The following is a 115994-nucleotide window of genomic DNA, read 5'->3' on the forward strand; positions in this document are numbered from 1 at the left end:
TTTACAGAATTTACAGAATCTAATACATATTGTGTTCTACATTTTTACGATTATGTTGTATACCTAATATCATTTTAAATTTCTTGAACTCAATCCACTGTGCATAATTTTACTTAAATTATCAAGAGAAAGAGATAATAACGCATTATTATTATTATTATTATTATTGAATGGATATAGAACAATGGTCAGTAATCTGATTAAGTCTAAAAGAAGTGTTGTTGCTAATTGAATTTTTCCATGAATCATCCACTTATTGAAAAGCGGCACAGTGCACAGAGGCGCGCGAGTGTCGCTGGCCCTTTAAGACATGTTTTGCCTCCGCACGTGCTTTCCTTATATGGGAGCAGCAACAAACGGTGACCGTTAGTTACCTCTGCTGCTGCTCTTCTCTGCTCCGCATCGAGCTGCGCTATAAAACCCTGGCGGACAAGAAAAAAACATTTTGTCAGCCAGTGAGAGAGAGAGCAACGGTACACCGTAACAACTGAGGAGAACATTTTATTCAACCTTTGGATTTCAATTTATGAGAAGGAGTGGATATAAACACCGTGCAGGATACAGGTCGGTGATTTGGAAGCGCAGTTTTGACTTTTGTGAGAAACTGTGCGTTTCTTTGTTTAACAAAGAGTGTGAGAATATCTCTTTTAAAGAAAAAAATTCATATTACTATTTATGAAGACGTTGTCATCTTAATATTCTCAGTCCGCGTGAGTGAAAATTTAGTTTTCTTCTTTGATGAAAATTTATATTGTTTAATTATTGGCTAATTATTAGTCGACGTTTTTGCATTAACGTCGCGGAGTTAACCAGTGACGTTAATGTGCCTGAATAGACACTTTAAGTTTAAGTCAGTACTGTTGGGGTTTTTTTTAAGTACAAGTGAATGCATTTTTTCTTACCTTATTTTTTGCTCTTTTGTGGCGCAAGTGTCTTATGTGGTGTTAAAAAAAGCGATGCCAAGGTAGCTATAGTCAAGTACAGGACTTCCGGTGAGGTATACCAAAAATAAAAGGCAGTTTGTTGCAATGTCCTCTTTTGCAAACCCTTAAAGAAAAACTAAAGACGTAAAAACAAACAAACAAAAAATATCTACATTCTTCCTCAATTAACGCAAATCCACGACAGAGCGCTTTGCATGGTATAAGTTGTATGTATAGGTGGTCTTTGTTACATCGATATTTTCTCGTCCCATTTGTTGCCTCTTAATGCTGAAGGTTTGCTCACCCTACTTGTGCCTTCACTTTGGCTTACTTGATGCTGCTGCTGTGGGTCAGCGTCGCAAAGCTGATGACCGCCAGTAACCTCAGCTCAGTAACACAGTGAAACAGAAGCACAAAACTCTGTCAGACGATGATTTGAAGTCTGCTATATCGTTGACATTTGGTTGTAGTGCAAAAGGTGGCCAATTTCAACTATGACTATTAACTATATGCTGCTTATAATTTCTTCCTTTATTTTAGTTTTTTGTTGTCAGTGAAAAAAAAGTCTTTTTCTTTTAAATCTATGTGTATGTGCGCAGTGGTGACGAGAATGTAGGTTTTTTTTTATGTGTAGCTATGTACGCAGTGATGACGAGATGCATTACTGTAGGTTGTTTTTTTCATTCGTGATTTAGGGAAGCATAAACGCGTCTTTCCAGTAAAGCATCGACGATTTTATATTTCTTTTTTTTTCTTAATATCGAAAACGCTCTCTATAAAAACTCTTGAGTGATTTGTCAGGTGTTTTACACAAAGCAAGACAATGAAGTCAAGGGGGGGAAATCATGTGTGAGAGTGATATAACACGTGAGCGAGGATTGATGGTAAACAAGTATTAAAAAGAAAAAAATTTGTGTGTCTACCACTAGAGGCGCATTGTCTCTGCACTGTACGGGCTTCTCATCACTAAGCAGAACCGCTCGTGTCTCTCTGTATGCGACGCATTTCCACCACGTCGTGTCTCAGAATCATACAAATCCCGGAGGGTGGACTGATCGATAATGATTTATCGGGATGTCATGTTGAGCTGGTTGTATTATTGGAGAAAATATAGATAGAATTAAAGGTAAATGAATGCAAAGGTTTGTAATTGGCAATAAGGACGCAAACGCGGGGTTCAGTTGAGGGGAAGGGGGGTGGGCAGTTACAGAACAATAAATTTTGCCAGTAAAAAGACAAAACATGTTTTTCTTTTTAAATCCCATGTATTTAGTAGAAAAGAATAGTGACATCTATTCACTGTGTGTGTTAAATGACGAAATGCATAGAAAGAATGCATTGTATGCATAGTTCACCATCTGCTACAGCACCATTGCTGTCTCTGATATGGTAATAAGCATGGTGTTCTCCGCATTCACCATCAGCTGTGATAAAACACAAGATCGTGCTGATGATGTTTTTTTGTCTTCGGGGTTTTCAGAATTCTCCCCCACATCCTCAGTGAATGGTCATCACAAATGGTCAACAGCGTTAAAATAATAACGAAAAATCAGACAGCTGATGTTTTGCTTTTAGTTTAGTTTTTTCAGTGAAGAGGCTCTCAACATGTCAGTTCCAGGTATCTTACATTGTTTCTCTGAAACTGTTATATATGCCCCCGAGTTCTGTTATTAAAATAAGTGACTCATGGAGAAAACAGATGTAGGAGTACAGCTGAATAAGGACAGGGGTTAGAGTATTGTTTGCTGTTCCCAAAGTTCATGTTAGTTTTTAATTGCGACATTTAATGCATTTAAGTGGATTTACTGATTACTTATAAATTCGCTGCAAAACACCTGAGAATGTGGTTAGATTGACTAAAATGTTATTTGCTTGAAATAGCAAAAATGCGGTGTAAAACCATAGAGAAGTGTATGAATGGCTTAATAAGGACAAGGTTTTTCAGCCCACAGGCAGATCAGTTAAGATCGTGTTTCAACATCACCCTGTCCTTGACATTGTTATTTTGTCATCCTGCTCTTTGTGAAATCCAGCCAGCTTTTCTCTGTATAAAGGACTTCTGCGTAATAAACAGCACAGCATTAATTCTCCCACCAAAAATAATCCAACTTCATCACCAATAAAACCATCAAATCTGAAAATACATAAAGTGCATTACTGTTAATAGTTTTTGAGCTCAGTGAAATGTTGAGATGTCAGGAATGAGCCCTTATACTATTTTTGATATGTCATGCTACAACGTCTTCCTCTCTAACTGCAGTTAACATCAAGTAAAATAGATTTCAGTGACCTTAATTAATAATTGTATCAGCCTTGAGCAGCAGTGACTCTTAAGTTCTTTATTAAAGAGTTTTTATGTTAACTTTTGATCACCAGGAGACCAAATTTACTGACTAATTCTTGATAATGCCATGTTTCAGATTTCCAAGGCTTTCTTGTTTTAATTATTCACATTGATTAATTTTCTATCATCAGTTGTTCCTGGTATTAAAAAAAAGAAACTGAAATAAAACTATAAGTGACTGTATAGGTAGTCTCATTAGATCGCGTTGCATAAAACACATCTGAGCAAATATCCAAGGACTTTTTGAGCTGCAGATAGAGCAAACAAATAGGCAGGGAAAGGTTTCCACCCACGCAGATTTTCACAAGCATTTGAAAGAAACTCTGATTAATCAGTGGATTATTTTGTTTTAAACAATAGGAATAAATGGGTTTACGGTGATAACTTTAACTTTTAAACGAGACACAGTATTGTGTGGGATACTGAGTGTTAACAGGATGAATTTTATTTTGTGATTAAAGAAAAGAAGGGATTGGAGGGGTAGGGGGGTGGTAGCTAACAACTCGTACCAGATGACGAATTTGCCCCCCACCCACCCAGTCATTCTCCCAGAAGAAGCGTCACTTAACTTTGGTACAGACGGGGCTACATGAAGTGGACCTGAGTTTGCAGGGTTTAGCACCCTTCCTCAGTCAGTAGAGTTGGCTTCATTTGTCGACTGTAGCGATACTTTCGGCTTGGCTCTGAGTTTCAGATTGAAACAGTTTGTTAAATAGGTGAATGTTTTTGCCATCATTATTATTTTTTGATTTCTTGTTTCTATGTTCATGGCCTACTGTCACATGACGAGGCCGAGTTTACAGCCATATTCGGTAGAAATGCGTGATCTTGGTAATCATGGTTTTGCTAATGTAACATGTAACAACTTCCTGTTCTTTTTTTTTTTTCTTTTTTCTTTTTTTTTTTTTTGTGCGTCAGTGGGGTATATTTTTTGTCATCCGTGTCTTTATCCACAGGGAATAGAGGTTTAGTTAGTCAGTTAGCTGACTTTGTTTAATTAGTGGACTTTTCACACGGAGCAGATTGTTATTGATGAGTCCTTTATACAGTGTTTGATCCTCTTTCTTGTCTGTGTGGATTCACAGTGAGGAGCAGGAGCGTGCTCAGTGAGGTTGGGAAGACGGCAACATGGCAGTCTCCACTCAGCTGGGTTTACTGCTTTGGAAGAACTTCACCTACCGACGGAGACAGACTGTAAGTAGCAGTGTAGCTCAATTGACTGATTAATCCTGTATTTGGGTATTTGTTTTATCTGTTTGTCGTGACTCTTAAAATGTTTTCCTATTTATCAGTGTTTCACTAAACCAATTTTTTGGGGGTTAAATACCTTTTATTCAGTACCCACAAGGAAATTGTGTACCTTTTATTTTTCTTCTTTCAGTTTGGTTTTATCGTTGCTATAATTTCCTACTATTGCCCATGGTATTGTTCGTCACAAAAAAGACAGATCCATCGTTTATGATTTCCCAGCAATGCTTTGTCTCACTTTTTAGTTGGTTTACTTTAAATGTAATCTTTGAATGTGATCTTCCAATGCCACATGCCTAGTCATAAAAGCATTGCAGAAGCTTGTTTATACGGGTTATTGCATTGCATAGCCCAATGCAATGGCAACAGTGTAATTGTCCTTTGTGCCACTTGGAAAGAAAAGTGCTGCTGTTTACTGTGAATCAGTTGAAGACAGCTTGATGACACAATTATGTGTCAGATCCATTATCCAGTTACTCTTGTGTTGGTTGATGCCTACACACTCAAAGTTATGTAAATGAAATTCAGTTCCCAAGTGTTGAATAGTATTCCATTATAAATGGAGAGGCTTCTCTGTGTACAATTAAGCCATTTGTCCATCAAGTCGAAAATGCTGCTCAAAGTGACGGCTTAGCTGCGTGACTTTCGGTCCAATTATTTGCAACAATGGGATACAGTACATTTTCTGAGACGTTGGCTTTGTTCTTTATCCCTACATTGTATGTCTAGCATGCTGTTAAAGCCTGTGTCAAAAGCAGATGAAGCGAGGAAGCCATATGGAGCAGATGGACAAATCCACAGTCCTTAAATCCAGCAGATCTCTCTGTCTCACTCCATCTCCTCTTATTAACCCATATACTTTACTTTAGAGTCATGCTGGGATTAATGTTTGAAGAGCAACAGCTGATAGCCCCTTTCCTCACGCACTTGATATTTTTCTGTCTTAAAGCAGTAGAAATACCCTTAGATGAACTGTAAATACACAAACACACAAAAGCAAGGTAAAAAATAGATTACCCATTGTTTTGGGATGATTAACTTATTTTTTCACATGAAGATTTTAAAGCCTGCTTTCTTTTCATTGATTAAGCTTTGTCATCATCCATTGTGTCTTAGATCCAGTTGCTGATTGAGATCGTCTGGCCCCTGTTCATCTTTTTCATCCTGATATCAGTCCGAATATATTATCCGCCCTATGAACAACATGAATGTAAGTGTTGTTAAAAGCATCATCTTAAAAATTTCTGCAAGTTTTTCCTACTTTTAAGTGAACTTGGTATCATCGGTCTGAACTTTCTAACAGTTGTTCTGCATTTTATAAAAAAAATTTCAGGAAAACTATGCCAAATGGGTTAGATCACTACTTTACTCATCCAGGGAATTTTTGTTTTATTCATAGAAGAATCTGTTGGACTTGCCAACATTTACTTGCACTGACTGAACATGTGATAAGACTCGGGGAATTACATTACTGGCTGTCAATACAGCTGGTTTCACAACTTTGGCCCCATTTAAGTCAATAAGATTGCAACTCATTGATTGAAAGCACAAAATAATCCTGGTAGTATTCATAAAGATTTTTTTTTCCACTTTTGAAAAGGAAAGTTGTCACCTCCAACAGAATTTCCTCAAATTTTCAATTCAGCTGCATCGCAATTAACCCAATAAACTCATGACAGAAAGTTAATCATGGCTGTGTCAACTTTCTGACAATGGTTGGCTTTCTCTTCTTATCTTTTGTATTATAATAACTGGTTCTACTCTGTCAGTTGTGGTTATATCGGTAATGTTAGCTCATGAGAGTTCAAATTATGTTAAAGATAAAATCAGCACTCTTTAATACTGATGTTGCAATGATGTATATGTTCCCAGTTGGTAGTTTAATGCTATCAGGTTTTCTTCTGCAGTGTCTGTCATCTGTTTTATGACTTCATTTAACAAAAGCTGATATTATTACATCAAATTATATCTGAATTTGTATGTATATTTTTCAGGTCACTTCCCAAACAAGGCCATGCCTTCAGCAGGTACTCTGCCCTGGGTACAAGGTATCATCTGTAATGCCAACAACCCCTGCTTCCGTAATCCCACACCTGGAGAGAGTCCTGGGGTGGTGGGAAATTTTAATGATTCTATGTGAGTACTTTGGCTGTCAAATGTATTAATATTTAACAGTTTATGCACTGATTCACAGAATTCAAACAACACATTTTTTTTGTTTCATCCAATTCTCATCCTTCTCTAAACACCAGAATCTCCCGTCTGTTCACTGATGCCAAGAAGATCCTGTTGTACACTCAGAATGATAAGAGCTATGAAGGCTACAAGGGACTGCTAAGAGCCCTCAGGAATCTTCAGAAAAACACTGCTCGTAAGTTTGTGCCTTTGATTATTTGGTATTTTTTGTGTTAGTAAGTGTTTGAGGATCAGGTGACTGATCATTGATCACCCTTTAACCCACTCCTCCTCCCTTTTTACTCTGAAAAAGACCCAAGAATATATTTCCAGGTACAAGTAAGAGCTGTAATGTCTTGTGATCTGCAGTGAGATAGACTTCAGTCGTTGCAGATCAATACACTGACAAAAATATGCTAAACGTAGATAAAGTGACTTAAGATCACGTTTGCAGTGTACCAGCTCGTGCAACTAATGGTACCCTGAGTACTCAGAGGCCCCTTATCTCAGTCCACCAGATGTCATGGGCCCGTTTTCTGAGCAGCTAGTGGGTGTTGCACTTCTCCACTTTTATGTGTCGCTGGTGGTGGCAAAGTCTAAACTGCCCTGACAATCACAGCATAATCATAATAAGGATTTTCTACTTTGTCTGGATTGGAGTATTGTTTCTTCCTGTCTGTTACCGATAAAGTTTGCACATTTAGGGGGGAAACATATAATGATGTTATGGAAAAAACATTATTAAAGGATAAAAAGGAGGACCAGAAGGATGGCATTTCAGGACAGTGTATAACAACATTAAACAGCAGTGATGTAACTACTAACCTCCCTTAATTGGTGATGTGAAACGAGGAAGTCTAATTAATCTGGCTGCTCTTTTGTTTGACTCATTAGTGTTTCCTTGCTTTTATACTCACACAATAATAAGTACATTTATTTTCTGATATACTGAGAAGCTAAAGCAATTATAAATTATGCAATAAAACACGGCAATCAGTTTCTTGTTATTTTGGGTACCTTAGCTGACTTTGCCGTTTTGTTAGCCTGGAGATACAATTCATTATGCAATGATTCCTACAAAGCAAAGCATGGTTTGCAAACAAATCAGCTCACACAAAGAAAATATGGACTGGCAGTTTTCAATTGTAAAGATTTCTCAGTTTCCATGCCTTGTGTGGCGTGTGATATTGTATTCCTTTTTTCTGTCAGAATTTCTTTGGAATGCCTTAAAAACCAGTGATATATCTTATCTATCTGTGCGTTATTACATTTTATTTTAAATGGAGTGAACAGGGAGCCATGGGGTTTCTTTTTAACACAGTTTCTCTGTATCTGTGCACTTCATCATAATTGCTTTGTGAAAGCGCAGCGGTCTGATAGTCGTCAATCCCATATTCCACTCAGTATCTCTTTTAATCCACAAAAGGAAATGAGCTGATATAGAGCAGAGACAGCGCTGTGTGATGCCAAAGAGGGCAAACAGAGCTGGTGCTGCTTCAGAGTGATGCTATAAGAATAACAGCCTAGATCAAAGAGCTGAGAGTGGAGCCTCTCACATGTTGGTTAATAATTCAGCACTTGTAGGGAGGTCATTTCAATAAGACCTTAACTGATAAAGGTGGATTGTGAAGTGTTGTGGACACGGATAAGCTTTTTGACTTTAGATAACAAGACAAGTGGATGACACTGTATGTTATTTTCATTGATCAGATCTAACAGATATCTGTGGTGTGAGATGACATGGACAATTACATCAAAGTAAACAATTCAGCAGTAATTTGCAATATCCAATATGCTGCATATTGCCATTGCTATATATGCAATATGTTTTTGAAATGTGTTTAATATCATAAGAGTAGATGAGAGGTAAATATATTTTGATTTTGATTCCTAACCATATTGCTAATCTTCAGAGAAGTAAAGCTTAATTGCAATTGCATAGTGAATCTTCCACCGTCTTCAATCTGCCTGACTGCTTTAAAAGACTTTATTTGAGTGTTGTTTTGTTTTTTGAGCCCGAGCTTTTGAAGTAGAGACTTTAACAACAGTTTGCAAAGACACTGAAAAACTTTCAGAACAGTTCTTATTATGTAACATCAATAATCAGTGAATGGAGAGTGATCTACAACACAAATAGGCTCACATGCCAACATACTCGTAGACAGTCCAGCAGGTTTTTTCCCCCCTTGAGGTTAATTTCACCTTAAGTCTGTTAGATGAGTTTTTGTGACAGATTTGGTATCACAGAAATGACAGCTTGATTTTGAACTAGTTTGACCAGTGATGCCACGGTCGCTAAGGTGTGTGATGTCAGTACTGTTTAATTACAAACAAGATTGATAGGTAATGCCAGGAACATGTACAGACTTGCAAATGTTAATATGGGACTTGCACTCATATCAGGCTGGCACCAACGCAGGAAAAACACACATAAACAAATACTTCAAAAACTGTTCCTGTTCCTGATAAGTGATAAGTTGCTGACTGCACAAAGTACTGCTAGATTTTCCATTTCAACAAGGTTGCACCATCCACACTGGTGTGTCCCGAAGGGTCTTTGGATGCGGTGCACCATGGGAGCTTTGACTTCCTACTGGGGCGCTGATTAGACCTTATTAATACTCCCTAGCTGTTACCAGCTGGGACTTGAGGTCACACATAGACAAAGACACACAAAGGCACACAATTAGTTGTACATGCACAGGTCCATAAGGACTGGTAAGGGTATTTAGGACTTTAAAAGGATGTAGATGTTAAAACTTTCACCCTTACAAACAATTCACACACTACGGCGCGTAGATATTGCAGGCAGTAAAAAAAGTGACAACACACATGTGCCCTCAAACACACAGAAACACACTGTTCCCTTTCATTTCCTCTCGGGGGATGTTCAGTTCAGTCGAGACAAGTGTTTCCTGTCTGCATGAGTTTGTGTGCGTTTGCATCTGTGCTTGTTATAAAAACCAGAGAGCAGAAAAAGATTTACTTAAGATAATGGGAAAGGAATGGAAGATGAGAGGGGTTGTAGGAAGATGTTTTTTAAACAAGCATTCCTGATTTATAGTTGAGAACAGACTAGATGAGAGCAGATAAAAACAGAATAGACGGCCAGTAATCAGGCAGGGTGGTAAAAGAATGCGTAAACCTTTTTTTAAAGGGAAAAAGTTGATATAAAAGTATGTCGTTCCACCAACAATCTATTCTTGCGAACTGAAGGAGTTCCTGTTCTTGCTACATGATTATTCTAGTTAGTAGTTTCATTCACGGCTAGTAAATAGATGGCTTTCAAATGGTCTAAAATGTTAGTTAGAGGGCAGAACGCTGTGTGAAAGGAGAGATGGGAAAATCTGGGGAGATAAATCCTTATAGAGGAGAAGAAGACACAATATTTAGTCCAAAGTTGAATGCCCTGTAGTAACCCTGAGTTCCAAACCTGGAGCTGAGGAATAGAGAGAAGTCAGTGTGTGTGCGTGCATGTGTTTAACCACACAGCTTACTCAAGCCAGTTTCTGAAATGGTTTGACTTCACTGGAATGCAGCAAAGTACAACGAGTGCAGATGAGACATTGTGTTTCTGGGTAAAGCCATCATTGTTCATTTCCTTTATCTTTTTTTGGAGTTAGCCAAAAAAACAAGGATTATCTGTGTGTGGAGGTCATTTATCATCGAATCACTGAATCTTTAATTAAGGCCTTTAAATTTTACAATTGTGAGATTGAATTTTGACAATATAAAAACAGTCTCTTTGCAGATATGTGCTTAGGTAGAGCTTATAACTTTTTGAAAGCAGTTTGTTTAAACCTCTTCTCCTGGGATATCTGCTATTTGTCTTTATGTCAGAATCAACCACTAGAAAGTGGTATTATTATTATTATTTTTAATCAGTGTATCTGGATTTCTTTCCTTTAGGTTTCAAGCTGAAAGACTTTTTGCGTGATGATGAAACCCTTTCTCACTTCCTGCATCACAATGCATCACTTCCTCGTCACGCCCTGAAGCATATAGTGGAGGCTGATGTCAATCTTGAGAAGGTAAATGAAGACAGTTGTCTAGAATCATTATTATTTATTTTAAAGTAACATTCACCAATGGGTTAAATGTTTTCGTGCAGCTTCTCTTACCACCTGAGAACCACTACCAATACTTGTATCACTGTTTTTTTTTTCTTTTTTATGAGATAATCATAACCACCCCTGGCCACAGTGTTTGTGAATAAATCCAATGACCTTGGCTTCATAGCGTCTATTGGGCCACTGTATTCTGCTGTGGCACAGCTAAGCCCTTAATACCCGAGAGAAAAATCAGAGTGGGTGAGGGGCAGATGGGTGAAGAGGTTGTCCCCTTATCATTAGTCTTTTTGTTCAGTTTGTTTTTTCTCTAAACCCAGTGTAATGGAAACAATTTAAATGAGGTCATGTATGCTTATATATATTGTTTTTTTCTTTTTTAAGTCAGTAATTTAATTATTTTCCATTATTTTTACATTCAAAACTCCCTTTTCTGTTGCTCCCTCCCTCACTTTTAAACGATTCCTCTCGTCTTGTGTTTAATTTTCCATAATTCAGAACATGCTCATGCGCAGGTCAACACACAGAACACTTCTTCTATGCAAACAAACTCCATAGAACATACATTGACTGATCTGCCTACCCTCAACAACAGCTCCCACCTCAGCACATCACATCATCCTTGCTTAGCAGTTGGAGGGCTGAAGTCACATGGCCGCTCCTCCTTCCCCACATTTCTCCTCACGTGCAGAGACCAAAGCTCAGAGACAAATTCCCACTCTGGGATCATGTTTTACCATCTGTTCATCTCATTCCTCTCTCCCGGACAGCTATTGATCAGATAGGGCGATGTCCTTTTGGTCAGAAATTTCATAAAGAGCATTATTGAAGGAGAGGAGAGAAAATTCAAGGAAGTATGTGTTGCCATATATTGCTGTGTCCTTTGTTGTATAAAGTGAGAGTGATTCCCAGTCCCTCGACCTGTCTGCTGTAAGCACTGATGTTTTCCCAGTGAAAACACTGGAAGTCGTGTATGTCTGTGCAGATTGTGAAGTCTAATCGACATGATGGCATAACAAAAAATGTTAAAGGACATTTACAAAACAAGACACTGACACAAATACACACATTTCTACAGTCTTGAGGAAAAGGGGCCTTAATTGTGGCTGCAGCTGCTTAATAAAATTTCTTTCTATCTTTGTGAGTTTTTAAAAGAGAAAAAGAGGGATAATTTTTTAAGGCAAAATGAATTTCTTGGAATTGAGTTTTGCTTGGAGTACTGGAGTACTTTTAACGTTTGTCCAGTTTGTTCTTGGCTTACCCAGCATCGCCATTCAGAACGTTTCTTACCTCATAATTGCTCAATAATATTTTTTCTGGGAACATCATTGTTTTGCTTACATGGTCAGCTTTCAGGAATTTATCAGTTTGTGCGTGTTTTTTGGATATTAGTCATATAAGAGCCAGTAACAGTCACCTAGCAAACTTTGTTATTCACCAAATTTTGATGCAGTTTTACTTGTAAATCCATCGTAGCTTAACTCAATATATAAAACACACACAGACATTAAAATTCTCCTGTTACATTATCTCACCTATGCATTCTTTTTCATTATTCTCTATATTATCTCAATCCTGTTTTGTCTTTTTTCCCTCCTCTCTTTTTAGGTCCTCACAAAAGGTTTCGGCTTCCATCTCAGAGATCTCTGCAACACCACACCACTGGAGGAGTTTGTCCACATTGCTGACCGCAACGTGTCCCGCATGACTCAAGAGATCATCTGTAAGAGTTCCAGTGATTGGCTGAACAAGGCCCAGAGCCACTTCCTGTCTAACTTGGACTTCCTAAAACCTGTTCGGGTAAGTTGAAATCCATGAAATGATAAGTTTAGAATGGATCTTAATTTTGACATCAAATGTAATATTGCTAATAATACCTATATAACGTCTTATTTTAGTATTTCTGGCATAAAATGAAACATAAGAAAACAGATGAAAAAAAGCAACAAACTTGTAACTCAATAGTGTGTCAGAGTACAGCACTCTAAATCTGCCATCTGTGTTTACATATTTGACCGGGATGTGGTATTTTGTGTACCTGCCCGGAACTAGGAAGACATGCCCTTCCTGTTTAAAATGGAAAATATGCATTATTGTCACGGAACTGTGACGCTTCGTGGTTATAGTAAAACTATTACTAGTGCTCATGTATTTATTCAGATATCCCCAAAGTGTTTTTCAGTCAAACAAAGTACTTTTTTTTAGAAGTCCCTAGCTTTCTTTTGCAAGGAGAATCACAAATGTTCTTTATAAAAACACCTTTTGACCAGTCAGTGGTCAAAAGGAATTATAGTTATAACCACAATCTCTTATATTTTGTGCTCCCATGTCTATTTTTTGTTTGCTTTGGGGTTTTTTTTTTCTTTTCAGCTTAACCTCCCTTCTCCCTGCATGTTTCCAAAACGCCTGCCCTATCCCTCCAAACCCATGATAGAAATGTGAGTCATGATTGGAAGGATGGGAAGAGGTCAGCCAACATTATGCAGCACAGAATGTTCAAACAAGAAACAAACACAGGAGGAGAGAAATGGAGAATATCTCTGAATGTCATCATTGTCAGTAAAGTTAATAACCATTGCTGGTGTTGTCTTGCTCACTCACGTGTAAATAAGGAACATTTCTGGCTCAGAGAAGCGTGATTTTATCAAGCCAAAAAATCATGTGTATGTCTTTTTAATTGAGTCTTTAAAACAATGATGCAAGACTGGGAAATTTTTCCAACAGGAAAAAATTTGAATTGCATAATATGAAGACCGCAACTTGCATAAGTCCGTTTCTCCCCATTTGTGCATGTGTATGTGCATGTGTGTGTGTGTGTGTGTAAAACAGAGGGACAGTGGAGAAATTGTTATGGCAAGAGAAAGTCAGGCAGACGAGCGAGCAACTTAGAGAGAAAGAACTTACTAGAAAGTTAAATTGTCTTTCTCTCTTCTTAGAAAGCCACTCTGTCTTCAGAAGCACCTGTGCTTTATCGAATTTCAGACATTCCAGCAGCTGACAACTAAATGTGATATATGAGAACACTCTCACGCACTTGTATACTCACAGCAGTCTGACAAATGGAAACCTAGGTCAAACTAACATTGACCTGTTGTTCTTTCTTGGGTCCCTCTTCATTCACCTTTGACCCAAATGTTATTCTTCCTCTTTACCCCACAACTTTCTCACCTTTCTCTGCCTGTGTGATAAATCTTTTCCTGTGGTCATTAGTAGTATATTATGCAAGAACAAAAGCAATTAGAAAATAGCCAATCAATTTTTATTTGTGCAGGCTACCTTAAAAATCTCTACAGCACAGTAACTGTCCTCTTTGTATCTCACAGAGGGATGTGAGGTCTGATCCAAAAGACATTCAGGAAGTCTCAGCTGCAACCGACAATCTTCTGGAAAGCCTGGGAGCACTGGCCGTTGAGGTAAACACACCGCCGATGTATACAGATAACGCAACCCCCCCATGTTAACATAACACGAACAAACAAGGTTACTGAGGTATTTGTGTCCAAAGTTCAGTCCCCTATAAAATCAATGCTTACCAAGAACCAAATCTCACTAAAGATATTTAAAGTTAGGGTCGAGGTAGTAATAAGTAATAGAAAGCACACTGTGCACTTTGATTCGAAAAGGTTGTTCTTATATGAGTCTTTTATAACACCTCATATAAAATCAGATCTCCTCTACTGACACAGTGTGCTCTGATTTACTAGGGTCCCTCTGTTTTTAAGCGATTTTGCACCACAGATCACGTTATTGTACAAACAGTAGAAAATAAATTATAGTCTAAAGCATAAAAAACTGCAGTAATGCATCTTGTTGAAGCTTAGATAAAAGTAAGCAGGCTGTGAAATATTCCTGTAAAAGCTTTGCTCAGCAGGCAACCAGGTGCACTGTCTTCGCTTGTCTCACATCATTGCAGACAAGCAGTATAGAATCACGTGCATGCACGCTCACTTCCACGTCTGAGCTAATGTATCTTAGCGTTGCTGGAGTGTAGTTAGAAACGAGAGAAGCTACAACAGAACCTTCTTTCTCTCAGGCCCCTGCTTGGTGAGTTGGCAAAACATAAAGATCCAGTCGTGAATGCAAGTGTGTGTATGTGTTGGTGTATGTTCCTCCTAAGCAGCTGCAAGAACACCAATGTACTTCTGTCTTCTCCTCTTCTCGGCAGCTGATGTTGCATTATTCCACTCTCTGTTCTGTGTAAATGATTTATAAGCATAATCTCATGAAATCTTTTTTAAAAAAGAATTTCAACTGCAATCATTCTTGCACAACTTCCTCTGTGCTTTACCATGATTATATTCATTTTGGCCACAGCTGCTTGGAAACTTTTACACGTCACTGGAGACTTGGTTATGTTTTAGGTTGCTGAAATTGGGAATGAATTGCTATCATGCAGTGGCGTAATGACCAAAAAAAGACTATAATTCTTTTCAGTCTGTTACTTTGTTAGAAGCAGATTATATGACGTTGCTTAGCTGGCTGATAGATGAGATATGCAGCTGCCAGAATGGAGACGTGCAATCATGTACCCTCTTGTTCCCAACCAAAAATCATTCACAGCCTGTGTTTCAAGCCAAGGCTTATCACTATTGAATGGCATAAAGAGCTTAATGCATTTTCAGAATTTTTCTTCAGGAGCAAAGAAAAAGCCCTTTTCCACATTACCAGCCCTGTGACAAACCTCATGAAAAAAAGTACAGATGTTAATGTTTTTAATGTGTCAGGTTTATATTGTTGATTGTCATTTATGCTTAGAAATATTTACTCATATATGCTTAGAAGTATATAATCATTTGTAGATTGAAAGAATGTCTCATCCTAGGAGGTCTGTAACAACTCTGTGTAGCATGAAGAGGGGGGTGCGTTCACTCCTCTCCAGAGTGTTCTGGCATAGATCACTCTTGGGATCATGAGCAAGGTTGTATCTTTTCTTGCTGATACATGGTATAGCAAACACATCTATATCTGTTTTACTCTAAGTGCCTTTTGTTTAGATGAACTGCTGGACTTCCAGACCAGCAGGTTTAGGGAAGTCGTTTATGGGGTCACACTCTGACCCAACGCACAGGCAAGGTACTCTTTGTGTGTATGTAGACGTCATATGTTAATGAACCTATGTATATTCATGTAACCTCAAAAAGAGCAGTGTTACGGGGGAGCGGACGAGAGCAACTGGGGTCAAGTGAAGGAACGACGTTTGTCCAGTTCTCTCCCGTGCACGAGAAACATGAAGAACTTTGCCTACTCGTGTCTTGCTTTGCTGTGTAGTTAAAATGTCTTGAACGTTCCAGCGAATAGGTTTAAGCTACAAACCTATCAAATGTTTGTTTGGGTTTTTTTTTTTCAAAAATGTCTACTTTTTAAGCTACCTCGTGGCTTTTCATTAAACACTGGATAAGTAGTATGAGCGAGCCTGGCATTATGGAGCAATGAGATGTAACTATTCTTATCAACCAGCATCTCATAACTACATGGAAAATTATGCAAAAAGAAATGGTCCATGTCAGACTTACATAATGGTCGTTGTCTGAATCAGACATCGCTGCCTTTTATTTCTCTGCTAGCCATGATGAGTTTAAATTTTTAATGTATTGTTAAACTAATTACTTAAGTACTTTATCTGAAGCCTTTTCTCAGTTTGTAAGTAGATTATTTTGGTTTTGCTGAGGAGGCAGGCATTTGTGCACTAATAATCTGGAATCCCCCCTTAGAATTTATACTAAAACCTTCATTATGATTGGTGGCAATTATTGAAAAGGGGGTCATGAATTGTCTTCTCTGGCAAGACTGGCAAATGCAGACTATTTGTGAAAAATTGATTTAAAACTCTTTTTAGAGTTTTTAAAGTCAGCTGAATCTCTTAACATGACCAGATGAACAAGAGAGAACAAGCTTATAACTTAACTTTTTTGACTCGTATAGTGTTCATTAGAATTTTTCACAAAGAAGCCCAGTTTACAGTGCATACAGCAACATTCTTAGCTTATTTACTCTTTCCTGCTTTAAAATGATCAGTGTATTGTTATGTGTTTTTCTAATAGGTTTACGTTATTAGAAAGAACAACTGTGTGCACCTGCAACTCCCATTCTATTGTTTTGTCTGAGAATTTGGATCTCTTTGGAAGTTATCTAAATGTATTTTATACTTGTGACTTGATGTTCACAATTATTTTAGGATTGCCCTCCGAGGGTCTGTTCTCGTCTAAATAGCTGTGTGCTTGAGCGGAAACTTGAACTTTAGTAACCTGTGTAGACTCAGCTGTGGGGTTACTCTAGGATGATCTTTCTCTGCTGCCTCCATGTCTGTGTCGATGTGCGTGTGTGTATTTTTGTGCAAGTTCCTGCATGGATGTGTGTATTAGTCACCTAGTCACCCAAGATAACATGGGCAGTAACCCACTAGGGAAATGACACATTAATTTAGTCACACAAAAGCGTTTTCAGCACAAGGCAAGTACGCACTCATGCAGACCTATATATAAATTTTGCCTGGTGGCTACATGCAGTGTTAAATACAAACACACACATACACATATGCACAGCCTGATATTTTTTTAATGTACTTTGACAGCCACAAAACAAAACTTCCTAAAAGACTCTGATATGCACCCAGTCAGCACTACAGACAGACACATACTGGCAGAAATAATCACCCACAGTTCTTTGTACATGACAGAGCAGGAAAGCATGTGACCATTTGATGTGGCTGCAGGATCAGCTGCAAAGCGACCGCATACAAAACGAGCTCAGCGAGTGCAAATGTAGGACGCAACAGGTCTTTAAATTACGGCTCAGTTTCTCTTTGTTTGAAACTTACGTTGAATATTTGTTTGCCTGGCAAATAGCGAATAAATAAATGAATAAAAATGACATGGAGCAGCTGATATTAAGTGACAAAGATGACAAAGAAAATTGCAGATTTCAGTCTAAAACAGGAATGCGTGGCAAGCCGTGTGCGTTTCTACTTGTCTGGCTTGAATGTGTTTATATGCGTTTGTGTGTGTGCATGTGTGTTTCTGTGTCAATGAGCATGTACTCAGTAACAGTTGTCAGAATAATAGGGCTGTACTTGTGGAGCCTGCGGATGTTTGCCAGTTACGAGAACGCCCGATAGTAACCTTTCTTTGTTCTTGTACCTTCCTCTGCTTTCTGTGCTCATTTCTACCTCCTGCTGCAGCCTCTCACACACTGTCTTGTTTGTTTGTTTGTCTTCAGTTTCTTTCTTTCACATTTTTATCTCATTTTTTCAAGAAAGGGTCTGATTTCTTCATCCTCCATGCTTAAAGCACAAAGCTCAAAATTACCGTATGCCCTAGTACCCCCCTTCCTTTCACAAAAGTCCCCCTTTGAGTGGACTTGAAATGCTTGATTTTTTTTTTGTGCGTGTGTGACGCTGGAATTGCTGAAGTTATCGTCTGTTTTCTTTCTTTTTTACTTTAACAAAAGACATCCTTCTCTGTCACGAGTCGGTGACATAATTGCGTGTGTAGGTAGCTGATGACCAGTTTGGAAACTTAACAGTGAACTAGTGTGGACTTGTCTGATGACCTATAGTAACCTCAGTGTGAACCAGAATGAACTCCCTGCTTCCTTCACTTTGATGAAACAATGCAAATGTATGTTGACATCACAATAATTCCAGTTTTTCTGGAGATTAAAACTGGAAGGATATGCAAAAGAAGATAATCTTGGTCATTTTATATTTGTTACATTTTGTGCCAATGCCAAACAAATGTTTAACAGAATGATGAGTGAATGTCACAAAGTTTATCTAACTTAAAAGTCAATTTCCCTTTATCTGTGTGCACATTAAAAACACATGCATAAGCAGCAGAAAACTAGCAGAGATAACTGCTGTTGAAATGCAATGCAAGTTCTGTGTTATTTGTTACAAAACGTACACATGTGAGATGTACACTATGATAAATATCATCATCACAGCTGCTTTTTATGTAAGTTGCTCAGCAGTAGCATGCAAGTCACGTGCAGAAATACGTGTTACATTTTATCTGACCTCTCCTCATGCACACACATACTCAGGCATAACGATAGACCAGGAACACCAGTTAAATTTATCTGAGGCAGGCAGACAGCTAAGTGTCTCCACCCCTCAGTGCAGCACTTGACTTCCACGTCCAGAATACCAACCATAGAGGAGATGATAACCTTCAATATCTTCACACCTCCTGTGTCACACACAGGCACTCAAACATTTTATATTACTGTTGTCACAAATGATCCCTTTTCAAATAAGGATGTGGGCATATTATTTTCATTTTGCTCGTTATCTGTTTAATCATTCAGGACATTTGAGAATACCTGAAGAAGAAATGTGTGCAGAGCAACTTTGAACACATATGGGATGACACTTGAAGTGATCAGCGGTGCATTAAAAACACTCATGTTGTCATTCAGGATGAATTTCAACCATGTGGATCTGCATAATTAAAAAAAAAAAAAGTGACAGTCTTAAATATATGCAGTTACTTTACTGTAAAAAGGCAATATGGTAAAAAAAAAAAAAGCCTCCTGCCTGAAACATAAAAATTGTTCTAATATATTAAGATGATATTTTGTGTCTAAAATAGGTCTTTTCAGGAGCATTATCTCTATTTGTGTAGACAAACCAAAGATTGTCAACCGATTTTTTGAGGACATGAGAAGTAGATCTCTAATTTGACCTACTGCCACCTAGCAATCATCAATATGTTGACATTTCTATCTGCCTCTCTCTACTACAGCTTTCCAGCATGAAGAGTTGGAAGGATATGCGAAAGGAGATCCTGTATCTTACCGCAAATGCTACAGGGTCTCCAAATCAGATGTACCAGGCCGTGTCACGTATCGTCTGTGGACATCCTGAGGGAGGGGGCCTCAAAATCAAGTCTCTCAACTGGTATGAAGACAACAACTACAAGGCCCTTTTTGGAAACCACGGCAACGATAATGACAGTGAACCCATTTCCACTTACGATAACTCCTCCAGTAAGTGTCCAGAGCTCACCTATCAATTTAGTTTCACAATAGTACAGTTTGTTAGTCAAATATTTTGTTGTTACTAATACAAGGTTCACCATTTAAATGTCTCTATTTTTATTTTTCAGCTCCTTATTGTAACAATTTGATGAAGAACCTGGAGTCCAGTCCCATTTCCAGAATGATCTGGCGAGCTCTGAAGCCCCTTCTCATGGGGAAGATCCTTTATACACCAGACACTCCAGCAACACAGAGGATCATCCACGAGGTATAGCTATCGCTTAACATATAAAATCCCCATTAGAGGTGTGTATGAACCATTAAATGAAATTATCTTTGGTGGGTCTTTCAGGTTAATAAGACCTTCCAGGAGCTGGGTGTGCTGAGGGACCTTGGAGGGATGTGGGAGGAGATGAAGCCCAAGATTTGGAACTTCATGGAGAATAGCGAGGAAATGGACATGGTCAGGGTGAGTGCGTGCAGGGGCATTTTCCTTTGGCACACATCAGCACTGTCTGCTTTGTGTGCTTCCTGTTTACATGAAAGGATCGCCTTTACTGAAATGTAATTATGTATAATTATATATCTGATGTGACCTCAATAGCAAAGAGTGTTTATGTTCTGGGATTTTTTTGATGAATTTATTTGAAGCTATCGAAATGAGAATTTGGCAGCTGAGGAAAAAAACCTCGTAAACCAAAACTAAGAACTGATCTCATTTAGGCCACACTTGTTCTCGTTCAAATAAGAAAAGAGCCGGACCAACCACACATGTGCTTGGTTGACTACTTGTTCTGCCACGATTAGTGAGCATCGTTCTGGATTCATCCTATTGGAGTCAGTTTACTTGTTATTATGTTCTCAAAAATACATCAGTGCATGGCTGTGCCTGAGAAATCTGTTCAGCATTTTCATGTGGGAATTACATAAAGCACCACCTGGTGGTGAAGGGTTGTAAAAATACTTTGATGTTACTGACTGATAATGAGCTGCATTTTGAGTTTAATGATAAGTTGCTGTCAGGGATAAACTGCCTGAACAAGCAAGAATGCATGCAGGAGTTTTTCACAGTTTGGCATTTTGCATCACAAAAAGAAGAAGGTTAAAAGACAATTTAAATGAAAGAAAAAAGAACTTTCAGCTTTTCCAGCATCTTAAAAATTTTTTCTATCAAAATCAGCATTGTTATTTTGATTTTATTTGTTATTAAATGTTATTTTTTCTTTTTGCAGACCCTGCTCCAGAATAATGCCAGCGCTATGTTCCTTAACACCCAGCTTAGTGGGACTGAGTTGCGCGTGTCAGACATAGCAGCATTCCTCTCTAAGACCTCAGTTAACAAAAAACACGCAGGATCGGTCTACACCTGGAGAGACGTCTTCAATGAAACCAACCACGCCATACAGACCATTTCTCGTTTCATGGAGGTTAGTGTTAATAAAAGGATGTATTAGCAAAAAGTGCACAACAAACTGTCATGTGCTGCCATGTTTTTTGAGATTTTGGGATTAAAGCCATAATAACGTGAGTCTGAAGTTATGTCTGTAGAATAGGTGTTCATGCATGCAGAAAAATAACAGCTAATTTCACATTTTTTGGCATCACAGTACAAATCTGCCATCATCTTCGACTGTTCAGTGCATTTGAACTGCTTTCAGATCCTCACAGCTATTTACTTCCCATATATAGATAATTTTATTACTGTAATTGATCATTTTAGTGTGAATCTCAATGTGAATCTGACCTGGTTTTGTCTGACCTGTTGTCTCTAGCCACTGCGGATAATGTTATTAAATGCACAAATGCAATACAAATCACTTAAAAAGCCTCACTTAGGGTCAATTACATGTTCAGCAAAATCACAAACAACTCACTGACCTACTGACTGTTTCACCCTTTAAGATCATATGATGTGTGAAGCTTCTTGCACTGTGAACTGTGTCGAGGACAACCGTACACAGTCAAAAATGACATACATATGTAGCATATGGTGTATTTTAATTGTTATCGTCCACCCACATTTCATTATGCTTTCTAGCTTTCTGTTGGCACAGTAGAGACTTGCTGTGGGAGGATCTGGTACAAGTCTGCTTCTGTCAACTAAAAAAGTCTGAAGCTAATCTGTAGGAGCTCTCAACAAATCAGCTAAACAATCCTGGTGTGGTTACAAAAGCACCTGAGTTTGTGCAATCAGGTGTAAAGTTCATTGCTGTTTTCCAGTTTAAATAAATGTAATTCTGAGAAACTGTGTGACTACTTGAGCTGAAACTTTTTTAGCATTCGTAAGAGCTGAGTAGTTTGTTTTGGAGCTGTTAAGGACTTAACACTTGAACTGGATGTCTGCAGGCTGATGGCGTCTTCAGTATGAACACTTTTCAGATAAAAGTTATTGCAAAAGTGCCTTTTTTCTAGCTAAACTGTAATTAAAACCATTCTTTATCAAAATCCTTCAGTGTGTGAACCTGGACAAGCTGGAGCCAGTGGCTAATGAGGAGCGATTGGTCAACAAGTCCATGGGTCTTCTTGATAACCAGAGGTTTTGGGCTGGAATCGTGTTTCCTGACATTGCCCACAACAACAGCACTGACCTGCCACCCAATGTCAATTACAAAATTCGTATGGACATCGATAATGTGGAGAGAACAAACAAGATTAAAGACGGGTAAGTGGCCCTGTTGACCAGACGTTTTTTATTTATTTTCCCTTTTCCTTTGACCCTCTTGATTTTCATCTTGTTTTGCAGATATTGGGACCCTGGTCCCAGGGCAGACCCCTTTGAGGACCTGCGGTATGTCTGGGGTGGGTTTTCCTACCTGCAGGATGTAATCGAACAAGGAATTATCAGAGCTGTCACCGGCACCAAGCAGAAGACAGGAATCTACATTCAGCAGATGCCCTACCCCTGTTACGTTGATGATATGTAAGTGAATGCTGTGGTTAAAAAAAGAATGTGTTTCAGTTCTACAGAGGATATGTGTGTAACATTCAATGCGCTTTTTCAGATTCCTGCGTGTGATGAGTCGGTCAATGCCTCTTTTCATGACCTTGGCATGGATGTACTCAGTAGCTATCATCATCAAGGGAGTGGTATACGAGAAAGAGGCACGTCTCAAAGAGACTATGAGAATCATGGGACTGAACAACGGCACCCTTTGGCTCAGCTGGTTCATCAGCAGTTTAATCCCCCTGCTGATCAGCGCTGGGTTGTTGGTGATGTTATTGAAGGTTGGTGCAGCCACAGGCACACACACGTATGCCCAATATGTCACCATGAAGGAATGTCAGCAAATTATAGAAAACAAGTGAACATGCTCGCACTGATCATTGCAGATGTTCATACTCAGCACAATTAAGTCACTCTTTTTCCATGATGTCTCCAAATTTAATTAAAAGGTGGAAAACAACTGACATCATTCTTTTCTCTCCCTGTCTCTTTTGTCTGACGTCCTTCTCAGATGGGTAACCTGCTGCCTTACAGTGACTCCGGCGTTGTGTTTCTCTTCCTGGGATCGTTTGGCGTAGTTACCATCATGCAGTGCTTTCTCATCAGCACGCTGTTTTCTCGTGCCAACTTGGCAGCCGCCTGCGGTGGCATTATATACTTCACTCTCTACCTGCCCTACGTGCTTTGTGTTGCCTGGCAGGACTACGTGGGCTTTGGAGCAAAAATTGTTGTGGTGTGTTGAATAGATTTAATTACACACTTATGAATACAAACATGATTCTTTTGCATTTTGTACTCTTTGTCTTAAAATATTACTTCTATGTTTGAATATAGTGATTAAAAACAAGCTTGCTGTATGCAGGCATAATTTTCTGTCCTAAAATTTGAATGCTCTTTCATTTTCACAGAGTCTCCTTTCTCCTGTGGCTTTCGGTTTTGGATGTGAGTACTTTGCCCTCTTTGAGGAGCAAGGAGTGGGAATACAGTGGTCAAACCTACTTGCCAGCCCTCTAGAGGAAGACAGCTACAACCTGACCACCTCCATCTGCCTCATGCTGTTTGACGCTGTGTTGTACGGAATAATGACCTGGTACATTGAAGCTGTGTTCCCTGGTGAGTTGTGCAAAAACTTTGCAGTTTGGGTATTTTTCCCTTTAGCGGACAAATTGCACATGAGCAATATGAATTATTTGACAAGCAATACATTCTGTTACAGGTCAGTATGGGATCCCTAGGCCCTGGTATTTTCCCTTCACTAGGACATATTGGTGTGGAGAAAAAGAGAACAAGAACATCTCCACCCCTCTGTCAAAGAAGGGTAACGCTGATGGTACATATCATAATCATTATTATCATAATTTTTAGATATACAACACATCTTCACTTTAAACTACTTAAAGTTTGGATGGCATACCAGGATAAATTATGCTGTTTTTTTGTGTCTGATTTGCAGCTGTCTGCATTGAGGAAGAGCCAAGCCACATAGAGCCAGGTGTTTACATTGAGAATCTCGTGAAGATCTACAGCCATGGAAACAAACTGGCCGTGGACGGGCTGTCCCTGAGATTCTATGAGGGACAGATCACCTCCTTCCTCGGACACAATGGAGCTGGCAAAACCACAACTATGTAAGATAGTGCACATGTTGTCTACAGTACTCCCAAGTTTTGCTGAGCTGAGAGTTTGACACTTGATAAAGGATTTAAAAGTTTGCTCAGCTGAAGTGCTGACTGTATTTTTGTGTTTCCTTCTTGTTTCTGATCAAGGTCAATCCTGACAGGGCTGTTTCCACCCACCTCTGGCACAGCCTACATTCTCGGCAAAGACATTCGTTCTGAACTCAGCACAATCCGGCAGAATCTGGGTGTATGCCCTCAACACAACGTACTTTTCAGCATGTACGTATGCGTTACTGGGGGACAGACTTTTGTGGAAACTTTCAGTCTTTTGTGCTTTGGCTGTTAAGTGAACTGTTGCTTGCTGTAATGCAGGTTGACAGTCGAGGAACACATCTGGTTCTACGCCCGCCTGAAGGGTCTTTCAGAGGAGAAGGTGAAGGCGGAAATGGAACAAATTGTGAATGATGTTGGACTGCCTCACAAACGAAAGTCTCGCACAAGCACCCTGTCCGGTCAGTTTAAATTTGATTTATTTCAGTGGGCAGGTTGTGCAAAGGGATTTTCTGTTTAACGCTTCTACAGAAAGTCTGTCTCTGACTTTTATTTCTTGATGTCTTTTTAGGTGGGATGCAGAGGAAGCTGTCAGTGGCCTTGGCTTTTGTTGGTGGTTCAAAGGTTGTGATTCTGGATGAACCCACAGCTGGTGTTGATCCCTACGCACGCAGGGGCATCTGGGATCTCTTGCTCAAATACAGACAAGGTAACTAGATCTGATATTGTCTTAGCTTGTTATTTTTGTAGTTTTACATAGAATTTGAGTCAAGAAATCCACCCCCAAGAATGAAATGACAAATTCAGTTTTTTCTATTCTTAGGCCGCACTATCATCCTGTCCACTCATCACATGGACGAGGCTGACATCCTGGGTGACCGCATTGCCATCATTTCGCACGGGAAGCTGTGTTGCGTAGGCTCCTCTCTTTTCCTGAAGACCCACTTGGGGACAGGCTACTACCTGACCCTGGTCAAGAGAGACTATGACTTGACACTACAGTCATGCAGGAATTCTGCCAGCACAGTCTCCTATAGCAAGAAAACAGAAAAGGTACAAGAAATGTAAAAAGCAATATTAAGCTTTTTCAAATGAAGAAAAAAAAACTTTCTGTATCATTAATACAGAAATATACTCTACTATAGTAAAATAGAAAATATACATGCTGATTGCTAATGAAGGACAACTGATTTAGTCTTCCCTCTTAACATTGTCTTGTCTTTTAAACAGGAGGACAATGTATCAGAAAGCAGTTCAGATGCTGGTCTTGGCAGTGAACCAGAAAGTGAAACCACTACTATTGGTAAGAATCAATAACAAAGTGGCTGTCTTTCTTATAAAATTAAGCCCACATTATCAGTTTGAGCTCCAAAAAGGAAAGCTGTAATGTAAAATGACCTCTGTCCGTTTACTAACTTCTCACTCTCTCTGCTTTTTCTTCCCCACAGATGTCTCCCTCATTTCCAATGTGATTTTCAAGCATGTCCCTGAGGCTCGCCTGGTGGAGGATCTCGGCCATGAACTCGCCTATGTCTTGCCCTACCAGGCTGCAAAAGATGGCGCCTTTGTGGAGCTCTTTCATGAGCTTGATGACCGACTGACTGACTTGGGAATCTCAAGTTATGGAATATCTGATACCACCCTAGAAGAAGTAAGATACTACATTTTCATTTGGTTGGAGTTAACTTTTTTTACATATTTATATGTCATTTGCATTATTTTTTGCAGTCTGTTTTCACCTTAGCCAGTATTTTAATTTATTTCCCTCTAACTCTTCAGATTTTCTTGAAAGTGGCTGAGGACAGTGGAGTGGATTCAGTTGAGCTCTCAGGTAAATCTGGGATATTTATTCCAACATTTCCACACCTAACGTCTCCTATGCAATCTACATTATAACACCATTTGTTGGTAAACATTAGATGAAATAATTAGAAATTAAATGCTGTGTACACTGAGTCTTAAATAAGAAGCATCAGGGAACATAGAAAAGACAAAACAATGGAATTTAAATAGTTTAGCTCAGCTCACTGATTCTCATGTGGCTGCAGATGGAGTCGTGCCCACCAGAACCCGTCGTCGTCATGCGTTCGGAGATCACCAGAGCTGCCTGAAACCCTTCACTGAGGATGACTTTGATTTCAATGACTCTGAAGGTGACCCAGGTAGAAATGGATTACCCAGCATGAAGTGCAGTGATAGCAAAGATCTTTTTCGCTATCATTCATCAAATCTTTCAGCCTATGCTTGTACCTAAAGTTTCATTTTACCAGATATATAAATATAAACAAAATTACAAATTTGCAGACATTAAGTTATTACAATCCATGTGTCACAAGTTATGTTTCCATGTTGTCACACTGCAGTTTTGCTGATGGGTATCATGTTGTCTGTGTTCAGAATCCCGTGAGACCGACTGGCTTAGTGGAACAGATGGCAAAGGGTCATACCAAGTGAAAGGCTGGAGTCTGAAGAGACAGCAGTTTGTAGCACTACTGTGGAAACGATTCCTCTATGCTCGACGCTCTAGGAAGGGCTTTTTTGCCCAGGTATACTGGCATTAAACCCACATATATGGGCTCTACACACAGTGCTAGCCATTATATGAATGTTTATGCCTCGCTCAATCATGAGGCTCTTCCTAACTACTAACTTAATTGCCCCTTGGGGATAAATAAAAGTCTTTCTGATGCTGATTCTGATTCTATAAAATAATAGCTGTATTTTTCTCTTTTAACATCAGTGCTGTTATCTTTCAGATTGTGCTTCCGGCAGTGTTTGTGTGTATTGCCTTGGTCTTCAGCCTGATCGTTCCTCCATTTGGAAAGTACCCCAGCCTGGCTCTGGATCCTGGCATGTATGGAGAACAGTTTACCTTCATCAGGTAAGATAAAATCTGTCTGCAAAGAACTTTAATCCATTGTTTTGCAAAATAGCCCATTTTTCTCAGCCCATTAAAGATGTAAAACGTTACATAACGCTGCCTATCCTTTAGTGTTCTTACCAAAGCTGTAAATGCTAAGTAGAATTTTGTGACGATGTTCTTTTAACATGTATTTCTCCTACTTTTAGAGATAGTTTAAAATGGCATGTGTTATTAAAAGGAATGTGTTTTGTTTGTGCCTTTGCAGTAATGACATGCCTGAAGACCCTCATACCAACAATCTGCTTGGAGCTCTGACAGCAGAACCTGGCTTTGGAACACGCTGCATGGAAGGACAGCCAATACCGTGAGTTAACTTACATTTAGGAAAAATATTTAGATCTATATTATAGATCGTGTAAGAATCAGTCAGAATTTCAGGAAGAATGCTTAATGCATATGGACAAATTGGAGATTTTAATATGAGCGCCCTCTTTATGCTCCAGGGACATTCCCTGCACTGCAGTTCAAGATGAGTGGTCGGTCCCTCAAGTCTCTCAAAGTGTGAAGGACATGTTTGACAAAGGAAATTGGACCATGCAGAATCCGTCTCCATTGTGTGAGTGCAGCTGCGAAGGGCGCAAGAGGATGCTGCCCGAGTGTCCATCTGGAGCTGGGGGGCTTCCACCACCACAGGTTAGAGTTCTTTCCTTCTCATTGTTACCAAAGCACTTGCTCATAGGGGGTCATATGATTATATTTTCTCTGTTTTCTTTGTATTATTCTAGGGTCTTTACTTTACAACATAAATTACCTTGAGGCGACTGTTGTTGTGATTTGGCTCTGTATAAATAAATAATTGAAATTGAGATGGCAAATAAAATCTAAAACCAGTTAAAACAAAAGTCATATAATGAGTGTGAGCAACCAACTAGATGAATAATGAACACGAAATAACTGATTTGTCTGTTTTTGTATCCAGATGAAGCTCAGTGAGACAGACACTCTGCAGAATTTGACAGGCAGAAACGTTTCAGACTATCTGGTTAAGACCTACGCTCAGATCATTGGCAAGAGGTAACACTCCTCTGACATGTTATTATTATTTACCTTGATTTTTTTTTAATGCAAATTGTTCTCATTCAAGCAACTATCAAGCACTGAGTAATTTCTTTTCCTTTCTTACAGCCTGAAGAACAAGATCTGGGTCAACGAGTTCAGGTACAGTAACAGACATGATGCATCTTTAGTTCCTTCACAAATCAATAATACTGAGTGAGTGCTTCTCCGCTGTGTCCTTTCAAAGTATTAAAATGGCTGTAATCTATTGCAGATATGGCGGATTCTCATTAGGTGCAAGGAGTTCACAATTTCTGGCCCACGCAGATGAAACTGATCGGGCAATTGCTCAGCTGAGGAGACGTTTCCATCTTGAAAGAGTAAGAGATTTTATTACATTATGTACTACATAATCCATAAACCGTTCCATAATGGCCTGCTTTGATTTTGTCGGGATAAGACTCTTACAGGGGGTCTGTCTGTGCTGTTATAATTACAGCTGTACTGATGATAAACATGGTATCTTATTACAAGTCTGAGCAGTGTCAGTTTACACATGTGCTAAAAAAAGACTTGGCTCACTTCTTCTGTCTGCTGCCTCGCCCATTCTCCAGGGAGCTGCAGCAGATCGTTTCTTTCACAGTCTTTCCAGTTTCATCCAAGGATTGGACACCAAGAATAACGTCAAGGTTAGCACACACACGCACACATGCACACACGAGACAGCAGTTATACAACAGCACGTGGCTCTGGACATTACAGTTAAGCCTCCTTGATCAATTCCTTCAACAGTGCCATTGTTAAACCTGCAGCTTGCACACAAAATGTGTAGTACTCAACCTACATGCTATTTATGTTGAGTATGTCATAGATAATGAACATTACATAGATTCCCCTCCACATTGGTGAGATTTATTGCCCTATGTTTTCTTTCTTACAGAGTATCAAGTAATGTGTATTTTTCTTGTACTTGTACTTTCACATTTTAAATGCAAATGGTGTCTGGCACTATTTGGTGTCCAAAATAACAGCAAATGCACTATAACATTAGAACCTAAGTGGGTTTTTTTAAGTGCTACTTTGACTGTGGAAAGATAATAAGTGCTCAAGAGGGGGTAAAATAAATGAATGCTGTAGACTTTCTTTACTCTTACAGACTTGTAACACTTAGCTGATCTCCAAGCTGCTGTTTTATGTCTAAGCTCCTTTTATTTAGTCTCTAATGTTACATCAAGTGAAACTCTCACAATTGCCTCTCTTAATGCAGATTTGGTTTAACAACAAAGGCTGGCACAGCATTGGTTCCTTCCTCAATGTGATGAACAACGCCATTCTACGGGTCAGTCTGCCAGGTGGAAAAGACCCCACAAAGTTTGGCATCACTGCCTACAATCATCCACTCAACCTCACCAAGGAGCAGCTCTCACAAGTCGCGTTGTGAGTATTACAGTGACTACAGTGCTGAATTCAAAGGTTTAACTATCTCTTTGGCCTCTCCTTACTCCCGTTGTGTCTTTTGTTATTTCTTTTCCAGGATGACAACATCGGTGGACGTGCTCGTGTCCATTTGCGTCATCTTCGCCATGTCCTTTGTGCCCGCCAGTTTTGTGGTCTTTCTCATCCAAGAGAGAGTGAACAAGGCTAAACACATGCACTTCATTAGTGGAGTACAACCCTTCCTCTACTGGCTGGCCAACTTTGTCTGGGATATGGTAAGTCATTTTAGTTTTTCGAAACTTAAGGTTCATTTGGCTCAAGACTTGAAAAAGACTTGAAAACCACAGTCGTGATACAACATCTAGCTTATTGAAAGTACATTTTTTTATCCCATTTGCAGTGTAACTACATCGTTCCCGCCACACTGGTGATCATCATCTTTGTGTGTTTCCAACAAGACGCCTACGTCTCCTCCACCAATCTGCCTGTGCTGGCTCTGCTGCTGCTACTATATGGGTAAATTAGGCACAAACACAATTTCTTTGTCTCTTTCCGTTTTTGTTTATCTTTAACCTGTTTTCATATAAAATTCTGTTTGTGTCTTTTTTCAGATGGTCAATCACCCCTCTGATGTACCCAGCTTCATTTTTCTTTAAAATACCCAGCACAGCCTACGTGGTTCTTACTAGCGTCAACATACTGATAGGAATCAACGGCAGCGTGTCCACATTTGTTCTCGAGCTGTTTGGAAGCAATGTAAGCAGTTATTAGTAGCAGGAGACTTGTAAATTTGTAAGGAATTACTCAAAAATATCTAGAGTTGCAGGTTTTTGAATGACTGACATTGAATTTTCAACCTTTCTTGGCTAAATGCTGCCTTCATTCCTCCTTCAGGAAATCGGTGGCATTAATGATATCCTGAAGAATGTGTTCCTCATCTTCCCTCACTTCTGCTTGGGAAGAGGACTTATTGACATGGTGAAGAATCAAGCAATGGCTGATGCTCTGGAGAGATTCGGTAAACACAGCAGGCAGTTGTTAACTACAGCAATAAATGTGTTCTTATTAGTTTTTGACAAGGTACGAAAAATAAGTGTTTGTTCCTAAAATGTATGTCCTGTTGTAGGTGAAAACCGGTTCCGCTCTCCTCTGGCCTGGGACATGGTTGGAAAGAACTTGTTTGCAATGGCCATTGAGGGTGTTGTCTTCTTCTGTATAACCGTCCTCATTCAGTATCACTTCTGCTTCAAGGCCAGGTGGGGGAAACTTATTACATACATGTGATTATTCTGTTTTAAATGCATTAAACTTTGTTCTCCATATCACAACACTCAGACTTAACTCCTTTCCTCCGTAACTTTCAGGTCATCCACTAGTCATCTGAAGCCCATCGGAGAGGAAGACGAGGATGTGGCAAGAGAGCGACAGCGGATCCTCAGCGGTGGAGGACAGTCAGACATCCTGGAGCTCAGACAGCTCACCAAGATTTACAAGCGTAAACAGAAGCCAGCAGTGGACCGGCTGTGTGTTGGCATCCCTCCTGGAGAGGTATTGCTGTCTTTTAGCTTTTATACATATGAGGATGAGTAATTTCTTTTTCAGTTAAGGATTAGCAAATGGCATTTTGAATGTGAAATATTAAGTAGAATATATTCTTCCTCTTTCCTGCAGTGTTTTGGTTTGCTGGGGGTGAATGGAGCAGGAAAAACCAGCACCTTCAAAATGCTGACAGGAGATTCTGTGGTAACAAGTGGCGAGGCCTACCTGGCTGGCAAGAGGTGAGAGACAAGAAAAGACGTCATATCATACGACACTATGTAGATTACAACACTACTTAATTCATGAAAAGGTGTTACATTTCAGGTTTCTTTTTCTTTCTTCATATCACTTAAAAAAACCACTTTAATCTATTTTCTCTTACTGCAGTGTAACCACAGAGATAGATGAAGTCCATCAGAACATGGGCTACTGTCCTCAGTTTGATGCTATCAATGACCTACTGACTGGCAGAGAGCATCTCGAGTTTTATGCTATCCTGAGAGGAGTGCCCGAGAAGGAAGTCTGTGAGGTCAGCAACAAGCATACACACGTGATACATATTTGCCTTTTACACGTAAACTACACCTATAATTCTACTTGTGCAGTGTTGTTGTTTGTTTGGGTTTTTTTCCTATTTTATATTTCAACTAGACACTTTACCTGATAATGATAACACTTTCAGCCATGATATGATGTTTCAGCCAGAAGTCAGTTTAACACACGCAAAACTCTAACCCTCCACTAGGTGGCAGACTGGGGCATCCGTAAACTGGGTTTGATGAAGTATGTGGACAAGGCAGCTGGCAGCTACAGTGGAGGAAATATGAGGAAATTGTCTACTGCTATTGCTCTAATAGGAGGACCACCTGTTGTGTTTCTGGTCAGTGAAACTAATAATAACAATAATAATAAAGCATTGCTGAATGTTAAAGCTCCTAAAGTCAGTGAACTGTCTCGTAAATATGATTGTGTAGCAGCAGCTGAGTACCTGCTCTTACATGTTCGCAGGATGAACCAACTACAGGCATGGACCCCAAGGCACGTCGTGCTCTCTGGAACGCCATCCTGAGCATCATCAAAGAGGGGCGATCTGTAGTCCTGACCTCTCACAGGTTCGACAGGCCCTTCCGGTCCATGTGTTTGTTTACCTGGACATTCTTTCTTTTTTTTTCTTTTTTTTCTAATTCCCCCCTTATGAATATCTTTCTTATGTGTCTTGTAATAGTATGGAGGAGTGTGAAGCTCTTTGCACCAGGATGGCCATCATGGTCAACGGCAGGTTCCGCTGTCTGGGCAGCGTGCAGCATCTCAAAAACAGGTCAGACCACAAAAAATCACCTCTCACAACATTGTAGCTCACAAAAAGTCGTTTTACACTTTTAGCAAGATTAATGGTATTATTTTATGTTTATGACTATATATGGCAGCAATCCTGATTCTGTATTTCTGTCAGCTGATTCATATGAAGGAAAGACTGGTCTTCAGCCCCATAGCAGGGGAAAAAAACTGAATGTATATATATTTAATATACTTGTTAGATTTGGAGATGGCTACACAATCATCCTACGGGTGGCGGGACCAGACCCAGACCTTAGGCCAGTAATGGACTTCATAGAAAGGGAGCTACCAGGGAGCACGTTGAAGGAGAAGCACCGCAACATGCTCCAGTACCAGCTTCCCTCATCCCTCACCTCTCTCGCCCGAATCTTCTCCCTGCTCTCAAAGAACAAAGAGGCTCTCAGCATAGAGGACTACTCTGTTTCTCAGACCACTTTAGACCAAGTAAGCAAACTTACAAACAATCATTATGAACATCCAACTTCAATTTAAGCATGCTCATTTGTTTTTCCTCTTCTTCGCCCTCCTTTTCCAGGTGTTCGTAAATTTTGCCAAGGACCAAAGTGACGAGGACCACTTGAAAGATGTCCATCTGAGCAAGCGGGACGCTGTTGTAGTGGACATTTCCCAGCTGAACTCTTTTCTCACAGACAACAAGACCAGGGAGAGCTGTGTCTGATTCCACAACATACCATCTGTGGGAGTTGCAATGCTTCGCCCACCCTCCCCACGACCGAGAAAAGATGGACCACTAAACTCTGGGGAGACAGACTGCGTTCATTTTTTTTTTCTACTTTTTAGTCTTTTTCAATTGTCATCATTTCTCAGTGGACCTGCATTTCAATGCACAGCCTCTTGAAAAGGCAGAGACTGCAGGTATTGTGACAGACACTGAAACAATGAAAGCTCAATGCAAATCAATGCAAGAAATATATATATAATTATGTTTAAGATGACGAGATATTTCTGTGAGGGTAGGAGACAGGTGCTTCTCCTTCACTAGATTGACAGAAAGAAAGGAAAGACTCAGAACACTTGAACTGACAGCAGAATTTTAATGCTGTATTAGACTGGAAAGCATGTGTAGCCTAGCTACCCACTCAATGGGCAAGACCCAGGGGACGGCAGAAGATCTCTCAGTTTTAAACCCCTTTCCTAAAGTAGTTAGCTGTGGTCAGTGAGGGTGTTAATGTATTTGCCTGTATGGAGAAATGAGGATGATATAAAAAAACAAATTTGGATCAGTCACTGCCAGCTGTTAAATCTGTTCAACCTTTTTAACCTGGTTAAAAACAGACTGACTGCTTTTTTATTCAGGGTCAAACCTTTCTAGATTTCTTTTCATTACCAAGCGCAGTTTGGGGGATTTTTTTCTATATCAAATGATGGTTAAAAAAAAAGCTTTTACAATCCACTTTTAGTCACAAATGTGCAATCATCAGCATAGTAATTTTTACTAATTACATTTTTAAAGGTAATTTAATTCCTCCAGGCAAACATAACCTTGACAGAGTTACTTTTCTTCAAATAACAATTAAGAACTGCTAACCAAGTTGTTTTGTTTTTATTTGTCGTACTTGGTGTCCTTGACATTGTCCATCATAGTGCCTAAACTGGCGGAGACAGAAATTTGAGCACTCCATTAAAACAACAATGTATGTAGGCTGCCAAGGAATGTATAAGACAGATACCAACATGCATCAAAGCACAAAAAAAGCCCAATTTCTTTGTGTGTATAGAGAAACTTGACTGTTTTGTTTTAAAGTGTGTCCTTCATCGTGAAAAAACAACAACAACAACAAAAAAAATCCTGTGGTTCTTTGTTATATGCACAAGATGTACAGTCTGCTATGCTGGCTTGTTGTTACTCACTCTGTCCTGTTCGGACAAAGGAGGGCTAAGGATTACTGAAGAATTTTTGAAAGTCAAATGGAAATATATAGTGCATGCTTTCCAATGGGCCACACACCTGGACTGTCTGGCCTTTTTTCTGTGTACCAAAGCATGCCGCCAGATCTGAGTGTGACCAGGATGTGCTTTTATAAACATCAGTGCGAGGGTACCACGGAAGCTTTTCAGACCTGAGCCAGTGCCGATGTGGATATTATGTACAGTAGCAATTTTGTGACGTCAAGTCGAAAAAAAAGATGTTACCAGTGGAGTGAACAAACAGTATCTGTGCCAAATGAAGATGAATATGTATCCTTAACCAACCAGCATAATCTGGAGGAGGCAAATGTTTTTTAAAGTTTGTGTTGTGCTTTTATCCATCAGCTCAGTCAAAATCCTCCTATTCTCATTGTCAACAGCGTGAAACAAACTTGTGCTCTCATTCAGTCTTATTTAGACTGCAAGTTCTTTCTATCCTCTGGTCATGTTGCCAAATTCTACTCTGTCCACGTCCATAAACTGCCACACTGAAGGTATCTGTGCTGTCAGTAGCTCTGATATAGGACAAGCTGTTGAGATATTTTGTTTATAAGAGCTAGTCAGTAAGCCAGGCTAAAATCGAGGACCATGTCAATTAATACTTATGCTTGTAATGCTTTATAGTTCAGAAGTCCAATCCAGGCTTTAAGGTGATAACAGGTGCTCTGTTTCACGCGGAATCTCGGAAGGGGGTTCCAATATCTCGGGGATAACTGCTCTGGGGCTGACTCTGTTACCAACACAAAGGGTCTGATCCCCATCCCACCAAACCCCTGTTTTAAATTTGAGCACTTTATAGGTTTAGTATAGTCTTTTATTTCAACTATTTTAAAGTGGAAATCATGGCAAAAGAGACATGTAAAAACAAATCTCTGCACTGGAATACAGACAAAACAAAGTTAATCCACTGCATAACACGATTTGTTTGAAACTTGAAATAGAGAACAAAGGCTTACATGTGATCGTGAGAAATGAGTGAAATAGTCAAAAGCAGAGATAGTAGCAAGTTAACGAGAGAGCGAGACAGTACTAAGGTAGGGATTTTTCTCTTCTCATGCTCAATATTATTATTTGTTTACATTTTTAAGTATTATGGCCGTTTGTGGTTGTTACCCATTATGTATAGTTATTCTTTACAGTAATAAATTCATACATTTTCAAAAAAAAAAAAAGGTTCACGATGTGATTACTTTGACTTTGCTTTCACAGTACCTGTGTGCTAGATTAAAAAAAGAAAAAAAGGGTGGGCTTGTCACATGGAAGTTTGTAGCTACTGGATGAACAAAAGATCAGTTTATGTTTGGGTGTGTGGGTTAATGTGTGCTGGTGACTAAGTTTCTAGAGATTTCATGCGTCTGTGTGTCCATTTTCATCTGCTGTGTTCCCACACACGTATACACACCCACCACACACACACATTTTATTTGCCTTTAAAAAGAGAAGCATACTCACGGGTTCCTGTCACTCCGAGTTATTCACCCACCAACATCATGACTGGGAGAGTTGTTTTTCTGGGACTTCTGCTCATCTGTATGACTGCAGGTAACAAAGAAAAGCCCTCTATTCTAAACAAACAATCATTCTTCTGTATGTGGGGTACTTTTAAGTGAAATTATATTTGTGTTAGATCGGGGTTAGTTAGTTTGGGGAGCAGCTGCAGTTGTAGAAGCACACTGACATAATGAAGTTTTATTGTTTTACAACACTGAGTTGAAGGGTTTATGCTTCAACACTGATCACCAAAAACAACAGTCAAATGTCACAGACAAAATATCTCTGTAAAGTATAGTTAAGTTGACTTCATTATAAATAGGAAATACAGAATACTTGGTTACATATGCATACGCATTTTGCAATATGGGGCTGTTATGTCAGGTGTGTCAGTTTTACTTTAGTTATTAAATTCTATGCACTCATACACTTAGTGAACATTTTACATATTAACAATACAGCAGTAGTAGTTTCTCATTCTAGTGCACAGTTTGAATCAGTGTAGTTACTTCTTTGAAGGCCAAATTTTTTTTTTTGGCCTTTCTTTATTTCTTGACTATTATATGAACTATTTTTAATATATATATATTTTTAAAGTTTTCTTTGGGTTTTTTTAAGGTGCAGAAGAGAGGTCTGGACTCATGAGAAAGGTGACATATTTTTAAATAGAAACTTTATATTTGAGTACTTTCGGGGATTGGATTTGTTTTAACTGAAGCTACAGCTTTGTTGCTGAAATGTTGTTAGTATTATTGTATCTATTATAGAATATAAATGACAAATGTTTACCTTTCTGCCAGCCTACTTGTCCTGACACGGCAGAGATTGTGGCGTGTCCTTTGAACCTCTCTCCTGTATGTGGCAGCGATGGAAACACTTATGCAAATGAGTGTCAGCTGTGTGCCCAGAGACAGTGAGTACACACAGCTGCTCTACACTCCCAGTATTCACACATTACTTCAACATCACCCAAGCCTGCATTAAGGAGGATATAATACTTGCACATCCATCTGTTTGTAAAAAATAAATTAAAAAATAAATTAGACAAATAATTGCTTCATGATTCAAATAATGAAGCTTTCCAGGTCATTCTTGATTCATTTTTACGAGTAATAAGCATGTAGATGTTAGTGATTTTTTAGGAAAGTAATAGTTATATCATGGGAAATGATAAAGTTCTACATTTGAACAGGTAATTTAGCAGCAATGCTCTTATTCAATATTGCCAAAAATACTGACAAAACTATAGAAGATAGGATTAAGATAAGATAAAATCCTTACATAGGAAATATTGTGAGTCTGAGTAAAATAAATAAAGTCAATGCTGCGTTAATGTGAGGGTTTTTTTTAATTATCAGATAATGATTAAAGTAAAACATTATCTTATATAGGCTTGAATCTTCCTCAAATGACAGACAGATTTAGCTACAGGAAAGTAATGCTATTTTAGGATGATGTATTTCTTTTAAAAAAAGATCTCTGTCTCTGTTTCTCCCTCTTTCTGTTTGTTCATGACCCGGTAACTCCTGACACATTTTTATCTCTGTTCACAGATGAAATGTGACCTGTAGTTAACATGACCTCATTTTCACTCTTTATCATATGTTAAACTAAAAGTCATTTGACAGAAATCATCCCAGTCATGTCGTTATTATTTTCTTATCAGATCAACGAAGGTGGACATTATGATTGTCAAAGAGCAGAGCTGCTGACCTCCACACCTGGTGAAGTCACTGTCAAGGGCCCAATCAGAATCAAGTGAAATGATTCCAACTGTTTTAAATACTTACCGCAATCAATAAATATCATTCAACAGTGTGCTTGGGGTATTTTCTTTTGTTATCCACCAAATTCACATTTCACCAAAGCAGACAATAATAAGGAGAGTGAAACAGACGAAAGATTGAACAAATGTTTCAGTGAAGACAATGCTGAATAGAAGAAAGAAAGAAGAGATTTGTTATTTAGAGACAGGAATCAGTGTAACATTCCTTTGTAAAGTGAAGACACAAGGTGAATGAACACTTGGTTATCTAACTGGGTGAGCTAACTGTTTACACTCCTTTCACTGAGTAACACAGTGGTCGATAGTGTATGTGTGTGGCAGAAAGAGTGACAGAAAGAGGAAGGACTGGACAGACAAAGAGCGAGACCAAACGAAAAAAGAAAAAACACAGAGGACAGTAAAACAGCAGAGTTATAAAAGTGTTGAGTCCTGAGGCCAAAGGTCAACTTCATATTAGTCACATGACTAAAACCAGGAAAAGGAGAAGTGGGATCACTCCACAGCCTGCTTTATCTTTACAGCACAGCAGAAACAAAGTTTTCTGGACAGTAATGAACCAACTTATCGAAAGATGATTAGAAACTTGCTGGAACATGAGTGAGTACAAACTTTAAACACTAAATGTTAAATGTGTTACATTACAGATCTTTACTTTGTTGTAATCAGCTGTATATTGTTGTCGCCGTTCGAGTTTACAAACTGATTCTAGGAGTTTGAAACAAAGACACAGGGACAGAACTTGAACTGACTTTATCAGTGCACTATGAACCCTTTTTATTAAATGCTCTTTTATCTCTATCTGATTTAGTAAGTAAAGCTTTGGTAAGGTTTTGTAAGGCTTATTCCACTCAGATCAGCACTTTAGTTTAAATAGGCTCTGTCCTGTTGGTGTCTTTTTAGTCTATCAAATTAATTTGTACTCAGCAGAACAAAAGGGAACAAACTAGGTGTTCCTTAATTTGTCATGTGTTACAGTGCATTATGTTACATTGTGTCTCCAGGGTCTCCCCGGATGAGGATTGTCACCAAAGAGTGTCTGTGGAGCTAATCTTGCATCTTTCACTCATACCAGCAGTAAGCTATTCATTCATTAAAACTGGATCTTAGACATGGTCAACTACAACACTGCCTATAATAAGACCATATTAATAATGCAGAGTTTCAGAAACTCCCTTAATAATTGAAATTTGTTTTGTATTTGAACAACTCAAGTATGTAGTGTCCCAACTTAATTTCAGCCAGGCCTATTTTATTCAAAAGATGTCTATTATCCATGGTGGGGTGTTTTTTTTTATTATTAACTTTTTTTGTAGAGAATTGAAAAATATTTGTAATGCAAGTAATGTGTTAAATTACGTTATCAAAAAAAAATTTATATTTACTATACCACCCAACAGTGGCCAGAAATACAAGCCAGAAACTGTCACCTAACTCAAGAAATGAATAAGTGTTGTGTGTGCTCACAACAGAAAACTTAGCACTCTAACTTTGAATGGTAACTTTAGTCACTTTTACTGAAGACAACGTTGAAAAAAAATAAAAGAAAGTCTGGGGTGACTCTAAACTTTTGCATAGTATTGTGTAACCAAGGATTACGAGTAGCACTAGCGCAGTGCTACTGGGAATGCAGGGTAACAGCATAGCAACATACAAAAAAACTGCTGCCACAATAAGTGAGCAGCACTGACTGGTGCAGCAATATATAAGGATCAAATAAAGCCTTTATAAGAGACCCATATGCTCACCCTATTTCCTTGTTCACACAGTTGATGCGAACATGACATTATTATTTATTATAGTATTTATGATGTGATATCTTTTCATCCAGGTGTTGATTGCAGGGGTGCTGTCATTCCTTCAGAAACGAGCCCAGAGGCTGGCCATTGACGACAGACTGCCATTCCTAGATCGACGTTTTGCTATAGTTGTGTAAGTCAACAGGAGTAGTAACAACAGATGGGTCCTCAAGTCAGTGTCTTATCTTTTATTATACAATAGAACGAGACGTAAATATCAGTCATAAGTTTGTAGTTTTAAACTAATGTATTGGTGTAAAAATTAATTAAGTATGCAATCATCTAGGTAAGGAATTCTCAGAAAGTTGATTTTGTTCTTCGTTTTCAGTGGGAGAAAGTTTTCGTCACTCTTCCTCTCATGACTGAAACCAGCACCACTGATGAACAATGGGAACAATTACTCGTCAGCCCGTTGTTTGTCAGTAGTGCTAGTTTCAGTCATTATGCAAAACCACTGTTTATAACGTTGGGGAAACCTGCATTCAGCTGAGACCGAAGAAGTCACTTGGATGGGTGACGAAACCGTTGTCCTACTGAAAACGCTACGTCCAGATGACCAGAATCAACTTTTTGGGATATCCCCTACTAAGTTTCACTGACATCCTTTAAGAATCATTTACTTGTGTCTGTATGACTACAGCATCACTATGGCTTTTTCTGTACTTATGGTTGTTTTTCTATTAATCATTGTGCCTCAGCCCTTTGGATACTGTAGGCAGCCTCAGTAATCGTTGGTCTTATGGCTTTGCCTTTGGGGCCGTATCAAGCAGCGTCTTGCTCCTGTTCTCTGAAAACTATGTCCCGTTCACTGTTCCATCCTGGGCCAGAGGTACATTGTTATCCTCTTACTTTTTTACTGTAGAGTTTCCAAGAATTGTGTTGACAGATACACTGTTCTGACTGTTATCCTCAGCTTTTCTGTACCTGATTGGAGCTTTAGAAGTGGGCTTGGTTTATTTCCCTTTCTTTGCCTGTCTGTCCACACCATTCAGAATGACAGGGGCAGTGCTGGGAATACTCTACTCTCTATTTTGGTAAATATTCAGACATGGTCTATGTATGCATGTTTTACAACATCATTTAAAGCTTCTCATAAACTAAAACAAAAATAAACTAATGGTTAATTTAAAAAAGGAACTAAAAACACAAAATATAATAAAAAAAGTTGGAGATTAAATAGATAGATTAACTGGTTGATGTGTGGGTGATTTAATTTTATTAACAACCGTATTACACATTTGTGTTTTTATGTTGTAGGATAGGAATTACAGCCTGGGAAACAGTCACTTGTCCCAGTGGTAAGGTAGGAAACCCAGCAATGTACCGTCCATCAAGCTTTCACAATATTCGACCCATGTTAATTAAAGGCATTCAAACTCTGCTGAACATTTAGCTATGAAGTTGCCTAGTGCATTAAGCTTTGAAGAACACATTTATGATTGTCTGTGTTTATGGTTTTAAAGATACTGGGTAAATACCAAAAGGTGATTTCCCAGTGGCCCCGTATGCTCTCCCTCATCTTCCTCTTCGGGCGATTTATTTACATCCTGGTCAAAGCTATTCGAATACGCCTGCACATGGAACAAGAGGTCAGAAATACCAATACATGGATTGTGATGATTCCTACTAAATACGTGTACAACATAACGTCATTACTGCCATCAAGAATATTATGTTGTTGGTAGCAAATGTGTGTGCATGTGCCCCATTCTGCCTGTAAACACAATAGCTCACATATTTTTTAAATTCTGATAAAACTTTGTAAGGGTGTAGAGTGGGGATGTGTTAACATTACATTAAAATTTGACTTACATTCACCAAGGTCTTCAAGTTGAACTTAATGATTTATTGGTTAAAAATGGACAAAAAGTCTCATTACCTCATCACACAAACTATTATTCTTACCAGTGTAGTTTGTATTTTCAACACACATACACATTTTACTAAAAATAATTACAATAAAAATTATGTCAGGTATTCTCTATTGAAATGGGCTTCAGCAGGGCAAACAACAATAGCCTGCAGTACAAACTTCCATACATTTTAAAAAAAGAACAAAGAAAACAAAATTCATACATTAAAAATACAAAGATAATAAAATGAATACTACCCAGATAGTAGCTGCCTTGGTTGAAGTCGATGTCAGTTGCTATCTTAATAACGTTTTTTTTTTCATAATAGATTAGAAAGTTACAATTTTTTATGAATATAGTGAATTTTGTCTGAGTATGAATGTCTGAATCTGTTGCCAGGACTCTGCAGAGCTAACTGAGCGACACCAGGTTCAGCATGTTAAGAGACTGCTGCAAAAGACACCCGGACATAGGTAAATACACCCACTCGTGTACACGAATGAAATTGGTTTAAGGCTGCCGGCAACCAGCGCCATCTTACCCTTCCTCCCGTACAGACATTACACAGACATCACATGGGGAAGACAGGTCAGAGAGGTAGAACAATGGAGGAGAAAAAGGAACTCCACCCATACTGATACTGAGCCGCTAAAGTGAGATCAGTTTGAGAACAAAATAGAGAACAGAATAGACATCCCCCCTCATTGCATAGACAGCATGCATCTGTTATCATGGTTCCGAATAGGTAGATGTTGTTCAATCTCCTCCATCAAGAGTGTCACCAGTATTTGTATTTTTACAAATCTTCAGGGTATCCTAGTTTCATTCTAATATAAAATGTGACTCAACATTGGATGTTAAGTTTTAATGACTGCATTTTATAGAAACCGAGTTTCAGACTGATTTAAAGTCCAGTCTGCTGTGTTCAAGCCATTTCAAAAGGTTTTAGTATCAAAAATGTGAGAGTTAACAATCCAGCTAATTGAAAATCACACGTGTCACAGTTCTGTAGAGAATTTTCAGTGCTGTTAAAAAAATGCTGCAGCTGCTATTGAACCTAAGAACAGGACAAATTGAAACTTTTCATCCATGTTTGTGTTGCAGTATGCCACTTACCTGGTTCCAAAGGAGGGTTTATGAGTGGGACCCCCACTTCAAGTATCCCAGCAGAATCATTGGCACTGTTGTAATATCCCTAATAGGCCTATATACGGTACGGAAAAATATATTTTATGATTTTCTTGAATTGTCTAATTGATTCCCTTTGTTTGGTGTTATTTCAATGATTTATACTTCTTCTGCGGGGACTCCTATATTCATTTATCTTTTCCATTCCTTTAGATGACACTAGCAGACTACAGTGTCAGTAGTTCTACTTTTGACAAAATTGAAACTTGGAAAAATACACTGAAAGATGTGGTTACTGCATGTAACGAGACAGAATCCCTGGGATACATGGTACCACAGCTGGAAGAATTTATCGTTGTGGCCAGGAGTAAGTAGTCCCTTCAGACTTTTAAAGGGGGAGCATTTATGAACCCTGTGATTAATATCACATATTATGTGTAAAGTGGATATCAGACACATTTTATTTCCTGCTGTTTTGAGAGTTAATATTGCCAGTAGGAATTACCAAATAAACCTCTATTAGAAAATTGAATAATATTTTTGTTAAATATTAGGAACACAATGGTCATCGCCATTTATAAGAATACAAAGTAATATACAGTAATATAAAGTTATGTATGTTTGAATTTATGTTTGTTTGTTTATTTAAGAATCCTGGCTAGCCACCACCATCTTTGCCAGTCTTAACTCTGTTGCCTACACCTTCCATGTTTTGGTATGTTACAGGTAAGAAATTTAAGAAACGGGTATAATGACTGTTAGCTATATTTAGTTTACAGCAAGACTACCATTTCTACTACCAGCAAGCAGACAAACAGATCTGAATTTGTCTGTAATTTAATGAGCTTACTGTTGCTTTAGGAAACACTTAAGGAGGCTCTGGAAAGGACAGAAAGTATTTCTTCCTGAGAAGTTTCATAAGCCTAGATCTGCTACGAGTGTGGTAAGCAAAACACTTGGATGCAAACACGCATACTGTAGAGCTGAAGTGATTTTAAATTATTGCATTCTTAACAAAGTACACAAAAATGTTTGTGCCATGAATTTTACCAGGCTTCCATTGCAAGATACTCGGGCTGGCAAATCGCTTTCACACTGTGGGGTAAGCTTTTCTTACCGTAAACTTTCAAAACAAGGACAACTGGCCTGATCTAAATAGGACATCCTGTATTAGGACTTGAGAACCAAATCTTAAGAATCATTTTCATACAGTAGCTTTCATCAAAATGCAAATCTATGTAGATGTAATCTATGCCAATAGATGAAATTAATCACAGAAAAGCTGTCTGACTTATTATACAGGCAGCTATTATAAGGAAAATATTTTTACAGTTGTTAATTATTTCTGCTTTTTTTAGGCTACCTGATTGTCCATTTTGTCCACTTCCTGTTTGCTTTGCTGATTGCTTACGTGGTGGTTCTTCCTATACTGAATGGGAAAGTGCTTAGCATGCTCTCCACACTGGGAACTATATTGTAAGGCTGTTTTTCTTTCTATAAGTGTGTTGCTATGATTACATATATAAATTAATGTGCACTCTGGCTGACCTTTAATGTTTTTCTGTGTCTCTTTTAGTCTGACCATCTGCATTGTAATTAGCCTGGTGATTCTTCAAATAATTTTGGTTCAGATCTTCTTCCTTCAGAACAAAATAGATGCCACAGACAAAGAGAAACCTCTAGCCCTCAACAACAGGTAGGTGTATCTCATATAAAGTGTGTTCTTGAGTCACACCAACACTCAGATCTTTCATTTGCCAGCAATTCATCGTGGTAGAAAAATGCCAAAAGGCATTTTAAAAATCCCAAAATCTCTCGTAAATCTCACATACTCAGTAAGTGGCTCATTAGATAGCAGATACAAAATATTTAAAGTAGTATGAAAGCATTATTGGCACTTTTTCAAGGAGATTTGCATATTCACAAGCAACCAGATGACCACCAGAGTCATAAAGAATTATAGTTAATATTTAATAGTTAATAGATATATATTGATTTCCAATGCTAACATCACTTAACAATTTTTTTCAAATATTAATAAGACAAAAGAATTTAACTCAAAGCACATTAACTTGAAATCACAATTTCCCCCTTTTTAGGAAGGCATTTCACTGCTTCAACTACTTCTTCTTTTTCTACAACGTGGTTATGGGGATGACCACCTGCATACTGAGGCTTCTTTTAAGCATTGTGGTGGGAACATGGTTGGTGTCTCGCATAGACCGAACTATTATGCAGCGGGGGTATGAGAACATGGATGCTGGTAAGCTTAGATTCAACTAAAAACATATAGTTAAGAAAAAAAGATCACAGCCAAACCTAAACTCTTTGGTATTTTAATATACTGCAGTAATAATGAAAAATAATTTTATCATTCATATTATTTGATGTCCAGAAGACCACATTCAGATGCATCCACGAGATGGCAGCATTTCAATGAGAATTACAAGTTACTTTGTCTCAAGGCAAATATTGGTATCAGTCAAATATTGATTAAAGCTAGTAAAAAAAAAACAACAAAAAAAGATGTTATTTCACAAATAACATGTAAAAGACATGTAAAATGACAGCTTTGTGCTCATTTGTTCTTATGTTACTGCAATACCCTGTCTGATGGTGTGTGAATTTGTATCTCTGAATATTGATAATTGTATTTCCCCTTTTATCCAGGCTACACTACATGGATTGGGATGATCTTTGCTGACCATTATCACAACAACCCAGTCATGGTATCTTTCTGTCAGATGCTGGTGTCAAGTACGCTGCAGAGACACAATTCATCTGCTTACTCCACATTCGACAATAATGTGTCAGGTCAGTGGTGTGTCTGTGTGTCTCTTCCATTTATAGACACCTTTATACTGCTTTGACCTTTCTGTCATCTGATCTTTCTCAAACTTCTGTTTTATTATCACTTTCTGTTTGTTCAGAACCCCCTGTGAACAGTCGGGCCAGGAGGCGTTGGGCTTTGCTTTACACATTACTAAGGAACCCTCCCCTGATCATGCTAAGAAAGCACCACCTCTCGTCATCATCTCCCCCAGCAGACACAGTGCTGCAGGCTTGGATTTTGGCATCTCAAACACAGAGGCAACAGGCATTGTCAGAGCTGCCACCAGAGATCAAATTGCCACCAGAAGAAGACTGTTAATAACACATTTGATTCCGGTTCTTTAAAAAAATATAAGCTGGAATCCAATGAATGACGAAGACCTTTAATGGAAACTTGTTATAAAGCAGAAGGAAGTTTTTCAGCACTGCCATAATCTCACTACCTGTTATGTCACCAGCTGAGAGTGCCATAAATAAGTTTAGAACAACTTCACTAATTTGCTAGTTAGTGAATGTACTTCTTTTTAATGGAGTTCTGTGGCCTAGGGTCTGTGGGTTTTATGCGTGTATTGTTTTTTACAAATACATAGTTTTTACTCAGACTTGGCATAAGAATTCAAACATGAGTTCATGCCATCTCTTTCCCTGACTCAGAATGAAAGCATCTGCTGTGAAGGCAAATTAAAAAAAAATATAAATGTATAAATGCAGGGATAAACAAACCTTTGTATATTGTCACAACCTCTATAACATCTCGAGTTGGAGCTGGCCATACAGTTACTTGACCTACACCACACAGCTATTGTGCTTGTTATTTTTATTTTGTCTTGGCAGCATAAAATCTAACTGCTAATAAACACTACTTTTCCTTAAATGTCTGGTTGTGTTTAATAGTGAGCATTCATACAATTTTTTATAGTAGTACATATATAGAAAGGCCAGTGTAGGTTGTAGGTTGCTGAAAATAAAATCAAAATACAAATTAATAAAATGATACCAGAAATCCTAGAGTTGATGTTATTTGGATTAATACTTTGAACAATTAATCAAGGATAATGTATACCAGATGCAAAATTACTGGTATATTGTATGAATGATGCAAAACAGCATACTAATAATAAATTTACAACAAACATTTGCTTTGAGAATAGTGAAGTCTTTTTCTGCGATAAAAGTTTAAATTTTCCACAACACTTAAAAGCAGCTTTTCAAAAAAAATTGATTAAACCTTTTTTGTGTGATGTAAGAAAATATGTGTTAGCTAGCTAAATGTTTACGAGACAAATAAAAAAAAAGCGACGTAATGTTTAAACGTATATGAGGCGGTTCAAAATTGCGCTGTTCAGGATAATTAACTACTGGGAGTTGTGGGCGTGCGCGAGATTTTGAGTTCGCGAGAGAAGAGTTTCCAGGCGTTTGGTTAACAGGTGCAGGTACTATTAACTTTTAACCGTCTCCCTGTCGATAAAATTACCAAATTTAAGTTGATGTTAATTGCGCAATATAGATGTTTTTCGCTGGTTTATGTCAACTGTGGGCCGAAATGAAGGACTATTTCCGACCTCTGAACGAGCTACTTTGTACTAACAGTTAGCCGTTAGCCAACTCCCGCGGTTTGCGCCATTTTTCTCCATGAGGATTAAAAAGGAGTCCAGTAATGAGGCACTGAGATTTTGCTCTTTGCATCAATGATACAAACGTGGTATACCAAAATCTCACACACCAAACTTATTGGTGAGGTTTTCGACACCTGAAACTCCTACCTAATCGTTAGTCACTCCTGTGACTCCCTTTACAGGCTAAATTCATGAACCTGAGTGGAAAGAAAAAAAAAAGATTTCGGACATAATGAGTGTGCCCCAAACGTGTTGGTATGTTAACTTAGGGACCAAAGATTTGTAGATTTTTAAAGTATCCAAACTGTAAAATATATCAGAGCTCTTTGAAAATAAGAAATGTGCTGTTGAAGCTCACATTTTTGTTACAATGTTATGTTTTTGTTTTTTTTGTTTTTTTAAAAAAACATGTTTTGCTTTCCGTTTTTTCTCAGTTCTGTGCAAGTCTCAGTTTGCCAAGATGGCAGATGCCGAGTTCGTCAAGAGGATATTGCGGGCTGTCCTCCAGTCCAGCAAAGACGGCGTGTCAATTGACAACCTTCAGTCGGAGTACCGGTCACTGTGTGGAGAGAACATCCCACTGGAGAAGCTGGGCTTCTCAAAGCTCGAGGACTACCTCAGAAGCATTCCCTCCGTTGTGAAACTTGAGTACGGCATGGGTCAGGTGAGTGTATTGTTTAAAAAATGTTTTCCCTCTACACTACTGCCTCAAAGAACTGGGAGACGTATAACTGCTAGAAATTTTTATTAAACAATTTTTTATTAATCTTTACCTTAGTTACAGTGCTTAGCTGCAGTGTATGAGGAGACTGCCAACATTGCTCAATTGGTTGCCAGGCAGAAAACCTCGAAGAAATCTGGTCGCTCCCAGATTGTGAACTGCAAGATGAGATTCAAGCCTCCCAACTCGTACATGCTCAATGGTAGGTGTTTCTTAGTTGGAACAACTAATTAATCATGGTCTCGTCTTAGACAGAGAAGAAAAAAAAGATTAATGTCATAATGATTGGGCAGGTTTTCATACACTGTATCTGTGGGGAAACATTGGTCATTATTTATATGGTTTGTTTTTCTTTCCTTGGTTTTAGTGAGGCCAAGGACTTCACTCCGCCAACCTTCTGCTCATAGTAAATGTTATTCATCAAAAAACCGTTCTTGGCCCTATGGTGGCTATAGAGGTTTCAGTGCCTCAGGGGACTACAGGTTAACAATATCTTCTTTACTTATTTATTCAAGGAATTATAAGCAATATTTAGACAATAAATTCAGCTTTGCAGAAATTCTTTGTCACACTCTGTCATAATCTTCTCAAATGCTAGGAAGTTGGACCAAGGTTTCAGCTCCATCACACCAGTTGAACACCGACAACCAGCTCCTCAACCAGCTTTAAAACCAGCATGTGTTACACTTAACAGGTGAAGATACACTTGTGGGCAAATTAAGCTTAAGCTCTCCTCAAAAAAATGTACTGTGTAATTTTAGTATGTATAGCCTTTAAGAATCATAGCTACATGAATGCAAAATTCTGTGTCCTGTTGAGTGACAGCTTATTGTTATGAAATCACATTGTGCTTTAAGATATCTATGTTGCTAACAGGAAAGAGAAGAACTTGATGAACTCCAAAGGTATTTGAGATTTTTCCTCTTTTTTTTTTTTTTTTCTGATAGCACAACTTTCTAAGTTGAATCCAAGTATAACAAGAGTTACACAAATATAGTGCTTTTGCATATATCTGCTTTTAAACTGCTCTTTGGGCATATTTTTTAGATCTTTTCAAGTCAGGCTTAGAAATGTATTACTAAAGAAAAGTACAAACAGTACCAAGCTTGTTAGCAAAGTGAATTTGGCTGTGCAGCATCACAATATATAACTCTTGTAATCAGCTGCACAGATGACAGTTTAACCAGCACCATATTGAAGTGTTTGACTTTTTATCAGCTATAGTGCTCAGAACAATGTATGGTCACAATAATCATAGGATCTGAAATGAAACAAAGTTTTGCTCTAGTGCTAATGATTGATTTAAGAAGTTAATACAGCATATGTATAAAGATTAACAACAAACAGCAGTGCTCTGCTTTTGAGACTGGCTTGTATCAAAGTGTATTTACTTAATTTCTATCTTTTCAAACATTTTTCAGTAGTGAACCTACAGCGAGTATCTATGCCCAGCCAATCCCAGGTACGGTCTGTTGCTGTTAATTTTGTCAATATTAGAATACAAAGTGCTCTTTAGATGGTCAGGACAATCTTAATACTTCTGAGTAAAAAAATACACTTAGAATCCATATTTATACTATTTCAGTTAAACTATTTGATCACTGAAGTCACATCAGATGCTTTCTGTTTAAGAAAATAACTTTTGCATAGTTTTGATAATATGGTATAGTAGAAAGTTTTAACCCATAGGTGGCAATGCAACACATGATCGTTCAAATCCCTCCATGCAGGATAGTGAGTATGACGTGGAGCTGGTGCAGAGTCAAATAAGTCAGCTCCTGGAGAAGTACTACAGTGGACTGTGGATGTCAAAACTCTCAGAACTCTATTGTGATACGTTCAGTCGGAACCTCCATCCTCAGGTGCTCAGGGACATGGCAAAGTGGACACACGTGTGTACCGTAAGTTGAGTATTTTGGGGGGTTTTTTTTTGTTTGTTTTTTTGTTCTTTTTAATGTCTTGTTTTATGTTAGGTTGTAAACCCAGTGACAGTTTTCAATTTCACACTCAGTTCTGCAGTCTCAGAATCAATTATTTTGAAAACTTGTAGTTTAAAATGCCAAAAAAGGGTTAGTAAGGGTGGTTGTGGACGTATCGTGATGCCTTTTAAAAAAAGTACTTTTAGTCAAGTTTTTTTCTTTAACAAACTCTTAGGAAGTGATAGTATTTTCAGTTGAAATCGTTACCAGTACTAGTTTTCAGACCTATAGCAAATGAAAAAGTAATGCTAGGCCTCAGAGTTGTTGAAGCTAGCTTAAGAGAGGTGGCAGTCAATGAGCAGCAGTATGGCTTCATGCCAGAAGAGTGCACTAGAAGGAGCTTCACTGTGGCCTTTTCTCAATTTTAAGTACGCGAGTACGCACTCGCGTTCTCGGGGAGACCGGACTTGCCGAGACCGCACGGGAGTACGGACTTGCCGAGAACGTGAGCACAGACTCGCGATTTCTACATTTGGAACACCAGCGTACTTGATGATGTCACAGGTCCGGAGTTTTTACTGCTGTCCCCTCTTAATTTAACTGAGTAATATGTTATGAAGCTTAACTTTAATCACAGCCAAACCGATTTACTCAGGAACAAATAAAACACTGAAATAAACCAAACGTTAACTTTTAGAAGTGATCTAAGTGACTTATATATCATGTTTAACCTCAGTAGCGAAATAAAATAAAAATAGTGTACATGTATGTTTTAATAAAAACAAGCAGGTGAGATGTTAGAACGCTTTTATTTATATTTTAGTGGACACTCAATACAATAGGCAGCTGCTGGGGTTTGGGGTTTGTTTAACCTGAGTAGCGAAAAGACCGTAGGGGGGGTTGAAAATGTTGCGCCGGGAGTCCGCTGCTCTCGCCGGCTCTAGTGATCCTCAACCTCGCTATCGCCAGTGTGTGAATGTGTGTGTGAATGGGTGAATGACTGAATGTAGTGTAAAGCGCTTTGGGGTCCTATGGACTAGAAAAGCGCTATACAAATGCAGGCCATTTACCATGCAGGCCATATCTGCTATAGAGCTGGCGGGTCACAGACGTCTCCAAAAACATCAGAGCACATTTTGAAATATATGATATCTTGATAAATCGAGCAGATATTTGAAGCTTACACAGCTACATTCTCGCTTGAAAATAACTTAAAAGTTTATTTTGTGACTCAGAAAGAGTAATATTTAAAAGTTTTTAGCCCCGCACGTCCGCCATTACTGCATTTGAGTTTTGGACGAAATGCATTCTGGGATATTTAGCTGTACCAAGTCCACACAAGTCACCACCGATGCATGCTCGATAAAACGGGCGGAGCGAGAACACATCCGGGACTTTTTCGTGTTCTCGGCTTGATGCGTACTTTGAATTGGAACAGTACTTGGTCTCCGACTGATGACGTATCACAAGAACGCATATTGAGACAGGCCCTGTGTCTCTGTGGATGTAGAGAAAGCATATGATAAGGTGCCAGCTAACTATTGTACTGCACGAGGAAGTCAGGAGTGGCAAGGAGAAGCATGTGAGGTGGTATAGGATATGTATGCGGACACTGAAATAGTGGTGAGGTGTGTAATGGGAGTGACAGATGGGTTCAAGATGGGGATGGGATTACATCAGGGATCAGCTCTGAGCCCCTTCTTGCTTGCAGTGTTGATGGGCAGGTTGACAGATGAGGTCAAGTAGGAGTTTCCCTGGATGTCATCTGTGAGCACCAATCTGTAGTAAAAGTAGCGAGCAGGTGAAGGAGAGTCTGGAAAGATGGAGGTATGCACTGGAGTGAAGAAGAAAGTTGGATGCAAGACAGAATACACACGTATAAAATGAGAGGGAGGTAGCAGAGTTTAAGATGCTCAGAATTTCACTGGGAATGACCAGGTTAGACAAGATTAAAAATGAGTCAGAGTTTGAGGAGACAAAGTTTGAGGCAAGGTTGAGATGGTTTGGAATTGTGCAAATGAGGTACAGTGGATTTATTAGACAAAGAATTTTAATGGAGCTGCCAGGCAGGAGTACATGTAAGATTCCTGGATTTAGTGAAGGTGGTCATGGAGAGGGTTAGAATGACAGAAGGGTGTTAGAGATGGGGTAAGTTGGAGGTGTGTTGCGGTCTTTGATTGTATGCTTAACAGCTTTATTTAAGATGTTCACTTTTTTGTGTGTCTCATTTATCTTCTTCCAAAGGTAGAGGAACTTTCCACCAACCGAGCCGACCAGCTGGTCTACCCTCCTCTGCCTACCAAGAAATCTCCTGTTCCTTTAAAGAGCACCACCAGCACTTCACAAGCATCGCTCAACAATTTAAGCACTACCAGCACACATTTTTCTTCATGTCCCTCAACACCTGAAAGCCCTTGTACACAAGTCACATTCAATCCCACTTCTGATTCTACACCATGTCCTCCATCAAAACCGTGTGCTGTTGTCTCAGCTGATGTTCGTCAGAAAATAAAGGAGCTCCTTTCCAAATACAGCCAGGGTCTGTGGGCCCATGCTATGCCCAAACTTTTTATGGAGGCATACAAGGTGCCATTCCCTGAGCATGTGCTGGACAACTTGTCTCTTTTGCTTGATATATGCAATGTGGAGTACCCCTCGCCACATGACAAGAAGAAGGTAAGAGATTGATGCAGTGTAGGTGACGTATAAGTTGAGTAAACAGCAGTAGGTGTTCTGATGGGTAACACAGAAACTGTAGGGGTGAAAATGGTGATTGTTTGCAGCTAAAACAACAATGATTTTAACAATGGTTATGTTTTCGTTCTTTCCTGTGATCAGGCCATCCTCTACAAATCAAGCAGAGCAGACATAAAACCCACAGACGGTCGAGAAAACCAGCAGGGTATAAGGCATCCTCTTCCTTCTGGTCTGAAGGTCCTGAGTCCTGTGGTTCCTCCCTCTTTAGTTCTTCCCTCAGTGCAATACCCATCAGTGCTGGTTACTGAAGTCAAGACCACCAATGCCGTTACTGTAAGGTGAGACAGACTTTATTAATGCAGACATTTTTGTACTTCTTAATGCATTATTAAATCTAAAAAATAATTTAAACCCAGTCAACAAAATGGAAGAGAAAAATCCAAAACCTTTTGTTATCAACATACCGTGGTTCAGGGGGTTGGGAAGTTCATCTTGTAACCGGAAGGTTGCCGGTTCGATCCCCAGCTCTGTCTGTCTTGGTAAATGGCCTGTATTTATATAGCGCTTTACTAGTCCCTAAGGACCCCAAAGCGCTTTACATATCCAGTCATCCACCCATTCACACACACACACTGGTGATGGCAAGCTACATTGTAGCCACAGCCACCCTGGGGCGCACTGACAGAGGCGAGGCTGCCGGACACTGGCGCCACCGGGCCCTCTGACCACCACCAGTAGGCAATGGGTGAAGTGTCTTGCCCAAGGACACAACGACCGAGACTGTCCAAGCCGGGGCTCGAACCGGCAACCTTCCGATTACAAGGCGAACTCCCAACTCCCAACTCTTGAGCCACGATCCTGGCCGTTGGAGTAGTTCTCACCTACATATTGGTCGTTGTCCTTGGGCAAGACACTTCACCTACTGCCTACTGGTGATGGCCAGAGGGGCTGATGGCGTGATATGGCAGCCTCGCTTCTGTCAGTCTGCCCCAGGCCAGCTATGGCTACAACTGTAGCTTGCCTCCACCAGTGTGTGAATGTGAGAGTGAATGAATAGTGGAATTGTAAAGTGCTTTGAGGGTCTCGAAAAGCGCTATATAAACGCAATTTATTATTATTATTATTATTATTATTATTATTATTATTATTATTATTATTATTATTATTACATAATATCAATTCAGTCTTTTTTTTGTTTGTTTGTGATTTATTATGACTAAAATCATGTCTTGCAACCTTCATTATTTGGATTTAATTTGAAAATACAAAAATGTTTTCCCCCACAGTAAGTTATGACAAATTGAAGAGTGAAGTGAAAATCTGTCTTTCTTCAGGTATGTAGGTGAGAATTACTCCAACGCCCAGGAAGCCATGGAGGATGCCATGCAAACCTTTTACAGCCAAAACTCCATTCAGCATCCTGTGTCTAATCCCATAGTTGGTCAGCTTGTAGCTGTCAGAGGTGAGGATGGAGCTGAGATGGCCAGAGGGCAGGTGTTAGAGGTCACAGGCCCCAACAAGGTCAAGGTAAATTTCTTGAATTTATTTATTTTTAACCATAGTTCTGTGCTAGTGTGTTTATAAGTCCTTAAAGTCCTAAATGTTTATATTTAAAATATCTAGTTGCACCCACTACAATTTTAGTCACCCTGAGAGTTTCTGACACACAATGTCACTGTTTTTGTTGTTGTTGTTGTTTTTTTTTTTTAATCCCCTTTATGCGTCTCAGTAAATTATATTGATAGAGCCAAGCTTTTTAATTTGGCTAAACCATCAGGCAGTTTTTATAAGTGTAAGAGCATTTAACTGTCCAAAAGTCTTGATCCATGTCTCATTTCTCTATATTTTGCTGGGAAAATTGGAGATGGTGGCAGTGATTTATGAAACATGAATAGAAGTAAAGCATATACAGACTTGAACAGACTTGAAAGTCAATATTGGTATGCCCACATGTTACTCTTTAACACAGACTGAACTCTGTTTCTTGGAATTTCTTTAAGTGGTGCTCAGGAAGAGTTCTCCAGGCATATTGAAGGTCATTCAAAGCTCTTCTTTTTGTTTCATTCTCAGTCTAGATCAGCGGTCCCCAACCCCCGGGCCTCGGACCGGTACCGGTCCGTGAGTCGTTTGGTACCGGGCCGCAAAAGTTGAGGCTCAGGTGTGAAATGTATGGTTTTTATCGGTTTTCAGCGTTATTTTGTTATCATTTTTATCGTTAACTCGGTTTTCCTGGGTCTTTTCACGTGTGTTATGAATAAATCTTCTTTTTTTTCGGTACCGGTACTAGTTTTATTTTGTTGTATTTATCCGCGACACCTTAAAGGCTGGTCCGTGAAAATATTGTCAGGCATAAACCGGTCCGTGGTGCAAAAAAGGTTGGAGACCGCTTGTCTAGATGATCCCACACATTGGTGGATTAAAATCTAATGATACTACTGTTTCCCTTTCTTAAGAATTAGTTGAAGAAGATGAGTTTGATAGTGTGGCTGTTAGTCTATGTAAATAAAAAAAAAAATGCAAGTTTAAGGACAAGTGACTTACGAAAATGGCATGCTTACGCAAATTAAGATAGGCAGCATAGTTTGCTTTGAAAGTATTTTAAACTTGACACACTGGAAAATTTGTATTTGCATGGGTTTCTCCAGTTTCTCACAATACAAAGAAATTTGAATTTATTGTTCTGTCTCTGCCAGAAAGTGTAATTTTGACCTCTCCTGCAACAAAAAAATGTATTTCCCTTGGATTAGTTCTCCATACTGTGCACTCTCAGTTGGGTTCAGCTATGGTTTCCTCGCTGCTCTGTACAGTCAGTAAAATGGCCAGTTCTCCACATGTTTGGTCGCACACTCCCACCTCTTACCCACTCTGCTTTACAGGGAGTGCAGAATTATTAGGCAAATGAGTATTTTGTCCACATCATCCTCTTCATGCATGTTGTCTTACTCCAAGCTGTATAGGCTCGAAAGCCTACTACCAATTAAGCATATTAGGTGATGTGCATCTCTGTAATAAGAAGGGGTGTGGTCTAATGACATCAACACCCTATATCAGGTGTGCATAATTATTAGGCAACGTCCTTTCCTTTGGCAAAATGGGTCAAAAGAAGGACTTGACAGGCTCAGAAAAGTCAAAAATAGTGAGATATCTTGCAGAGGGATGCAGCAGTCTCAAAATTGCAAAGCTTCTGAAGCGTGATCATCGAACAATCAAGCGTTTCATTCAAAATAGTCAACAGGGTCGCAAGAAGCGTGTGGAAAAACCAAGGTGCCAAATAACTGCCCATGAACTGAGAAAAGTCAAGCGTGCAGCTGCCAAGATGCCACTTGCCACCAGTTTGGCCATATTTCAGAGCTGCAACATCACTGGAGTGCCCAAAAGCACAAGGTGTGCAATACTCAGAGACATGGCCAAGGTAAGAAAGGCTGAAAGACGACCACCACTGAACAAGACACACAAGCTGAAACGTCAAGACTGGGCCAAGAAATATCTCAAGACTGGTTTTTCTAAGGTTTTATGGACTGATGACATGAGAGTGAGTCTTGATGGGCCAGATGGATGGGCCCGTGGCTGGATTGGTAAAGGGCAGAGAGCTCCAGTCCGACTCAGACGCCAGCAAGGTGTAGGTGGAGTACTGGTTTGGGCTGGTATCATCAAAGATGAGCTTGTGGGGCCTTTTCGGGTTGAGGATGGAGTCAAGCTCAACTCCCAGTCCTACTGCCAGTTTCTGGAAGACACCTTCTTCAAGCAGTGGTACAGGAAGAAGTCTGCATCCTTCAAGAAAAACATGATTTTCATGCAGGACAATGCTCCATCACACGCGTCCAAGTACTCCACAGCGTGGCTGGCAAGAAAGGGTATAAAAGAAGAAAAACTAATGACATGGCCACCTTGTTCACCTGATCTGAACCCCATTGAGAACCTGTGGTCCATCATCAAATGTGAGATTTACAAGGAGGGAAAACGGTACACCTCTCTGAACAGTGTCTGGGAGGCTGTGGTTGCTGCTGCACGCAATGTTGATGGTGAACAGATCAAAACACTGACAGAATCCATGGATGGCAGGCTTTTGAGTGTCCTTGCAAAGAAAGGTGGCTATCTTGGTCGCCGATTTGTTTTTGTTTTGTTTTTGAATGTCAGAAATGTAGATTTGCCTAATAATTATGCACAGTAATAGTCACCTGCACACACAGATACCCCCCTAAAATAGCTAAAACTAAAAACTACTTCCAAAAACATTCAGCTTTGATATTAATGAGTTTTTTGGGTTCATTGAGAACATGGTTGTTGTTCAATAATAAAATTATTTCTCAAAAATACAACTTGACTAATAATTTTGCACTCCCTGTAGTTCAGAATCCCATGCTCACCTTGGCAGTTAATTATTATTATTATTATTATTATTATTATTATTTTTTTTTTTATCTAAATACTATAACGTATACATTTATTTATCTATAACATCTGTCTAGCTCTGGCTCATGTTATAGCATCTTTCATGTCAAAATATTTGTTTAAAATTCAGCACCCCTAGAAATTCAGTATTTGATGAATAAGCCTTGTGTAGGAATATGAGATGATGGTTTTATTTTAACAGAGGTAAAAGGATTTTTTTTAATTTTTTTTTATAAATGCCAAATTACCCCCTTTTGTGGTTCTAATGTTAAACTAAACCAACTTTATGTACACTTGCAAAGAGTGCATTCTTACTTTTGAAAATTAATACTCTGTATGTTTTTGTTGTTGTTGTTGTTTTATTGTAAGTTTAGTCTCAAATTGTGTGAGACTGATGTATAAGCTCCATCACAATACAATGTGTATTAAAAGGCGTCCAAAAGTCTTATAATATTTAGTGTGTGTGTGTGTGTGTGTGTGTGTGTGTGTGTGTGTGTGTGTGTACGTAGACATGTGAAACCAAAGAACCTCTCTGTGTGTCTGTCAGGTTTACTACATGGATTATGGCTTCTCTGTAGAGACTAACATGAAAAATCTGCTGGAACTACACAGGGACTTTCTTTCCCTGCCCTTTCAAGCCACTAATGTTCAGCTTGCAGGTATGTAGAACATTAGGAAATTCTGTTTAACTGTTTTATACAGAACAAACTCAATCTCTAGATAAAGGAAGTGTTTTTAGGAGTTTCTGTTACCCTGATGCTCTTGCCATTGTCTTCATCTTTTTCCATTTCTTTACTATCCTCCTGTCAGGCCTAGAAAGATTCAGCTCCCATCCATTGGTGCTCTCACTTATGGATAATGTGGCAATTGGAAAGATCCTGCTGATGGAAACATTAGAGCCATGCCAAGAGAGTGAAGTACCTACAGCAGTACTTTATGATACTTCACAGGATGACGACCTCAACATCAACTCCGCCTGCCTGAAGGTTCTACAGGACAAGACCATGAACAACCCTCTGTCTGTAGGTTTACATATTATTGAGGATATACCCCTTATTTTATTTAAAAAAAAAAAAAAAAAAAGTGGTCAGACAATTAGTTCTAGTGGGGAAGACTTAGATTTGTAATTATTTTCCTCCCCTTTTCATATTTTTCTTATAAACTCAACATAACCACTAAGTGGTGCTGTGTTACCCGTACTTTATTGTGTCTTATGTTACAGTAGGGGTGTGTGTTTGCGTGTGTGGGTGGTTTGGAAACTGCAGTTTTATATTCAGCTTTGGGCAAAGTGATTTGTTAGCCCTCAGGCAGAGCTTGCTGCTTGTTATTTTTCCTGAGAAACACGTGTTACTTGATTTTAAAAATGCAAGAGTACAAAAATAACTTTGGGAGTGCAGCAAAACTTTCATTATCTTCATTGTTGTTGTTGTTTTTTTTTTTTTTTAATGTATTGTAGTAATAAAATTGCTTTTTTTAAAATGAGTTCATTATTCTTCAATAAATTAATCTGGGTTTCATTTATTGAAGCATAATGCACTCATTTTAGCTCATCAAATGGCCAGAAATAAGATGAAAATGCAAAGACTGTTTTGTGCGTGAGACTAACCATTATCATCATTGCTGCATCACACAAGTTTTTGATGAATTCTTCCAGCATTGTATAATATGATACTGTTGCCTGTAGGTAAATGTTACCTATCAGGATGTGTCTGTCACAAATGTGTGTCAAGATGGCACCTTGTACTGCCAGCTCCCTTCCCGTGGAACTGCAAGACTGAGCAAGTTACTAGAAGAAACAGAGGCCTACTTCATTTCCCAGGTATATAATACTTTATAGTACATACATTCATGGAAGAGTGGAAGACAATGGAATAAGGGTATTTCCACATACTATGTGTGCAGGATTGTATTTTTCGTCATGTGTTTTTGTGAGAAGTTATAAACAGTGATAAAGTGATAAAGATAAGGAGGGGGAAAAATACATTCCCCATACTGGGCCTCAGGGACAATGAGGTTTTTGTGCAGTTGTTGTACCTCACATTGGCTGTTTAAATTGCTTTTCAGAAGCATGCATTTACTTTAAATACAAAGAACAATGAATGCAAAAAAACATCTAGTTTTTAAAAAAAAAAAAAAAAAAAGTTCTTGTTGGAGGTTTTTCCTTAAGGATGACCTTTGAGCACGAATGGCTTCCTTTCTTCTTCTTCTTTTTTGTGCCTGTCTTTTATCTCGTTGACAGTGCATTTGATCCCCACCAAAGACTTCAGACACTTGTCTGTCATTTACTGGGATTTATTCATTATTTGTACTTCTCTCAGATATGAGTTCCTTGCAACTGCCGTTTCACCTGTGGAATGGGCGAAGCTTTCTAACACTGTTACTGGGTTTTTCTGTTTGTTTGTCGTCGTCCCCCCCCCCCACTACTAGATCACATCTGAGTTCCTGGTGTCTAGGCCCTTCATTGGCAAGTTCTGTCTAGCTCGCTACAAAGAAAAGTGGGCCAGAGTTGAGGTAGGAATCAAATATTGGCAATGTATTTGTTTGAAGACTTAAAAATAATTGAAAGAAATGTTTTGAGAATGGCAAAAATCATGACCAGTAAGTTTTTCTTCTTCTTCATCTTCATCATCTTCTGTTGCTTTTAATTTTAGATCACCAATATGTACGGTAACAGAGTGATGGAGATCTCTGTCATTGACTTTGGTGTCCCAGCAACACTAGAACTCACTGATCTTCGGGAGATCCCCCCTCTTCTTTTGAAAGACTTCATTATCATCCCACCACAGGTTAGTTACTTGTGTTTGTTCTAGGTGATGGAGAGATCAGTGGTCAGACAGGCTTCACGAGTTTTGTAACACATGTAAAGGTTTGTAAGTGTGTCTTCTCCAGGCTATTAAATGTCGCCTAGCTGACCTTCCTGTTCCTGAGGGTGACTGGAGCCAAGAGGCCATTCTGTGGGTGAAGGAGGCTGTTATGGGCTCTGAAGCCTGTAGAATGAAGGTACTATCTACATCAAAAAATAGACTTGGTAAATGCTGCTGATAATAAAATCTTCACTTTGAAGCACAGTAACTTGTAATTGCATACTGGAATAATGGCCAGTGTGAAAGAAGTGATTTTTGACAAATTTTCAGGTAAATGGAATGAAGTATCTCTAAACAGGAAAGATTTGACTGTTGAGACATACCATAACCAGCATTGCTAGTGGAAGAGCTATGGACAGCATCTACTAGCACTGGTCTAACGATCCACAAACCATGAACTTCTGATGGATAATGAGAATGTGTTGGACCAAATATGATTTGTGTTGGCTCTTTCACTCAAAATGCACAGAATAAAGGATCTGCTGGCACTGTATTAGTGCTGTACATCACAGGGCAAATCACAGGTCTTGTAGGTTCTAACAGTGTGTTAGACTTCTGGTTGTCGTATTTTGATTCATTAGTAGACGTGCAGTTAAATATCAGTTAACTCCAAAGTGCAACTGTGTAAAGCAGTCACGATAAATTTAAGCTCTCAATTTGTACATTTTGTCCATGCATTCTTTTAACCATTCTTTTCATTTTCAGATCTTGAAATTAAACCAGGACACAAAGGACACGCTTGTCTATATGTATCTTTTCATTGGTGTTGGCGGTCAGCATTTGGACGAGAGCATCAACCATCACTTGGCCCAGTCAGAGTTGTGGAAGAAGCTCACAATACAAAACAACACATTCACCAGTTGCAACATGAATACAGGTAATGGTGCGCATCATAAACATTCTGGGTCTGAAATACTTCCTACCAGCAGTAAACATTTGACCTGAAACTTTTATTTTTTATTTTTTTTATTTAAGCTCATAATCTCTAATGTAATATTTGGAATGGGGTGCTGTTTAAACTTGTAGGTCTCACTCCTGTGATGGAGAGGTCGTCTCTCAGCAGCTCAGTCTCGAATCCCGCTGTGAAGGCTTCACCGCAGCTACGTCACATAGCAGGGGGCGGGGATGCTACCACCAAAACTCAGACGCAACTACTTCAGCTGCCACCTCTGCTGGATCTCCCCTTGGTGTGTGAAGATGAGATAACCTTCTATTGGGAGTAAAAGATGGCTGCAAGAATAGTCTGTGTGCTTGAATAGTCTCAAGCACGCAGCCCTGGCTTTAAGCACAAAACTCCTCCCTACCACTCCTTTAAATGCTTTTGTTGCCAGGGGAGCCAATCTGAAAAAAGTTGGTTTAGAGGGGAGCATGGTGAAGCCAAAGTGGTTTGTTTCAGAGAGAATAAACTGAAGTTCATCAAGGCTTAGTTTAAAATAAAACAATTGTTTTGCATGGTGAAACATGCAGTTACTCTACTACAGTCCAACAATAAAACTGTAACATTGAAGCATTGAAAATGAATAGAGTTTTCCAGTTAAAAGTTCAACATAATCTTGCTGTTCAAATTTGGTGTGTGTGTGTGTGTGTGTGTGTGTGTGTGTGTGTGTGAGAGCAATTTCTCACATCCGTTTACAGATTATGGTCAAATTAAATTAGTAAAGAATATGGGTTTGGGGTTATTCCAGACCCAAAAAAAGCTGGAGTACCAAGAAGTCATTTTCCTTGTCCTCTTCTTTCAGCCTGGTCAGAATATAGATGTGTTCGTACCAGTGGCATGCCACCCTGGTTACTTTGTGCTGCAGGCTTGGCATGACCTGCATAAGCTGGTGGTGTTGATGGGGGAGATGATGCTTTATTACAACCAGACAGGGAAGACCAACCCAACCACCACCATCCAGAAAGGGCACATCTATGCTGCCAAAATAGACAAAAAGTAAGTCGACACATGGCTGCTAAAGGTCTGTCAGTTTTTCCCGAAATAAATCAACTACTTCATTTATTCTCTCTCCTTCCCTTACACATTGTTGTCTTTGTAGCATATTTTTGAGACTCCAAAATTATAAAAGATATTCTTAAAGAATTCTTCTTTTATAAGTTTATATTAGGAGGAAAACCTTCAACTGCTTTGCTGTGTGATGCCAAGGTTCACAGTTTAAAATCAATAAGTTGCTATTGTGTCAGGGTCAATGGCTTAACCGATGTTTACCTGTATGTAGTTGGCACCGTGTGAAGGTGAAGGGGAGTCTTTCCAATGGCTTGGTGTCTGTCTACCAGCTGGACTACGGTAAGCATGAGCTAGTCCACAGTACGCTCATCAGGCCCTTAATAGAGGAGTTCAGACAGCTGCCCTTCCAGGCTATGACTGCACAACTGGCAGGTGAGTTATTGTCTTCATATAGCTTCACTGGTTTTTTACATATAGATGGATAGTAGGGGTGCAACGATACGCAAAATTCACGGTTCGGTTCGATACTTTGGTGTCACGGTTCGATATTTTTTCGACACAAAAAATGTTCATGCCTTTTTAATTTGTCATTCATTAAAATTATAAATATGTTTTAACTCAAAAGTAGTTTTTAAATTTAATGTTGCTGAAACAAAAAAATAATAAAAAAATAAAATCTATCTGATCGAGAAATCACTCATCTTTGGAAAAGAGGGTTTATTACAGAGAAATGGCTCTTTCCAAAATAAAAGCTATACTATACGCTTCTTCTGGGCTATATTCTCAGCAGCATATTAAACATATCAGGTCCCCAAAAGGAGAAGCATGTGCTAACGGCTGTCTAAATGACTCGGGTAAAGTTTGTAGCATGCGTGCTTATTGTTTTTGTCTGCTTCCGCTTGTCTTTGCACTAGGATGATGTTGGCGTAAATGTGCAGTCATATTCATTGTGTTCCCACTAGTGCTGTCAGCGTTAATCTCGTTAAAATTACTTTAACGCCATAATGGCGCAAATCTCCATTAACGAGCTACCGCGGATCACCCCGTGTGTGGGGCTGGACGGCGTCAACACGTTAATGAGCTAACTGCGCTAACGCACTAGTTCCCACCAATGTAATTGAGCATTACGTGGCACATCCGACATACTGTTTTACTGTTGTCCATGGCGCGCTTACCTTCAGGGTCATGCTTCACATGAAAACCAAAATAGTTCCAAATGCCAGATCTGAATGAGGGTGGGGGAGGTTCAATTTCGGGTAGCGTTGAGGCATTTGCCATGTTGCAGCGAGCTTAGCTTCTGTCTCGCTAGCACGCAGTGTAATAAATACAAAGAAAATTGTGGCAGTTTCAACTTATGTAACACACTCAACTCCAGGTACACGACGCCCAGCTGAAAAAACTTCACGCAAGTAGAGTTGCCCGAGATTCACAGAATTTACAGAAAATGTAACATTTTTGTGATATATCTCGTTGTCGGGGCGATAAATGTCTTATATCGGGATATGAGGTTTTGGTCATATCCCACAGCCCTAGGTACAATTATGTCTACTATTGGAATAGCAAAATTCTGTTTGAGGGTTAGCTACCATCTGAAACCTGGAGTGTCCTTCATGGGACTGCTTGCCACTTGCAAAGAAGTGTTCAACAAGCAAATCTTGTTGCATGTGACTTAACTTGACAGCCCAACTTAGTAACCAATCAATCAATTTATTTATAAGCACATTTTAAAAAGGTAAAAAGTAGAACAAACACAAAGAACAAAACAAAAACTGAGTCAGAATTAAAAGCTAGTGAGTAAAGATGTGTTTTCAGACAGGTTTTAAAGATGTCGAGTGTTGGAGAGATCTTAGTTTGAAGAGGCAGACTGTTCCAAAGTTTGGCCTATTTTAGCCTGCTTCAAGGAAAATCAGAAGCAACTTACCAGCTGACTGAGTTCTATTTGGAGGTTTTGTTAGTTGAAAGATCAGAGAGGTGTGACGGAGATCATCCATCCATCCATCCAAACATAGTCACTACTACCAATCAATATAGTGGAAGCCAAAATGCAAAAGGCCGTGGGGGGGGGGGGGGGTGTTGTAGTAGACATGTCCATGTTTTATATGAAATCTGTGGTGTACACATACTAGTTGTTTCCTTTTCCTGATCACACAGGTGTAACACAGCACCAATGGTCAGAGGATTCCTCGATGTTATTCAGAAATCATGTAGAGAATCGCGCACTGGTCGCAGTGGTGGACAGTGTGCAAGATGTGTCGGAGGTCAAAGGTGAGCCTTGGGAGCGCAGGTTGACAGTTTACCTAGTGGACACCACAGTGGATAATCAGGACCTTTGGATCCACACAGTTATCTCTGCGATTGATGTCGAGCTGTCTTGAACTTCCTAGAATGGAAACACAAGCATGGGGATAAATGTCCTCTGTTCTGTTTCAGTGTTCATTATTCTGTACGAAGACTTTTGAGATTTGGTAGGGTCACAGTCTTGAAGTTAATAAAAATTTCCTGCATTTTTCTTTTGGTTCTAGTTAAGCCATATGTGTTCTTTATTGCATGTTTTGCTTTTTCTTTAAGCTGAGCTGACTTTGCAGAGTTTGATATTGCAGTGAATCCAGCTGTTTATTTATATAATATATATTTGAAATGTATACTTATGAAGAAATTGTTGTTGTTTTTTTGGGGGGGGGGTTGCATGTGCGTCCATACCTTCTGGCTCAAAAAGTTTAATTGTGATTACAATTTTCTAGATAGGGTCATAAATCCATTAAATTTTTCCTTATATCAACAATGTCAGTTTAACGGTTTGTTGGGCAAATATTGGGGGGGGGGGGGGGTGAGCAATTTCTTGTCAGCAGATTCTTGCAAGTGTGATGTGTATTTTCAAAATATAGAAAGCATGCACCGTATAAAGATTTCAAGTTTAACCTCTGCCTTCCAGTATCATTTTGTATAATGGACAATATAGTTTAATGTTTAATGTTGAATGTTTAATGTTAGCGTTTTCACATTTAACCCCTGATTTCACTTTTACATTTCACATTTCTACCTTTCTTCTAACCTTTAAAGGCACTTTTGTCAAGCAAAAGAGCTGTCTAGTAAGTTTGAAATATGTTGTTTTATAATATTAAAGGAGCTCAGATTATTCATGTCCAGTTATTTAAAATTGATACCTGGTATCCATTACCTATCTTAGTCCTACATAATGTCTGTGTAATCAAGTAAACATCTGTCATGTTACCCTGACCTGACTAACTGCATTACAAATGTCTTCAAGTAACTTTAAAAAGAAAAACACATAAAGTTAATATACATGAAATACAGTAATATTACCTTTAAAGCAAATAATGCTCAGAGTGAGCTGCCTTGGGAGAGTGCTGCTTGTTTATCAGGTGCTTTATTAAACAGCTTTGAGTTTTGCTACATAATATTTAGCATTATTGTTGTTGTTATTATTATTATTATTATTAACTTATTTAATCACGAAGGTAGAAAACAAAAAACTTGGTCCTATTAAAACGGTTGATTTGTAGTCAAAATATTCTGTAACTGCACATCCCCCCCCCCCCCCCCCCCCCCTTATTATGAACTGTAGCTTCACCCACATTAGAATGAGTATTTTAAACAGTTTTATTTGGCTGTCTGTACAAACTGAATCAGACTGAATTATAATTTCACAATTTTAATGGATTTGAGTGGACTTAAGATTTCAGTGTTAGAAACATATACTGTAAAGTGTCTGCACAAACATCTGTTACTCCACTTATTATTCTACACAGTGTTTTAAATACAAGTACTTTTTAACAGACAGTCATCTGTCTGCGCTTCAGCCAACCTAAATTTAATTTGGTGCTTATTGCAGAACCAATATAAACGAATTGGTACAGATTTGCTCTCTGTACTTGTAAGAATACAATAACTTATTGCACAGTAAAATAATAGGGATCCAGAGTCCAGCACTTAAGCGGTTAACAGTCACCAAACTAACCGATATCCTACCCAGACTCTTGCAGCTTTAATGTAAACCATAAACGTTATCGTGAGCTACGCTACATAGTGAACCATTGTCCGATAATGGAGGCAGCGCATCTTCGTGACATCACAGGAGTGACACAGCAGCCGTGAGCGAGGAGAGGAGGAGGATCTCTTCCCCAAAAGTTTGGTTTGCCCTTTGCTGGAGATGAGATTCAGTCCCAACAGGTCCACAGAGAGTCGACCAGAGCCGGGGGAGGAAACTTTGTGAGCGCTGAAATCTTCTGGATTCAAGATTGTCCGCGGGTCATGGACGGTTTGATTTAGGGGAAATTTGGCGGATTCCCGGAGTTGCGCGCTTGCAGCGGACCGTACTTCGCACTGCTGCGACTCCAGGCGGCTGTGAAGGAAACCATATCTGGTCAAAGTATTCGTTGCTGTCACCCAGCGGGACCAGCCGGCTATAAATAGCGCTGGAGGAGGTAGGGAAATTAATGCATATATTATACTGCGGGCAGCAAAGCAGTCAAATAAGTTAAGGTCACTTCTCCGTGTTAAAACCGTGAACCGGATTAGTTTAACATTTACTTAAAGTGGGAAAGTGGTTTTCTAGAAAAAATGAACACCAATTATAAGTTCCCTGTTTCTGTTTTTCATCATTTGGCTGCTGCAGGTTAAATATTAAACTGAAAGATGCAGATTGGGTGGGTTTTTTTATTTTTATTTTATTGTGATTGTATTTGGACCAATCATAACTACATCTTTTAATTTAATTTTTAAAGTTATTACAACTTTGCAGAAACAGGAGTTCCGAAGTATACAAAAGTTGCTGGTTTTCTGTGACCTCCACACATCCACTCTAGAAATAACTAAGCTGTGGAACTTCTGTTTGTCAGTCATTTTTATTTTATGAGCACAGCTCTTAATGGTGCTTCAGAAGTCTGCTGTTTACCTCCTGGTTTAGCCATGTATTATATTATCAGCTGGAGTATAACAGCACTCATTGGTGATATTACACTTAACAAAAACATTATGACACTTTGACCTCTGCAGAATGAACAAATGGCCTGACCCCAGGTCCAAGGTAGCAAGTGAGCTACTTGGTCTGGTATACAGATCATGATATATGACTCTGTGCTGGCCCCAAAGCAAAAAAAAAAACCAAAAAAACAGTGGCCACAGATGTCCTCAGCAAAATGAAGGATTATTTAACGTGTGGCCTTTAATGGTTTTGGTTGTATGCACACCTCAATGCCAGGTCTAAATCTACGAACCAAACTGTCTTTTCTTTGGAGTGCCAGTAATAAAACACGCCATCCTTTCCACAGAGCTTATTTTCTGCCACATGCATTGTGACATGTGGCTGAGTAAAGGAGAACAGTTGTCTCTCAGCTGTTGTCTGCTGGGACATTTCAGATATCTGTGCAATTTTTACAACTGCTATCTTTCCTTTAGATTGTGTGGCACAAAATTAGGGTTTAATTCTTCTACTTTCTCAAAAATGAGCAGAGTTAAGTGTGATTATTGTAGTTTTATTCCATTTCAGCATCAGACCTAGAACAAACTGAGCAGCTAAGATATGTTTGGGGTAATTTAATCAATTAAAATCACTTTTAATTTACTTTTTTAGATATGTAGAGTTATGCTTATATTTGAATGTGAATCTGTGAAGTAGTTATGCACAAAGATGTTGTGGAGGTCATTTCAGCAGCCTGTAGAAGATGGCAACAAAGGCTTCACGTACCATTTGTATGCTGTTTGAAGGCAGTTAACGAGGAGTTGCAAAAAGAAAAATCAAGTTACTTTAATATTGCTGCATGAGCTTATTTCTGTGATGAATATTTCAGTTTTCTTCACTCTGAGAGCATTTGTGAATATTGCAGAAATGTCTGCGTACTTCATGACTGAAAAAAAATCTTGCCTTCACCCAGGAGTAGCTAACTTGTATACACACAGTTTTAAAAAGACTTTTATTCTGAAATATTTTTATCTTCTGCTCTCAGTTAGTGAAAGGCTGTGCTCATGCAAGACCAGTTGCCCTCCCAAGGTTTTACACATATCTGACTTGATTAATTATCCCGTATCAGTGGGCTATTCTTAGACGCTTAAGGATTGGATAGGCCTGCTTTCAAGGGCAAGAGGCAAGTTAGATGTTTATGACTGCAGAGGGTACGTTCTGGTTCAGGTCATTTTTAGTTGTTTTGCTCTTTCTGCCCAGTGAATGTCCTGTAATGAAGCAGAGGCTTATAGAAATGTTCTAAATACAGGCAAGTGTCTGTTCGATATCATCAGAACAGGTTGCAGTCTTCCAGTGGGCTTGCAGTGCTATTTGGCGTGCAGCCCAGTTCTTCATCTCTGGTTTTGGAAACTTGTCTTGACATGGAGTGAAAAGAGAAAGCAGAACAAAAGAACAACACGCTTGACCCCGCTTTTTAGGATTAAAGCCAAAGCACACTTGGTGACATCGCTAAGATCAAAAAGATAAGCTTTCTTTCACATTTGTGCTCCTCAAAAACACAATTTTCTGCACTTTGAGCTCCAGCTCAATATTTTCTGCCTAATTTGAGATCATTCCCATCGCCTGATACAAGCTCAGTGAAGTTATAGTTAATGTTGTTATGTGGGCATCCATCGGTAGCAGCTCAACACTTGTCAGAGTCTGAACTACAGCTTTAAGGAACTTGGGGCTTAGTGACCGTGTGCGCGCCCAGTGTTTGGTGCTCTGGTCCACAAATGTTCCACTGCAGCTCATCCATTTTCAGTCATCTGGTCACAGAGCCAAGACAGAGTTCGAGAGCAAGATTTGGAATGAGTCTTCATAGCTGTTTGAGAAAGAAACAAGAGCAAGACACGTTTACGGACAGCATATTTGACCTATCCAACATTTATAAAGTTTTCAGGGCAACACTTGGAGAAAATAAGCAGATGATCAGCAGCAGGATATGTGCAAAATTACCAAGTGTCAAGCAAATAGGTGAAAACTTGTAAGCAAATCCAATTCAATCAGACAACTGTTTTTTGTCTAATTGAATCAAATTGAAATGGTGACAAATAAATGGAAAAATTCTTGCAGAGAAGAACAATAAAACACCTAGGAAGGCTTCAAAATATTTCTCCTTAAATAATAATTAACGGTGCAGTTTGTTCACCTGTCTGCATTTGTAAACTCATTCATATTTAGTATTAAGTCATTCAAAAACCTGCATAAAAGCTTAAAGATGCAGTTATATACCAGACTTGTCTTGGCTAGGAGCAGTTCCATCTAGCAATTCTGTTAACAGCTTAATTGTATATTTGCTGGCAGATGGGAATTGTTAGCTTTGAGAAGGCCTAGGTTAGCGCTTTTTATCTTTCCACTCTGTGCTAAGTTGTACTAACCTGCTGGCTGTAGCGTCATATTTAATCTAAAGATGTGAGTGTGGCACATGGAAACCTTTTGAGGACATGAAAATGAACACTCCAACAGCTCTCAAAAACTCTGTGACGATATAAGAGAAATGGAAAGAAGAACATTTAAAGCATTACCAGTGAAAATGTTTGACAAATTCTCATACATTTCTTTTGCACTCAATGAATTTCGTATTTTCAAGCCTTCTGTATTTCCGGACAGTTGCTTTCTGAGAAATCGGAGTAGTAGAGAAGAGATGACAAGCAGAGAAATATGATGTTTCACTTCTTTCCATGTTCATGACGTACTATTGTTTTCTAATTCTGCGAGCTATTAATCTCTCTTCACACTATTTACTTGTGCCTCTTTCAGGTGTAATTGCTTTCCCAAGAGGGCTACGGGCACTTGGCTGCCTTTGCTGTTATTTTACCCGAGGTGGGGGTCATTAAGGTCAGTCTGTCTTCTGAATTCCACTGTTAAAGCATTGTGTTGCTTTTCTCTGATCCTTCAAACCCACTGTTATTCCAACATTCATTTTAATTACTCACTTCTTGGTTGTTTCCATCCATAGATATAATCTAGGCTCCTGATCTCCTACAGTTTGCCTTTTTCATTTGGAGGCGTTGCTGAAGTGAGAGAACAGTTTGAATATGCCTCACATGTTGAACACATCCCAAGAATAACAAAGAGCAAAGAGAATACAAGAAAATGATAAATACGGTTATGCTTTATTGCCACGTATATTCCCTCAAACAGTATAACTCTCAAATTGATTGCCATCATTGCTCATAATTGATGTGTAAATATTTTATTTCTGTTGTTTTCCAAGATATTGTACTCTTCTTTCCCCCCCAGGTGTGCTGTCCACAATGGCGCTTCTGAGGAAGGAGATGGAGAAGTACAGAGACATAGACGAGGACGAGCTGCTGAAGAAACTGTCAGAAGAAGAGTTGCAGCGGTTAGAGGATGAATTAGAGGAGCTGGATCCTGATGTAAGCTTATAACATTGAAGTCCATAAGGAGAAGCTATGTCAGTATGCTGGTATCAGTGGGGATTAATGGGGGCATACATGCTCAGCAGACAGCACGATGTAATGTATCACATTGTATATCACTGGAGCTGCAGTGTGCTTTCGTTTGAGTTGCTGTTAGCTGGTAATTTCTGTTTTTAAAATAACATAAATCTTAGTTTTTATAGTGGTAGTACAGTAGTAATTGTTAAAATATGTTTGAAGGAAAGGACTGAAAACAAAAGTCTACAAAGCCATGGCATTTATGGTCAGGAGTTTACATAAACTCATCATGGGAATGAATGTCGTGATACTTTTGAGCTTTTAATGATTTCTTTAAGAAATTTTTTCCCAGGGTGCATTGATTATAACCAGGGGTGCACATAAGTGGTCCGCAGGTGCGCATTCGCTGTCAAAATAAAAGACGCGCACCAGATAAGAAGTTGCAACACGCGTTTGCGTCCATATAAAAGGCACTGTTTTTGTCCGCTAGAGTGGGATTTTCACGGCAAATTCTGCACCACATCTCTGTGCGTTCATCATTTGTTTGAAGCCAGCTCACCTCCTGCAACTACTTTTCTGAGAATATGCGGTTCTTTTGCAGTTCGGACTCCTTCTGACATTTCTTTGGAGGTGGAGGAACACCAAAGTAATTGCTTAAAGGAGCTTCTTCGACATCTTTAAGAGTTCTAAACAAATGTCTGTCCTCCTCCAGAAAATCTTATGTACACAAACGTGCGTTGCAACATCTTATCTTGTGCGCGTCTTTTATTTTGACAGCGAATGCGCACCTGCGGACCACTTATGTGCACCCCTGATTATAACAGCATATATCTCTAATGACTTGTAAAAACAAGAATTGGGTGCACAAGCAGCAATTTATTTTGGATTTCCTCTGATCCACACCGGCAAAAGTATATACAAAATAAAATATACATACACTCACATTTTTTCATAAGCGGTGCTGAAGGTTCCATAGTCTCTTTTAAATTGACAAAGCCAAGGCCTACAACTGGTACTTTCTTTGCCAGCATAAAAAGGATTTGTTTCATAGCAGTTGTCTATTGCTCTGAGTGTTGGTCACTACTCAGAGCAATAGAAAAGAGTAGATTTGCACAGGTTGGGAAGGTCTCTTGGAGCCATTTCTAAACAAGTGCACATTCCAAGATGATTCAAAACAGTTATGCGCAAGCACATCTTGTCTGGATGTGTCACCACTTTGCCAAGGTCTGGAAGAAAACCCAAACTGTCACCCTCAGATGATGGTTGTTCAGGAAAAACCCCAAGTTCAAGGTTACCAGAAACTACTGGAATACCAACTGCACAGGGAAGCCAGTTTTTACATCGCCATGCCCTGAGAGGGTCCCACATGGACAAGTTAAAATCCCTCTTGGTAAAGGTTTTTTGGTCAGATTTGACAAAGATTGAGCTCTTTGGCCACAATGGCAACAGGCATGTTTGGAGAAGTAAAGATGAGGCTTTCAAACCTATGAACACTGTACCAACTCTCAAGCACGGTGGTGGTTGCATCATGCTCTGGGGCTGTTTTGCTGCTAGTGGTACTGTTACATTACTCAAATAGATGGAATTCTTCAACTTTACTCCACACTAGACTAAACATGGACAGAATTGGGTGTTCCAAATAAAACAGGTCAGCATTAAGCTTCTTTAATGGCCTTCCCGAACCTCCAGCCTTAACCATGTTGAAAATGTTTGGGATAACCTGTAAAGCTGGTTCTGTGCCACAAAATGAGCCAAAATAAATGAGCTCCACCAATTTTGCTTAGAAGAATTTGATTAACATCTATTCCAGGTGCAACTTTCTAAGGGACGTTTAACCAAATATTAGTTGGGGTGTAATCCACACTTTTGACCTTGTGTGAATTAGAGAAAATCCTAAATGAATTAAATTCTTTATTTTTATGTTTTGAAGTCATTAAAGATAGATGCTGTATATTCATTCCACCCTGGAAAAATATCAATTCAAATAAATCATTTAGAGCATTTACCACAATGAGCTTATGCAAACTTTGGACCGCGACTGTATTAGAAGTTGCTGAGCGCAGATTAGATTCTCTGTGTAAAAGTATTACAACTAAACATGAAGGTCTTTTGTGTCTGCGGCAGGGTTTGATTCAGTAATACATGTAAAAATGGTGAAACAAACGAAAAACGAAGAGTGAAAGTGTGAAAAAGTAAAATACTAACCTTAAATTAATAACCTCTTGTTACTGTTTAGTCTTCCCTGTTATTCAAAGTATTTCTCCTTTTGTATTAAGTACAGCTAAAGCACTTATAATACTACATCAGCACTCGTGTTTATTCGCTGCTGCTTTTTATGATATGTTTATTTCTGCATTTGATTCTCGTCCACCGACAGACCACCGAGTAATAAATCAGGGGTCAAGGTGTGGACAGCTGCTGCAATAGCTGCCAGATGAATGTCTAACTCCTCATAAAGAGACCGGAGTCCCCCTCAGTGCCAAGGGGATGACTCGAAGGGTATAATGTGGAGTAGATATGTGTGTGTGTTTGTTAGCGAGGCTCATGCCAGCAGTGAGTGACTGCAGGGACTCGCTGACGTAAACAGAGGAAACAGAGAGAAGCAGTGCGTATGTCCTTACCTTGTTTGTGCCTGTTTATGAGGGTCACCTGTTACACAACAGTAAAGTGCCCATTTGCTCTGACTGTAACATTCCCAGCACGGTTTCCCACATCGGTTCCAGTAAACAGACTGAAAGTTTGCACGCATGTCTGCCATTATTGATTATTCAGCAACAATTACAAGAACATTTTGTGTTTTACAACACACAGTACTGCCTCACAAGTGTACTGACCCAAGCTTGCTTCATACTCAGTTGTTTGTGTGGATTAATACAAATCACACGTAGAAAAAGTTCCAATCAAAGTGAAAAGTTTGGCATAGATTAAACCATCAAAATGGCTCTGAGACTGCAACTTCCCATTTTCAAAAAGTTGTAGAGAGCCTGTAGCTACAGAATAGATGGATATTTTCCTGAGGAGGTGGAGGTGGTGTTTTGCTGGCAGGTATTATTGGATATGTTTATTAGAGCGTGAAAAAGTTGAAATCTGTGCTGATGTTTGTTTGCATTTGTTGCAGGTGGTCATTTTTATTTGCATTGTGCATTTTTATATGCTGGTATCTGAAATGAATCTTGATGTGTCATATATCTTGAAATGATATCGTCTCAGCTTCAGGCTCATAGACACATAGACACACGTATTGTACATGTGACTGTTAGTTGATGGGAGAGAAACAGAGGCCGACTCATGCTGTTAAAAATAAAATACTGGGACTGAGCGCTGTAATCTAAAGCTGATATCAGCTTTGTGTTGGTGATATCTTAGATTGTGCTGACTGCGCAAAGTGTCGGGTATGTTCGGTTGGGTTTTTTTTTTTTTTATTGCCGTACAACCAGATTATTATTTGGAAGCTCCTAATGTAAGGAGAGAGTCTGACTGAAGATGAATAACAGTGAGAAGCAAAAAGAGAAACAGACTTATAAAGAAAGGGAGGCCCCTAAGTGCTGAGAAGCAGATAAGATATGCAGCTATAAGTAGCACTTCTAAGAGCATGGTTTTGAATGTTGCTTTAGGTTCAAAATAACTTGGTGTGCACTAATGGTCTGGGAAATTTCTTGGTCCTGTGTTGAGCTAGAGGAGAGAGAGAGAATTATATGGTGTCATGCTGTCTAGGCCTGACATCATACAGTTCACTCAGCAGCTCATAAAACTTGTTACAGAAGAAAAAAATCAAAGTCATTTGTTCTTAGCTTTGTGTTTTGCTTCAAAATATTACAAGACTTAACTAAAAGAGAAGTTTGAACAAGATAAAGAAAATAAAACCACATAAGCACCTGTTCGAGACCACTTTAGCATGAGATAACTGCTGACAGAGACATAGGGAAACATAAACTAAGTGATCCGGTGCCAACACAGCTACTTACTGACTTTAATCCTAATATAAAGAAAGATATGCTATGCTGTGCTTGAAGGATGTGATTGAAAAGCCTGATTAGTGTAATTTTATCATAGACTTTGCACTGCCCTGCTTTTGCAGTCAAAGAAGCTGCCCTCTGTTGACCATTAGAAAGAATGCAGATGTAAGTCACTTCACTTTTCAGAAGCTACATACATCTTGACACCTCATGAGGTGAGATATGAGATACTTGGTTGGACTTAGTTAAAGCACTCAGAAATGCTTTAATTCTTTGTAGCTCAGATTCAACATGGTGCAGGAAACATTCCTCTGGGATTTTGGTCCATGTTTACACGATAGCATCACACAGTTGCTTCGGATTTGTTGTCGGCACATCACCGCAACCTGAAGATGCTCAATTGAGCTCGTGTGACTGTGGAGGCCATTTGTGTGCAGTGAGCTCACTGTCACTGAGATGGTTTGAACTTTATGACATGGAGCGTTAAGGTTGCAGCAGCAAAAAATCTCATCATCTCACATCATCTCATCTGTTCTTAGCTGACAGCAGGTGTGGTCTTGTGCTATAAAGCAGAGATGACTGTGTGGGGAAAATCCCAGTCGATGAGTACTCACTGAAATATTCAGACCAGCCTATCTGGCAAAAAGAACAATGTTACATTCAAAGTCGCTCAAACCATCTTTGACTCCAGTTCTGGTGCTCGATTTAGACCTCACCAGGTAGTCTTGACCATGTCTGCATGATTGAGACCAAGTTGTTGCTATGTGATTGGCTTCTTAGCAGGGATAGCTCAGTAGGTAGAGTGGTGGCCCCATGATCGGAAGGTCGGGGGTTCGATTCCCCTGAACAGCTACCCTGAGGTACCCCTGAGCAAGGTACCGTCCCTACACACTGCTTCCCATGCGCCCAATGGCTGCCCACTGCTTCACTGAGTGAATGGGTTAAATGCAGAGAGGAATTTCCCCACGGGGATCAATAAAGTACATTTTCTTTCTTTCTTCTTTCTTGGAGCGTAATACAGTCTCTGCTACCAAGTTCTGTGGGAAAAAAAACGAAAACCTTTTTAACATGATAGAATAAGTAGAAAGGCACTTTGGGAAACTCAAGGATTCATTCTCTGGGGAATGAATGTTGAGTTACATTAGGCTGGATCGGAATTGTAAAGCAGGGAGCAAGTCTGGCTAAAAGCATCGAAAAATTCCTTCACACTTCACACATAGACTTCACACATAGACTGGTCAAATTAGCAAAAGTATGGGTTATTTTTCCAACATGCAATACCAACATATTGTAAATGTTAATCCGTGTCTAGAATGCATTGTTGCCTGCTGGGATGCGCCAGAAGGACCAGACAAAGAAAGCACCAACAGGGACGTTTCAAAGAGACAACCTCCTGGCCCATCTGGAGAAACAGGCCAAAGAGCATCCTGACAAAGAAGACCTGGTGCCCTACACCGGGGAGAAGAGAGGTAGGAACTGGTGTGTTTAATAAAAATCAAGTTAATCAGGCAAATCTTTTCATGATTAATCTTTTTATTAAGATATTATTGTTATTATTATTAATAAATGAAAGCTGTTTAAAGCTTCCTTAAACATGATTTAAATGATGGTGTTACTTTGTAATTAAACAAATATCTCTGGACTCTTGGATGGATTTCAAAAAGGCAAATTGATCAGTGAAAACAGCCAACCTGTAGCTCAGGTGTTAACACTAAAACTCGGTTTATCAGAAATCCACAGCGTAGACACAGACTTGACTGGTGGTGAAGAACTTCAGCCATGTCAAACTCTTTAAACTCTGTAAAGTTTCTTTCTGTTTTTCTGACTTTTGTTACGTTCTGATTTGGTGGTGTTGTTGCTTTGGGACTCACTCCACTTGCCGCAGCATTTGCCGTGCCCTCAGCGGTGCCATGACATTTAACCAAGACAGGTCACACGTGACTTTCCAAAAACTGCTCTCACAACTCCTCTCACAGAGCCACGTGTTCATATGAGCATCAGAAAAAATGTCTGGCTGAAACTCGAGGAGCAAGCCACACAAATACAGACATAGCAAACCTATCGGTAAAGACATCTCTGGGCTTCTAGAGTCAGCCGCTTGTCAGGTGTGACATGAAAGCATACTCACCTCACACAGCTTGTGTAACAGAACTGATTTTGGCAACTGGACTGACCTTGTCTTACATGTCCTCACCTTAGACTGACAGTTACATTCAAATTCCATACTACTGTATGTACTGTATTCAGTACTAGTTATAGGTTCTAACAGGTTGATGGTCTTCACTGTTTTTGTAATTCACATTTACTTAGCTTTTGTTCTGTCTTTTTTATACATGACTTTCTATGACAAAAGAGTGAGCCTTTGTTAATGGTAGTAGCAATGAAAATGATTGCTGTGTTTCAGGAATAACAGAGTGACAGACAATCATTCATGTTCACATACACACCTACACCTGATTTAGAATGTCCAATTAACCTAACATGGGAGGACCGCAGGAGGAAGCCAGAGTATCCAAGGAGAACCCACACAGGCACAGAGAGAACATGCTAACGTCACACAGAAACACCCCGACTGTCTAGTGGATTTGACACACCTCGCTGTGAGGGGACAATCCAAAGTTGTTTATGCCATTATTTTAAGAAATAAAACAATATATCACAGAGTTATCATAGATTTTTTTAAATTATTATTTTCTTACTAGTTTTTAATTTTACTTCATTTTGACTTTTTGTTAATTCTGTTTAGTTTCAGTTTGTTTCCAGAGTGGGTTTGCTTGTTTCAGTTTAGCTTTTATTGTTTGAAAATGTTTAGCTTTCATTCGTTTCAATCTTTAATTCTTATTATTTCATTTACGGCAAACGCCAGAGGCAAGAACTGTGAAAAATGAGTGTAGATACAATATAAATACAAACCTTTCGACTTTTTGGCCTCAATAGAAGCATTCATCAAATCCTCATCAGGCAGTTTATAATAAATGACAAGGAAAACACATTTCATCTGTAATTGTATTTTAGTTTAGTTTTCCAAATTCACAAAATCTTTTCCATCAGTTTTATTTTTTTCCAAAGGTGTAGTTTTGTTTGTTTTTTCATTTTAGTTCACAAAAATATGTGTTCATGCCTAGTTTCAGTTTTTATTACTTTAGTTTTTAGTTATATTTTTAACTTTAATAACCTCAATACACAGCAGTTCAACAAATTCAACCTTAGAGAGAAATTCAGTGCATATACTATGAAGCTGCATTTCCACTACATGCGGTCACACCACACAGAATGTATAGAAATTTTGGGTCATTTTGAGAAAAAATGCTACTTAAGAAGCAAATCTGTAGCCATAGAGGTCCCTAAATTGACAAAAATCCAGGAAAAAACTGGAGTCTGTCAAATGTAACTTGTAAGCTAAATGCTAAATTAAAGTTACTGATAATTGTCATTGTAATAGTAGTGCTTGCAGTCACTTACTTTGCATAAAATATATCCCCTCATATTGCAGGGAAAGCCTGGGTGCCTAAAACAAGAGTGGATCCAATCATAGAGTCTGTGACTCTGGAGCCGGAGTTAGAAGAAGCCCTGTCCAGTGCTACCGATGCTGAACTCTGTGATATTGCAGGTAACTATCACACAACATCTCTCTGTAGGCTAATTTTTCCAAGAAAATAAACAAATAAAAGTACTTAAGTTTAATTGGATTTTACGTCTGCACATGTAGCTGAACTGTAACTTTTCTCCATTTCAAGAGTTGTTTCTATATATTTCTATATGAAGGTTTTAGGCATGCTCTCACTAATGAATGTAAGTAGACTACCATAGGTGTAACTAGCCCTTGTTAATCTAACTTTCACTCATTTCCTCTAGCACTCCTTTCATCTTCATTCCACTCTTACCGTTCAACTCTTCATCATCATCATCCGTACCTTCATTTTCTGGATCTTTCTATCTATTAGTTCATCTCCGTCCAGGGTATCTGTACGCTGCACATAGTCCTGCATGGAACAACACTGGTCTTCTGTGACATTTGTGCTTTTTGTTTTACTTTGTAGTCGTATTGTTGCATGTGCGGACCGTGCATTGTATTTAACAAAAAACTTGGTTCATGCAGGGCGAGTGGACCTGCTGGTACATTTTTTTTGCATAGTGGGGAAGGACGATGTAAGCTACATCACAAAAAATTGTAAAAATGATATTAATGACGATGTAGAAAACACCCAGTGTTTTATCAGCTTGCAGCTTGCAGGTGGCGGCAGTTGGGAATGTAAGTGCATGACACCGCTATAGCAGGTATGATGTGATATGACGCAGCTCTGCTTTACACACTGCAGTTATTGTCATTTGCTGGATTTTGTCTGAATAGTGTTTGAAGTTATTTTTCTTTGCCTTAAAATATAAAATAATAACTTTTTCGATGTCCATACCATCAGGAGAAACTCGAGCTGCCATTAAAACAGTGTTGCTGATGTTTCAGGGTTTTTTCTGTCTGTTTTGTTTCTTTGTTTTTAGCCTGCCTGAGTTATTGCAGTCAATGTGCTGAACTTATTATATTAATGATGACAGTGAGTTGACTTTGTGGGAAGTATACTTACTTATACCATGTAAACACATTTAGTTTTAACCACTGTCAGAGTAATTACAAGACGATGCATACTTCATGTGTGACAAAAATATTATCCAACCCTGCTGCTGTTAGAAGACGGAGATTTAAAATGAGAAATGCTCGTGGTGAACAAGCCTCTTAGCTTGTTGCAATACACGCACTTCACTGCATTCAGTAATCGAATAAACAGTCAGATACTCTCAATCTCTCTGACAAAGAAACAAGGCAAAGACTCTCTGTTAATTGTGTCCTCAGAGTAACTGCTTGGCTGGAAACATATTTCAGATTTCCTGCTGCCAGAGCACATCATAGATTTTTTTTGCCTTGGCTGGCTGATATCTCATTATTTTTTTTATAACAAATAAAGTATATTGCACATTGATTTGGCTTCGGCCTGCTAAGAGCAGAAGGTCAGCTGTGGTTGCAGAAGTCAAAGCCAGTACACGGGAGCTGAATCCATACAGTGTGCAGGTTTTTTTCTTTCTTTTTTTTTTTTCCTCATGCTTGCCTTGATTGCGATGCTGAAAGCGACTGGTGCATGGTGGTCTGGTCTAAGGTTGCAAGCCAATCAATAAGTCCACTCAGTGTCAGCACTGCTCTCTTGCTTTCTCTTTCTCGATCCTTTTTTTTTCTCAAATGTTCATTCTTCAGTCTCCTTCTCTTCTTCCAGCCATCCTGGGCATGCACACGCTGATGAGTAACCAGCAGTACTATGAAGCCCTGGCCAGCAGCACTATAGTCAACAAGCAAGGCCTTAACAGTATGTGAAACACATACACGCTTGCACTCACCTACCGAAATGTATACTACTGGACACAAGTACACATGAATTATAGGGACTTTCGAGGAACAAGTAAAAGTACTCTAAAATAAAGCAGATCACTCAACTAGTACCAAAAAAATTGCATCATTTAAGAAAAATGCTGCAGTTGGATTGGAATAAAGTGTGATCTCATGTTTGCAGAATGTTTATTTTACCAAAAACAGTGTATGCTCATATTTTTTCTGTTTTGCACTTGATACATGCACAAATAATGTAAAACAGGTTAAAGTAAAATAGATAGGTAGATAAAAGAGTATAAGCACACATACATTTTGCTATTATCCTGCCAGGAATACACTATCGCTGGTTCATCTGTTTGCACTTCATGTTATGCTACATCGTGTAAACGATTGAATTGTGGGATTACTTTTAGCTCTCCTTCACAGGTTAATGAGCTATTGTTTATCTTGTGTGGTGGCTCATCCTATAGTTACACTTCCAGCTCTAAACAGAGACTGAGCATCTCACATCCAAATATGACTACCTTATAAAGCAACCCACAGTCTCCTGCTGAAGTTGTCACTCTGTTTTGAGTAGTGATACAGAGGAGGGCACAAAAACCCTTTTTACAAAAGCATTGGTCCATATTAACCTTAATGACTGAATCTCAGAGATTTGCAATCCATTACTAAAGTAGGTGCACATTTCTCGTGCTGGTAAACCAAACGGATTCTAGTTTTTCCGTATTTTAGATCTTCTGCTGCAGAGCACTTACAACGAGGTACTCTGTGCAGCTTTTGCAAAGTATAAAAAATATCATTTTGAAAATCTCCTGAGGTTATTGTAGCCAAATACTAATACTCTGCCTGTACTGTGCTCTGCAAAAAACTATCGTTGGAAGTACGCTTAATCACCTTCTTAAGATTGATACCAATCCCCTGTCAGTAAAATAAATGTGAAGCTACACAGATGTTTAGCCTGGATTACCATAAAAAAGGGGGCAAGCATGGAGAAGAAGAACAGCATTTCTGAACCAGCAGAGTACTCCACGACCAAAAGCAACACTGAATGTGGAAAACTATACTTTTACCAAATAAATGTGTTCTCTTTGCTTGACACAAGCAAAGTCTCAAGCAATCATCCAGAAAATGCTGTTTACAGTGTTTAGAGTCGCAGATTCAGAAATTGAGTCAACTACTTAATGGAGAGGTTATTTTTTGTGCTGCTTTTGAAATGAGATTTAGTCCAATCAGACCCTGAGTAAAGCAAATTTATCCATCAGCAGTCTGATTTTGTAAATATATTTTTATATTATACGTGTGTTGCACCCCAGGTGTGATCCAGTGTACCCAGTACAAGCCAGTCCCTGATGAGGAGCCCAACTCCACTGATGTAGAGGAAACTCTGTTGAGAGTAAAGAGGAATGATCCCGACCTGGTAGAAGTCAACCTCAATAACATCAAGGTAAGAATGCTGGGTTGTGTTAAAAAAAAAAAAAAAAAAAAGAGAGAGACAGTGCAGGTTTAATAATCTATATCTATTATAAAAATTATATTTAAATTTGGATGTATATTGGATTTGGTTTCAAGTTTTATACATAAACTTCAAGCATTTGTTTCTTTATGAATCACAGCAATTAATATTTTTTTTTACTGTTTATGACAAGGGAAAATGCAAAAATACATAGAAATAAGTTTTTCCAACATTTAATTTTTTGTTTTTCTGCACCCAGAATATTCCTATCCCAACTCTGAAGGCATATGCCGAGGCTCTGATGAAGAACACAGTGGTGGAGAGGTTCAGTATTGTAGGAACAAGGAGCAATGACCCTGTAGCATTTGTAAGTCTAATGCTTTTCAACCTAACTTGCTTTTTTTTTCAGTTCTCTTCCCTTTTTATCTTAACAGCTTCCCAGTTTTTCACTTTTTATCATTAATGGGGATGAGTCCTATTTTGACAAACAATATGAAGATTAAAATAAACATGTGGTTTGACAAAGTTCCTCCTAAACAGATCAAAATACACCAAGAGGGTAAAAAAGCAGGGCGTAAACAAAAAGAAGAAAAAGCTCTGCAGAACAAGAGCAAGATATCCAAACTCAAGGCAACAAGGAAAATTCGTCCCAACAATACAGAAAAGAAATGTGACGCAAATAGGAGTACATGTGGAGTCAAGCAGATGATCAGACAAAGGGAAAATGGTAAATGGCTTGCATTTGTATAGCGCCTTACTCAGTCCCTAAGGACCCCAAAGCGCTTTACACTACATTCAGTCATTCACACACACAGGCAATGGCAAGCTACATTGTAGCCCCAGCTGCCCTGGGGCGCACTGACAGAGGCGAGGCTGCCGGACACAGGCGCCACCGGGCCCTCTGACCACCACCAGTAGGCAAACACGGGGTTAGTATCTTGCCTAAGGATATTTGGCATGCAGCCAGGGATCAAACCACCGACCTTCTGATTAGTGGCTGACCTGCTGTGCCACCTGAGCTACAGCCACCCCCCCAAAAAAAAAGAAAAGACTTGCATATACTCAGTGGCCAGATTTTAGAATGAGACATAGGTGGACATAAGTGGCAGATAGCACAGTGGAAGGAACTCGGATAGGCGAAGACACAGATGGAAACAAGCAGGAAATGAGAAGAAAAACAAAGACAGGAAGTGAGGGCACAGATGACGCACAAGGAATAGCAGTTACCAAAATGAAGCAGGAGATGGAAACAAGCAAGACGAGGGAACTAACACAGACAAAACAGAGACTAAGAGTAGGAAACAGTGGAGACATTTGTACAATATGAACAGAAGAAAAACCAAATCAAAATCAAAACGGGGACCAAACCACAACGAAAGCCTGACAAGAGCAGCCTGGCTTCAAAGCTGCTCCTGAATACAAAGTGCTGTGTGTTTTCTCAGGCCCTGGCAGAGATGTTGAAAGTTAACACGATGCTCAAGAGTCTGAACGTTGAGTCCAACTTCATAACAGGGACTGGAATCCTGGCCCTCATAGAGTCGCTGCAGAATAACACCACACTACTGGAGCTCAAGATAGACAATCAGGTAAAAGCTCACACCCTCCATAGAGTACAGACAGATTTAAACACACTGGAACAGTATGTATGTGTCATGCAGTGTACACAGTTCATCATTGCCACTTTGGTCTAATGCTCGCTGATTGCATTGCAATGTCTCATATGCCATAGTTGGACATCTGTGACTCATTGCCCACTAATGCCTACTTTTATTTCTCTCCTTGTTCTTGGCCCTTTCTTTTTTGCTTTTCAAGTCCAGTTATTGATTGAAATCAACTTTTTTTTTTTTAAACCCTCAATCCCACCACTGATTTTTTATTTTTTTTTTTGCCTTTAATCATCTACTCCTCTCTCGTCTTCCTCTCTCCACCATCCTTTCCTGCACTCTCTGTGAACTCCAGAGTCAGCCCTTAGGCAACAAAGTGGAGATGGAAATAGCCAACATGCTGGAGAAAAACACCACATTGCTGAAGTTTGGGTATCATTTCACCCAGCAGGGTCCACGCCTCCGGGGCTCCAATGCCATGATGAACAACAATGACCTGGGTGGGTACACACACCTGCATGATCACTGTATGGATGTGGCATTAGGTCTCGAACTGACAGAACGTCAAGTAAATACTCAAGTAATATTATTTTCATTCTTTTAGTTATGTCTTTTTGTAATGTTTCATTTGGCAGAGTTAGACGTTAGTATGGGCACGAGTGCACTTTATCATCACTATATCTCCTTGAGTTCTACTTCAATCAGAGGCTAATAGAAGAATGAGAGTGATATCATCAGTTGGTTACTCAGTAGAGCTGCCAAACAGCCTCAGCCAATCATAACAGTACCTTCCTGAGTTATGACCTCAGCACTAAGAAAAGCCTGTGAGCGTGAGAGAGAACATAATGAAGCGAGTGAGTGGAGTGTTTCCTGTCATGCACAAATTTTACCAGTAATTGTTGTGTTTGCTGACCTGATTTCCAACTTTTTTCCCCCAAAATATTTACTTTGTACAACAAACTAGGGCAGAATAAATCCTCTCTGACTCGATTGCTGTAACATTCACGCTACAGAATGTAGCTTCAAAACTAAATTAGATGTGGATATGATTTTGTTTGTGTTTTGTTTTAAATGGTCTTACTATCTTCTTGTATTTTGTGTATACATATATATAATGTTCAAAACCACTTTACATCATTTATGATGCTTTCTCTTCCCCACGTCATCTTTAAGCCCGGGTCGTCAGGTCGGAGACAGACGGCTCTTTCACCCTCACTCTATCTGTCCCTGAGCTGGAGAGGGCCTTTGGGAAAAAGTTCAAGTCTAAGACTAAGTAAAAAAAAAAAAAAAAGTACAGTACAGTCACACACTGTATGACCGCTCAGCCTTGCCTTTCTGCTGCCAACATCTCCCGGTTCTTTTCCGGACTACCGGAAGCTCTGCTGCCTTCTGTCATACTCTTCTGAGAGTTTCTATTGCTTGTCCACATCTTCACTCTTTTAATCATCTCTAGCTTACGGAGACTGCTCTTTAGTCCCACGGCATTCCTGAAATAGTGCAAAAATCTTGCAATTCTGGAAACATGTAGATGAGATAACTACCTGTATAAAAAAAGAAAGAATCTCATAGCACAGAATTTGACTTTGAAATTATGCTGTATTTTTCTATACTGACTTTGAGTGATTAGTCTTTGGTCTTTCTGCTCTTTTCATCTGCATTTTTGGAGGAATTTGGTTCCTCCTGTTTTTTCACTCCTTTCCAAAGCCCCAAAAGTGGACCCACAGGACTCTCATGGAGTCTCTGATCACCTTTTAGTAATTAGTTTCTGGTTGTTGAACATGCATTATCACGTGATCTTGAGACAGAATTTTCTTCAGAGCTGAACATATATTCTGTTTTATTGTGCACAATAACCACAAAGTAATCACGTTTAAGAAGACGCTGTCCTGTTCTTTCCACTTGCTTACGTTTGTCCTGTGTATTTATTCACAAAGAACTCTTCTTACACGTTGCAGCCACCAATTTGTTGTGATGTTCTTTTTGCCTTGCTTTTTTTGTCAGCTATCTTGCTTCCTGTCAGTTAAAGAGGTCAGCTTTGCTGTGCTGTTGCTTAAGATGATGAGGTTGATGTTGTCTTTCATCTTTCTTTCTCCTGTAACCTTCCATTTTCCCTCTGTCTACAGTAAGAAAGAGAAGGCTTGAAGGAGGACCCATTTTCCCAAAGTGTCGGACAAATGTGTAGAAACCAGGGCTACCTTCAACTCCTGCCATCTGTCACCCCCTTCCACTCTATCAGGTTCAATTGTTTTGGTTTCAGAGACAGTGTCTGAACTTTTTCACTCACAGACTTTTACTTAGTAAATGTTAAATGATCCATTTGGATTAATTAACAGATCCTTCTGAGTTTCCAGTGCATGCAACAACAAAAAAAGTGACATTAATATTATTACTTTGTGCTCTGAAGTTTGCATTTTGACATATTTTCTAGGCTTGGACAGCTATAACTGCAGCTTTTTGTACAAACCAACTCCTACTCTGTAATTTTGAGTCTTTCAATGCTTCCTCAGTGAAGGGCTTAAGGTCTGGTTTTGAATGTGGTCCCATATGAAAAGTGATGGGCAACTTTTAGCAGTCTGCTGAGTTGAATTTTAATAGTTATTATTATTATTATTATTATTATTACTACTGTGCTGTAAATGACTGGTGTTGTCACTACTGCTGTTGCTTCCAGGACACCTTACAAGACTACGAATTTCTGCCATGTCAGATTATTCATTTAAATTGAATTGAGAAAAAAAATGAACATCTGGTTTTGCCCCCATCTTCTGATGTTTTTCTCTTTTCATTTTTCAGTGTGAAAAAAAGTATTTAGTGACTCATTTCAATACTGAGCTACACAGATTCTTGAGCAATTTACAAATGGCTGTATAAACCTGGCAACTGTGAGATTTGTCACTACATACGTATTTATTGAAACAGACCTGGGAAAGAGTCAGAAGCCATTCATATGACTTGGTTTGATTATGCTGGATAATCAAATAACCAGTAGTAAAAACGTTGCTGTAAAAGAAAATGTACTGTCAAATTACACTGTGACGTTATCCAGTGTTTATATTAGCACTCGCTGCCTGTTAATGTGCAATATTCAAATGCCAGTGTAATGTGCTTTATATTTTCCTTTAAATATCCAGCGAATACGGCACTGTTATATAGAAGTGTTTACAGCAGCGGCATTGTAAGAGCGCCAGAGAGAGAGAGAGAGACAAGAAGCTCAACAAATTCTGAGAGAAATTCCCAAAACTAAAGATGGTGTTAGAAAAAAAACTCCCAGAGAGTAAAAAGCTTTTGAAAAACTTTGTGATGGGACAAAATCTGCAAAGAAATGTAACAATTTTAAACATAATTTGATGAGATTCTTTACATGCAGTTTTTTAGAATAAATGTTACATAGCTGCCGAGTGGCAAGAGGGTTTTTGCTTACAGTCACCAGATTATATTAACCCAAGCAACTTGTGAATATTTGAATGGATTTGTTTTACACTTTCAGCCAGGTCTGGTTTGTTGATTGTTTGTGTTGATTTGTATTTACTGGAGCTACAATGTGTGTTTTAGTATGAAATGACTTTTTTACTACAGGTTTCACATTAATCCCTAAATCCAGGTTTGTTGTATTTTTGTATGCAGGAAACCTTTCATGTCTTTGCAGCTTTCAGACTATAACAATCCCCCTTATTCGTATGAAAAACAGACTATTTACAAGCATGTCTGGCTATGACAGGTACTGCAAATCAGAGATATGGTATTGCACCGTAATCCTTTGGAGATCAAAATGAAATGGTTCTCATCATAGGCCAAAAAAACACCCGAATAAATGTTGATTTTATGCTGCTGTATACTTTGGAGCAGATAGCGGGATTTCTCATAACTTTAAAAATCAGCAGTGCAATGAGGGAAAAGTAGAGTTAGCTGTTATATAAGCAGGAATTAGAACAGTTCCAGTAGAAATCACAGGATGGTTTGTTAGCTTTTATTAGCTGTCGATGAATTATTTGTTTTAGGAAACGTTTATGTCTTCCTAATGTGAACAACTCTTGCTCAAAATTCTGATTGCATGTTTAAGGGCTAATAACACATTCAGTGTTATTATTTATCACCACTTTGTTACTGACACTGTCAGTAACAATGTCCAGTGAATGGTCGATATCTTCATTATAAAGATGAAGAATTGAAAGCTAAAAGTGAAAGAGGACTCTGCTCTCACAGTCTCTGTGTGTCATGTTCTTTTCTCCTGTGTAGGGCTTTTTTCATATTGTACTGCTTGACTCGGTTTTTTCATAGATAGTTCACATTTTTTTGTTCTGTTTTATGAATTAAATAAAGCTTGAAAATTGTCTTTGTTTATACACCTTCAGCACATTTGATACAAAGACCGCAGGGCCCACAGTGCCACTCTGTGGCGAAAGAGAAGAATTACACCAAGCTGGTGAAGCTTTCCATCCCTCTTGGCTCTCTTGGCTACGGTCCTCAATGGTGGCGCTTGGTTGCAATTGATTTTATACAGCAACAAGGAAAAAAATCCACATGTCATATTTATGAAAAATTACAGGTTCTCATTGTCATTCCAGGGAGGTTGTAAGAATGATCTGGAAAAAAAAATTTATTTTAATTTCATTGGAGGGAAAAATTACAGTTTTATGCATCATTTGTTTCAGTACAAGGTTATTAGAGTTAACTGGACTAAACTAAAACGATTTTAGTTAATCGTGATAAAAAATAAAAATGAGACTGATTCAGTAAAAGGGCTAGATGTTACAATCCCTGATAATTGTGGAATGGAAATGGAATTTTATTATTACAAAAGTAACAAATGAAATAAAATTCAGGAAGGAAGGTCTTTAGTTTTTGTTAATTTGGTGAAATTCAACATGGCAAACACAAACACATATTTATATTCTATTATTGTACCGTGCAGAACGTCTTAATTGTTCCAATCTAACAAATACTGCATGTATACTGAGACTGTAAAGTGCAACTTACATCATGATTTAAATATGGAATATCACAAATAAGACAGTGACACACTTTTATGTGTGAACAAGGTTTTAAGTTTTTATTGAATCTCAGGCAGAAACATACATGATAAACCTTTATTGCTCATGGCAACCTCATTGGACCATCATCACATCTAAGCCAACAATAAGAAACTGAATCAAGCATCACTTTAAATCGTCTTTGAAAACACACCAGCTTTTTTCTGTGTAGCTAAATTAGAAGGCAAACTGCAGTATTCACTGTGTGTCTGTGCGTATCGAGGGAAGGCGGTCTTTTTCTCACAAATCATTGTATAATGCGAAACCTGGTCTTATAATTCACTCTCGGCTCAACGCTGCTTATTCAAAAACACATTTTTTTTTATTCACACTGTTTTGTTATTATTCTTTCCCTTTTAAGTGATCCTGATGGTAATAGTATATATACTGTAAATTCTGGTTTTATGGCTGAAAGCTTAAGGTTTTTGGCTATTATATGAACAGCCAAGCAGTCATTCTTCATCAAAACAATAAAATAAAAAAATAAAAACCCTGCAAACATGTAAATTAAACTTCCTGAAAGCATACATATTTATTTATATATATATATTTCTTTTTATTACTAATAATATTAACGGCTATATAGACATGAAAACACAGTCAAACTCAGGTGTTATTGCCATATTATTTTTTGCATGATAACAAAGAGGATAAAAGGAGACCGAGATGATGGGAGCACATATTCACACGACTAACTCTTACAGACAAATGGCATGCAGGACGTGAAGAGACACAGAATGTGAGAATGGAAACATTTTAAACACTATACTACATGAAGGGCATTGTGGGAGTGTGTGGGGAAAGTAGACGACAGGTTTTACAGAGATTTTAACATTGTGTGCAAAAGGTTTCACATTAATTTTAGACAAGGCTGAACATAAAACGAGCTTTAGGAGCACACAAGAGTAGTCTTTAAAGTTCCTTTTTAAAATATGGCTTATCAAGTTATTACTTTTTTTCTTTTAAAGACAGACATACAGAATAATATTTTTAATATATAATATTTTTGATTGTTTTTTTGCCCACATGGAGGGTTGTTATGCACTGCCTTATTTATGTACAAACTGAATGAATATGGTGTACAAGGGTATTATTTTCCAGTGGTGCAAGAAAGCTTTTGCATCCCTTGCAGGGGACAGAAAAGGGAGTTTAAAACTTCTCAGACTAGAAGGATAAATCGTCTAAGATTTGTCTTTGCCCTCTGCTTGCTGTTAGCTTTCTAACATAACTAACGTTCACATGGCCGGTAAGCCAGCCTAGCTTAGTCCAATGGCTGCAGTTCACACTGTTGGTGCATTTCTTCATCACAAAACCTTGACTTGCCAAACAACATAACACCTTGCCAAAATGTAACTTCATGTTATTTGTTTAGATGTGTTTGAAAAATGAGAAAAACTAAATTAAAGTAACTGTAGCCTGTGAACTAAGCTAGATAGTGTTAGCTAGCTACCTAGCTTACTTCTTGAGCATGTCTTGCAGTGGGCCTGGCAGGTATTTCATCACTGTGTCCATGATGCTTTCTTCCTCCTCCTCATCACCACAGCCAGCTGGCACAGCCTTCTTAGGTCTAGTCAAGCTGCCCGCTGCAGACTCTTCTTGGGCAGCTGCTGCCTCAGCCTCGGCCTCTTCACGCTTTTTCAAGCCATACTAGAGTTGAAACAGAAACACAAGTTTGCTGATAAGAGCTCAGACAAAAAATACATTGCAAATTTGTATTTGACAAAAGCACACAAAGAAAAAAAAAGCATCCATTTAAAAAAAAAAACATGTTTCAATCAAAACATCATGGAAAAAGAAGTATTATTGCGCTGTCAGCCAGCTTTTTAAAGAGTGAGTGCTTCTTGTGAATCACATTTTTATAGACGCCTACACACTACATTTGTAAGATGCCATTTCTGGTTGACAAATGTCAGTCAAGTAATTTGGTAATCATAAAATAAAGCAGCTATGCATGTGACACTGCTAGCTTTGCCATGCTCCAGCAAGGACATGGACATAGTGTGGGCATTTTTCACACAATCTGGCACAAAGGAATGAAGCTGTGGAGGAAACTGACAGTATCCTTTTGGTGACAAGCACTTTAGGAGCTGTTCCTCACTCTTTGTTTTCCTCCGGGAGAACTTAAGAAGTATAGACGAGGTGACGAACCAAGGGAGGAGTGCTGCTTTTCAACCCGCTGATTCACAGTGGGCTATTCCCTTCAGACCTGTCCCACCCACAGACTGCCTGCCTTTCACACTGCAGTGAAGTGGTTACACTGCAGCCACTGCAGTTTCAGCGTCTCTACAGCCCTGACTAGTTTGTATAAAAGAAATACAGTGTGTAATCATGGAACAAAGACAAACGTCCAAATAATGGCCTAATAATGTATATGTAGCTTCAATTGTATCCTGGCTACCATTACTGTTTCTAAATCAATCTAATCTCATCTCATTTTTCAACAGCTTTTTACTTCTCTACAGCTCCTTCCTGATCTACTGATCTATTTCATGGGTACGAGAGCTTTAAAAATAGCACAAAGCAAGCACAACAATGTCACGGTAGTCTATTTTAAACAAGTTTTATATATATATATAAATAAACAGTTGTGCTGTCAAGCCACCAAGATGAGAAGCCTTTAGAAGGTACGTGAAAAACAAAAGAGAGAATGGCTTCTAAAAATCCAAGTTTTTTGCCCATATGCATCTCTCGCGCAGTAAGCAGTGCTCATTGTATGACATTATTTAATTCTACATTAATTGTTTCTTTATTGTCTTTGTTTTGGTGGTTGTTTTCCTTACAAGACTGACTGACTTACTATAGTTCTGTTTGTTGGGTTGAAAACTGTAAATTTTACTTTATGACTACCTTAGCTAGCCACAGAGCAAAATCCATTTTTTTCATTATACCTTATCTCTGATGCCTTGTCTCATCGATTCCCTCTCAGCCTCCATCTTGGCATATTTGTCCTTCCTCTCCTCCTCCTGCTGCCTCAGTGCCTCCTGTCTCTCCTCCTCTTTTTTCGCTGCATCAGGGTCCTCTTCCTTTTCCTCCCCACCAAGCATTTTGCCAACATCAGGAGGGCCTCCTGAGAGACACGAAACAAAAAAGAAACACATTAGACACAACAACTGCTCCAGCAGGCTTTCAAGATTGAGCTGTCAAATTAGTTTGCGAGACACGAGATGACAAGCAGATAAACTGACTGAATGAAATAGAGGCAGATGTATTTCACAAACACAGGTACAACCTTCAGCATTTCACCTTAGAGCTATTATTATCTGCCAGTATCCAATGCTATTTGACATCAAATGCAAAAACATTTCCGTTTTTGGTCTTTTGTTGGCCCTTTTCACTCACTATTTGATTTTCTTAAACAGATACTGTCTGAGCAGTTATTAATGGCACCTCTAATATGTTTACAAGCTGATTTCAAAGATTGTTTTAGCACAGCTCCTTTGCTGCCTGAGTTAGTTACAAGCATGGTTTAAATTAAAATGTGGTACTTCCAGCTACACCACAAAAGCAAGGGCTTACCTTTTCTCATGATTAGCTTTGGACACCACAGTTCTTCTTATTAATCTAGCATGCCATCCACTTTGTTGAATGCAAACACTGCATTACAAGGGCACCCAATAAAAACAAGTACTCTACTGTAGTGTCTTCAGTTACCCACAACTGACTGAAATTATTCCTGATGTCTTTACTATTTGTATTTTTTTTTAGTCCTGCACAGTTGCCGTGGAGCACCCATAATTTCGCTTTATTGTCATTGCTCTTTGTTGGCTCTCTGATTCTTCTATTCTAATTCCAACCAGATACTGTTTCACAGTCCATTTGGGGAACATGTGTTTATAGTTGGTGCCCTCACATGTCGTGTCACAATAAAATAGAGGGAAATGGATGTCTGCATTGACCATGATGTTCACCCTCTGCTGGTAACACTTGGTTATTAATTCAGAACTCACAGTGTGGCCCATTTTGCTTGATTTTGGGAAATGAAACCAAAACATATCAGGCAAAGCCTATTTAAAAGACCAGTGCAGATGATCTGGTCCCAACAATCATCTGACTCATACAAAACTGAGACACATTTTGATGAAATGGACAGCAAAGTATACCAAAAAAAGGCAGCAAAATAGAACCTTATGCTGGACCCTATTTAATATTGCTGGAAAGGCATTTGCAAGTTCCTTGTAGATGAGATCATTAAAAGCCTTTTAAAAATAAAAAAAAAGCAAATATTGACGACTGGTGGCAATTAAAACATAGCTGAATTTGCCCTTTCCTTCTAAATTCCAGTCGTCCACAGAGCTCTGTGCTGAAAGCAATGGATTTTATATTATACATGCTTCCCTGAAGTCATGTTATCATAAAACACTGGATACATGTTCACTATTATGCAGATGATACCCAGCTGTTATTATCTAAAAAGGCAGAAAAATGAATACTTCACGTGAATGGATGTCTTAAAGACACAAAGGTCTGGATGACCTATAACCTTTCACTTCTAAAATAAAACAAAGCTGGGATTATTGTTTTTGCCCCTAAAAATCTTGAATTGAATGTAATAAACTTCTCCTGATATACAAAGTTTTAAAAAAAAAGTCAAACAACATAGAAACCTCATAGAATCACATTATTTAAACAGAGCATTTGGCTCCCACACAGCATGTTTGCTTGTGGTTCCTAGAGTTTTAAAAGTAAAACAGGAGGCAGAGTCTTAGGTTATCTGACCGCTCTCCTATGGAACCGTCTCCCAGCTTGTATTTGGGAAACAGACACGCTCTCTACTCGTAAAAGCAGGATTACAATTTTTCTATTTTTCCTTTTGAAGAAGCACATAGTGAGGGCTACAGCAGGTGACGCTGACCTATCCCTTTGTTAATCTGCCTTATGCTGCTGGAAGATGACCCATGATGCACTGAAAATGACTTCCTTCAGCTAGTAAACGCCATGAAATGCAGTCTTTTCTCCCACAGTTTGTGTTTTGTCCTTGTGTCTCTATGCTCTCCTTTTTTTCCCTCTTCTCTTTCCCCTCATCCCATAACCTGTCCCTGATGAGTTTGGTTGTGCTGGGAATCTTCATGTTGAAAAGGAGTTCTTTTGCCCCACTGTTGCCGAGTGTTGCTGCCAGGTAAATGCCTGATGGTTGAGTCCTTACCTTGCAATATAAAGCACACTGAGTTAGTGCTATGTAAATATAACTGAACTGAATGGAATTCTGCATTAACTAAGTAGTTTAAATGTTAGTGACCCCAGTAATGGCTGCAGTCCTAATAAGTCTCAATGTGGAATTTGAGGAACATAGATGATATCAGATAGGCTATGGATCAAACGGTTTTTGCATAGCACACTGTTGATGTATACAGTTATTTGCCAGATGACACGGCAATACGCTGTTTCTGCAACAATCAGAAGCAAACAGGAAAAAAAGACGTACTCATGAGACTAACAGTATAATCAGTATGACACAGGATGAAAGAATGGTGACAGATTTCAGAGAGTACACAGTTCTGTATATTAATCTACAAGGCATAAGCCTTTGAATATGCTTTGCACAAATCTGCTTCCTGTGCCTGTCAGAGTTATACATCTAATAAAATAATACCTCCTGATTTCAGTACAGAAAATGTTGACTTCTGCAAACACGAACAATAGAAAACAGTAGAAACAGTCATCAAGCATCATGATATAAAAGATTAGGAGAAAAACCAGTGGTCTGAAGAATCTTGGCAAAGACGGGAGGAGATAAGTAGCGAAGAGGCGGAAAGAAGAACTGGAGAATAAGGAATCTAGGATATCAAGGCAGTCTACATCCGAACATTTTGACACAACAAGAAGGGAAGCAAGAAGAGTGTGATGAGAAGGAGAGAATCTGTCAAAAATAATCGTCCAATTTGTTGAAGTGTTCCAGTTAGTGGGATTATCCAACAGTTCATGTGAAGTTACAGTGTGACACAGAGAGAGGGAAAGTTGGAAAGGAAGCAATATGGAGAAAGTGCTCAATGAAGGAATAAGTTGTGTTAGAAAACAGTGAAGTAAACGAGAGAGTGAGGTTAGAACGAAGAGTGGGATTGAAAAGGTAAGAGGCGGGCAAGGACGTCGGACGAGAAAAATCAAGCAACCAAGGCACAAGACTGACTACTCCTTCAGTCTTCCCCTGGTGCTGTTAGTTTTTCTGATTCATCAGCATAATAAAAACAAACTGTAGCAAAATGTAGAGAGAGATAAAAGACATCTAAGGCAGAAGACGAGAAAAGATGAGTTGGCAATGGGCGAGCACAAGGGTGCTGAAGGACAGAAAACGAAAAACACATTTTTGTGTTGGGTAATTAACAAAACACAAATGACACCAGTTTTTCTGCTCACATCTCAAAATAAATTGCATCAAATATTCAAACAGAATTTAGCATAAAAAAAAGCAACCTGAGTAGTCACAAAACACAAGTTTTAAAGGATGCCTGTATTTCCATAAGCAAAAAAGGTTATCTGGGCTTTGTTAGAACAGACTAATAGTAAAACTGCGGGACAACACTCGTAACATTGAATCATTACAGCTTGTATGGAGAAGTAGGCTTATTTGCCCTCTTAGTTAACCCCCAAATTATAAATTTTTTTTTGCAAAAATTCTAATTGTAATAAAGGCCCTACAGCTCATTTGATCTATAACCTCAATAAAAATACATTTAAAAAGTCACATTTTTTATTTTAAGTCACATTTAATACAACAGATTATACACATTATAGCACATATAATTTACAACTTATAGTCCTAAAATGGAAATAGGGTACGATTTAGCACAGAACTACTTTAACTGACAAGATGCTAACTTAAGCGTATTGAGTGTCCTCATTTTCTTAGTCAGATCCACTTCTCACTCGTGATTTAACTAAACAGGATGGTGACGGTAAAAAAGCTCACAATAAGGCTTCAAAACAGGACCTCAGCTAAAGGGCCGTGGCTACACTTAAGTATGCTGAAAGATCGCCTAGAAGAACACAATATCAAAATCTAAAGCTCTCCAGACACAATGAGGAAGAGGGCGATTGAAAGACATCAGTCTTAGAAATGTTACAAGGCTATTTCTAAGGCTCTGGGGCTCCACAGCTTCTCAGAGACTTTATTACAAAGGAAGAAGACTTAAAACAACAGTAAGACTCTGACAGCTCAGGTTGCAAACACACACTGTGCCAGTGCTTGTGTAAAAAAGTACACTCAACGGAATAAGCTCCAACTCGTGCATGAAATGGAACACATTAATGTTCTAATGTTAAAAAAACATAAAAATAAAATCTATAACAGGGAGGAAAAGTTTTCTAACCCTGGAGCTACACCACCTACGGCTGGTTTCACCCGCTTATACTTTGCTAGGCTTGCAAAAATAAGGGATTGACAACTGGAGAACTAGTAATAGCTCTAGCCCAGGGGCTAGGAAAGAAGACTGTAATCTCAAGACAGTTTGAACAGGTGTTGTATGGGAAGTGTAGAGCAGCAAAGCTACAATTATTAACAAGCTCAGTGGTTCTCAGACCTTTTTCCCACCGCAGAGGCTGAAAAAGTTCATACTCCAAATTCCTTCAGTTCTATCATTCAATGAGAATAAAAACAATCCAAACTGAATTTCTTCTATTTCTTTTTCCATCAATACAAATTATGTTCATGCAAGTTAGTTTCACTCCATATCTGTGTTCCCTGCTTATCCACACCCAACCAGCAGTGAGTTTATTCTCAACCAAGATTTTAAGCATTGCAATAGCAGCACTTTTTTCAGCATTTAAAGCAATTTATCAACAGCATTAATGAGCCACTTGTATTAAACTGAAAAGGACAGAGAAAGTCAGAATCTCTTTATTAAAGAGAATAAATTCAGAGGGAAGGAAAGAAATACAAGGTAAAGTGAGGTATTAGCTGCATCAGCATTGGATGAGCAGCACATAGAAGCCAACACAGCAACATCTGGCAGAGCATGCTATACTTGCTCCTTTCAAGTCTGCATCTGTATCAGACAGTGAAAGAGAGGCAGGTTACAGCTAAAGTCCTTAGTTGTCAACATATATGGTCAAACATGAGGTTTTGCATGGTTATGCAATTTCTTTTTATATGTCTTTGAATGCAAGTGATAAATGTGCACACATGTTCACACGATGATAAACATTGTATTGCTTTCATATGTGCTGAGAAAAGGTGCCATTTAAATGTTAAATGGACTAGCAGTTATAGATATATAGTACTTTTATCTAACATTCACACACACACTCAAATGGATGCATTGGTGGTAACTCGAGGTTCCGTATCTTTCCCAAGGATGCTTCACCACATAGATTGGAGGAACTAGGGATCAACCGACCTTCCAATTAGTAGAGAACCTGCTGTATTAAGTTAAAAAATTTTGAATGTTACCAGCCCAGACAATGATTACTAATAAACACCACTATTCTTTGACCACTGGTTTAGTCAGGAAAAAGGCACTGCACTATGCGAAACTATGGAAACTGAAATAAATGTTTACATGAATCGATACTGTCAGTGTCAGAAAATCCCAGATAAACATGGACTTCAAGATCAGCTTATGGCCCAGATCTGGAATATTTCCAGCAGAAGCTGTGTAAACAATGCCGCTGAATCCCGTCAGTAATGCAATGACTCACAACTAGCTGAGCCTCACTGTCAAATAATTCCCTAGGAAAACACGGTGAAAAGGGCCCTCAGCTCTTATTTTAACAACACTAAATCAAACCAAAATAAACTTGGTCTGGTTTCACAAAATCCTATTTGTGCATTCAGATCATATTTGTTCAAATAGAATAAAGGACGATAGCTTTAAAACTGAACAATGAGTCTGGCTGTTGTTTTGTAAGCCATTTGCCACAGATACATTAACGCCCTTTTAAACCAAAGTAAATTTATTTAGCTTGCTCTTATCACAAAGCTGTGGTGAGCTATGTTTTTCAATTAAAATCAGTAATATCAGCCACTTTATCCATAACAGACATAGACATGCCCTGCTGTGCCACTGGATATTGTAGATAATCTTGCTACTGACCACATCGAAAATACAATTCCAAGATAATCCAAGTACAACATTTTAAGTCATTTCCTGTATCACCTCTCTTTTTAATTAATATACTATGATTTCTTTCCTCCATGTTTGGGCATTTCCTGCTTAATAAGAAGTGTCATTTCTTTAATCCCTTCCTTCTGAAAGTTCTTCAGTAAATCTTTGTTAAATCCAAAGTCTTGAGGGAAAGTGGCAAAGAAGACTAACCTTAGCTAACTCTCACAGAGTTTCAACTTTTGACAGAATCAGATAAACAGTACTTATCTCTCTTTTCCCACTCAAAGTTCTCGGGCAAATCCCCTCTAAGCCCAGTGTGTGGCGAGAAAGTTCACAAGTGTGCTGTAAAGATTTCCAGCAAGTTTGGCCTTTGGGATATAAGTCATTGTCTCAATAACAGCTTTGTGAGACGGTGGAGGAGATGGTGGGGAGCATGTTAACTGTGATTTTGATTTTTTTTTTTTTGCCTACTAATTGGTAGCAGCTTTAATGCCAGCTTATATTCCTCTCCCAAAAGTGTCCCAAGGAAGCATCTCCACCCCGTTACACCAACAGCAGCCTGACCGTTGCAGCTAAAGTGAAGATGGGGTGAGCAATCTTCAATTTTCTAATTTTGGTTAGCCCATGCAAACTCTACTCTCAGTTTCCTGTTTTTAGATGTCAGGACTGGCAGCCGGTGTCGTCTTGTTCACTGTTCAACATGTGTGTTCTCCTGCATTCCTTCGTTTTAAGGTGGTTATTTGAGTTACTGTTGCCCTCCCATCAGTTTAAAGCAGTCTAACATCTCCTCTACCACTCACTGGATATTGTCTTCTTTTTCAGACCATTGTCTGTAAATCAGAGATGGTTGTGCTGGAAAATCCCAGCAGATCAGCAGTTTCTGAAATACACAGACTTTCATTATCGTTCTGTCAGTCTTCTTTTTATTCTGGTGCTTGATTTCAACTTTGGCAGGTCGTCTTGAAAATTTCCACAAGCCTGAACGTACTGAATTGCTGCCATGTGATTGGCTGATTAGATAGCTGCGTTAACAAGCAGTTGAGCTTATGAGCTGTCTTCTAAGCAAGACTTGAGATTCGTTCTGAAGGTACATGGCCATTTCAGCACAGGAAAAATGGTATTAGTAATAAAAATGCTGCAGCAGCATGTAACAATCGTCAGGCTATGAATTCGAAAAGTGATACTTTCTGTGAATTTGCCTTTCTCAGAACCCCTCCCCCGTCTCTCTCTTTCACTAATCATGCCTTATACGGTGGAATAATTTAGTTGTCGAATCTGGATGTACCAAACAGACATGCAGTCACGCACACCTTGCACTCTAGCAAAAGCTCAAGGTCACTTTTGCAAATGATTTGATTTCTTGGAGTTAACACAAGAAGAAAATGGGAAAATTATGTGTGGGTGCCAGCTGTAGACCTCCACACCAATCAAGTAATGACGGCCTCACTCCCTTTGCCAATCATATTAGAAGCTTGCTAAATGTGATTATCTCTACTTTGAGGCGATGGGGTGAGCAAGCAAAATCTCAAGGTGTCTCTTCTGTTCATTCCACCTCAAATAACACAGTTTTGTCAGACTTAACTAATGAAAATGTCTTATGATCGCATTTATGTGTTAGAGTAAATAACTAAATATTATTACAGCAGAGAAACGATGGGGTTTCATATTTTTACCAGGAAAAACTAGCATGTTCCCATTTTGTTTACAATATGTAGAACACTAATTTGCTGAAGCGGTAAATTCTTTGTAGTTTTTAGCCAACAGTTAGCAGTCTGTGTGTAAGCGTGTTTGATCATGGTAAAATGTGGTCTTGGAGTCTTTTACTGCAGCAGGAACTACCAGATATGTGGTGAAGAAATTATTACTGGGTGCTCATGGGTCAGACGATGGTATCTAGCCTTAATGGTTTCCAGACAACAGCAGAAATGAGCAATTCAGCTATGCTGGCATACTGATCTTTTAATTTAATGATGAAGGAACTGTGTGTATTTAATTATGAGACATTATTCATGTTATGGTCTCAGGTCTTTGACCAAGCATTTCAAGTTTGGGACTGAGTCTGATTTCTTAGCTCCAGCTTTTGGTTATAGTTTGATTTTCATTGTTTTCATTAGTCTATGGCCTTCTGGTTTTTCCATATAATTGTCATGCCTCAGTGTTTAGTTTCTTTGTTCTTGAAATCTTTTTTATTTGGTTTTATTTTTCAGTCTTACCTTGTTTATCCCCCCTGAGTTCTCTATGGGTTATTGTAAAAATTTTCACCACTATTGGCGATTTCCTGTTTGGTTACCTCCTGTGTTACTTTGAAAGTCATATGTTCCTTGCGCTTTTATTTATTTATTTTTTAACCTCCCCTTGCCTCTTTTCCCATTTTGAGTATATAGGCCCAGACTGTTCTTTTCTCCTTTGTGAGAGCATCTGTTTAACCTCCTCTGTGTTTCTAGTCAGTCTTACATTATGTTTTACCACCTGTTCATGGACTTTTGCCATTCATGGACTTTGATCTTCACCCAAACAAAGGTCAGCTTTCTGTTCATTGGTTTCACATGCAAGTTTCCATATCATTCACAACATCTGACAAATAAAACAAAATACTCAATATTAAGCATGCACTCTATTTAATTTCTAATTCCTGCCTTTTATTCTTTGGGTGTCATATTGATGATTATATCAATATGATTATATCAATATCAATAATTATTCCACTGTGCCGATTCAATTAGCTGTCTACTGTCCTACTGCAAAGTCCCCCTAAACAGATCTTTAAAGCTGGCCTTCAGGTGTACTTGAACTTCACACCTGTAAAGTTTCATGACTGTGTTTTGCACATTTGGTGCCACCAACAGACAAACACATAAACTCTAGTGTACACGCATTGCAAACTTCTGTGTAAAGACAATCTTCTTGGCACATCTAACCTTCCCATAGCTGAAGAAATTGTTGAACAAATGGAAAAAATATAAAACTTGCGTTAACGTGCGTTAAATGAGTAATTAAATGTGACTATTGACTAGACGATTGCACTTCTGACTTTTCTGCAGATGCAGCAGTCATGGTGTCACTGCTGTTGCCTGAGGCCTTCAGAGTTTGATTGAGCTCCAGACCTTGGGACTAAATGACTAGCGCATTTAACAGCTTCCCATTCTGTCAAACTAACTTCAACTTTTAGTTAGGAGTCAGGAGGTGCCAAGTCAGCACCCAAGCATTCAGAGGTCGAAGCAATCACTTAACAAGGAGACAAAAGTGGATCTGGAATTTTAAGATGCATTACTCTGTACCATAGCTCAGAACTAGCAACAGATCTTCACGGATGAATCATAATAATAAAATCTAATCTAACTGCATAATTTTTTGTTTCCATAATGGAGATTTTTAGGATGCTGTGGGCTTTTAAACTGTAGTCCAAGAAGCTCAAGGTACTGTATAATTTAATTTAATTTAATAATTTTTTTAAATGAGATAAACATGCCTAAACATACCTGTTCAAGTGGTTGTAAGCACCCCTCATCTGTATGTGCCCATCCGTGCATGCCATTTTACTCTGAGAAGTTCCTTAAGTTGGATTAAAATACTTGTTTCATCTCATTACATCTTGTTCTTTTCTTTGCATTTCTTTTGCTTCTCAGTAAGACGGAAATTTATAAAAACAAAAGAAGTTTCATTGTATTTTAAAATGTCTGCATCACCAAGCAGGTGCCTACAAATTTTTCAGTTACACTGTTTGTATATCCCATCTAGGAGCTTTCTGCAGCTTGCACACAGCAACAGTATAAAAATACGTTGGTAGGTTTTCATTTTTTTTTTTTTTAGTTGTTGTGTGAGGAAAAATAATATGTCTGGGAGTCGCGTGACCAGCGGTGTCGATTGTGGCAAATGCAGCAAACTACCCAGCACTCTTCAAGCTTTGGATCTTAGTCCTGCTGAATCATCACAGTTAAACATCGCTCTGTTTTCTTTCAAGTATCTGTAACTAAAGAAGCCTTGGAGGATTACTTAATGCACTGGCAGCATCCTCTGTCACACAGACTCTCATCCGCACATCGCCAAACATACTCAGCAAAACACTCAGTGGCAGGATAGCAAATCCAAAACCAGGTAAAAAAAAATCATCACTGGATGGAAACGAATGCTGTAGAAATGAAGAAATGCTGCTTGATTTATTCTGTTTTCTGTCTCTCAGCAAGCTACCTTTCTGCAGATTGTTTAAATTGTCTCATTAAGGTTGTCTGAATATTGACTTAAGGAGAAAAGAAATAGTCACAGGAATAAATGGAGGTCATATAAATGTTTCTGTCAGGAGTTTTTCAGTGTATACATGCTAGTGTGGATTTTAGAGGTCAACACTAACAAGGTCAACACTCCCGAGCCAGCTTTTCCAGCTCTTCTGAGGGAACACCAAAGCTTTTCCAAGCCAGAGCTTCTGGGTCTCCTTAAGGTTGCCCATGACTACACAACCTCTCGGAGACAACATTGTTGAGGAGTTCTAATCAGATCCCCAAGATACCTCAGCTAGATCCATTCTGGTAAATGGACTGGCTCTTATATAACACTGTTCTACTCAAAGCATTTTTAACTTCCAACATGGTGAATGGCCTGTATTTGTATCCTAAGGACCCCAAAGCGCTTTACACATCCAGTCATCCACACACTGGTGATGGCAAGCTTATAGCCACAGCCACCCTGGGGCGCACTGACAGAGGCGAGGCTGCCAGACACTGGCGCCACCGGGCCCTCTGACCACCACCAGTAGGCAACGGGTGAAGTGTCTTGCCCAAGGACACAACGACCGAGACTGTCCGAGCCGGGGCTCGAACCGACAACCTTCTGATTACAAGGCGAACTCCCAACTCTTGAGCCACGATCGCCCTTACTTGTAAGCATATTTCCCCAACAGCACCACAAGATGTTCCCTCTAGTCTAGTGCTATGGAGACCAGGCTTTTGTCGAAGTCTCCATTTTGACATCCAGGATATTTCTATCCTGACAAGCTATGCCACATCCCATGCTAGGCAGGCTAGCCTAAATATGTGTTGGAGGTTTTACATTGACACCATTTCACATTACAGGTTGTGCATCCTGACCATTTAATAGGATATGTTTAAGCCTGTAAGTCATTGTTTGACAGCTCCACACATAGCAGGGGGGGCTGGGAGCAGTGTGTTGCTGCACAAGTTGACAATGTTGAAAAGGATGACAAAACTGAAATCAGGAACAGTGATATTTATGGCACGGTCAGCATTTTGATTGATACTTTCCCTGATATCTCATTAAGCACAGTGCTGCACAGATTAAATTTAGAACTGATGTTGGTGCTTGAGTCGGTACCTAAGTTACGCTCATGTCATAGAAATCCACCCAGTATTACTGAACATATTTCAGTCTCAATTAGACATCCACTGTAAGACATTGCTAATTAATAAAACATGTTATTCTGTTTCTTTTCTTTTTTTAATTTCATAGCTGTCACTGAAGCCTCGGGGAAATGCGAGAAGGGAAAGAGGGGTTTGACACATAACAAAGGTCACTGGTTGGAATGAAACCACAAGCACTGTATAGCTCAAACTGCTAAAGCATGGAGGAGACTCAATGATCCAACTTAATTAATTAAATAATATTTCACAAATATTGATTTACTGATTTTCAGGCTCTGAGCATCAGATTGATAGCTGAGCTCATTGATTAACTGGCTAACTGGCTTGCCTCCTTCATTAACCTTTCACCCCCCCTTAGGGAGCTTTAATGATGTTTTGCAGTGTCAATACTTTGTGGACATTTTCGTGGAAAGAGGTCACTGTGTCCAGACTGGAACTACAGCTTGTGTAACATACAAAGGCATTAACAGCAATGCATCCCAGAAGGAATAATTATTAAATATTAAATATGACACCCATCCTGATAATCGTCAAACTTTCTCTCTGCATCCTTACTCTCTCACCTTTCTCTCACATATACAACAAGGATCTGTTCACGCAGACAGGCCTTTGCATTCACTGTAATTTATCTTTTATAAGGTGCACACATCTATATAACACACTACCCCGCCCCTGCACTGGCAGTGTACACAGATAAACACCCACACTGTCAAATCTATTCCCAATGTCTGCAGGGGGAGTGCAGCCCAACCTATGCAGAGCAAAACTACATCCAGTGCAGTGCAGTTGATTTAAGAATTCACAGCACAGCTGCACAGCACAGGAGCTATGCAGAACAAGGCAGCGCTTGCATCCTTTGCATCCCAATGAGGAGTTGGGGCTATGCTTTAACTCCAGCTGTAACTGCCTAACATCTCTGTAACCTGGACAACAGCTCAACATCATGCACGACTGACCAGGTATGAGTGAAACCGCTGCATTGTAGCTACTGGTACCACTTTCCTGCCCTTCACCTTGAAGCTATAGCTGACGAGAAGGATGAATTACAGAGCTATAATGAGGATTAATTAGGGGGCAAATAATAGCTGAGATAATATTCTAAGGGATAATACCTGAAGGCTTTAAAGGACAAAAGTCAGCATTAATTCTTGGCAAAACCGCCCTTCTCTATCTCTCTTGCCTCAAAAGGTGCCACTGGTTGGACTTGAAAAGCCGAGTCTGCTTGGGTATTAAAACCATGTGAAAACCTCATGCATTAAAATCAACCTACAGTAAGGCTGCCTCCATCCTCAGAAGGTGACATTTTGGAGATACGCGGCTTTTTCACTTGACAGACGTATTATTGGTATATGACTAGATCTATCACTGCTGCTGCCGCCGTCCTATTTCATCTGCAGCGGTCCTTAACCTGGTTCCAGACTGATATGCTGGCCATAAAGACAAGGTTAAAACACTCAGCAGTTCTTGACAATAATGAAGCACTGGCCAACAGAATGCATTTATTGAAACAAGTTATGTTGCAGCCTTGGAGGTTTTAAAAAACAGTTGGCATAAAACAAAGAGGAAATATGATGCTATAGAGAGTAGTTTGATGTTGGATGCAGTCCAGTGTCTCCATAACTATGAGGCCAGTACCAGTATACTGCTGCTACTGCCGCCAAGCATCCTGTTAAATCCTTTACGCTGCAGTGCTGTTAAATCAACCTCACGCCGGGCAGTCTACTCACCTCCCAGCGCAGCTTTCATTACAAAATTCATGATGAAGCAGTTCTGTGTTCTCCTCCTTCAGTGGTCGCGTTACAGGGACAGACCTGCAGCCAGGGAGACAGAATACACAAGCTGTGACTGTAGGAACACCACTGTTTCACTCCAGTGATTCTTACACAAGTTTGATGGGATGGGTTTGGGGTGGGGGTAGAAATGACGAGGCACAATGCGGACACAACACGATGTTCAGACGGAGATCCCTGTTTGGTAAAGGAGTCACTCTAAAGAGAATATCTTCATATTTAGTAGCTCTCTGGAATTTTATTTCCATTAGCTGCGCTAAAAATGTACAGAAACCATCTCAAAATGTGAATAAAACAGGGAATAGTTAAACTTCGAGCGGTTAAAACATCGTTACCCTTCAGGATAACACTGTGTCCTGAGTTTGGTTGAGGCACCTGTGCCCTCAATTTACAACTGCGCTCTGTCTTGCGCATTTTATGCTGACAGTGCTGGACTGCCTGCGATTTGTCTTCACGGAGATAACTCCCAGAAGCAAAGGGAAACAAACACGGGGTCAAAGATGAGCAAACCTAGGCACAATTTGTGTCACTGCATGGGTCTTAGAAAGATTGACCACACTGCTTTTAATATGCATTCTGCTGATTTCTTATAGTACGTCTGATTCTTTTGTGTGAGTATATTGGTAACTGTGGCGTTTTCCTGCATGTCTTATTCCTATAATAATCATTTACATTGGATTTGTAGGTATTCAGAACAAATCAGCAGTTCATTTAAAACTTTAAAAAGAAAAAAGCTACGATTCTCTACGCTGCTGCTAAGGGGCTCACAAGTGGATACTTTGTAGTCATTTCAAAAGATTATAATGTCCCAAAGACATTTCTACAGCATTCAAAGCCTGAGTTAAGTCCCTTTTTAGGACATAACAACCATGTAAAGTTCTGCAGCATTCGCACCATCCCACTGACATTGCAATACACACTATAGCAGAATTTTAAAAAAATCCACTTGAGAACTTGCTGCACGGTTGCGGCATCGCTCTTTCGTCAACGATTTTATGCTCAGATGCTCAAATCATTTCCTGGATTCCTTCCTCTTCATCGGTCTCCTTAGCTGCACCTTTTTTCCTTCCCCCCATATGAACCCTCGCAGTTAACACTGTATTATTATCTGCAGCATGTCGCCACAGTTCGTGCACAGAATGTACTATCTACTCTACAAGCTTAGAGCGATGCATCCCCTACTCTTTTCAGGGGACACAACTTACACACATGCCAGTGTTTTTGTTTCTTTGTTATTTTTTGTTGTTGTTTTTCAGTGGACGGAAGCATCGGCATCTTGTACCAAGTGCCCGGACCTATCACGCACCCTGTCCCGTACAGTGAAGCCACACGTCAACATCCCAGTGGTTGCTCGGGACATCCTTTACCTTGTTTTTGATCCTCGTCCAAGTCCCTTCTAAAAGCTTCGTCGCGGTGTTAAAATCTTCTCTCCTTCAAAGGGAAGGCGCAAAATACAAGCCGTGTGTCTTAAAGGCTGGCTTTTGTCTTTCTCCGTGTCTCACCGCTCACGCTCTCAGTTTGCGGACATGCCGGGCTGCAGCGGTGGAGGAGGAAAGACTATTCCTGCAGGACGAGGGAAGAACATGCAGAGGGAGAGGGAGGGGGAGGGGGCAGGAGGGATGCTCATGAATCTAATCCGGGCTAACTGGAGGGTCTATCTAGTTTCCAAACTCCATTTCTTTTTCATTATAACAACGTTAAAAACTAACAGTAACAGTAAGTAACAAGAGCGCCTTAATTACCCGGTGCAACGTGCAAGAAGTAAGCTATAACAGCGTGGGTTCGTTACCTCAGATATTCTCACACCTCTTAACTGATTAGCTCTTGATTCGTTATTATTCACAATTCAAAATTCGTATTTTTATTATCTCTTTATAGAGAACGTAATCATAATGTAAATACTACGGCACAGGAAATGGTTAACATAAATAATTCATACATAGATAAATACAAACTGACCTCAATTAAAATGACCAGTGTTCACACACAAAAGAAACATGCTCCAGATTTGTTTGTTAGTATTTATGAATTCACATTATACAAAGTTCATTATAAACAACAACAACAACAATAATAATACTAATTAATGAATAACTAAAGCTATGACGAGATACTAAACAGGTATTATTGAGTAGATATGACGTCTTCCGTCATTGTTGAGATCAGACTGTTGCAAGTTTTGTTTTTAGTGAGTCAAGCCAGATGTTTTGTATCAGTTGTTTACTGTCATGATGCTGAAGGAGTCCTCATATTATTTCCTCGATACACTGTGTCACAGTACTTACAGACTAGCATTTATATAACACTTTGGTGATCTTATTGACTACTAAAAGAGTTGTCAAAGGAGCTTGCAGAGAAAAGCGTCTGGACTTCTTTAAGTTGCTTGAAGACGTTTCACCTCTCATCCGAGAAGCTTCTTCAGTTCTAAGGTCAAATGGTGGAGAGTCCCAGATATGTAGTCAAAGCTCCTTTGACTACGATGACCTGGATGACTGAGAACCTTCACAGACATACTAAAAGAGTTAAGACACATTTCACATGCATTCATACAGTGCCTTATTCTGATTTGTGACCTTATACACTTTAAACATTTTATCTGCTTCTCATCCATAATCAGTTTAGGGTTAACAGTTAACCCAACTGCATGTCTTTGGACTGTGGAAGCTGCAGCTCCTGGAGGTAACAACAACATAACATACAATTTGAAACAAGAACTTTCTCACTGTGAGGTGACAGTGGTTACCACTGTACCGCTATGTCCACACCAGTTTATGTAGTACTATGGATTTAAAGAAGCAGGATAACAAGTAAAGTAACAAACACAACATGTTGTAAAAGAAATGTCAACCTTCAGGGATTAAAAAATGAAGATAGAAATACCAAAAACTGCAGTTTCTGGAATAGCCACTTGAAGCTTGCTCAAAAAGCACAGACACAAGTACGGCCAGAGGCTCCACATATTTCTGACTCTGCCTCCTGGTCTCACTCCATAGCTGCAACATGCAGATGACGCTCTGTGTAGGCTCTTGTAGGAACTCCAACACACAACAATGCAGGCCCTTCAAGAAGTCTATGCTCCAGTTTTGATGAGATTTGATGAGATAAATTTTAGTAACTGTTTCTTTGCAATGCTCGGAATTGAGTAGGGAGGCCGGTACCATGACTTTAGTTCACAGTCTGAACTTGTATGTTTTAGGTTTATTGACCATTCATAAGTCAGATTCACGCGTACTTATGCGGTGCTTTGTGACATTCAGTGTGCATGGTGCTTTTATCACACGCACCCACACAGTAATGGCTGCGTCAACTGGAGATTCAATATCTTCCCCTTCTTTAACCTGTGGACTGGATGAGTTCAGATCAATCTGTATGGTGGGCAACCCGCTCTATTTCTCCTGAGCCACAGTCTGTGTGAACAATGTCTGGAGCCAAAAAGTATCCACATTTTCATCCAGAAAGCATATAGAGGTATCACAGCAGCTGGATCAGGTCAGTTCTTTTAGGTTTATAGCTTGTTTTGTCTCCACCTGAAATCCACATCTTCACCTGTTCCCTGTTTGCCTACCAGCCCACCACCATATTTGCCCTTTCTCCTCGTTGGTTTGTAATGCTCTGTGCCACCGTTTTACTGCCTCCTGGGGCTGTTTGTCTGTCTATGCTTCGGTGTCAAGCTGTTTTACTGTGTGGACCCTTGTGTTTGCAGGCATTTGTATATTTCTAAGGTTAGAAACTCTTAATTGTTCCAGTCTGTCCTTATGCGAGTCTTTCTCTCGTACACACCCTAGGAGATGACCCACATAAAGGACAAAGTATATATTTATCACCTGAACTTAACCTTGTTTCAGATGCTACGGGCCTAGTGAACCTCCAGCTCTAAAAGAAGATTTTTTTAATGCCCTTGTAACTACTTATAATGTCCGTGCTTTTTTTTTTTTTCATATTGCAACATTGACACACTTTGCAGACATGGTGAGACAGACAGGCAGAGAGAACACTATGCACCAAAGGGAGCTTGTACTGCTGAATCTGCCATCAATTAATCAAGACATAGGAAGCTGTGTCCAGTCAGCACACTCTGACACACACATCCATCATGCAGTTTACAACCTAAGAATATTTAGTAACAATAGCATCCCGCATACGCACGGAGATACGCCATTGTCCCGTGATTGTCCTCCATCACTACAATGTGTTTCTTCTAATTTGGGTTGAGGCTTCTACTTAGACACCTCATTATTCAGCAGCTTGTAGAGTCACCTTTAACTGTAGTATTCATTTTCTGGAAGATGTTAACCGTCTCTGTTCTTCTAAAGGAAATTTGGCCCACTATTCTTCATAACGTTAACTCAGTCCATTTAGGGTTTCAGGCATTTCTTTATGCACAGCTCGATTAAGGTCCCATCACAGCATTTATTTGGGTTGAGGTCAGGATTTTGTCTGGCCTACTCCAACACCTCGATTCTTTTCTTTTTCAGCCATTGTGTTGTAGATCTTGCTAGTTTAGGATGATTGTACTGTTGCATAACTAAATTTTGGTCAATTTTTAGCTGTAAGGCTGATGGGCTCACATTAGGCTCTAGAATAATGGGAGGTCAGAGTCAACTCATTACATATATGGTGCACAGGTCCTGTAGCTGAAAAACAAGTCCAGATCAGCACCCCTGCACCACTGTGTGGGACAACTGGATGAGGTAATTGTGTCTGTCAACACTTTGGATTTTTTTTTAGCAATTTCTCTGAGCATTTTGTGGTTTGACCTTTGGGTTAATTTGCTGGCGTGTCCACTCTGGTGAAGATTTTCAACAGTTTTTTTGTTTTCCACTTGTGTATAATCTACTGTAGAATGATGGATTTCGGACTGTTTGGTCTTATAATCCTTTTCAGATAAGCAGAAACAATCGGTTCGCTCCTGATGTCTTTTCATTGGCGTCATATCAACACACACCTGAATGGTCCATTCTAATTCTCACAGTGTTCGTATTTTTTTTTCATTGCACCATAGAGTCATTGACAACTTCATATATTTATTTATTTACATGACTGTACAACATCATAATGTGACCTCAAAAGTTATCTTATCCAGCATCTTAGTTTACAGTGTGAACATCTGCCGTTTAGCAATTTTGTCAGGTTTGAAGGTATGTGGCTAGAAAATCTTCATCAGAGAATAGTTATAAGTATGGAATAAATGAAAACGGCAGCAATGTTAGAATAAATGAAGGATAATCAGCAATGGCCTTCAATTTATAAACTTCAATTTCCATTGTAGAAATTGTTACTTGGACCTGGTCTACTTAAGCTGGTGCCACAGGAAATAGAGAAGCTGACAGTAAAATACAACACAGTGGGTGCTAAATTTCTGGCTTATGGCACTGCTGCTGTTGAATTATAGATTATGGCACATGAAGAACCTTAGTGCTGCTGTACCATTTCTTAAAGAAAGGTTTGTTTGTTTGTTTTTTTAAAGCCAGCTGTTAATTTCATTGCAGACAACTCTTCTTCATAGCTGTATGTTTAAATGCTGCCTGCACACATCAGTAAATATGTGGATTGTATCTTCTTAGACAACCCAAATCCACCAATCCCATCCCCCTAGACTGATTGACTAACCAGTAGGCCCCTGTTTTATGACCTTTTACTGGTGGTCCATTCAATACTTAAAAAACCTCCTCCACAGAAATAAGTGTGACCTTTTCACATGATGAAGAATAAGGGTAAGCGTTATTATGAAATTAAGAATATAAACACCTTGAGGTTTCGTGATTTGACACTAAATAAACTGAACTAAAATGAACTGAAATAAAATGAACCGAACTGAATTGAATAAGATTAAAACATGTATTTCGTTGAAAAGTTATTTCTGTTTTATTGTTATTTACAATTTTTTTATCACATTACATATGATATCCCTGCTTTCATTTCTATCCCCTTGCAGACCCAAGCAAGTTTCTACATAGTTACTGTCCTAAAATAGCATAGAGCATTCATGCATCACCTCCTGTGTGTTGTCAAAGGTGCCTCTAATGATCTTCACAATGTTAAAAACATAAGATCCATTCTACTTCCATAATTGTAGTCTTAAAATGTTAAATAGCATGATTCACTGGGGACATTGTGTGCATTAGTCATATTTAAAGTCCCCAGTGAATCAGTGCATTCACAAGGTGATAATTGCATGACAATGAAATGTCTATGTCTCTAGAGCAGATGTTCAGTATTCATATTTTAAAGAACAGATTACAATATTGATGACTTCTCAGCCCGCCCCTTTTTCTTAGTGCTGTATCATTGCCAGCGTTTCCTCTCTTTCAGTGGTAGGTCATGTTATTTATTTATTTATTTTTTCTGAAGGGCATACTGGCCTCTCTCCGGCTATTCTGTGAAGTCAGAGGGGAGGGGTGGTTTTCTTTGGATATTAGTCTGCTGTCCATCATTCCTGCTGCACTCTGAGGTCCTCAGAGATGCTGAAAGAATGAAAGGGAGGAGGTGAAGTGAGGGATAAAAAGGAGGGGAGGGCAGTTGAGGGATTGCATGTAATTTATGTGTGTGTCTCTATATGTGTGAGTATGTGTGTGTGTGTGTCCATCAACCTCTGAAGTCCCAGACATTGGGAGGTGTATACTGCTGCAATGCGTAAAGGCATTACAGCTTCAAGCAGTGAGCAGACACTGAGTGTGACTGACTGAAATGCTGAATGACTGACTGGTTGACTGATGGGATCAGAGTTTCATACAGTACAGTTCTCTTTATGAAAAAAAAACAACAACAACCTGTCAAAATAGTTAACTACCGAGCTGTCTTTATAGGTTTTATAGGCTTTTACAGCCCTTGCACATCTCATAATCACAGACCCACTGGTCTGCTTCATCTTGTGATAAATCTACTTTATTGTTCTGATCTTTCCTCATCAAACCAATCTAAGTCAGCCCTAGAGTTAATGCGATGATCTTCACTATGTTAAGAACACTAAAAAGCATTCTTCCAATCCACCCTTTGTTTGTTTTTTTCTCCCATATTCACAAATTCATATGAACTACATGGTTTCTCCCTTCAAAACTACACTCAGAAAGTAAAAGTAAAAAAAAGTAAAAAGAAGAGAGTTGAAAGTGCTGGCGAATTATGAAATTTTATATAGAAATCATTACTTACTAATTAAGAGAAGAGAAGAGAACAGAAGGTGCAGCAGGTGATTGAGAATGGCTATTTTTCCTCTTAGTTCAGGAGTGCAAAAGCTGGGCGTGAAGGATTGCAGGAAAGCCATTCAGCGGTGTCCTTTTTTTTTTTTTTTCTCCCAGAAGGAGGGTGTTTGATTTAATTTCATCCTTCCTGTCAATGAAGGGTGGTTCAGCTTTCTGTTGTTCAAATGTATATCTTGTGATGCACATATATACTTATTTTGAACAAAGGTAAAAAATTTTCCTCAGTTATTCGTTATTTTAGCTTTGACACACCAATGTAAACGCTCCATAGCTGAGACGTTCATACTCGAGCATGATGTCACCATAGCTTGCCATATTGTGGTGTCAGAAGATCATTAACTTCCTGAGGTCTGACAGCAGGGCAAAGGAGTGGTGAGGGAAGCATCTCAGTGTGACAGCTGGAAACACTCCAGTTTGAAGAAACACACGGACAGATTTTAGAAAAAATATGAGGAAAGGAAAGGAAAGGATTAAGTCATAGCCGAGCTACAGTGCAGTAATATTTTTCCTCCATCTGTCTGTGAAAAAAACATAATTTGGACTTGACATTTCCAACTGAAAGCACAGCCAAGACTCAGAGCTGATTTGTTCCTTCACTGTGCTCTGGTGGCAAGGTCACTGGACACTATTGTTTACCAGTGCAAATTTCTTGCAACCTTCAGTATCCTTTTGAATCTTCCCCTGTACCTGTCTGAAGGCATAAAATACTGCAGGAGGCTGGGCTCCCCGCTCTCCTGTACAAAAATGATTGGAAAGCATCCAGAGTGAACGCATCATGCCCCAGAAAGCTAGTGCAGTAGAACTGTCAACAGGACGGCTGGAGCTGAATTCACACCCACCACAGTACCAAATATGAGCCTGCAGCTAGTGCAGTGGACGGGAACCCCAGAGATTTGGGGCTTTTCTGAAGACATTTGAGCTACAGCTCAAAAAGCCCTACTAAGAAACAGACTAACAGTGAAGGGGGTCTAAGGAATTATCTTTTAAGGATTCAATCATTGTTAATCTTTTGAATCTGATGCGTCAATTTCCATTATACAAAATGGACACACGTGATTAAAAATGAATGATGAAATGCTTTATGGCTGTACGTGACAAATTATAAAAGACATTGTGGTTCAAGTGCAGTTTAAGTTTAAGCTAGATCAAAAGCTACTGTGAATGCTCAAATTAGCCTGCTCTTATAAAGTGACACCCCCTTCTCAGCCCCTGGAAAGGAATGAAAAACAAAGCGCAGAGAATCAGGTCCAAAGTGTCTTGTTTCCTGTGGGGAAGCATTTTCCAGTGCACTACATCTGACAGTCTGACTGTCTAACCAGCTTCTCATTTAAGATACCAGAGAGAGCTGCTTGCTGTCAGACATTCTGCAGTGCAGTCATTCACACAAATATTGAAGAGATAAATGCATGAAAAGCAAGGAAATAGGATTTTAGTTTTTCAGGAGCAGTCTAATCTTTTTCATGGCTTCATTTGTTTAGAGACCAATCAGACTGGATATATTTTAATTTGTTTTTAAATTACATCTACCCCCACATCAACACCAGGATGTGGGGGTAGAAAGTATGGGCAAAAAGCAGAGCACAACAGACTTGTGATTCAGGTGAGAGAGAGAAAATGTGAGTGTGATACATGGGATAAGAGACGCACCACCCCCACCTTTTAGAGACTGAGAATAGTGTGTTTGTATGTGTGTGTGTTTTTGGCTGGTCTGTGAAGTCAGCCTAATTAATAGCCAGGAGTGTTTGGCTTAAAGCAGTATTCTTAAATTAGAAAAAGCTTTCTGGTGTCCAGCTTGCCAGAATAAAGCAGCCACATTACTGCTATGTTCCTGAAAGATATGTAAAATATCTTTTCTGAATGTTTTACTTTCCTAAACAAAATAACACAAAGCTGTATTCACATACTTGTCTTTCAGTCTGCCTGTCTATCTATTAAATCGATGCTTCATTGCAGCCCCAGTTGCACAGGTCTACAGACTGGTTGGTGACCATCTGCCAACCATCAGTTGCAAGGGTATAATGTGTATTCTCCGACTGATGTTGAGTGATTATTGGCAATATCTGTGAAATTGATTGCTTAAGCCCCATTGAGACCAGTCGGAGACTCCCTGGTAACCACCAGTGAAAGTGTATTCCATGACCAGGTGACTGGCTGCTGGAGGTTACCTGCAGTTGCTAGTGTGAAACTGGTTGTAAAGAGATATAAAGTGATCTGCCCAAAACCTTGCGATTGCTTTGATTGGCAATATTTCGCATGGAAGATGTCAACTTGTCTTCAATCAAAAACTAATCACCAAGGGATAGTGAAATTGAAAAGTACCACTTAAACCAGAAATGGAGAATATTTGCCTTTAAAGGAAAAGTTGGGCCTTCTGAAATGTGATGGCAAAACTTCTGCTTTGTAGATGAATATTTTCAGTGCAAACCATAAGCAGCATTAATTATGTTAACTAATAAGTTCCGTAACAGTTTTCGTCAACAACTTTTCTTTTTCTGACAAAAAGGAAATGATAACTAAATAAAAACTAAGGCATGGGGACAAAAACTATTACGAAATGTATTGACATAACTAAAAATATATTGGAGAAGCAACATCCAATCTAAACTAATTAAGTTGGGTAGAAAGGCAGGATAAGTTTGGAATTGACCCGATCAGAAGTAATCTCCTTGTGTTGTAAGGTTATTTGCTTGGGAGGAAGAGAAGAGTAGACATATGGGCACATTTTGCATTTCATGTCAAGGAAAATAAAATGCTTCATGTCAGTCACATTTCTGGCTCTAAGCCTCTGCAAGATCAGTATTAACCACACCAAAGGGGAGGACTCTAAGCAATATGGTGGATTGGTGAATCTAAAGATGTGTGGGTCTTTTGGTATGTGCATGTTGATTAAAGTAGCCTGACTGTAGTGATCAATACTCTATGGGTCACTATGGTCCTTTTACTGCTTTTATTTCACGTGTCAGTCACCAATGTGCGTTGTTTCTTTCTCTCTGTCTCACACACTGATCCACAGCACCTATCCTTTGAGGATAAAGATTCTGCTGACAGAACAATCTTGTATTAACCACCCCATGGCTCATGTCCAGTGAGTGTGTGTGTGTGTGTGTGTGTGTGTGTGTGTGTGTGTGTGTGTGCGTGTGCACGCATTTCTTTCATGTATCATTACTGAGTATAAGCCCTCTTGGGTGTACTGACAGTAGTGTCACATTTTTTAAGTATCATTTTAAAAGTATGAAAAGGTTTACTTCCTGCTGCCAACATTGCCACTTAGTGAACCATACAAATCCTGCACAAAATGTCAGAGACCCAAAAGTACAGTGAAGTCATGGAATATGATGCACTTCTCATTAGGCTTTAATAAGAAAATATATGAAGTCATAGAGTTAAAAATTAGGACGTGAGAGTTTTTTAAGTTTACTTATTATTTCAGTTTTGTTAGTAACCCATATATGAGAAAGCATTGTTTTTTATTCTTTTTGATGATTGCACAAGCTTTTAGATATACAGAAATGTTTGCATTTTCAGTGAAATTTGGTTAAAAGCCTGAGCACTAGAGCCCCACACAATGCTGTCTGTTCTATGTGCTGAGCACATATGATTACTCTGATTTCAGCAAAACATTCACCAAATTTCCAGATGACACTGCAGTGATGGGGCTTATTTCTTGGGGGAGGAGTCTGCTTATCAAGATGAGGTGGAGCAGCTGTTTCAGTCGTGCAGAGGCAGAAACCTGATCTCTAACATGTCTAATACTAAAGAAGTGCTCATTAGCTTCAGGAAGACATTAAAAATATTAAGCCTTTATTTATCAGCAAGGTGTATGTGGACAGAGTCACAGACTTCCATTTTCTGGTGGTTTCGGGGAAATAAACACCACAGAGCTTCCTTTACTTCCTGAGGGTCATCAGAAAGAGCAAAAAAGAGTGTTGGTGTCCTTCTACTGCTGCTCCATATTTGAACATATTGCTTCTGTGTGTGGTTCTCCTGTTCACAGCGGCACAGATAACGGAGCTCCAGAAGGTTATCAATATAGCCCAGGAAAATAATTTCTTGCTCCTCTCCCTACTCTGGATGACCTATACGTGTCTGGCTACCTCAACAAAGGGCAGTGACATCATAAGGGATACATTGTTAACGTCACTTAGATAGTACTGAAATTTTTTTTTAAAAAGGATAAAAAGACTGAAAAACCATTTTGGTCCCAGAGCAGTACAAGCATTAAATGCTGCAAAAACAATATCCATATAATTGTGCTTGGTGCAATAAGAGATTTGTGTAGTTTGGGAGAATATAGAAGGGTTGTGTTTGTCCTGGTGTGGTTTCATCTCGTAGATGGTTTTATATAGTTTATATTTTTATATAGGTTTTCACATGATTGTTGTGATCTTCACACTGTTGAGAAAAACATTTAATTTCGTTGCACATGTTCCATGTTACAATGAAAAAGATATTCTATTCTATTAAAATGAAAATACATTACACTTTTGTTGACATATTCAGAACAAGCAGTCCAAAGCCACTCACGCTACGCCTTTCTTCCAGAATGGGTCTTCCATGAATCATTTTATTGATTAGGCTTTCTGTCTTATTCTGAAGATGCACACACAAACCGCTGATGCAGGGTTTCCAGTGTGCTGGAGATCTGTGAATACATTATATATACACACTCAGAGGGGCCATACATATTTGATGACTATAAAAAGGTAAGACTGGGGGAGAGCTATGATGGCTCTCCTGCCCTTTCAGGTTGAACAACACAGCTTCTACCTTACTATGCATCACTATGTGTAATAGCACATAGATTTTCATTAGAAGCAGCGCAGCAAGGATGCTGTCTGTCATTACCTTGATTGAAAACCGAATTTCTTGCAAAACAAGATGCATTTGTTATATATGCATCTGTCCTTTTTTTTTTTTTTTCATGTCAGCATGTTAGTAAACATCCTTTATCTGCTAAACCTACATGCTTGCAATTTATGTTTACTGGAAATTAAGGTTTCGCCCTTGAATATTTGCAACTACAACAAGGTGTCAGTGAGTGATTTGTGATTAGATATTTAGTGACTGTCTAGACTAAGCTTCAGCATTCTCTGCCCTACTGCATAGTCTGTGTGATAAGCCGAAAATGCCCATACAGCCTCTCCCTGCTTTACATGTGACTTTGCAGATATGATGTGTGCCCTTGAAAGAAACCTTGGCTTGCATTGCAGTCACGATGATGGCTATGAGAGCAGCAATGTGGCTGCGCTGCTGCTCCCCTGTGGA

General features: G+C 39.1%; 6 protein-coding genes across 9 annotated transcripts; 5 read left to right on the plus strand and 1 right to left on the minus strand.

Annotated features, from left to right (window-relative positions):
• Positions 1–395: 395 nt before the first annotated feature.
• Positions 396–35681, plus strand: LOC147328151 (phospholipid-transporting ATPase ABCA1-like). Of its 2 annotated transcripts, none has more exons than XM_086296322.1 (49): positions 396–564; positions 4353–4461; positions 5632–5725; positions 6510–6651; positions 6768–6886; positions 10600–10721; positions 12366–12557; positions 14081–14170; positions 19499–19742; positions 19862–20001; positions 20086–20202; positions 20966–21160; positions 22187–22395; positions 22477–22653; positions 22736–22958; positions 23189–23410; positions 23586–23790; positions 23894–24007; positions 24131–24305; positions 24444–24575; positions 24669–24808; positions 24919–25056; positions 25171–25400; positions 25578–25650; positions 25796–25998; positions 26127–26178; positions 26396–26509; positions 26745–26893; positions 27104–27228; positions 27476–27574; positions 27714–27903; positions 28190–28284; positions 28396–28428; positions 28541–28646; positions 28881–28955; positions 29534–29703; positions 29801–29978; positions 30104–30219; positions 30315–30459; positions 30598–30721; positions 30830–30959; positions 31068–31251; positions 31375–31481; positions 31630–31771; positions 31988–32122; positions 32251–32354; positions 32468–32560; positions 32781–33024; positions 33116–35681. In XM_086296322.1, the coding sequence occupies exons 2-49, from the start codon at positions 4396–4398 to the stop codon at positions 33257–33259; spliced, it is 6816 nt and encodes a 2271-aa protein (XP_086152448.1). In that variant the 5' UTR covers positions 396–564; positions 4353–4395; the 3' UTR covers positions 33260–35681. The 2 variants fall into 2 exon arrangements, with proteins under 2 accessions (XP_086152448.1, XP_086152449.1); XM_086296323.1 differs by having other exon boundaries at positions 26396–26500.
• A 217-nt stretch (positions 35682–35898) lies between these two features.
• spink4 (serine peptidase inhibitor, Kazal type 4) lies at positions 35899–37818 on the plus strand. The gene is made up of 4 exons (XM_086296324.1): positions 35899–36051; positions 36619–36650; positions 36801–36913; positions 37667–37818. Exons 1-4 carry the CDS (start codon positions 36000–36002, stop codon positions 37710–37712), a joined length of 243 nt encoding a protein of 80 aa, XP_086152450.1. The 5' UTR covers positions 35899–35999; the 3' UTR covers positions 37713–37818.
• Positions 37819–38093: 275 nt separating this feature from the next.
• Positions 38094–46269, plus strand: stra6l (STRA6-like). The gene is made up of 18 exons (XM_086296326.1): positions 38094–38383; positions 38788–38860; positions 39615–39715; positions 40281–40411; positions 40496–40616; positions 40840–40885; positions 41046–41171; positions 41835–41908; positions 42540–42648; positions 42777–42930; positions 43214–43289; positions 43425–43506; positions 43617–43665; positions 43922–44039; positions 44140–44259; positions 44663–44826; positions 45234–45377; positions 45494–46269. The coding sequence occupies exons 1-18, from the start codon at positions 38358–38360 to the stop codon at positions 45712–45714; spliced, it is 1935 nt and encodes a 644-aa protein (XP_086152452.1). The 5' UTR covers positions 38094–38357; the 3' UTR covers positions 45715–46269.
• Positions 46270–46720: 451 nt separating this feature from the next.
• On the plus strand, positions 46721–64685 carry tdrd7a (tudor domain containing 7 a). Its single transcript, XM_086296325.1, has 22 exons — positions 46721–46828; positions 47446–47675; positions 47790–47934; positions 48100–48214; positions 48331–48426; positions 48609–48637; positions 49154–49194; positions 49463–49633; positions 51896–52327; positions 52490–52686; positions 53683–53875; positions 57288–57399; positions 57551–57762; positions 58425–58559; positions 59168–59251; positions 59392–59526; positions 59630–59740; positions 60310–60481; positions 60631–60791; positions 61344–61537; positions 61821–61981; positions 63701–64685. The coding sequence occupies exons 2-22, from the start codon at positions 47472–47474 to the stop codon at positions 63922–63924; spliced, it is 3324 nt and encodes a 1107-aa protein (XP_086152451.1). The 5' UTR covers positions 46721–46828; positions 47446–47471; the 3' UTR covers positions 63925–64685.
• A 994-nt stretch (positions 64686–65679) lies between these two features.
• On the plus strand, positions 65680–87820 carry tmod1 (tropomodulin 1). 3 transcript variants are annotated; one of them, XM_086296327.1, is made up of 13 exons: positions 65680–65994; positions 69273–69350; positions 69472–69531; positions 69756–69892; positions 75182–75338; positions 77363–77479; positions 79131–79220; positions 80557–80687; positions 80956–81063; positions 82139–82282; positions 82656–82800; positions 83474–83573; positions 84424–87820. In XM_086296327.1, the coding sequence occupies exons 4-13, from the start codon at positions 69770–69772 to the stop codon at positions 84440–84442; spliced, it is 1134 nt and encodes a 377-aa protein (XP_086152453.1). In that variant the 5' UTR covers positions 65680–65994; positions 69273–69350; positions 69472–69531; positions 69756–69769; the 3' UTR covers positions 84443–87820. The 3 variants fall into 3 exon arrangements, with proteins under 3 accessions (XP_086152453.1, XP_086152454.1, XP_086152455.1); XM_086296328.1 differs by lacking the exon at positions 69472–69531; XM_086296329.1 differs by lacking the exon at positions 83474–83573 and having other exon boundaries at positions 65685–65994.
• Positions 87665–105103, minus strand: cplx2a (complexin 2a). The gene is made up of 4 exons (XM_086296330.1): positions 104898–105103; positions 103468–103551; positions 90219–90397; positions 87665–88977 (listed from the first exon to the last, which is right to left on the minus strand). The coding sequence occupies exons 2-4, from the start codon at positions 103496–103498 to the stop codon at positions 88786–88788; spliced, it is 402 nt and encodes a 133-aa protein (XP_086152456.1). The 5' UTR covers positions 103499–103551; positions 104898–105103; the 3' UTR covers positions 87665–88785.
• Between the last annotated feature and the right edge of the window lie 10891 nt (positions 105104–115994).

This window comes from Aulonocara sp. 'chitande type north' Nkhata Bay, linkage group LG6 (assembly GCF_057382095.1).
Source record: "Aulonocara sp. 'chitande type north' Nkhata Bay isolate Kocher_YH1m ecotype deep benthic linkage group LG6, A_spYH_male_GT1.1, whole genome shotgun sequence".
Taxonomy (NCBI): Eukaryota; Metazoa; Chordata; class Actinopteri; order Cichliformes; family Cichlidae; genus Aulonocara; species Aulonocara sp. 'chitande type north' Nkhata Bay.

Excerpts from the sequence above, each read along its gene's own strand:
- LOC147328151 (XM_086296322.1), top strand. The coding sequence starts at position 4,396 with ATGGCAGTCTCCACTCAGCTGGGTTTACTGCTTTGGAAGAACTTCACC. Across the intron at positions 22,396-22,476 it reads ACAAACAAGATTAAAGACGG|ATATTGGGACCCTGGTCCCA; the intron begins GTAAGTGGCCCT and ends CTTGTTTTGCAG. Across the intron at positions 30,960-31,067 it reads CACTTCTGCTTCAAGGCCAG|GTCATCCACTAGTCATCTGA; the intron begins GTGGGGGAAACT and ends CGTAACTTTCAG.
- spink4 (XM_086296324.1), top strand. The coding sequence starts at position 36,000 with ATGACTGGGAGAGTTGTTTTTCTGGGACTTCTGCTCATCTGTATGACT. Across the intron at positions 36,651-36,800 it reads GGTCTGGACTCATGAGAAAG|CCTACTTGTCCTGACACGGC; the intron begins GTGACATATTTT and ends CCTTTCTGCCAG. Across the intron at positions 36,914-37,666 it reads CAGCTGTGTGCCCAGAGACA|ATCAACGAAGGTGGACATTA; the intron begins GTGAGTACACAC and ends TTTTCTTATCAG.
- stra6l (XM_086296326.1), top strand. The coding sequence starts at position 38,358 with ATGATTAGAAACTTGCTGGAACATGA. Across the intron at positions 40,617-40,839 it reads ATACTCTACTCTCTATTTTG|GATAGGAATTACAGCCTGGG; the intron begins GTAAATATTCAG and ends TTTATGTTGTAG. Across the intron at positions 45,378-45,493 it reads ATTCGACAATAATGTGTCAG|AACCCCCTGTGAACAGTCGG; the intron begins GTCAGTGGTGTG and ends CTGTTTGTTCAG.
- tdrd7a (XM_086296325.1), top strand. The coding sequence starts at position 47,472 with ATGGCAGATGCCGAGTTCGTCAAGAGGATATTGCGGGCTGTCCTCCAG. Across the intron at positions 49,195-49,462 it reads CTATGCCCAGCCAATCCCAG|GATAGTGAGTATGACGTGGA; the intron begins GTACGGTCTGTT and ends CCCTCCATGCAG. Across the intron at positions 61,982-63,700 it reads TATGACTGCACAACTGGCAG|GTGTAACACAGCACCAATGG; the intron begins GTGAGTTATTGT and ends CTGATCACACAG.
- tmod1 (XM_086296327.1), top strand. The coding sequence starts at position 69,770 with ATGGCGCTTCTGAGGAAGGAGATGGAGAAGTACAGAGACATAGACGAG. Across the intron at positions 79,221-80,556 it reads CAACAAGCAAGGCCTTAACA|GTGTGATCCAGTGTACCCAG; the intron begins GTATGTGAAACA and ends GTTGCACCCCAG. Across the intron at positions 80,688-80,955 it reads TCAACCTCAATAACATCAAG|AATATTCCTATCCCAACTCT; the intron begins GTAAGAATGCTG and ends TTCTGCACCCAG.
- cplx2a (XM_086296330.1), bottom strand. The coding sequence starts at position 103,498 with ATGAATTTTGTAATGAAAGCTGCGCTGGGAG. Across the intron at positions 90,398-103,467 it reads AATGAAAGCTGCGCTGGGAG|GAGGCCCTCCTGATGTTGGC; the intron begins GTGAGTAGACTG and ends CGTGTCTCTCAG. Across the intron at positions 88,978-90,218 it reads GACAAGGCATCAGAGATAAG|TATGGCTTGAAAAAGCGTGA; the intron begins GTATAATGAAAA and ends TTTCAACTCTAG.